The sequence below is a fragment of the Falco rusticolus genome, chromosome 10 (genome assembly GCF_015220075.1).
Source record: "Falco rusticolus isolate bFalRus1 chromosome 10, bFalRus1.pri, whole genome shotgun sequence".
Taxonomy (NCBI): domain Eukaryota; kingdom Metazoa; phylum Chordata; class Aves; order Falconiformes; family Falconidae; genus Falco; species Falco rusticolus.
The window spans coordinates 27248036-27389946 of record NC_051196.1 but is presented as its reverse complement, the minus strand read 5'-3'; the positions used below and the strand labels follow the sequence as shown (position 1 = coordinate 27389946).

At 43.7% G+C, this 141911-nt stretch overlaps 3 protein-coding genes and 1 long non-coding RNA gene across 6 annotated transcripts; all 4 read left to right on the top strand.

Moving 5' to 3' along the window:
- The first annotated feature begins 27210 nt into the window (after window positions 1-27210).
- Window positions 27211-42539, top strand: SPO11 (SPO11 initiator of meiotic double stranded breaks). The gene is made up of 13 exons (XM_037403438.1): window positions 27211-27308; window positions 29822-29935; window positions 32870-32958; window positions 33562-33628; window positions 33843-33951; window positions 34574-34660; window positions 36345-36381; window positions 36606-36715; window positions 37610-37709; window positions 39020-39057; window positions 40644-40720; window positions 40922-41033; window positions 41719-42539. Exons 1-13 carry the CDS (start codon window positions 27211-27213, stop codon window positions 41836-41838), a joined length of 1158 nt encoding a protein of 385 aa, XP_037259335.1. The 3' UTR covers window positions 41839-42539.
- Window positions 42540-43135: 596 nt separating this feature from the next.
- RAE1 (ribonucleic acid export 1) lies at window positions 43136-52650 on the top strand. The gene is made up of 12 exons (XM_037402793.1): window positions 43136-43259; window positions 43813-43909; window positions 44058-44162; window positions 44986-45078; window positions 45486-45572; window positions 47122-47208; window positions 47465-47536; window positions 48106-48213; window positions 48559-48665; window positions 48768-48843; window positions 49370-49564; window positions 51153-52650. Exons 2-12 carry the CDS (start codon window positions 43820-43822, stop codon window positions 51237-51239), a joined length of 1107 nt encoding a protein of 368 aa, XP_037258690.1. The 5' UTR covers window positions 43136-43259; window positions 43813-43819; the 3' UTR covers window positions 51240-52650.
- A 3075-nt stretch (window positions 52651-55725) lies between these two features.
- LOC119155087 lies at window positions 55726-65879 on the top strand. 3 transcript variants are annotated; one of them, XR_005106606.1, is made up of 8 exons: window positions 55726-57719; window positions 57812-57930; window positions 58100-58191; window positions 58581-58820; window positions 60803-60866; window positions 60980-61119; window positions 63641-63837; window positions 64456-65879. It is a non-coding gene; the product is annotated as an uncharacterized LOC119155087 (long non-coding RNA). The 3 variants fall into 3 exon arrangements; XR_005106604.1 differs by having other exon boundaries at window positions 60803-61119; XR_005106605.1 differs by having other exon boundaries at window positions 58095-58191; window positions 60803-61119.
- Window positions 65880-66586: 707 nt separating this feature from the next.
- Window positions 66587-82286, top strand: RBM38 (RNA binding motif protein 38). Its single transcript, XM_037402549.1, has 4 exons — window positions 66587-66954; window positions 67534-67657; window positions 68309-68363; window positions 80817-82286. Exons 1-4 carry the CDS (start codon window positions 66787-66789, stop codon window positions 81115-81117), a joined length of 648 nt encoding a protein of 215 aa, XP_037258446.1. The 5' UTR covers window positions 66587-66786; the 3' UTR covers window positions 81118-82286.
- Window positions 82287-141911: the final 59625 nt, after the last annotated feature.

Below are 141911 nucleotides of genomic sequence, written 5' to 3'. Positions count from 1 at the left end.
CCTTGTGTGAACGGCAGGTAACTAGTCAAAAAAGCTGCATGGGAAACACGTTGAGTGATTTAGTGTGTTTGTATGCATGCATATGTACCTCTTAATAACAGGGAAACTGAGGCATGACATTGAAATGACTCACGGAGCTATTGAAATAGTGATGGAACCAGCATTAAACTCCTAGCTCAGTCCTAACGCATGCTTAGGGATAGCTCAAGCGGGGGAGGGGGGGGGGAGGCTGCGATGCCACATCCAGCTTAGATAAGGTGAGAGCTCTTGCTGAACTCAGTGGTGCTAATGGGGGTGCTCAGACTTCACCCCTGTAGCTGCCTTCCCATTGCTCCGCACTAACAAAATTCCAACACCTAAGCAGTCGCATTTTGGATGCCCAGTTAAGATCAAACTCTCTAGCATCTTCTGTACTTCCTGAGGAGCAGCACTAACCTGCTCTTAACCAGGCAGGTATTTGCCTAAATTTCTCTCTTGCTGAGGGTGTGGTGTCTAGATCAATTTAAGCTGATCTGAAGCCAGGCTCCTCCTGAGAAAGATGTTGTTTTCTCATCCCACCCCAGACTGGACCTTCAACTGTGCAACCCCACCCCTCTCCAGTCCTGGTACTAACATCCACACACAGGTCAGGAAGCTAATTCTGTTTTTAAAAGTAATCTCTTTTTTAACCGTTTATGTATTTGGTTTTGCTGCATTCATTTTCTGCTGGATCAGCTCCTTGTTCTGACTGACTACATATTGTGCTGGAACTAGGGAGGCCACAGGAATGCACAGCTGGGAGCAAGGAGAGGGTGTCTGGGCTGGGCTGCCTTAGGTTGGCTTAAGCTGGTGGTGGAAAGGCAGGCAGATGACTCAGTATCCCTCTGCTCTCCCTTTCAGTGCAGATACCTTGATTTCACTTTTTTTTTTTTTTTTCTTGTAGGCAGTTTGCTTTTTCTGGAGTTTTGAGTGCTGGCCTTTCGTCAAGCAGCAGCAGGGTGAGGAGACTTGCCTTTGTCACAGAAATTGAGATTAAAAAATCTGAAAGGATGGAACAGCGGATGGGAGAGCAGGTGTCTCTGCTGCCTGAATTGCTTACACCTGACTTGTTAGTAGCTCACATTTAAAAACTGACTAAATTTCAGGTCAGTGTTGTGCTTTGGAATGGTATCACTCTTTGAGACAGAGAAAATAAAAGGATAGTTTGGGAGGTTTGGATCCTGAGTCATTAACATCTACTGTTCAAGCTGTATGTATCATTGAAGAAACAGCAGAGGAGGAAGAGTTAATCTTGAAACCTCTTGATTTGACAAATTTCTTGAAAAAGTGATTGAATCTATTTCCTTCTTATTTTGTCTAAGTGGTTTGGCTTTGCCCAAATTTAGATACATCCTGATTTAATGCAGGATATGTTCTTTAAAGAAAGGGCAATGCTGCAACTGTATCCTATGCTTTCGTAGGAACAGTGCAAGAGTTTAATCCTTTATTGCAGTATTTTCTATGACCCTATTGCACCAGGTACAGCATTAAATAAATGCATGATAGTTTGTAGTGGGGGTACTGCTTGTATGTACTCTTGAAACCGCATAACAAAGCCACTTTAGGAGCGTTAATGAGAAAGGGCATCTTTTAAAGAATAATATATTTTTTATGTGAGGTCCTGGGCTCTTGACTTCACCTTGCTTTGGGACACAACAAAGAGCAGCATTTATTCTGCTGCCTACAAGAAAGGACAATGCAACTCAAACTGCAATGGTTCAGTCCACAGATCCAAGCTTGAATTTCAAATACCTTTCAAACAGAAAAGGTACAAACTGGATTGCCTTTCTCATGGACAACGTCTTTCTCTTCCCTCCTTTCTTGCCTGCTGCGTAAACCCCATCCTGCTTCCTGTAGGATCGGTTCCACACAGGTTGCTGAAATATTGGCACCTTCATGTCATTGTCTTTTTCCTCCTCCTTCCTGGATCAATTAAGAAACCAGTTTTTCCTCTTAGTCGTCTCTGCTTCTCTTGTCTGTCCTCCTCTTCTTGAGAGGGAAAACTAAATGCTTATGATGAAGTAATCCCTGTTTGTTGGCACTTGCTGCTTCAGATAATTTCTATAAAAACAAACTCCCAATGTTTCTGAGGTTCTGTGCAAGCCACATTACCAACTGAGTAACTTTTTGATCTCTTTGAGCTTTATATGTACGCTTTTATCTGATTTTTGTACCAACTACTGCCATTGTTTCTGTGTGTGTGGCAATTGGTATAGTTGGAAGCATGTATGTTGGAGATAAAAGGTCTGATTTTAAAATGTGAAATGGACAAAAATGTGCAGGTTTGTGCTTGGTGAATTCGTACATGCTGCTGTCATCATCATGTACCCATACTAGGCATAGACCAGTGGCAGAACTTGGCCATTTGCATTCAGTTTTACCAGTAAAAACTGTAAAAATATTATTTTACCAATAAAACTATAAAAATTGTGGGTTCTGCTCACAAACTCATTTCATGACTTCTTAAAAATCAGACACAAAGCATTTTTTCCTCTTTTCTGCTGAATCAGTTTCAGGCTCCTTGCCTTCCTACTTTGATGTCCGCTTTTTAAGTTTAACCATGTTTCTTTTCCATCCTGTTTTGCATCTTCTCTCATTTGTCTTGAATAAAGTGCAAGTCCTAAATTATAGCAAACTTTTTTCTTCTTCCAAATATTCCTGCTAAAATAGCATGTGTTTAGGGAATTTTGAACTGTTCCTTTGGGCCCTGTGCATGCAAAACACTTACAAAACAAAAATAATAGCATTATTATTTGTATAAGAATGCCTAATTAGCTTGCATATTTAATTACGGTATATTGAATCATTCTTATCAAAAGTTTCTATTCATCTATTCAGCATTATTACTGAGAACATATTCACCAACATGAAGGTAATCGTATTATGGGTAAGCCATTATATTAGCTCTAATCCAGGAATTTTAACAGATCTGGGTTGAACTGTGCTGGGTTGGACTATACTGATAACGTTATAAAAATTAAGTATTGATTCTCACTGCTATTGATCAGAGGAGAGTCAGAAATGAAATTTGTATTTTGGGATAGGAAAGGGCATTATTACTTCTGGAGATGCTAGTGATAATAAAATAGAAAATTATCTTTAAATTTATGAAATGAGACTAGAGTGCTGAATCTAATGTTCATCAACAGAGTAAGGCGGACAATGTTCAGTCCTTCACAGTTCAGCACTTCATAGTGCTTCACTTTATAAAACTGGATCTCCATGGGTATTCTTTTATTACTATGTACTCCAGAGAACATTAGAAATATAAGTTCATATCACTGAAACATTTGTAGTATTATATTTATCATACAGCTATATACCGCTTGAATATAGGCCTATATTTTTATATAGATATGTTTCTATTTAATTTTATATTAGTATAAGCATGTCTATCTGTGCACACAATGTCTTTAAACTGTACGTAATGTATTTCTATAGCACAGATTCATACATAAGAATATTGTTTAACGTAGGACCACTTTTAAATCCATATATTGCCAAAACAGCCCAAACAAAACTGAATTTAATTTTGTGCTATTGAATTATTCTGTGCACAGTTGATCTGGTTGAAGCTTTTGGCTTAAACCCAGGCATTTCCTACGTCAGTAACATTGTAATCTGAACATCTGAAATCTTAGGCTTATATTTGTGAAAAACTATGCTGAGAACACACTCACATGTCATCCTTAGGAGCGGACTTAAGCCATGCTGCAGCACCTTGGAAATGTGCCTCTAAAAGTCTCCTTAGTTTAACATTTTCTTGTGATAAATGGTGATCTTTGCTTCTACAGTTCATCATCAGACACTCAGGATTCTTCTTATTAATATATGATTATGTCCTCTAGAGTACTTTTTAGTTTTCTGCTGTTGTATGCACTAAAGGTAGAGATGTTTGGCATTTTTACACTTAGCTATGTACAAAAAGCACATAAAACCTATTCATTGTTTTCAAAGGGAACAATAACTGATTCTGACCTGTAAAATGCAATGGGACAAATTTGGATGGCTTTACTTTTTCTCTCCAGGCAGGTGCAGAGTAATACCTCAAAAGAACCATTATTTTGTGCCTTTATTCCGATGTGTACATAAATGCTTGCATAACCCTTGCACAGCTGCTGTACAAACTGCTCATGCCACAAGTATTAGTAATCCTAACAGGGGAGGTTGCATGGAAAATTGGGGTGTGTATGCTAAACCATATGTACCATGCCCCTGAATCATAAAACTTCTGTTGCTGGAGCAGAGAGATCTTTGGAGACCATGGGTTTTACAGGTCTGTAAGGAAGCGGGATTATATACAACAGCTGCACCCCACAGTTTCTCGCCTGTTGAGGCTTATCTTGTGCATTTAAATAAGCAGGAAACAGAATTTGGTCCAACGTTATCTTAATACGGTCTCAGCTTCTACTTTTATTTATATTTAATTTCCATAGGAACCATTATTTTAACAGTTTATTTTGAATACGTATTAGAGCCACTCAAATTGGAAGCTCTGCCCTGCCAATCCTGAGCTGCATGAGGCTGCAGAGGTACAACATGCCTTTTTTGTCTCTGGTTCTGCCTCTAAAATAACTTTATATCTGCAATGATTTATAGCAGTGTTTCTGAACTGGCCTGAAACAAGATGGAGATTCATTTGATTCTCCAAAGCCTTGGCCACAAAAATCCCTCCCCGAGTCACACAGAGTAGCGCAGTTTGGCCCCACTTCTCCATGGTTTGAGGAACATTCCAGCTCCCAGTCTGACCGTGGGAGGAGGTTTGCCACATTATAAGGGGCTGCGTGAAGCAATCTCCCAGAGCTTTAGCAGCAGAAAATCATTAATCAGAAATTGATGCTGGAGGATTTTAAAATAATACGAAGGGACTGTTTCCTCTGCTGGTGTAAATTGGCATAGCACCATGTGAGCAGACAGAGGTGTGCGTATTTACACCAGCTGAGGAACTAACCTGGGGCTCTCCTGTGACTCTATACGGAGCAGATGGTATTGCTGCTGCGCTTTCCGTGGAGGATACTTTAGTTGCAAGTGCACTGCTCTAAGAGTTTATCTTTCTGAGTCTGGGACTTCTAAGTTTTCAGTCGGAACGTTTTTGCTTCCTAAATAATGCTTTAGCCTGCACTGAGTTTGCTTTGTAAAGTGCATCGGTTCAGCATTCATCCAAAGCCTTTTCTGCAGTTGTCTGAGCCCCATAGGCAAATATATACTGTTAGACTATTAAGATAATTTTTCAGTTAAGACATCATCAAACTGCACCCGGGACAATAGAAACAAAACCCCTTTTGTTCTGACTAAACTGTTCCTAATGACCCCCTCTATAAACAGTGGCACCAGCGGAGGTCTCAACAAGGCTCTTCATTGAGACCCCTTTCAAAAGGACAAGCAGAGCAGAACATGGGGCAGAAACTCTCAGAGTTACTGCACTTTACTCCGCTTTGGTGGTCTGACCACAAGAGAGAATCTGTTGTTTTTGTTGTTCAAGGCACCCAAAAAGAATAATTTAAAAGCATGAATTTCCACAATTAGCATCCTATAAAGAGTTCTAAATATTTGGATTGTTGGGAAAAGAGCAGAAGGAAGCTGTTTGTTTGTTTGTTTGTTTGTTTAAATCAAGGGGCTATAAAATAGGCTCTTACAGTTCCATATAAAAGCTTAAATTTTTTTTCAGGAGGTCAGTTATTATCTGTTAAATCTGTTAAGCTCATACAAAAATAAAAATGTAAAGTCCAAAGACGTTAAGATTTTTGCATTCCAGTAAGATCCTCACATTTGTTACGGGGTGGAAATCATCTTTGTGTATAATGTGTGTTAATTATGAGCAGGGGAAAGGTTTCAGTTGTTCAGTTTCAAGAGGAATTGGAGACAATATAGTGACAAACTGAAACTACTACGGAACTACTACCAAACTCTTGTTCTTCCAGATGAGTAACTGTGGGATGCTCTGTACAGATGTGTGCAGCATAGACAGTGCGTCTTCACACGGTTGAGGGCTATGGAGATCATTAATCACTTTCTGATTATTTCTGTCCCCATTTCTCATCCTGATTACATCAGATGAATAGCACAAAAGACCTTCCACTTAAACAAAAACCTACTTACAGAGCATCTTCATTGTATGTAATGATTACATACAGAAACGATAGGTCAGGCAGCAAAAGTCCATAATTTGGATTATTTGGGAATTACACTGACTACATTTGCAAATAGAAATGCCAGTTTCTTCTGAAGGAAGCTGGAATTTGTGTTCTAGCATCTGATTTACTAGGGGCGTTTCTAATTTAAAGCATGGGCTACTGTTTCTTTTGGAAACAGACAGGAAAAGATCACGGAAGGAGAAGAGAGGACATTCATTAAGACAGGAACCACATATTCCGAGTAAAGGCCAAATCATGGAGAAAAGTAACTCCTATGAGATTCAGAACACCTTCAAGTCTCCATGATGTGGTGGGGTCTGAGAGTACTTTGCCATTTATGGGAAGTGCTCAGCAGTTTGCAGCTTTAGGCTTTTGGGTTTTGATTATGAGCGGTGTCCACGCTCTTCTTTGGTAGGAGAGTGGGATGGAAATTTTCAGTGTGTCTTTGAAAAAGGAAGGGTTTGCCTAAGTGCAGGATGAAGGTCTAGTGCCCTGTGAGAGGATACTGAGAGAAAGAGAAATGTCAAAGAAATCTTTTAAGAGATTTCCAGTTGAAACAAAAGAATCTTTGTAAAAGATACTGTTAGCAACTCGAATGGAAGGAATGGGGACCTAAAATGAATTGAGAGGATCTGCAAGTTGTTTCTAAGCCTTGAGGCAAGAATGAAAAGCTGAGAATTTACTGTTTACTATATTTGGTATGTATGGAAGAGCAGTTTGGACATCAAGGGAGCTAATAAAATGCAGAGCCTAATTTGTCTCTTTACTGCAAGCTGTGTTGTGCTAGGAATAGAGAAAAAGCTGCTGTTAAAGGACAGTTCCGAGGAAGAGCAGCTGAGGCTTGACCTGGCCTTTTGTGAAAATGACTGTTTTCACGGTGGGGTAGCCGAGGTCCATAAGCACACGCCAATGTTTTCCATTAATGCAATTTTATTTTTCTTATTTGTGTGCATGTAAGCATTTTGTACAGAGTGCTGTAGATCTAGTTTGCAGGATTAAATATGGTAACTGTAATGTGACGGCATGAAGGTATAGTATTAATTTTCTGACATCTTTCCTCAAAAATCCACATTTGAGGATTGTTTCTACTGGAAATTTCTGAAAAAAGACTAACTGTATCTGACTAAAATTTGCTGCCTCAGAGACCCTCTGATTGAGAAGTCCAGGTGAATAGCCTACAAAAAACACCCTGTTTTCTGAATCTATCAACAGAAGTTTATGGGAATTAGTTAATCAGAATAAATGAACAAATGAATTTCTAACTGGGTTCAATGCCATGCAAACCAGATTTTATTTAATATCTTGACTAGAAACTCTCATATTTAGTGGTCATATTAGATGTGATAACTGTTAATCATGAAGAACAAAAGTGTCAAACTATCATTTTTTTTCTAATATTTGTATGATTGATTACATTAAGTTAAAGTTGGGGAAAAGTAGCAACTTCGTATTAACTTTGACGTAAAATTTCTTTCTCTTGAAAGTGATGAATCCAGTTATACATGAATCTCCCGAGTCAAAGTATTCTTTTTACTTTAATTATTTTTTAAACAATTTTATGATTCTTTTAGATTTTAATGATATTAGTAGTGATTTATCCCAATGCAAATAAAAGCTTACTGAAATATTTCAACCTATACCAACAGTAGGACACAAGTATATTTGTATAAAACAGTGATCTTTAAAATTTTCTGATTTGCAGACTTTGGAGGTAGTCAATTCGTTATGTCATATCAAAGCAACCTATCTTATTTACCGTTTTGGATCCCTGTTAAAGCAGCTCGTGGGCCTCAAATGCTTGTAAAGCACACTTTAAAAATCAGTGATATAGGACAATACAGAATGCACACATCAAATTAATTTTCCCTATGCAAGAGCTAAATGTCTCTCACTCTTCTAAAGGCCAGCAACTTGGATCAAGTTATAAGAGAAAAAATGAATTGAAGAGTTAAGGGTGGTGCACTGAGAATTAGAGTTGTCCAGAAACAAAAAAAAAAATCTAGTATATAAAAAAATTAATGGGTTTGACATTTGTTTTAGATTTGTCACAGAATGATTTAAAAAACAAAACATGAATAGAAAGAATGAGACATCCCAGAATAGCCAACATCCAGTGGCTAGGGTATTTACTTGGGCCATATCCAAGTAGTGCTTTATGGGATTTGGAGCAGACATTTGACATAATGTTTTCAACATTATTTTTGTCAGACTCAAATTTGGGCTCTGAAGTGGGTTGAAAAAGAGCTTGCTTGGAGTCCTGTACTTCATAGGTGAGACTTAGTCACCAGGCTGTGTCATCACTCAGTCTCTCTTTGGCCTAGGGAATTTTATTTCTGTTTTTTTTTAAACAAATTAAAGTAGCTGTATAGAGAGTAGACAAACAATTATTCTGTTGCATTTGGTAGGGTGCTGTCACATATTCGGGTATTTTTCTGACTTTGGGAGTGAATAAAGTAACATCCACATTCCTACTCCATTCTCATTCAGAACAGTTTTTTCTCATGGAAATATCTGATCTCGCCTAACTACATCTCCATGGAAATCAATATATTATTTTTTAAAATTTTATTTTTGGCAAGCTGGCATTTCTGATGGCAAAAAGTGCTTTTTCCAAGAATTCCCAACTAGCCGTTCTGAGTTGAGACCTAATTCTCTGTTGTACAAGTGTGAGGCATTTACCATCAGTATTTTTGTAGGTTTAAGAAATCATGTGTGGTCTGGGATGGTAAAATCTGTGTGTGTAAATCTGTGGAAACTTCATAAAGAATATGTAGAGTAAAATATAAAAAGCTGTCGATGACTGCCTCTCAGCTAAGACTGAAATTAAGTTAAATTCAGTATGTAGGGGGGAAAAAACCCAGTCAATTTCTGAGTTGAAATTTCAACTTTTCTGCTTTGCTTTGCAAACATGGATCTTTCAAGCCAATCCTTTCATCCTTGTTCCCAGTCCCACTCTGAATTTCATCAAGCTCCACTGGACACTCATGTTCAGCTTCTTTTTCTGGTTTGGCCTGCACTCCTGCCACCCTCCCACTAGTTCGTATTCCTTCCTCCCTGCTGCCTGTCTTGCACCCAGGCCTGATCCTACCACAAATGCACTTCCCTAGCGCTCTGCACCCTTGGGCGTTATTGACTAAGGACTGAGACTTGCAAGTGTCCCAGGGGAATCCAAAGGTGTGTGTAGAGGCAGAGGAGAGCATGGGTTTCAACAGCACGTTATCTCCATGGCTCAGCACTCTCAATTCATTAATCAGCATGGTTAATTTTAAAGACATTTACCATTTCTGCAGCTGGTTACTGGAAAGCTGATTACTGGGTTAATGGCCCTACTTGAAAACAGTTATGCCATTACTGCAGATGAAGTCAATCCAGTTCCTCATGTCTTGTAATGAAGCGTTGTTACAAATTATGTATGCAGTCAATGCCTTGTTTTCCTGGAAGAATAAAATGGAAATGTATTTTGCATCAGACTCAATGCCCCAAGCAGTTAAATGATATTGACAATACTGGGGTAGCTATGTTTGATGTCACATGTACCCCTCAGCTCCATTCCCATGTACGGATTTGGTATCCGTCATGTTTCACTATTAATGTTCGTTTCCAAACTATGGAAGGGTCTAGAAGTGAAAATGAACACCATGCTGGGACAGCAAAGCTATGTAAGTCATCTCCAGCCCAGGGTTTGGTACAGATGTGCAAATTCACCTACTGAGAAATAAAATAGGCTAATTACCTACCCAGAAGCAGAATTTATTAGCTCCGGTGCAAGTTTCTTGTTCTGCTCCTGGAACCCGGTCTAGCTTGTTTTGAGCTAACACTAGTAGGCTGAACAGGTGCTGTACACACTTCCTGTAATTTAGGAAGCACTGGGTGATGCTCTACTTTAGATGAAATATATAAACAAGATTCTCCTGACTTCTGGTCAGCGGAGATCCTATCACACCTCTTAGTCTGGTTCCCTAGGGAAACTACTTACACAATCTTACTATTTGTCTGACCCAGTTTCCAATATGCTGACACATTTGTCACGGGTTGCATAGATGTTTCAGAGATACTATGTCCCTACCAGTTTCGCCAGAATTAGCACCTAAGAAGATGAAGGAATCCTTATTAATGCTCCCACTGGGGAAGAAGGGAGAATTCAGCAGTTATTCATCGCGTTTGACAACAGCAAGCCATTCGACTGCTTTGCGCGTTGCTCTGATATTCCTTGGCAAAAGCACTGCTTTAGTCAGCTGCCAAATCAAAAAAGTCAAGTGATGGCTAGGGGAAAGATGCCAAGGCATGCTAGGGTACTCCCCAGGGAATGCTGGGGAGGGGGGCGAGAGCCTGGGAGGATGAAGGGGGCCGGAGGCACTGGGGTGTGATACGACAGAGGACAGGAGGACAGCTGGGGTTATTCCAATACGGAGGCATAAGAGATGCGACATAAATCCATAAAGAATCGAGCTTCATTCGTTCCACTTCTCAAGGAATAATTTGTTAGGAAAATATTGAGGTCTTAATTTTGGTATTTTGGATCCATTTACACACTGATTTAACCCTTCTACAATTCCATGTATCAGTTGTAGCTGGTATACAGCCTTGCTGTTACACAGCAGGAATCTGCTGTTATTTGACCTGAAAAGATCATTATACTAGCTTTATTTGGTGTGCGTTTAATAAAGTTGTAGCTGTTGTGACTATAACTCATGACTCCCATGTCATTCAGCAGTGGCGTAACCAGCGATTCAGCATTCCAGTCACATCAGTTCAAAGGGAAGTATGAGGGACTCGAATGTATGCCAGAGCATTGTGACTTTTATTACTCCTCTCCTCCCTCACTCCTCTGTTAGGAAGATACATTCTCTCGCTGGAGAACTGAGAAGTACAAAGCATCCTTAGACCTTGTAATGCAAAATGTAAAAAGTGATGTTATCTGCAGAAAGTGGGCTTTAGATTCTATCAGCGCACATTTAGCATAAAGCATTTCCTATGGTAATGCTTCTCACTTTCCCAGACTTTTAAAGGCTCCAAGTGGCACACAGGCTGCAGACCTCTTTGTAATGTTAATGAATCATCTTAATGGACTGTTTTAGCAGAAACATTCATCACCTTTTGTACCACAATGATTTTTTTTGTTATACTTAAATGGTTAAGTAGGCAATAAATGCCTATCAGACCAACCACTATGGTCTAGTAATCCACCTCACTATAAATCACCAGCGGATTATTATTGTCCTGTTTAATTAACACTCTTAAGGGATTCTATCGTTGGATAGACTTTCACCTTACACTAAGCAGGCATTAACATTTGAAATAAGAAAAAGTTTGTTTATGTGAAAAGTGCTAATCGGCGTGACCTGGAACTGGTAGTGGTGGGTTGGATGAAATATGTGCATGTGTTTGTGCCTGTGCGTCCATGGGTGGTGGCTCCTTACATCAGTTTTCAATGGAAGCTAAAATCAGACCTGTAGAATACTTAAGTCGCAGCAAACGACAGTTTCGGTGTCATTTGTATTAGGTCTTGAAGATATTTGGCTGTATTTGGTTGTAAATGACAGCTTTAAAGATTTTAATTCCAGGAGTTAGAAGGTGATGGGGTTTGTGAGTGCACACTTTGTGTGTAATATGGGTTTGTTTGTGGTCTAATTCAGTATGAAGTGTTTTTAGAGGACTGGATCAAAACCTTTTCTTTTCCTGTAGCAAAAGGTGAGAGGGGAAGTCTGATCCTGTTGCTCCTCTGTGAACTCTTTTCAGGCTTCACAGCCAGAAAGAGTAAGCTAAGCAGCAAGAGTTCCTGGGAAAGGCAAGGGGGTCCGCAGGCTTAGATGCTCTTTGCAGAACAATCCCTGCAGTTCTTTTGCAAAAGAAATTCCCACACTGGGACACAAGCTTGATACAGGATCACTCTCAATATACAAACATTTTTGTATGTAGTTCAGCTCAATGCTGGTTTTATCCTCTTGACAGAATATAGATGGCAGCTTTCTTTTTTCTCCTGTAATACAATTTAATGCATTTACTAGTAATTTCCTCATCTTTTGTCAAGCGAGAAAGACATTTGAAAAAGGCTCTTGTTAAGGCAGTGTTTCCCATCCATGAAATCTTACCCTGCTTTCTTTGATTTTGTTACAGTCGTAATACTAGTAGTGCACTTACCAACTGCACGTTCTGTGGATACCAACACTAACAGCAGTTATGCCAGATAACCAAGTGCTCAGTTTCCATTTTACAGACAGAGCAACTAACCTGTAAATGTTCAGAGACTTTCTCTGTTTCTTGTCTGCACACAAACGTGGTACGCACATCCCTTTCCTCTTGGCATTTTTGTTAAATTATTTCCTATCATGGACTCCTGTAAATTAAAGAACAAATAAAACTGCTAAGTGGAATGCAAACACACTAAATCTTTTCAATTAAGAGACTGAATCTCTTTCTATAAATTCATTTCCTGAAACAAAACTCCAATTATGTAAGATTAATTCTTTCCTCTAAGATTGCAGGGATTTATTGACTAACAAAATCTCCTGTTGCGAAAATGGAAATGTGCTATTTAATGTAGTCTGCTGATCAGAGGCAAACCCATAGCATTAGCTTTTTCACTGGGCACTTTTGTTTCAGTTGCACGTTGATCTGCCTGTTTTTATTCTGTTTGTAACTGAAAAGGTGTGAAATGGTTCACTACTGATGTGAGAAATGAAATAGCACAAAACCCTAAAGGATTTTGAACAAGATGAGAAATGAAACCAAGCTCATAAAGAGTATGTTATTATTGCATGAAAAAATGCAGTGACATAAAATAGGAATATCTTATGTGCAAGACAGTGTTGTGAGGAGGTATGTGTGCATTGATCATACAATAGTTTTTTCAAATTATTTAACAAAGATGCACAATAACCATACAATTTCAAGTATAGGCATGTCCTGAGAAGAATCTCCTTCATTCCCTCTAGACACACCCTGCTAATTAAATCCATCATTGCCTAGCAGTAAGCCCCAGGGTTCAATCTTTTCTAGAGCACTGTTACTATCCAACATTTTAGCTCATACAGTGGCAGCCAAGATTCATGTCTATGCATATAGTAGGACCCTAGCCAATATTTCCTACAATTTCCTCCTCTCCATCACAGATCTGGATTATAAAGTTTTGGGGGTTTGTGGTTTGGAATTTTTTGGGGGGGAGTTGTTTGTTTTGGTTGTTTTTTTTTATATAGGTAAAAACTTAAACGTTTCTTTGCAGATTACGTTCTTACCATCCTTAGATGCAATCACCCTGTATGAGGGTGGCCAGTTAAAGACTAGATGAAATTCAAGGAATCTGTGCTCCATGTGCCTAGCTGGCCATGAGAAACTGGCAGCAAGATGGATAGTGAATGACTTCTATAGGTCCCAGCCAGGTTTATCATAACAGGTCATCAACCTGTAAGCCTGCCCAAACCTGTTCCAACCGTGCTTCCCCCCATTGATTAGAGTATCTGGAGCATTCACCGTATATCAAAATTCCTCCATAATCTATTTATCGTTAATCAACAATACCCAAGTTCTTTTTCAAGCTAGGGCAAAAATGTTCCCTCCAGTGGTGAGAAAAGATGGTATATCTCCTTAATGTACTTCTGTACATTGAATTTCCTTGGAGCCAAACTATGATCTCAGATTCCCAGGGGCTGAAATATCAGTGGGACTGCAGGGAGTATAAGGGAGGTAAAACCTGCCCAAATGTTAAGGAATTTTGAAACTGATTTTTTCATTTGATTGCAGGGCTGACATGTGGAGGAAGGAGGGAATAGAGGGAGTGTAGCTTCCAGCCAAGTTCAGATAACCAAAATTCCTTCTGAATCTCAGTATCACCTAAAACAAGACAGATGAACTTGCCTGAAATTGTCACCTGTCCTTGTCATTTAGGGATTTCCACTCTCCTTCCTGTGTGTTTGTTCCCAGCCTATTTTCCTGCTTTTACTCTGTGCCCCAGTATCATCCTGCAAACATCCTGAGCACTGTGTTCTCTTCTGTTTGGTTCAGGCTCCTAAGTGGTTCTGTATCTGCTTTTTCCCACTTTTCTCCCCACGTCTTTTTCTTTTCCTTTTTTTTTTTTGTTTTGTTTTGTTTTGTTCCCTTCCCTAACCTGTGACAATAGGAGTCAGGGGAAGCAGTGTGGGGATATGTTAAAAATCTAAGAAAACCCTAACCAACTGAGTGGCATGGGAAAGGTGGACATGGACTGGTTGTTTGCTGTCTTGTTCAACACAGAAAGGGGCAGGAGACGTGTCTCTGAGAGCAGGTAGTTAATCTGTGGAACTCCCTATCACAGGACATTCTGTATGTTAAAAATGTGCATGTGCAAACCTGTAGAAGAAAAATGTGATGAATTCAAAGACATGATCTTAGTTCCAGAAGTCCTTGAGTCATAAACAGGAGACTGGGAGAGTATGCTGGGAAAGCATCACTAGATGCCTTTCTTACACTCTTACACTCTTAAGATATCAGGTATTGCTTGCTGTCAGAAGCAGAATATTAGGCTAGGCGGACTTCGAATTAACAAGTATAATATGTCTTAAGCTTTTTATTAAGAATAGAAGGCAGGAGGCTTTAGCTGTCAAACAGGACTACAAAGTGTAGTTCTCCTCCTACTATCCACCTCTTTAACCAATCCAGGGAAGCATGGTAGATGTTTCTTATATTTTGTTGCCAGCTACTCTAAAAAGTTCATACAAAAGCTCCTCTCATCAAGAAAATTTATGTGGTGATTCAAGAGTCCTTTCAGCAGTATGTTGAAGCACAGAGACATTATTAAATTAGGTTAAAACTGATTAATTCAGTATAATGGGGGTAAGCTCTCAGGGATGACTTTAAAAAAAAAAAAGTAGTTTCAAACACTAGTTGATCTGATAAAGCCTAAATAAATATTTATATACCTCCAGTCATTATCTTTACCATTGCAAATTTTCTGTAGAAACAGCAATCAAATGGTTAGAAAGCCTTGGATTGCCTATAGGCGATCCCATGCCTCAGGTTTTAACATTATAGAGGTCATTATGTCACCCATTCTGTAACATTTTGTGTTTCTGCATAGAGAGTCTCTACTGAAATATTAACCACCGGTCTGTGGAAACCAAAAGATGCAAAGGAAGGAAACCAGTTTTCTCACTGAAAGCTGGATGGTTGGAACTGGGTTTGGGAACACTCAAATCTGTGTAAGTCATCTGAAAAGTGGAGGTTTAAAATCCTAAGAGAAAGGTGAAAACTTGTGGTGTCACAAAGTGTCTTAAATAGAATTATCTGCAGTTTAAATGATCAAAATTAACCCCTTTATCACACATGTTCCAATGGGCTGTTCTATACAGATGACTAGATAAATATCACAGCTGATGTAATAAATACCTGAAAGTGCCTGTAATAAATACAAGAAATAACCTGTCTTGATTATTCAAGTAACCGCTGCTAGTTAATTAGCATGCTCACATTGTTTGGGCCAATGGATTTTTGCAGTTTCCTTTCAATAGTTTTTCTTTTCTTTCCAATTTTTTTCTTTATCCCATTGGACAAAGTGATGCAATTGTGCCCAAACAATTCAGTGAATTTATTATGAAAAGCTAATTTTTGATTCAAGGAGATTATAGTCAATATTACATTGAAAATTAAGCACTTCTCGGTTTCGCTTGTACAAAAAGAACTCATTCCTCATCAAAAAAGGTATTCTGTCAACTACTAATTGCCTACAAAGAATTTTGAACAAAAAAGTAGCACATGGGTAGCATATGCATATGTATGTATCATACATGTGTGATAAAATGTGTGTAATAGTGTAAATGTATAATATTGAAGTTAGAAGATATATGAAACAGTAAGAAACCAGAGGATAGCAATTTTTTATTTTCTATTAGGTTTTTCAATAGCAGTCATACTGGGATGTTGTTTTCATAGTTGTTGAGGAGGGTTTTGGTTTTGTTTTTCAAAGAATGCCTGAAAAATGAGTATAACATTTTTTCATAATTTTCAGCTGAACCTCCCACACTGTAATTTACGGCCATTGCTCCTTGTTCTGTCATATGACACTACCTACCAAGAAGAACTTGTCTATTACCTCTGTAACTACCATTCAGGCAGAGATCAGTCCTTGGCCTCTTTTTTGCCAGGATAAGCAAGCCCAGCACCTTCAATATCTCTGTTTAGGTCATATGTTCTTGGCCCTGAGCATCTCTGTAATCCTCGTCTGAACCTCCTTGATTCTCCACATGCTTTTGAACTGGAGGAGCCAAAACTGGGTGCAGTCTATCCAGCCCCATCTATCTGAACATGTCCAACCTCACTACGGAGTCCCCGCACTCCTCCACCACCAGTGACTGTCTGTTTTCTTGCCAAATTGTGCAGGTACACCAGATGTCTGGGAGTATGGTGTGCCTGTGCAAACCAGTGCAAGAAATGGTTTAAGAACTTCAGCCTTCTCCTCATTGTCATCTGTAGGTCACCTTCCCCAGCTGTTAGCAAAGCCATATTTTTCCTTACTTGGCTTTAGAGAAGTTGACTTCTGTGCAGGATACTCCAGTGACAGAAACTCCATCTCCCTATTACCACATAGACAGGGGCATGACCAGAAAAACCAGAGAGTATGACAGGTTTTTTCCATGGATTAAGAACTTCTGCATCTGTGCCCTGGGGACTGTAAATAGCTAGTATAAACCAATGCAAATGCGCCATTACAAATCTTGCCAGTAATGATGTGAGAATCAGTGGAGTACAAAGATGAACTTTACATATCGTTAGCACCAATCTGCCTCACTGCATTTATAGGCAAGGCTCTTACCTAGGAAGTCAGTTGGCACAACTTACATTTTTTTCTTTTTAAAATTCTGATAAAAATTTACATTGTGCTGCACAGACATGTTTCTCAAAGATCAAGTTCATTTTGGGATTTTAGAATTATGAAAACTTAAAAGTTATTGATAATCATTTCTCAAACACTCAGTAGGAAGTATTTTTATTACAGTGTTTTAGCATGACTGACCTCAGTATATAATTTAATATATTTATTACAAGTGTTCATACAACACTGGAACATATAATGTCAAAGTAAAAGTTTACTTTCAGTTAACTTCTCATCAGAAGAACTGATGATCTGTAACACAGGAAAAAAAATAATCAAGACTTCATCATTGGTACCCTGTATATGCAGAAAATAGTATTGAATGAGGATGGTGACTATATATTCTGGAAGAACTTACCTTGTAAAACAGGCACTATTTTGTTTATTAAATGAGAACTTTTCCACTGGGGAGGTAAATCAGTTTGAATCTCTATAAATACTGACTCTTGCATTATGTAAATGATTTTTTTTTATTGTGGTTTTTTTTTTTTAATTCTACATTATCAGTGACTAAATCTTTCTGCTATGAGTACAGTGACCTTTTTGGTTTGTGTTGCATTGTTTTCTGCTCCGCACAAGGAAAGTAAGTACAATATGAATGCAAAATAAGTTCCCAAGAGATGCCTGCTACTGAAATCAAAAGATGGGCACAGTATCATAAAAACCTTTTAGTCATTCATCTTTCAGACCTCCACTCTCTGAGTCTGAAGGCTATGTCCTAATTTTTCAAAATATATTCCAATAGAAAAAATAGAATTTTTTTTTCTTCCATAATTCCACCTGTTTGCTTAACTGAATTCTCTTATTTCGGCCTTTCTTTGTCCTGTTACTTCCAGTTCTAGCCTGAGAGATGTCTAGTTTGGCTTTCCAACTTCTGGTTATCATTTTCTTTGTCCTAGCCACTCTCGGTTCTTTCCAGTGTAAGAGTGACATGAAAGGGTTTAGGTAATAATCTTGTAATGGATTGATGCACCAGACTGAAACCTCATTTCTTTTTTTTCCCAGGACTCCCTGGGAATCCTTTTGCCACAGCCTTTTTCTCCCCAAGGAGGTTATACAAAATTGTTCTTGTGGCCATTCATTCTGTCAGTATGAGTGGACAATCTGATTCCCATCAGTTCCCGTGGGTAGGGCCATGATTCCCAGAAAAAATACTGTCAGCACAGCACTTCTTAGAACCATTACAATTACTTCCAAATTCCAGGCCAGAAATGCCTATATTTCACTAGCATGTCAGTAATCCCAATACATACACAAATATGTAGCGATCTGGATCCTTCCAGATAACTGATGTGGTGTAATTGTCTTCCTCCTATTATTTATTCAAATTATCATTTTACCATTAATATGTTTGTGTGAATCTGAGTATTTATATTCCTGTGGCAACTTTGTTTGTTTGTTTCTTGGGAAAAATGGCTTTATATAAAGTTTTGCATTTCTCTGTCAGAATATAAAATATATACAAATATGTAGATGAATATTTATTTTGGATTGTAAGTCTTTATAATCAAGAGTCTTTGAAAAACTGTAGAGAGTAAAAAATATTTTAAAAGTATCCAAGATGCAACATTTTGTTTTTCTTACTACTATCATTACATGTCACAATATAACTTGGCAAATCCAGTGTTCTGGAAGTCTACATTTCAAGAAATGTAGTCTCTATAAAATAAGCATGATCTACAGAAATTAACAGATTTTAATGGAATAATTTTTTAAATTATTTTAAGTCAAAATGAAGATTTTGATGTATTGGCCATCGTAATTTGGCTGAAATATCTAGAAAATCACTTTACTTAAAACACGAAGGAACAGTTCTCTCCTGAGTGAATCTTTAAGAGAGAAGAGCCAATATAGTGTAATAGCAGCTGTTCAGCAACACCTATTGCTTACATTACATCACTAATGTGAGGCACCCTGTCGTTAAAATAAGAGTTAGGAATTGGCTCTCCTGATTTTTTTCTTAGCATTCTATAATTTTGCTGAGGATATGATCTCATCCAGCTCTCCACACCAAATAAGAATCTGGATTGGTTGATGAGCATCGTAGTTTTCCTTCTGATGAAGTATCAAACTGTATTAAATGGTCGAAAGAAAACCTTCAGCTTAATTTATAGAGAAAGTTTTTAAATATTGTTTTTTTGGGACTAGTGGATGGACGATAGTATCTTCAGCAATGCTGTTTCTACACCAGTTATTTTTTATTTCTTCTCCTTGGCATGTTAGGGTCCCTATCTTGCATTCCTGGCACTCAAAACTCCTTGTGAGTGGATCCAAACATGGAAGCATTCCAGCACAACGCATGAGAGACCCTTTCACATTACAGAGCAGAGGACATGCAGGAAAATATTGAAACAATAAATTAACATTACATGAGATTTTTAGAAACGAACTTTCTCTGGTAACAAGTGCTAGACCCACCTGTCATTCACCTGTGCCTAAGGCACAGGCAGGAATTCTTAATCTAGAAAAGGTCCTGCTGACAACAAGTGGCTATTTGTTGTTTATTAAAATCAGTGTGCTAACACCAAAAAAGCTTGGCTTTTGCCGAGGCATGGAACTGTTGTACATTTCTTTCTAACAACATGTATGATGTTATCAGAAGGCTGATGACTGAGATGTGAGATCCGTCAATCAGCAAGTAATTTCATTAATATTTTTGCACTGATTTAATTAGATATGGGTTTTCTTAAATGATTTAGTTAAGCTGATGCAACATCCTGTAATGGACATAGCCTTTCAGATGTAGAGATGTTCTTAAGTAATGTAAGTAATCATAATAAATTATGGTAATATATATTAGTAAATTAAATAAAGGGTCTTAAATCAATTGCATCACTATCTGATTGAAAGTTCCCTTTCTATTTTACCATTTTGCCACATGTTATGTATCACACAAAAAGTATTCTTCCGTAAAAAACCCAAGCTTTTTCCTTACAGATATACGCGGGCACTGTGCATTTATCTGTGTGGGAAAAGTGACCACGATAGCTATTTCTGAATAAACTATCCATAATAGCTCCCTGTGTGGATATTCTAGTCTGGAAAAGTCATGGGTCAGACAGTAAGTCGTTGCAGAATAGCTTATTCTGCAATAGCAATTCCAGTCAATTTTCCAGCGTAGCAAAGCCCTTAGTCCACAGCTCCAAACTCCTGTTTGTGCCAGAAGATTTTGTCTTCAGAGAATAGTATAAATTTGTGCTATTCAATTCTTTAAGGCCCAAATTCAGCACTGAACTCCCTTAGGGATCAACACATGAGATCAGCCAGGGAGAGCTTTATATTACAGAATTTGTATTTATGTGCACAGACTCTGTAGTTTTATTAACTAAACATTTAATTCACACCTTATAGCTGTGAGCTGTACACATTTTTGGCTGTGGGACATCCTTGTGTTTCCTCTGGCCCAGTACCTTCTAGAGCCCAGTCCTAAACCAACTGACAGAAAGTTGCCTGGAAGGAGATCCATCAAGCCAAACTCAAGACGGTTGGTTGCTTTCATCGCCAACAGCAGTGAAACAAAGCAAAAGCGAGCAAAATGTCATACCTTCCTCCATGCCCAAATACAGAAGATGGTTTACAGCAGTAACATCCAGCTGACACATTTGAGTTTGCTCTGAGTACAAGAAAAGAGTGGTCTATAAATATACAGAAAGACTTTGAAAAATGTTTGAATGGACTAAAAATGTATTCTGGAAAGACGGCACAGAGAAGTGTTCACTGAAGGCCAGTTAACGGGCTCACTGCATCCAGAACTACTTATACAACGACTCAGTAAGACACATTTTGGGCTGGATTCAGGTTTATATTTGAATCATGGTTTTTCTCTCCTCCCCTAGTAAAAATAATAAAAAAAAGCAAATCAAGATAAGACATCTATGCTACTTTTTTATTTGATACATTTTTTACTGAGCTTTAGGACCCTCAAAAGTAAAGGTTGCCATTTATTCAAAATTACATCACCGTGCCCCTGGCATTTTTGTGGTGTGGACCAATTGACATGAGTAGCTTAATTAAAATAACCAAATGCATTTTAAAGGATGACATAAAGTTGATTTTAATCTAGGCTTCCAAAAATGAAGTCTGTTAATCAACCGCCTCACCCTTTTCGTTATTTATATGGCCCACAGTACTCAGTGTCAGAACAGACTCCTACGTCACCCTCTTACTTCATTTTCCCCAAACATTATTAAATAGTTAATAACAAAGGTCTAAAGTCCATCCCGAGTTTTACCTGTTGGCATAAATCTGGGGCCATGACAGCACCGGTGTAGCATTCATATAAATGAAAGAACAGATTTGGGCTCAAATATTTTAATGTACAGCAGCTGGCATTTTTGGGTTTAAAGAGCAAAATCACACCTGAGTTTTCATGCTTTCTAGGATTTTGCCCACAAAAGGAAAACAGAAAATAAACAGGATATTTTGCTTTTTGAAATCCAGAAGAAACGGTGCAGCTGTTTCCAAGACTGCTATGTTCAAGCTGTCACATGAACATGGAATAGAAGACATTCTTGCTTGCCAGTTGTTTTAGCACAAATGTCTTCCATTTGTGTGTTTCAACATATTTTCTCTTTAGCACATTTTTTTTTAATCAGAATTTTTCATAATACCATGTTTGTTCAATGATCAGTTAAAGCCAGATTTGGATTTTTACAAATGTGTAGATTTACAAATAAATTTTTAGTTTACAAATCAATTCATTAGATATTATTACTGCTTCTGTGGTATGACATGTAGCTACCTGAGAACTTACCACTGTTGACAAGGGGATTTGGTGAGATTTTTACCATATAGACGATAAGAGCAACTGATTTCAGGGAGCTGCCAGAGAGAGTGGAGGGAATTTACTCTAACTCACCTGTAGCGCCCTAGTCTTATTGTTTATTTATCTGCTGTATAAGCACTTCAGCCCAGATTTTAATTTGATTCCCATTCCTAGCAACGAAAAATGGGTAATAGGTAAATGATAGGTGTTTATCTCTGTTAGAAATAGATGGACATTAGGTGCAGAGAGTGGCACCATGTATTTGACTGATCTCATTTATTATTCAGCTGTCCTGGGATTTTGATATGGAAGACAGCAGAGAAAGAGTTTAACAATTTGTCCATAATAACAGGGAATTATATTTATTATTTTTATGTGAGAGACCTGTAGGTTCCTCAAAAGCAAGGTAATCATTTTGTCTTGCAGCAGTCACTTACACTTAGTACACAGATGATGTGGACCTGTTAGAGCAAGTCCAGAAGAGGCCACGAAGATGACCAGAGGGCTGGAGCCCCTCTCCTGTGAGGACAGGCTGAGGGAGTTGGGGTTGTTCAGCCTGGAGAAGAGAAGGCTCCAGGGAGACCTTAGAGCAGCCTCCGGTACTGAAAGGGGGCTTGTAAGTAAGATGGGAACAGGCTTTTTAGTAGGGCCTATAGTGACAGGATAAGGGGTAATGGTTTTAAACTAAAAGAGGGTAGATTTACACAAGATATAAGGAAGATTTTTTTTTTACTATGCAAGTAGTGAAACACTGGAACAGGTTGTCCAGAGAGGCTGTGGGTGCCTCATCCCTGGAAGCATTAAAGGTCAGGTTGGATGGGGTTCTAAGCAACCTGGTCTGGTTGAAGATGTCCCTGCTAATAGCAAGGGGATTGGACTAGATAATCTTTGGAGGTCCCTTCCAACCCAAACCTTTCTATGATTCCACGATTCTATGGTACATGAAGGCTTGGATGTTTCAAAGTATTTTCTCTATGTTCCTTCATAACTTGCTCTTCAAAAGAATAATAGAAGTAGCAGAACGCCTAATTTCCCCATATAAAATCCTACTCTCATTTTCATCCAACTTTTTAACTTTTTGAAGCCTTAGAAGAGCTACAACTGATTTTTTTCTTCTTCTTTTCAGGCAGCTTATATGCTTACAGCCTGAAGTTCCTGTTTTAAAACTGCAGCAAGTATGAAATGTTGCAAAAGTAACTGGGACTACAGAGGGAGAATGAGGCTGAAGGAGTGTCCTATCTTAGTGTAAGACCAGTTTAGGAATGAGAAATACTGGCTATGACAGTAATGGGCAAGCTCAAACTTCTCAGCATGTAAAAACTATGTCTTCAGATGTTCAGTCATATAAAGTTGCCTGTGTGCAGCTTAATTATTGTCAATGAACCAGAGTGTGCATGGCATTTATGTAAAGTGGGAAAGAACATTTTTTAATTTACTTTGTGTTTCTTTGTCTCAGATACCTGTCTTGCCCTGCCACCCAAAATACATTACTGGCCCTAAAAGCATTAGAAAATGTTGGATCTTAAAACCACTGTGACAGAGGTTAGATGAAAGTTACTTTTCCTTTTAAGGCAGGCCTGTTAAGAGTTTATTTCTGGCTGAAAGATAAAATGCAAAAAGAAGGGATGGTAACAAAACCCACTTCCTCTTACAGTGATTTGGCTCACCACAGAATAAATATTTTACAGGTGTTTCTCCCCCCAGAGCTAGGTAAACTGAAAACATGTATTAGATTTGGTTTGGGTTTTTTTAAACGACCATGTTAGTTGGAAGGAGATATCCCATTTGAAGTTGTTGGCTGTTAGCAGTGAATGACTTTTCATCTTCTATTTCTCTGGGCTTTGCCCATTAGAAAAAGATCAGTAACTTTTCATGTAACTGGCAGGTGATAGATCTGTCTCCTGTTCTGTCCTAACCTGTCCTAACTTATTCACAGTAAAATCTGTTGGCTCACAAAATGTCTGTCCTTCCAAGGATTGTCCAGATCACAACCAAGGAAGCTGGAAAGAAGTTGAAGCTTGCTGGAACACAGTAGGCATACTCCCAAGAATCTCTTAAATGGCTGGTAGGGACTTTCCCCCCTGTTCTTGCTGTCGCTTTTAAGCCTCCATCTATCTCCTTAGCACTCCTTTCTGGCCCAGATACTTCTGCTTGCACTGAATCGCTACCTTTTACTGAGGTCTCCCTTTTTTTAGGCTTGAGTGAAAGACTGCATTTCACATGCTGTTTGGCATTCATTGAAAATAGGCATATCAGGTCCACTGGTATGCCTACCAGTCTATTGAAAGAATTAAGGCCAGAAGATTTTGGAGAGAAACCTTTACCATAGCAGTCATGAAAACTTAATGTAAGAGGCTAACTACATTTGAAAAGAGGAAAAATCTTTTCATAAGGTATGCAGTGAGGAAAAGGAAAAAGCATATATATGTGTTTACATATTTTAAGTATTATTTATTCTACTGATGCAGTTATTTATATATGAGAAATGAACAGCAAGCAACTTAAAATCTTGGCACTAAGATAAATGTACATTTTTGTTCTATATAGCTCTTTTATTGTGTAGTATGTAGTGATAACAACAGGTTTCGATCCAGACAGGTTCTTCTTCAGCAGTTACAGACAGACTTTGAAATTGGCATCAGCTCATACAGACTATTTCATAGCACAGCTTCCTCCGAAGAGTATCCAGATAAGAGCATATTTTTAGAACAGGAGACAGTCTTAAGGGAACTTTTTGTTAACAGCGTATCTTTTAAAGAAACCAAATCTGAAAGTATTTCATTACCCATCAAACTTGATTTATCAAGGATTGGTGAAATCACGGTGTTAAATTTAACAGCTTCGAAGTAGTAACTTCTTTTCTTTGCCATCTGTGGTGCCCTCTACTGCACATCTTTGTAGAAGCAAGACATACAGATAGCTGCATTGCTTACACCGCTTTTTTCACATTTTTCTTTACTTCTTAACATCTAATAATGTTTCGTATTTGTTTTCCTAATAATAAATGCATTCAGTATTTGTAATTGAAATGCTTTGTGTGTGTATGTGTGTGGTTTTTTGTTTGGGGCTTTTTTTTTTTTTTTTGAGGGCTTTAGGAAGTGAAACTGCTAGTTCATTTATTGATTGTAGTTCATTTACTGGTTGTATTCTGGATACTAATTTATATGGTTATATATAAATATATATGTGTGCAGTATTAAGGTTGAAGCATGGAAGTGTTTGTTATTGTTGCTTGTTTTTCAATATCTGTTTTCTTAACTCAGTTATAAGTATTGAGTATTTTGGTTGTGCTTTTTTATAGTTGCTGTTTGCTGCTATGAAGAAGAGGTAAGTCATTAAATTAGCTTCCTACAAGTTGATGTCTATAATTTTGTTTTCAATCTATTGCTAGAGGCATGATACAATTTTGTCAGTTCTGTATCAAACAAAAATCTGTTGATTTTGATGTTGAATTGTTGGAAAGAGCTACAGAGATTTTACATAAATATTTCCGGAGTGATCTCAAGGTACCTAAAGGCCAAAGACTTAAGATGAAAGATCTGAAATTTTCAATTTATTAATTCCCCTTTCTTTTGCTAGCTCCTGTTAATTGAATCACCTTGTGTTCATATCATCATAGCCTGAGGTCTTCCTTGAATAAATCAATGCATGAATTTTTTAATTACCTACCCAAGCTGGATTTGGACGGCTTGCTTTTACAAGTACCAAAGGAGAAAGGTTCAGCAGTAGTAGTGAATAGAACAGCAGGAGAAACCAGCTGCCTCCAACGTTTCAAACACTACATCATCTAACTTGCTAACAAGTCTAAGCATTGTAACGTTTGAAATGCTGTTAGCAGTGAGCTAGATAGAGCACAGTTTCCAATATTACTGACTGCTGTGCATAAAAGACAATGTTATCAACAGAGAGCTTTAAAAAATTTTCTCTAGAAAGGACAAGCCTTTAGATATTTACCTCCTAAGTAACTCTCAGAATGACCACTATCTGTCAGCCAATTATGATGACGATGACGTAGTTAGGAGCTGAAAATGCACATCATAACTGCAAAGGTAAGAGCAGTTTCTGGGATTTGCTTTTTAGCACCACTGAGCTATGTGAAGGAGCCAGTGAAGGAGCCCTGATCTCTGCACTCAGAACCCACCAAAGAAACGGAGCGTCCAGTTCTGCTGCGGGAGTGCCTGGGGCTGCAGGGGGGCTGTTCGGCCATGAACGGGAGCTGGCCACGCACTCGTGCACTCTTTGGGCCTTCACAAGGCCTCCCAGAGGTACCACATTTTCTCTTTAAAATCACAAAGAATTTAAACTTTCTGAAGTGAAAGAGAAGACTGGAATTTTCATAGGAAAAGGTGAACACCAATACATCCAGGACAAAACACACCAAGATGATAATTGCGTGTGGGGTTTCTTTTCAAATTCTCAGCCTGTGGCTGTGTATCATCCATTTTGAGGTGATGCCCTCTGGCCAAGCACACTACGTGAACCGTGGAAGTCCTGGTTCAGCCATAAAGCTTACAAAATTTAACATTTTTTTCTTACATCTTGGCTTCCTTGGAAGCCAGCAGTTCATGACTTTTAGAATTGGGGGGTTATTGTTTGTTCAGAACAGAAGTTTTTAAGAGTGTATTGAGAAAGATTTGAAAAGATATCACAAGTCTATTGTAAAACTTCAGAATTCTGAAGGCAAATGATAAAACCAGTGTTAAATCTTTAATCTCAATAGAGGTTGAATTCCATTTTGGCAAATGAAGCTGATTTTTCAACACCTGGAGTTGCACTGGAGCCTTCAGCTTTTTCAGCTTTCTTCCAGCCACGTAGAACACTCAGGAAAAGACATTGATATTAAGGGAAGAAAAAAATTGCTGGTCATTCAGAAAACACGAGAAAAGTATTGATGAGCCATGTGGCCACCTTCTAGCCAGTCTGGCCAGATTTATTCCAGAAATCTGGGTGCTACAGATCTTGTGCTTATGTATGTGCTCAGGCCTTGCAGCTCCAGAGACAGTGCTGAGGTTTAGTTCCCAGCTCCCAGTGGAGGATGAGGTCAGTCAGGAAGGGCGGGAGAAGGTCCTTGGCAGTGAGAGTGGGTGGGGCCATCTCCTGTCTATTAACAAGAGCAGGAAAAGCCATTGGTCAGTCAGGAAGAGTGGGAAAAGCCATTGGTCAGTCAGAAAGAGCGGGAAAAGCGCTGGGTCAGGCAGGGCCAGCTCCTCTCCCTTCAGGAGCGAGGGGAAAGCCCTGGGCCAGTCAGTCAGGAAGGGCGGGAAAACCTTGACTTTGGTTTCCACAGACATTTTCTGCTTTTCCTCTCTGGCCCTATGGTTTTACCTCAAATCATGAGTTTTAAGTCCAGCAGACTTAGCCTGTTCTAATTTCTTTGGTAATCTCTTTTGCCTTCTTTTAACATGGCTTCATGCCTTCCAGAGAAGTTGGATTGGTCTGCACCAACCTTCATGGTGGACCACAGTATGTGTTCCACTGAAGTGCCAGCTGGGAACAAGGCTGTCTTCAGGGAAACAAGTCTGTCTGGTTGTGAGAGCCACGTTCCTCGGTAAACGATGTGAAAAATAGCACCCACACTCTTTCTGTGGTAATACTCAATCAGGTAGTGCACCAGTGCACCTAATGGGCTTGTGCAGAACTGAAAAAACATACTCCCCTACAAAAACACAGGGGGCCTCACACTGCAAACAGCATCTCCATTCCCTCAGACCTCTCCAAAAAGTCTGTAGCTACAGACAGAAATACGGAAAACTGACAAAACAAACATACTGAATTTCACTAACAAAAACCACTCACAATTTTTTAAAAGACTACACAGTATATCAGCCTCAGAGGCTGGAACAGACTGGGAGCATCTTAAAAGTATTTTAAGAGGAAAAGGATAATAATAATAATAATTAATAGTAATGACTTGGAGAGTTCTTGGTCTTTGTGGCAGGGTATGGAAACAGCTTGGCTTTAGAAATGTAAGGTTCTGGGCTTTGGAGTGTGTTGGTTACATTGTAGATTTTTATTTGTAACTGTTTCTCTTGCGTATTTATGTTGCTTGCTTGCTAAAGGTGTGGTAACTTGAATCTTTTACACTATTAATGTTGAAGATCATTTCTTGAGCTATACAGAAAGAAGTATCTAGTCATGCTGCAACCTGTTAGAAATGATCAGGCAAACCCTGTGAAATACAGTCCCTACCCCTTCTCCACTCAGATTTCACTGTTAACTAAACCACAGTGAATTTTAAGTAGGCATACTTGGCCAGTCTTGTATGTTTGCTTATTAAAATTAAGTTAATCTCTGCAAACAGAGACAGAATACCAGCAGGAGGTACACAGAGAATCGCTGTCCCCTTCCTCCTGTTTTGCTGCATTTACAACTTCTGTTGGCCAACAAATCAGGAAATTGGGATTGGAACAGAAACCTGGACTTTCAAATTCTGCAGCAAACACTGAAGTACATCTGGAATATTAAGACAGTTACAGTGGCTGGAATGAAATGAATAAGTAAAATATTTATAAGTATTAAAACAATGACATGGTTTAGATTTCCTGTCTACCTATCTGGTTTTACATCCCTCTGCTCACACATATTTTTAATGTCTTCAGCACTCTAATTTTTGTTATGTTGGAGGTCTGCACCATAGTCAGCTTTGCCTACCTATTTTCCCACTTGCTGTATTACACATTCAGCATAGTGGAATTTCTATTTTGGGTATGGCAGCAAGATACGGGATTTAATTTTGGAGGTAGAGGCTGTGAGTCTGAAACTTAGGGAATCTTGGACTTGATTATGAAGGTATGATATAGTAGAAAATGAATTTACATATTGGCTGCATGACCAAGCCCTCTTGTATTATCAGCACTGCAAATGCTTCACCGTTTCACCTTTGGAAAGCCATTAGTCTCTCTGTGTCCAAGGTTACTAATTTGAAAATAAAAAAATCTTACATTGTGTTTATTGAACAGTTTAATATTATTGGACAAAAATGTTAGTAATACTGGTAGAGGTTTTTGGTATAGATACTGTCACGAATAACATTTTAAATTAAAAAGTTAATACTGTTCAGAAATTGCTTTCAAAAAATGATAATCTAGTTTCAGCAGAATGAGGAGCAAGTGGAGGCTGAGCTACAGAATTAAAGAAACATATTCAGCCAATAGAAGAGATTTTTAATGACACATCATTATTGTTTATGGAGACATACAGGTTTTAAAAATAATTCCTGCTGATTTTGTAATAGTGAGATAATTAATTTTGTGTGAGGTGCACTGGTATTGACTCATCTTTTCTTAGCATATTACTCAATGGCAAAATTGGACTTTGGTCATAAAAATTTGAGATAAAATAAGTTTTTTATATTCTTTTAATTCCTACCTAGACTTACAATGGTATAGAGTACACTTGTAGTTTAAAGGACAGATGAGATATTGGAGTCAGATTGCTTATGAAAATAAAAAGCATCTGTCATAACACTCAAACCAGCCTACAGTTTTGCTGTAAGGGATCTGCTGCAAGGTTACTTTATCTTTTTAGGTGAAATATACAGATTTTATTCTTTTCACAATGCATCTGTTGAGACTAAGACTTCATCTAATTAGAACCCTTAACAGTTTGCTCAGGGCAACAGATCAAAAGGTTAATGTGCAATGGTACAACAGGAAGTATTTGTACTCTTCAGCATTTTTTAAATTAACAGCATTTAAAAACAACTTAGCCCGAATCATAGCCAAACCCAATATTACATCATTTATAGTAAAACATTAGTCATTAGTCACAAACCATCCAGTTGGTCTGAAAGTTCAGCTGGTGAAAAATTTGATGGTTTCAGGATTGAATAGAAATGTACTTTTAATTGTGTCCTCAGTCATGCATCTGGAATGGAAAGTCAAAGATTTTAGGGGAACAAAATTAAAAAACAAAGGAGTTCCTCTACATTTTTGAAACAAATACATTCTTGAAGCAGTTTCTGATTGCACAATTTTTGTAGAAATGGGGATAGATGATCAAAACCCCAAATAGAACTAGATTTTATCCTATGGTCTGTATCATTAATTTTCTTTGTTTCAGTTCTGAAGTTCTTGAAGCAATAGAAAATGTTATTGAAGATGTACTTAAAAGTTTGGCCCAAAAAAAAGCACCTGTTCTCACAGTGGCTAGTAGATCAGATTGGAGGAACATAGAGTAAGTACTATATTTTGAAGTCCTGCCTTATATTAATATAAATTACACGAATAAACTTTGAGTATGTAACTTCCAGAAATGTTAATCATACATAGTTCTATAAGTATTAGAATCAATAAATAATTTGACTTCTCAAAAAGTAATGGACAAATAAAAAGTAATGCTTAGTAACCACTTTGCGTGAACAGGCATCGTGTGTTAACTAATAGCAGACCATAACATAAAGGGGAATGTAAAACTACTGTAACAGAGGTTAGAAAGGAAAGGGAGGTCCTATAAACAGTGATTTTCTGGAAGCAGTAGAAACCAGAAATGATAAGTTGTTTTAAAGTGAAAAAATCTGTTTTAGGCTGGAAACAATTACTAGCAATTTCATCCTCCAGTGCCCTTTCTGTGCTCTCTCTTTTCTTGCTCCACTTTTTCTCATGCCACCTTATTTCCTAAAATGATAGTGATAAACTTATCTTTTTGTTCTCAGAGAAGATGCATTTCATGTCTTTCTTACCTCTGTGTTGTGTTCTAAGTTCATTACCAGGCAAATAAAGCAAACCAAATTTCTAATGTGTTATCTAAATTTCAGACCTTATGCCAGCTTATCTAGACAGGATCAGAGAAAAAAGCAACCTGTCTTCCTTTATAACACACTTTGTGATTTGCAGAAGTTGCTTTTGCTACAGTATTTTTCCAAGGAGCTCATTTAAACTGAAAATACTAGAAACTGAGAGATTGTGTTCTATAATACAGAAGCAAAAGGATATAGGAAGACAAATCTGTTTCTTGCCTTGTATTAGCTTTGGATGTCAGTGGGTTAAAGGAAATTTAGATTGACAAGATTGCAGAGGTGCTTGTAAGTGGACACATTACAAATGTAGCAAAGTTTCCATGGGTAACACTTTGGTAGAATATTCATTTAATGAGAACAATAAATGTCTGTCAACCAAAAAACCTGAGGGGCCTGAAGGTAATCAGTTAACTGAAAGGCTTATATGTTCCAGGGAATTTAATGGTTTGTATCTTGATAGTTTGACAAAAATGTTTCACTCAAATGTCTGTAAAATTAAAATACTGTAACAAAGTTTTGCAATTTTTGGCAGTCTTCAGGGAAATGGCATTCCAGGCTAGAATAACAAATGTGAAATGTTATTTGCCATCAGAACACATAGGCAGGAAAAACATTCAAATTAAAACAAGTTAACATCACAGTATGTTAAAAATAAGACTAATCGATCACATTAAAAAAAGCTGAACCATTATTTATAGTGGAGAAACATAATATGCATTTCTGTTGAATAGTGACCTATATCCTACTTTAATACAGCTGTTTAAGAACATTAAAATAAAAACAAATGGACAAATAAAAATAAAACCAAAATGCCAGAATACAATACGAAAGGAACAAATTATAGTCAGTGGGGCTTTATTATATATATTTTTTTTAAGGTAGCCTTTTCATACCTAACCTACTCAGCTCGAATCTGCTGGGAAGGAATGAGTAGAATGAGAGAATGATTTCATGTCTGAAATGTTCTTTGTAAACATTTGTAGATGCCCAGAGAGGTATTTACCTGAGAATTATGTCAATCAGTGAGAATGCCAGACCTGAGCAGTAGAGCTTCCATTGTCCAGCTATGTCTTTCCAGGGAAAAAAAAAAAAAAAAAAAAAAAATTAAAAATCCCAGTAGTGGAAAGAATATTTTATAGAGAACTACTCTTCTGGGGTAAATGCAATCCTGGGACGAATATCCAATTTAATGCCAGTTTGCCGTTGTCTTTGTGAAATGCCTGTGGGAGCCACATTGACTGGGTTCTTCAGTGTGCTGTTTTCTGAAAGGAGTGTTCCTTATTTAACCTGAGAGAGAAATCCTCCCATGAAGTTACAGTGTATGCTGCAAGTGAAAATAACAAATACGTTTTAAATGTTGCAGCACAAAGGCAAGAAAGTTACTTTAAAGCTGGCAGGCAGATGCTGCGCTGTGCTGTTACTGCTGTCACTTCACAGGCGCGCACTGTGGTGTGGTCTGCCACCCAAAGGATGCACGGAGCAAAACCTTTGACAAAGACATTTAGAAACATCCTGAGGTTTTAGATAAAATTATAGCCATTTAACTACCAATACTTTTTTGAAGTACATACAACACTCTGAAATGAAAAAGAATGCTTTAAAGACAGGTCTTCCATATCATAAGGCACTAAAATACTTTTAAATAAAATAATGAAATGTCCTTCAGAAAATAACTGATTCTTTCAGTGAAATGTGCCCCTTCAGACATGAAATGGTGAAAAAACAAATTGTGGAGCTCATTTACATTAAGCAACTGTTTAGAGAATAGGATGGACCACATTTTTGTTTTGAACACTTAATAGAATAGAATAGTTATTCTGGTAATAATTTAAGGGCGTAAATCAGATAATATTGTTGTAATATGAAATACTAACACTTTTCATACATTCTACATCAGAAAGTCACTGTGTCAGACTTGATTTGTATTCCAATAATTATTCACCTATTTTTCCTGTCATTCATTAGTTTGCTTTCCTGTTAAATAATAATTGATGATGATATATTAGCAGTAATGAACATGTATAAAATATTTTTCTTGTCTCTGCTTTGTCTGAAAACTTATGTATTTTAGGCTTAAATTTAGTCTTGAAGCATCTTCTTGAGAAACTCTTCCATGTTCTGAAAGCAGTGATCAGACGAGGGGCAGCTCAGTAGTGTTTTGAATGGTCATTTTGACAGATGATGACTATTGCCTGCCTTTTTCCTTTGGCCACTCCAACTCCACCCAAGTTGGGGGTTTCTGTACCGAGTCTAAAAAGCATTAGCATATTTGATTATAGGAAAGGGGTCTGATTCTGAATTACCTTGCAGAGAACAATTTACATATACTCAGGAAGTTTACAGTTTTAATGTATTTGCTTGCAATGTATCAGATTTAAAGATTCTGTAGGTCTACAGATGATACCGCACTGTACTACAAAACAAATAAGAAGTGACTGTCCTAGATCAGCACAAAAATTTGGTAAGTTAAAAAAGTCCAAAAGCAGAAAACTTGTTTTCTCTTGTATTTTGGTTTAAAACTTTGTAACAAAAACAACAAACCATAAAAAATATATCATGCACAGTGATTTAGAAGTGTATGGCTAATATAAGCTGGTATTATGACCAGCTCTTCAGCTTTTCTCTTCGCTGTTAAAGTATAGTGAGTGACGACAAAATCAATACAGCATTCTTACAGTTCCTGCCTTCCCTGAATGAATATCAACTGATGGCATATTGAAAAGGTCCTAATGTAAAAACATCACCCTCCTTCCACAAGCTAGCTAGTAAAAGAATCTTGGAATTCAGAAAATAACCTAATTTCTTTTTCTAACTCAGTCATTTAATTATTTGGCCTGGACAGCAGGGCATACATTTCCTCACTTAACTCCATCACATTTTTTCTGATTTTGTTAGAAATTGAATCTATTAATTAGTACAGCCTCTCTGTATTTTCACAGCATGTTACAATATATGTCTCAAAGTTTTATTTTATGAGACACATATATGGGTCAATATAAAGACAATTTATTGTATATGCATTTCTGAAAATGGATAAAATATTTTGTAATATGTATTTTTTCAGCTCTGATACTCAAAGTATTATCTATGATCTATAAGATGGTGCAGAGCAATGCTTATGCAACTAAAAGGTAACATGCTACATTTCTGTAATTTCAAATAAAGTTGTATTTTAAGAATGTTACTGTGAAAAAGCAGCCTGTAGGATGCAAACCCGTAGGATAATGTAATCCTGTATGTAAAATGCTTTAGATTGATCTGATTATCCATGCCCTCTATAAAATTCTTAGAAACCTACAGCTGTATCAGTATTATAATTACAAATACAATATTTTGTCTTGATAGAGATATCTATTATTCAGATACACAACTGTTTGGTAGCCAAAGTGTTGTGGACAATATAATCAATGACATTTCTTGCATGCTTAAGATACCTCGGAGAAGTCTACATATAGTAAGTGGCTTATTACAAATGTTTTTATCAATATTTCCAAATTATATAGATCAAACTGAACGGTGAAATATCAAGAAAAGTTATCAGTAGGATAGGAAACACGTAGCTAAAATAAAAGGTGTCATTTGTGCAAATGAAACCTAGTTGGGGTTTATCATAGCACTCAGAAGGGGTTTTTTCTTCAGAGAAAATTCATAGTTTGCTTGCTCCAAAGAGTTTGGGACAAACTGCCAGCTACAAGCACAGGACCTTTTGCTATTAACTAGTGAAGGCAGTGCTTAAACTTCAGAGTGCAAGACATCTGTTTAGCAGCATGTACTCAAACAATTTGCTAGCTTGGGGGTTAAATGAAAATTTTAAGTACATCAGAGATGTAAAAACCTTTCAGATTTACTTGTCTCTCATGCCTTAAAAGAATTCTTTTGTATCTAAAAATGCAGTTGTTGACATAATTTATTGCAATTATGCCTTTATGTCCATTGCTTAGTGCGTAACGCAACAACACTGCATAGCGTTTAAAAGGTTGATGGCAGTCTTTTCAGAAGTTTCCTGTTTTGACTGCACACTATAGTAACATAACAGCATGTAACTTCCAATTTACTGTATACAACTTTTTTTTCAGCTGTCTACAACTAAAGGTTTTGTTGCTGGCAATTTAAGTTACACTGAGGAAGACGGTACAAAAGTGAATTGTACCTGCAGTGCAACAGTATGTATTATAAAACAGTAACAGTAATTCATAGCATCTACCTTTGCAAGATACCCTGCAGTGCTTGTAGCTCAGGTTACTGTATACATTTATTGTACAAAGCTGTGCTTGTGGCAAATTGAGACATTACAACCTGGGTGGAAAGAGTTGCTCAACTGTATTGCCGTTCTGAAGCTCAGCTACATACTCACTGGGAATATATCCTTTGGATAAGGATTTTAGCACTGCCTTCTACCACGGCAGCCTTGCAGAGGAAGCCATATATATTGTGTATCTTAGGCTTTATATCACACTGTTCTGTCAAATAAGTGCTCTGAATCAAAGAATTCTGGGCACTCTAAGCATACTTCACTTCTGTCACACATTGGTTTCTGGCAGAGCAAGAAACCAAGTCTTACAGCCTGAGTTAACACACTCATATGGTCCTCAATGAGCTGCTTCTACTACACTGGGCAGACTCCTCCGGTAGCAACAGCACAGATGAGAGACTGAACTGACCCTCTATAATTAGAGGAAGAAATCTCTTTCTGGATCCAACTTATGTTCTCTTTTACAGAAATTTTAAGATGATACTCCATCAGCATAAGAGCTGATATTGGCTTCACGTGCCCAGAACTGTACAACCAAAGATATATAACATCAAGCTGTTTGGTCTCAGGATTATTACTATTACAGGAATTACAGATAGTAGAAGGGCTTGTATTGTCAACTAATTTTATCAGAGGTGGTACTGAGCTAAAGGGAAGTTTATAACCATGGTTTTGTAAGAGTCAAGAGCCTAACGCGGTTTGAGGAGATGAGATTCAGCCAACCTAGTCCTGAAAGATTTCCTATAGCTATGCAGAATATGAAAGCAGGAACAGAACTTAGACTTGCTGACTGTTGTCATGATTTCCTGGAAAATGTGTTCATTGTAAGCCTAAATCAGTAATTTCAAAATGGAAAGATATCCTTATCTGCCTATTATACTTTGTTTTTAGGCAGAGTGTAAAGTCTCCTGTTATTAATGCTTTTCTACAGCTCTTCATATTTTTATTTGCTGAGTTGTTCCACCCTGGCACCGGAGGTGATTTAGCAGTCAGAAATCAAAACAGACCACACACTTCAACATATACATACTCTTCTGCCAAGTTCTTCCTCCAGTTCCTGTTTTCTCATCCATATGCTTGCCAGATTGAGCCAATCCTAATATGAGATGTGAAGTAAATATTACTATGTCTTCAAATTGTTGCTCTAAAATACTTATAAAATCAGGTTATTGTTAATAAAAGAAAGGAATTAATGATCTTCCAAAAAGAATACTTAAATATTTTAAGCCTGTATTAAATTTGCAGTCTTCACACCACGCTGACTTTTTTTTCTGGCTGAGACATATAGAAAATTAACGAGGACATTGTTATCTCTGAAATGCCTTTATGATGAACAATCTTCTGTGACAGTAGCACAAGCGCTTTTGAAAAGCATCTTGTTATAACAGGAGGACTCCCCCACAACCATACAATAGAGCAGGATATGAATGGTCAAATACGCTTCTGAAGAGGTGAAAATGTCAAGACTGATCTTGTGTATAGAAGTTGAACAGTTGTTTCAGGATGCAATTCTGTCCTTCCTTACCTAGTGTTGTTATTTTAAAATATATCATTTTCTCTGTTTAAAATGTTTAATCTTATTTTTGCTGTTTTAGGCAGTCACTGTGCCATCTAATGTTCAAGGAATTAAAAGTATCCTTTGAGCAAGAACTCTTGTTGTAGGCTGAAAAAAAAAAAAGTAAAACCAAGGAATATTCCAAGTTAAACAACGTTCTGGTAATTTTTTCTTTGCTTGCTGGCTCTGAAATCGAGTCGTGAACACTGCTTTTGGCTCCAGAACAGGTATTTTAGAGCATTTAGTTTTAATTGATTGGTGTGATGGATCATTTTACATGCAGCTAGCCTTAACAGAGAAGATTTAATCTCACATGCCAAATTTGTGTTAATTGTAGAAAAAGATGCAACTTTTCAGAGACTGCTGGATGATGACTTCTGCAATAAATTGTCCCCATGTATAATGATTACGGTATGCATTTTACATTTCATATTGTCTAGCTAGATATAAGAATGTAAATAATACTTTAGCATTGTAGTGGTGCTCGAACTTGGTCAAAAGACCGTAACAAAATTAATATGAAACATATCTAACATTATTTTTTAAAATTTTATTGTCCTCATAGGAATACAAAATACACTTTCTAAAGACTTACTTCTTCCAAGCATCTCCTTAGACTTTGGTACCTTATCACATTCATGTGCTGCTGCGAAGTAGCTGCCCCACTCAGTCTCAGAAAGGCTTGACTCTTGAGTAACCTTTTGTCCTTCAGGATCCTAGGTTTAACAAACCCAAATGAATTTTGTGATTTTGGATTGTACTGAAAGAGCTATGGAGCCTGGAGAATTAATAGGCATATGTAAATGGAATATGCATACCTACTTGTTCTGGGACAAATGTGGCCCACAATGAGGAAGAAACATATCCCCCTATCAAGAGAGATAAGCATATATCCTGTGCCACATATTGTCTGGTTACAGTCAGAGCAGGAGCTTGTTTGATATTGTTTCATTAGTGCCATAAATATTTTTGAGAAGAAAAATGTGGCCTTCTTACACCAGCTTGCACAGATAACAGGGTACATTACACATCAACCTGTGTACAAACTGACACCTTAAATAGAGGACTGTATGATACTTTCATGGTGCCTGTAATCCAGAACATCCGCAGTGCTGTTCTCCAGCTCGTTCCTCCTTCCCTCCTCACAGACACAAAACAGGACCATAGAACTTTCCCTGCAAAATAGCTGCTGGAGAAATATTTCTGCCATGTTTGCTTGCTTTTAAATAACAAATGTAAACACATATGTACCCAGATGTTGTTTTAATTAATTTTAAACTGTCTGCTTTTGTTTTCTTTCCTTAGGGAAGAGGCGTACCAGATCTTAATACACGACTTTTGGTCAGAAAGCTGTGGGATTCTTTTCAAATTCCTATTTTCACCCTTATGGATGCAGATCCACATGGTAAATCTGCAGAGGTTCAGTGACATAAAAGAAAAGCAAAATTTGTTTAGAATGTCTTTTCTTACTTTTGTGGGAAAGTACTCAGAACACAGAGATCCAACACAATCAGAAGGTTACTGGTTTATGCAGAAAATATGTAGGAGTACAGAAGGAGTTTAAATGAAACATCAGTATTGGCTTTACATCCCCACTGAATATACCATTACCCTTGCTGCACTTTGAGGTATTATTAAGAATCTTACCTTGTACCTAAAAAAACCCCAAACCACAACAACTTATGTGATACATAGCTCAGAATAAAGCTAGATTTTGAAAGTACCTGTGGTCCTAAAAATGAAGGTAAGTGTAACAGAATCTTATGATCCATTGCATGATTCCATTGATTTTAATGTGAGTTAGGCACTTGACCACTTCTAAAGGTCTCAGGAGGTCCTAGTTGTGTCTTTATAGAGTTAAATATCATTGAAAATGTTGCTCCATCAAGGATTCCAGCTGTGGCTACACTATTCCTTTTGTAAAATAAAAGAACAGGAACTTTTGTAAACGTTGCTCTGTTCGGTATAAAGAAAAATTTTTAACTACATTATGATCCTTAGGCCGGACAGACATGAAAAAAATAGATGTTTGAGCAAACTGAGTCTTTTATTGGTTTTAAAGTAGTTCACATACACTTATAGTAATAATTTAACAATCAGGTCAATAGTTTACAGTAGTGAAAGCTAGAAACTATGAGTCTGATGCTATCAGGAATAAAGCTAATCTTAAAAAAAGTTCATTGCATTCTGAATGTGCTATTCTATTACATCAGTGGCAGGTCTGAAATTTTTCTCATTTCATGAGAGATTCTATGTGAGTGTGTATGCCTTAGTTTGAATTCAGAATCTGAATTCAAACACACACAAAATGTAGAAAATTTCTTATCTGTCTACACTGATCCCACCTGAAATTAGGGAGGTTGCTGCAAAATAAGAAGCAGCTGTTCAAGCAATAGTATTAAGAGATACAGATTACACAGGATAAAGACATACACTTTTTGTGATAGGTGTTGGAAAATGTGTACAAGAGCTGATTATCCTTGGTTTTGAATTGATTATGCAGACAGAGTGAAACATTTAACTATATAAAGGTGACATATTATGCTTAAATTCTGCTTGTTTTGACATACTCTAAAAATAATTTTAAAACATGAAGAACCTAAATCATAAAGCTCTAACTGTTACATGATAAAATTGAATTCTTAATGCAATCTTTTTAAACATGCCCAATGTGCAGCTAAACAGAGACTTGACATTTGGTATTCTGCAACCTAGGTGTAGAAATAATGTGCATCTACAAATACGGATCTGTGGTGAGTATAATTTTTCCACTTCAAATACACTGTTTTGCGTCCCAGCCTTGAAGCAGGAATGTATGAAATGTTATAGCCTTTGTTAGAATGGTTACTGCCTTGTATCATTTTGTTTCAATATGAAGACACAGGTGTTAGGCCTTGTGTATCTGCAGAAAGGGCTTCTTGCAACAAAAAGAAACTAAGTAACAATGGCAGGTGTTTCATTTAACTATATTTCACAGTTTTCCCCTGCTGCACAGGGACAGGCAGTCAAAACAGAAAAATGTTCTGCGTTTTGCTTTGCTTCTGCCTTAGAAGAGAAATGAAGGCTGGAGGGGCCCTGGGAGGAGGAGGAGGAGGACATAACCTGGGAGATGGGTGATTCTCCGCAAAATCATGTTATGTTGGTAAAGATTTTGTTTTGGGGTGAGAATTTGCTTGTAGATACATGTGTTAGTGTGGAACGTTATGGAAGAAGAGGCAAAGGGAATAAGAAGGCATTATTATATTACATTGCTAAAAGACATGGTACAGGATGACAATGTGGAAGGCAGAGGGCAGAGGCAGATGTGTGATCCATTTAGTAGAGCATTGGAGAAAGAACATTCAAAGTAAAAACAAAACAAAAACTTCAGAAAAGTGCCAGCAATCAATGATGTCGGAGTTCAGATATATGTCACAACATATGCCTCAAGGACATCCAAGGAGACAGAACTTCCAAGTCTTCAGGTGAGCTGTCACGCCTGCAGCTCTCCTACAAAGGTGTGTAAACTGCTAAAACACCATATTCCAGGATTAAATGAAATCGTCGGGTTCATTTGAATGTTTATTTTGTTCAGTTACAGAGCAACAGGTGTATCAAGTGAAATAGAATATGTCAAGTTCATTACAAACAATGAACTTTACTGTATTCCTTTATGCAACATGTAATTTAACTGTGATACTTTGCTGTAGGGTGCTATAGATGACAAAAGTTTTCACGGATTCTAAAATGCAACCTGACAAAATCAAGTATTACACCACCACCACTTCTGGCTCAGAAAGTTGGAGTCACAAACCATTGGGAGCAGGGGGAGTATCCTGAGAAGTATCATTAACTGCTTATTTGGTTTTACACTTTTCCCTAAGATATTTACTGTAGCCATGATACTGGACCAGATGAATCTTTGTTTGGGCTGGTTTTATGTGATGTGGTATTTTCCAGTAGAAAATATCAGAGACTTCCAGATTTGATTGCTCTTCCTGGGTTTTTTTTTTGTTGGTTTTTTTGGGTTTTTTGGGGGGGGGGGTTTTGGGGTTTTTTTTGGCAATCAGACTCATATTGACAGTAACAAACAAAACAAAATTATTCAAACTAGACCAGCCTAAACTGGACTAATTTAGAATCTGTCATAGGCTGAAGGGTGTAAATCTTAGCAAAGCAATGGTTTCCAGCAAGGGGACATAGTCAGTTTCAGTTGCACTATGTTCTCCTATATCATTCTGATAGTGAAAATGCCTAATTATCTTTGCAATAAAATCTGACCATGACCTTGGAAGGCATGTATCTCAGGTAATTTAAACTAAAAGTCACTGAATGTTATAGTTGACCTTTCTTATTTTAGTCAATGTCTTTTGAGGCCCATCATCTCACCGTTCCATCTATAAAGTGGCTTGGTCTCCTTCCATCTGATCTTGTAAGGTTAGTTATTTCCCCAAAAGAAACAGAAGTATTCTTTTGTTTCATAGACAGGAAATGCACTCTGACTTAATGCACAAAAAGACAACTGACACTTGAGTCTGTTATTCTTTTAATACAACATTTTGGCTTAATATACGGAAATAAATTGAAATAAACATTTTTAAATACATGAGAAAATTTAACAACTTTTTTTCTTTTCAGATTAAATATATGCAAAGATGTCCTGATTCCATTTACAAAGCAAGATCAAAATAAGTTAGCAAGTATACAAAAGAGACCTTACATTGCTTGTCAGCCAATGTGGAAAAAGGAAGTATGTATAAACCCATTGTTTCCTATTTCTTACTCTTCACAGGACAAATCCTATTGTCTGCAGTCCTGTTCCTCTTTATGGTGATAAACCCTTAGTACAGTGGAACCAGTAAGGTTTGGCAGCCCTAAAGGAAGGCGAGACTGAGAAAGCGCGTGGCCTGGGATGTGTCTCTAAACCAGTGGGCCTCCATGGCTCACAGGCCAGAACTGGCAGCATTTTAAGCTTTCCTGCCATTAGCCATCTGATGATCACATGGGATTGTACTGCTTTCCTAAATATTACAGAATATATTATGTCTTTACAAGTAGGGGAATGCTTACAGCAGTTACTTACTCAGTACTACACCTCTAATCTTGCCTGTAGCTTTTAAAACATATATGTCAACTCAGGCCTATATTGTGTGAAGTGGTTAGAAAGGAAGAAAAGGTAACATGTACCTTCTTCCTGTTTATACTTGTAAATTGTTCCTGTTACTGTAAAGTACACACCAGAGAAGACATGAGCATACGATACAATGAATCTCAGCTTAGTGATAGGGATTTTGCAGCATCATTTCCAGTAATACTAACTTTACAGTTCTACATGCACATCCAATAAGTGTAATTCTTACTTAAATAATTACCTAACCCTGGACCAGGCTGTTACAGCATCACACTTTCTTTTTTTGTTCTTTGTTTTTTTTTAGCTGGAAATTATGGCAGCATCTAAACTGAAGGCTGAAATCCAGGTTTTAACTTCTCTTTCACCAGATTACCTTTCAAGAGTCTATTTACCAAACAAACTGCGATTTGGTGGATGGCTATGAATGCAAATGAAGTGTTTTTCTTTATACTGATTTATTTTGACTGCTCTTAGAAGAAATGCAGAGACAGAGGAATATGCTTCAGCATCTTATTATCACTGTAGCTAGATTATGATCATCTCTTTTTCCTCTCTCAAACTGTAAGAGAAATAACTTCTTTATTTCTTTTTCATGAAACATACCAGTGTTTCCATTCTGTGGCTTCTGCAACATTACAACGCCAAATGTACATACATAAAAGGATAATACGTTCTTTCTGGCCAGAAAATGTTAAGTTCAAAAAAGTATCAGGGAATTGCTTTGCCTTCTGTCTTGAAGCACAAGATGACGTTGCACTGACCTTTTTATTTTTGAAGAGAGTAAAAGACTTTCTTAACAATTTATTGCACATGACTCCTTTTGGAAATTATTTTAAGTGCAGCATTGTGGCATTTTGTGTTTGCTGTAAATTCAGACTGAAAAGTCAGAGATAATTCTTCATTACTGCATCTTTCAAGCAGCTATAAATGTTCCAGCAACTAAATTACTATGTCTCCAATGAACAAGTAAGCAAGCAGATGTTACTGATTAAGAGTTTAATAAACAATCCTGTTAATGATGCACATCATAACAGAATCCCATTTTCATTTTATTTAGTTGGCTCTAAAACGGTAAAAAGGAGCAGGAAACTGTGGTGATTAAAGCATACAATAAATTTTACGTGAGGAAACCACATCGACTGCATAGAAAATACTTCCAAAATTGATTACAGAGTCATCAGTGTGGATCTCTCAGTATTTTCAGCAGACTTCTCTACTTGGGAGGTTTTTTTACTAAAGTTCCTCCGCTATTATATTCAAAAGGAATTTAAATTCCTTTTTATTGAGTGCCCATTAATTCCCGGTGCCCGGGTGCACAGCCAGCCCGGCCTGGAGCCAAGCCCAGCCGGCGGGGCGAAGGGCCGGCTCTGCGGCAGGGGGCAGCGCAGCCCCCGGGCCCTGGCCCCGCGTATGGGCCGCGCACCGGCCGGCCCCGGCGGCTCGCTCCGTCTTCGGGAGAGCGGGTGCCCGAGCGGGTGCCCGAGCCGCGGCCCAGCCAGCGCCCCGCCAAGGGCCAGCGCTGCGCGGAGTCGCCCGGGGGGCGCTTCCCGCGCTGCGCCGCCTGTGCCTGACCCCGCCTGGCCGAGGGGCGCGCAGCCTGTCTCCAGCGCTGCTGCCCGCCGGGGACCGGCGGGGCCCGCCCCCTCACCCCGCCCCGCCCCGCCCCGCCCCGCCCCGCTCCGCTCTGCCCCACCCCGCCCCGCCGGCCCAGGGCGCAGGCGCCGCCCCCTCCCCCCCCGGCCGCCGCGCCTGCGCAAAGGGACGCGGCCTGCCTGCCGGTCGCGCCGCGTTAGCTGCTGGGCCGCGTTGCTGGAGGCTGCGGGCCGGGCCGGGCCCGCCACACGGGTGAGTGAGGGTCGGCGTCGGCGGCCGCCGCCTCGTGTCCCCAGAGGGCCCTCGTGGAGCGCCCTCGGCGCCGCCCCAACGGGCCTCCCCGCCGGCCGCTGCCCGGGTCTGCCGGTGGGGAAGCGGGGCCCCCGCGCAGCGGTACGTCCCCGCCCTCGCCTGCCGGGCGGCTGCGGTGCCGGACCGGGGGGCCGGTGCCGGGGCGTGTGCCCGAGGGGAGCCCCGCTGGGGCGGGCTGGGCTGGGCCGGGCCGGCGCGGGGTCCTCCGGGGCGCTGGGGCAGGGCTGGGGGGCACGGCGGGGTTAGCCTTCGCCAGGGGACGGCTGGAGAGAGGGACCCCTGACAGCGGGGCAGGGTGGCCGACCGTGAGGTGTCAGGGATCCAGCAGCAACGAGAAGCGTGGCGTTATTTATTTTCTTAAATTTCGTATATTTTTATATCCCTGGGCGCCTCTAGGCGGGGTGAGGGGTGTGCTGGCGTAGGGCTGCGGTGGGGCGCCCTGGGGATGCCGGAGGGCCTTACGGGCCTTGCGAAGGCTTTTCCTTGTTTGCAGGGCAAGGATGAGTCTGTTTGGATCAACATCAGGCTTTGGGACAGGAGGGACTGGCATGTTTGGCAGTACAACTGCAGATAACCACAATCCAATGAAGGTATGTGTGTTATACCCCTGTGGGGACACTGTTCTGTGCTTTCATGTGTCACAGTAGTCCCTACTGACTCGCCCTATAGAAGCAATAGCATCTCGGTGCACAGTTTTCACATGTGTTTTCAATTTTTTTTTTCTTTTGTTCTTTATAGGATATTGAAGTAACATCTCCACCTGATGACAGCATATCTTGTTTAGCATTTAGTCCGCCAACGTTGCCGGGTAATTTCCTCATTGCAGGATCATGGGCAAATGATGTAAGTACTTTCAATCAAACCTATGGATGAATAAAGTGGTACTGTTAATGACTCAACTGCAAAATGTGATCCTAAACACTTGTGCCAGGGCACCTGAAAATCTTCCTCATTGTAGAATGCAAAATTTGTGTCTGGTGCCAAGACACTAACTTTTGACATTGCTGAACTGCTTCAGCTGAGAAATTCATTTGTGATCTCCTGAGAAGTTATTCCCCTGTGTGTTTCAAGCTTCAGCTCAGTATATATAGTCAGTGTTTTCCCTGTTAGTTTTTTGAGTTTGAATTTTCTTTTTCCTACTTGTTTGGGTTTTAGCTTCATTTTCTTATACAGTTAGGCTAACATAGTTATGTTTTGTCCGGTATAAGAACCATTAACACGATGGTAAATCATCCAGTTTGACAGTGAAATCTCAGAAAGGTTAAGATTCTAACCTTATTGAAGCTTGTTTGGATTGAAGGGTGAGATTCCAACTGGCACAAACAGGGAGGGAAGACAAACACAGGTGCTTTTTTTTAACTGTTCTGCTTGGTCTGTTGGCTGGAAGCCTGCAGCAGGTAGCTCCTTCCTAGCTGATGGTTAAGGGTTCTCCAGGAGAGCACTGGGAGGTGTTATGTACTCTTGAGGTGGAATTGAAGTTGTGGGGTTGCGTTGGGGCTGTACAGATAAAAGGAACATAATCAGAGAAAATAAGGTTTCACTAGTTCTGAAAAAAGCTTGGCGTTTATAATCATACTTTTCACTGGATAAACTAAGTCTGGGATCTTCAAGAAGTCTTTTTAAATTCTTGGTGTTAATATGTCTGTATGCGCTCCTCCTGTTACAGGTTCGCTGCTGGGAAGTTCAGGATAATGGACAGACAATTCCAAAGGCTCAGCAGATGCATACAGGGCCTGTTCTAGATGGCTGCTGGAGTGATGTATGTTCCAATTTAAAAATAAACAATTTTTACCAAAACTCTAAATAAATTGGCATGTGGTTTCCAGACAGACATGAATGCCACAGGTAGATGCAGCCCATGATTATTGTATAGACTTAAATGTGTGCTTAGTATGTCCTAATAGAATAGACTAATGTGGGTGTAAGAAGAGTAAAAGCAAGTTTAAAGTAAGAATGTCTCTTAAAGCTAGGCAATAGCTAGCAGTTTTCTCTTTTACAACAGTCATAAATGAATTTCTATTTTTATGTTTCTTCTTTGTCTTGCAATCTCTGTATATATTACATTAAATTTATGCTATTACTAGAAGAGAATAAGACTTGACAGTTTTCTAATACATAATATATGATAGAGCTGTTTAATCTCTTGGCCTTACTCGTCATTTTTAGGATGGGAGTAAAGTATTTACTGCTTCCTGCGATAAAACTGCAAAAATGTGGGATCTCAACAGTAATCAAGCTATTCAGATCGCACAAGTAAGTAAGCAAGCCCCAAGCCATTAGGTGGTGGGGTTTTTTTCTTTTCTGTTTTTATTAAAAGCTATCCTTATTAGCAAATCAAGCTAATGTTTAGTGCTTCTAAAGTAGATACTGCTGTATGGAGAAGAGGTTGTAGCACACTTCTTATATTTTTGAGGTAATGAAGTTCACATGAATAGGGAGACCTGCAATCAGTGATTTGAATAACCTGTGCAGCTGTTTCCTCTCTTTTACTTGAGAGTTTTTTTGCCATTGCTGCAGTGATCTCACTAAGTCACCCTGCTGCATTATAGGGGAAAAAAAGTTTAATTTGCTTTCAGAAATGCCAGCTTTCTGCTGCAGCAGTAACAGGGATTGTGATTTACCTTCTCAATTTAGTAGTTAATGTCTGTTCATAGAATGTGTAGTTATGGTGGCTAAAAGGAGTAACCAGTTGTATAATTTAAAAAGTTAGTCCTTTTAATGATTACTTCTGGTATCTTATTTGAGGTGATAAAATTCAGATTCTCGGCCTTGATTTTAAAATTTTGTTGGTGCAGTTAACATAGGCCTTACTTCTGTAGCTGTTGTCAGAAGCTGGGGTTTTTTATTAGTTTAATACAGTACGTAATTTATTACAAAGTGTTGATTTTTAGCATGATAGATAATATCCTTTATAAATGAATAGAAAGTGCTGATGTTTGTAATTTTTATTTCTGCTGTGACAATCTTCCATATGTAGGGTGACTTGGTTGTAGCTCTTCATTTGTTGTGGTTTAACCCCAGCCAGAAACTAAATACCAGGCAGCAGCTCGCTCATTTCCTCCTCCACTCCAGTGGGATGGGGAGGAGAATTGGAAAGGAATATAAAACTCAAGGGTTGTGATAAGAACAATTTAATAATAGGAGGAAAAAACCAAACCAATAATAATAATAACTATAATTAATAAGAGGGAGAAGGGGAGAGGAAGGAAATCCAAAGGGAAGGGAGAAAAGAAAATAGGCAATGCACAGTACAGTTGTTCACCACCTGCTGACTGATGCCCAGCCAGTCCCTGAGCAGCAATCAACCATGACATCCCATGGTATGGAATACCCCTTTGGCTAGTTGGGGTCAGCTGTCCTGGCTGTGTCACCTCCCAGTTTCTTGTGCCCCTCCAGCCTTCTTGCTGACAAGGCCTGAGAAACTGAAAAGCCTTTCCAGTTAAACTTAATGTAAACACTGCTTAGCAACAGCTAAAAACATCAGTGTGTTATCAGCATTGTTCTCACACCAAATCCAAAACACAGCACTGCACCAGCTACTACGAAGAAAATTAACTCTATCCTAGGTGAAAGCAGGATGTCGTGTTGGAACCTTTGGTTTTTTAATGTGGGTGATTTTACAGCACGCAACAACACAGAAAGGTCGTGACCAACTGTTATCCTAACTGCTGTAACTGAAATAACGAATCACTCTTATTGGATGGATGAAAAGTATAAATACATACCAAAAGTATGAGGAGCATAAAGAAGGAATGTGGACTGTTAGTAAATGTATGTGTGTTTGTCTTTTTTTTTAATTCAGCATGATGCTCCTGTGAAGACTATCCATTGGATTAAAGCACCAAATTATAGTTGTGTGATGACAGGAAGCTGGGATAAAACTTTGAAGGTATGAGTTTTACCTGAACAAATGGACACAAAGCATGCTAGTAATTGGTGTATGTAAATATTTGTGAAGTGAAAATACTTTATTGACACTAATACAAACCAGATTACTGAAATAGCCTCACTTCACAGAGAGTTGTGGTATTCTGACTACAGACAAGAAAGAAACAACTTGGTACCAACTGCATTGTTTTTACTAAAGCAATTTAAATGATGTATCGTCAACTCCAAGCATTAGTTCATTTTTCTGTTTCCACCAGTTCTGGGATACCCGTTCACCAACACCTATGATGACGTTGCAGCTCCCTGAAAGATGTTACTGTGCAGATGTGGTAAGTCATGATTTACAGTACACTAGTGTCAGCTAGATGACTGGGTGTGTGAATGAACTGGGAGTCCCTTAAGCTTCAGTAGGTTAATACTAAATACTGACTGTTAGTATTTGATCTCTGTGATTTTAGCAGTAAAACATACACCGATCTTCTCGATCAGGCTCTGGAAGATGGGTATTTCCATCAGAGAAAACACGCTTAGTATCCTTTTAATGTCACAAAACCAAATCAGCACTAGGACTGACCTACCCTTATTTCTGGATGAGTTTTTATACTACTGTTGTGATTGACATTGGAAGAGTCACCTAATAATTAGAAGATTTTTGGTATGTTTAGTTTCTGAATGGTAGGGAAAAACAGATTGTTTGAAGGTATGTCTAGAAGTGAGCTCTTTTCCCCTTCCCCTTTTCTCTTTTCTCTTCTTCCCCTTTGCCTCCTTCCCCTCCCACCAGAAAACAGTCTAATTTCTTTAACTTCTTCAGGCATTTCTGTAAAATAATAAATAGAATTCTGCATCATGCAATTAACACAAGTGTGTCTCTTCCAAACTATTTTACAACCTTATCCAGGTTCATCCTATGGCTGCTGTGGCCACTGCAGAAAGGGGTTTGATAGTTTATCAGTTAGAGAACCAACCTTCTGAATTTAGAAGAATAGAATCTCCTCTTAAACACCAGGTAAATTGTAATACGCTTGTAATAAATATTTATACAGATTGTTGAAATTCTGGCCTTGCCATTGTTTTTTGTGAAAGCAAGCTGTGTTTCAAAACCAGGTTATCTTAGTGTGGCACATGTCCTGGATAGCCATTGACCTGTTACTGATTTTCGCAAGGTTTTAGAAATGTAAATACTGCGGCCCAAATTCTTAACAGAATGTGACCTATCTCTTGACCTTGTTTGTGGTTTTGCTTTACTTGCATTGATATATGTGATGTTTTGTGTCCCCATGGAAAACAGATACCATTCAGATAATCTGGCCTTCAAGACTCTTGTCTAAAGTCCTATCTTTTTCAAATTTAGCATCGCTGTGTTGCTATTTTTAAAGACAAAGTGAACAAACCTACTGGATTTGCCCTTGGAAGTATTGAAGGAAGAGTAGCTATTCATTATATCAACCCCCCAAATCCGTAAGTATCATTTAATAAAACATCCTTTCTTTATTGCTCGGTTTACAATGAGGAAAGTAAAAAGACCTTTTTCATTATTATTATTGTTATTTCCCCCCCCAGTGCAAAAGATAATTTCACTTTTAAATGTCATCGCTCCAATGGAACAAACACATCAGCACCTCAGGATATCTATGCTGTAAGTATTCAGCATACACCACTGTATCATGCAGGGCAGTATACACTCTTGATGTAAAATTGGCTATGAATTGTTCGTTCTCCTTGATGCTTTATCTTGCCTAAAGTTACCTTAGACATGTGTTTCAAGACTAGTCATACTTTAAGAGGAAAGACAAATTGTTTTACTTTCCTCAACAAGCACCAGATCAGCCATTCATTAAATCATCTTGGTGGAGATGACACTTGTTAATTTTGCTGATATTGAAACAATACTTAATATATTTGTGTAGTGGGGTTATGCATTGAATTTTTAGGTGCTACAAAAAAGATGATGCTTTCCTTGCTGCTTCTGTGGTTTTTGTTCAGTTGGTTTTCTTCCTCCGAGAGCATATCTGAAAATATTTAAAAAAAATAAGAACTCTTACTTGGAAAAAAAAAAATCTCTCCTGTGTGTTTACTCTCTAAGGATTCAGCACATCTGTTAGTGTTCCGATCATCTGTTCATATGTGTGGTGTTTTACACTGTGTTTTTTATGGTTCTGCAGGTGAATGGTATCGCTTTTCATCCTGTCCATGGTACTCTTGCAACAGTAGGATCTGATGGTAGATTCAGCTTTTGGGATAAAGATGCACGGACGAAGCTAAAAACATCAGAACAACTTGACCAGCCAATATCTGCTTGTTGTTTCAACCATAATGGCAATATATTTGCATATGCTTCCAGTTATGATTGGTCAAAGGTAAGAAAGAAAGGGTTAGATTCATATTCATACTAGCAATCAACAGCTAAGACTCCTTTTCCTATGAGGATTTCACTGTTCTTTATAAATAATAGCTGAACCTTTCTGATCTCACAAAATTTACAATGATCATTTTAGGCATCTGGTGAAATTTAACACTGAAGCAAGCGCATTCTTTGGTTTTTAGCTTCAGTTGGATAAGATTGCTAAACAATGCTATTATACAAATGTGGATGAGTAAAATGTCAATGACTTGATTTGGGAATTATTTTAGTTGCTGACCCACATTCTGCTGTGGGGAGTGTCATGGGGCAATGGGGCACCCTAACAGGTTCTCACACATCTCTTTGAAATGCACATCTCTGCTTCTTGTGCAGACTCTTAACTTAAAAGAGCACTGTGACTGTGGATATAAACACTTTAAACCAGTGCTTGAATTCCCTGGACTAAATTTCCAGTGCCACTCAGTGTAGCTTGCTGGTGGCGCTTATTTATGTATTTCTCTTCCAGCCTTGACTCAACAATAAATCATAGATGCAAGAGAATCACAGCAACCCATAATAGGTGGAAAATTAATTCTACTTAATAGTTTAAGTAGGGGAGTAGCAAAGTTTAAATGTAACAGATTTTAATGGAATGGCAACTTCCATGAAAAGTATTGCTTTCCTCTTAACTAGTGCTTTTAAATTTGAGGATAATCATCCTTGTGTTTTTGACTGAAATGAATGCAGAAATCGCACAGATCAACTTGACTGCATGCCACAAATAGAGCAAAATTTTCATTTACTGCGTTGTATCTGGTCTTCTGAACGTTGCCTGAAGTATGGTAACTTTGTTAGGAGCTAGGGCAGATGAATTCTGCTGTTCTAAATGCTTGGGTAGACTGCAATGGTAGATATGTACTGAGGTATCTTTCAGATCTGTAAACCAATACTAAGTAGTAAAACCAGTAGGTACTAAGTACTACCGTTCTAGAACCATTTCTGTCAAGTAGAGATAGTAATTTTTAAGTTGTGTGTTGAACTTTAATAGCTTTATTACTGTTTATTCTCCTCGATTTGAAAACTCTGTGTATTGAGTTGGTAATGTGTATGCAAATAATGTCAACATGCAAAATAGTATATTTGCATCTGCAGCTGGGAAACAGATATTTTTGCAGTTGCCTGTGGAACTTTTGCACTTTGAAAAAATGTGACCCTATTTCATTTAAAAGATAGAAAATACTATGTGAAACTGGGTGGCCATTAAAGTTTTAGTTTCTTCCCTGCAAAAAATCATATTGAGCTCTTATGCTGCATCTGTGAAGTAGAGCTGAGGGGTATGTAGTTATTTTTTTATGAAAAGTCTTTTTTAGACTTTAAAAGTGGATAAATGTCCCTTAAATTTTACTTTATATGCACAGTTCTTGTAAATACTTGTTATAGTAAGCTGTTTCTATTCCACCAATGTTGTCCGATATCTGGTCTTAAAAACCTTAAGATTAAATCTTAATAAACCAAACTAAAGAAATTTTCATATTCTAATATTCTAAAGTAATGCTGCTATTTATTATTTGAAGAGAGTAAATACAGATGATTTTTCTTTTTAGGGTCATGAATTTTATAATCCACAAAAGAAAAACTACATTTTTCTGCGAAATGCGGCAGAGGAGTTAAAGCCTAGGAATAAGAAGTAGTGAGTATGAGCGTGACTTGCGTTACTCTACTGGTTTTCTGCCATTCTTGCCTCTAGTCCACTGCTCTTCTGCCATTTGTGCCCTGTTGCACCACGGTTCAGTCAACTTTGGATCGCTAACATTTAGCAGGAACTGTGAAAATTACATTTAATGTATTCTGATTTGCTGGAGAAGTTGTTCAAATTAGATACTCCGATGTGTATGAGAAAGAGGCAAGTATTCATGGCTTAACCACTTCTCTTCCACAGCAATAATGTAATTGCAGCAAAATCTAAATCTGGGTTAGCTATTCCTGCTTAGAAGTGCAACCATTTGTATCTACGAATTTATTTTATTAGTACTACATTAAAATATGTTAACTGTAATAGTTCTGGAAAAGTTGTATAAATATTGTATTTTTTTGTAAGTACTTGAAGAATTACAAGTAATTCTTCTCAAAGGAGGCTTGTTGTTACCTATTGTTCAGGGGTTCTTCCGTTGCTTTCTGTTTTTTAAAATGGAAGCATTGCCTGCTGTATGCCAGGAAGATACGCTTTGCAAATTGTTTCCCTCATTTTTTGGACAAATTAGGTCGGTATGTAAGTGGCCAACAGCAGTGACAGAAACTCGAGACAGAAGATGGGCACAGTGCAGATGTTACTTCATTTTTTTTCTTATGCTCCAGCAACAGACATGACTCTTGAGCCAATTGTACTCATGCTTATTCTAGTTCCAAGGAGAAATTGCCAGCTGTGCCAAGTGGTGTGGAGCTCAGTAACATGAGCAAACCATTAAAGGTTTTGCTTTCTTCATGACCAAACCAATGTGTGCAAAGCACTTGTGGCCTAAACTGCTTTAAACCTGATACCTTTTTAGAGTTAAAAGTCGGTTCTTTTACATCTCTCCTTAACAATTTTGTGTCCTTTAACGGGGGATTCTGGACTGAAGAAAAGTACTCATTTTTGTATTAAGTAGAAAATAGTGCTGGTGAGTTTCATCCTGATCAAAAATGCTGTGAAACAAAACAAGTGGGTCTTTCTGACTTGAATCTACCACTGTTTACTTTTAACTAGCCAGTTGTATACATGCCAAAGTTTTCTTTTTAGAAGTGAATGCTTACTATTCCTGTTTAACTATTGTTTGTTTGATAATTAATAATAATGGGGAGGGGCGCATGTATAGACATACCTGTCATATTGTACAAATTCTCTGTAAAACTGTATGTTGCAACACTTATGGTTATGGATTCATGCTGCATTTCAAATAAAATTTTTACTAAATGCTTTTTTTATATTCAAAAGTTCTGTTATAATAACATGGGCAAGGTGGTGTGATTCACTTCTAAAAGCAGCTTCTTGTCTTTCACTGTAATTTAGACACATTTTCTGCAAATAAAATACTTTTCACCCAGCTGCTTGAGCTGGAAATCTAATACATTTTCCAGTTGCTATTTCATTATAAATTATTCCTGTGGTTTTGTGTCAAAGAATTAAGAGGACTACTGTGAAAGGCCTTTTGTTGAATCAATTTCCTTGCTATGAACACCTGAAAATTTTGTCTTCAGTATAAATGAATCATATAGTCTTCAAACTCTCTATAGCCTACTGGTCCTTTAACTTAAGACTCTCTTCTCTTTATGGTGTTCCATCATTTTTTGCTGCGTGCATATTTCTTGTCTGGTATGGTTGTATAGCTGAGGAAGGTCTGTGACTGTTGGCATTGTTTTGGGATGCTCTTTTCTGGGGTTTATTTCTCAAGATACTTGGGTTTTTTTCCTTACTTCCATGTTTTACATGGTTTTAGATTGCACGTTTGTGGACTATGTGTTTTCTTTAAGATAGGAAAGAATTTCCAGCAGCTACATCAATAGCTGGTCATTCGCCTAAACATTGCTTTTGGTTTTGGTTTTTTTTTTTTTTTTGAAGGTTGTTATTGCTATGTAGTAATCTTTGGTAGTTAGTGCATTTTTCTAGGCTTCTTGGTCAAATGAATGCCAACAGGCAATTGCAGGCTCAGGATTACAATTTTATTATTTTTTTGGTCACCAGTGATCACATCCATTTAATCTCCTCTGTGCAGAACTCCCACTGGTGTATCATCTGTTTCTTGTTTAAAAAAAAATACTTTTTTTTTTTGTTTAAATACTTAAGGTGAATGAGTGATGAGAAAACGGATTCACTCTAGTTCAGCAGGTGTGTTTCCACTGGATCTAATGGAGTTGCACCTACTTAAGCAGATACAGAGTTTTTGTTCAAAACACATTTTCGTTATGAGAAGCCAGCACTGTCTTTAAGTCTCCCTGCTTTGGTAATACAGTTCTGTAATAATATGCTGAGTACTTGTTCTCCTATTCGAATCTATTTCTTTTTGTCTGTTGGTGAGGTTTCAGAATCATGTAGTCATCACGCTAATTGTTCAGACTAGTCTTAGAAGGGCATATTTTCCTTTACGTTGCTGTGCATATTAGGTATATTCAATGGGGAGGACAGAGAACTTCGATTTTTTTTTTTTTTTAATCCCCGGCCCGTTACCCAAGTTAAGAGAATGCTTTGGTAATTTACTCCTCCTTGGAATTATTGTGAGGTTCTGGTGTAAAGTACACACAGCTGTATCCCTTCAAGCATCAAACATGTAGTAAGAGCTTATTCACACACAAATAAGTGTTAGCGCATGTTCTGGAAATGTATCAACTTGCTATTCTGTGGCAGTTACCTGTCCAAAAAAATGTGAATGAAGAATGTAAGAGTCTAGTGTGCACCCAGAGATAATTGTAGGAATGTTAGATTTATAGAATAACTTCTTTTCATCAATTTTTTTGAAAACTTGCTGTCAATGTTTGTGTGTTATTGCAGAAAAATTATCTTCGGTAATAAGTAGCAACTCAGTTAAGCCTTCCGCCAAATGGATACATTTATAATAAACATTTTCAGATAAGCTATCTTAACCTTCCCCGTGCTAGCCTCATGTGTTGGTGGTCTTGAATGTTGGTTTAATGAAGTGTATTTCAGAAAATTAAGCAACTGACAGAAAGTTTGTGTGCTAAAGCCTTTCACAAATGAAAGCAAGCCGTGTTTGCACAATGGCAAGCAGGCAGAGTATCCCAGTTTACCATCTGTCAGATGAAATGCAATAGCTGAATGGGTGAGTACTCCAGCCTGGCTCCTAGGCTAGGAAAACGGGTTAGTTTGAGTCATTCTACACAGAAGTATGGATTTGGGATAGAGGTGGGGTTAGGTGGGAAACTTCAATAAAACTATTGCTTAGGCCTTCATTCATTAGGCATTCAGTTTAGATGTGATTAAATGCTGTTTACACATTGTCTGCAAAGGCAACTGCCCCCTATAAGGGTTTGTGTCAAACTGCTCTCAGAAGGTTTGTGCTGTCTGGCCTTTGAAACACTGGCAGCCACTTCTCGCTTGCTTTTCTGCTGTTGCTGTTTGCAGAGATGAACCAGGGCAAAAGGAAATGTTAAGGCTGATGCTGTTATGTTTTTACGTACCCAGACTGGCTAGCTACATGTCATTTGCAGCCTGGGGTAAGACTAACTGCTTTCAAAAGTTTTTGATGGAGGTTGACTCTGTAAAACGTTTTCCCTAGGCTGTTCAGCTCGCCTGCCGGGGGCGAGTCATCCTCTAGCGCTGCCACACAAAATAACGAATGGAACCAAGTCAGAATAAACCCCATTCCCTAATACAATGTTCAACGCTGGCGGGTGCAGCATGCGCAGAAGGCTTTGGAAGTGCATTTCAAGCTGTTATGTAGATCTCCTGCCGTGCCAGGAGATGGCAGGCATTGATGGCTCCTTAAGCGCTGCTGTAGCACAGCGCAGTCCCTGGCCGTATGGAGCTGTCCCAAAATCCGCAGAGAATGGAGGAAGATAACATGCAAAGTGGAAATACTTTTTAATTTGAGTTTTACAGGCGTGTAAATGATGCCTATCCATAAATACAAACCTTTTTATAACAAACGGAGAGATGCTCTTTTAGCTGCTCAGAGACACCTCTGCCCGGCTGCCTGAGTTTTGGGGACCCAGGTAGCCTTAAAGGTGTTGGTAGCATGTTGGGGGACCAGACATTTAAGGAGTTTAGAATGCGGTGAGGGTGGAGCTGAGTGCGTTAGCATATGAGCTGGACTGTTGGTTACTAGTGTTCTAATTAACTTCCTGTTTTGAGAAAAATCTTAATAATTTAGCTGGGTTTCTCCTATCATAGGAGACTGTAGGTTTAAAACTGGTGAGCAGCTCTAGGGTTTTTTTTTCCTAAACTCGATTTCTTGAAGGCAGAAAGAAAAAAAGCCAATAAAAATACTTCACTAAGAACCAGACAGGTAAGCTCAGTGATAAGCTCTTAAAATGAAGGGCTCTTTTTTTTTTTTTTTTAAATTTTATTTTTTATTTTCAAAAATTTTGAAATGTCATCTCTTTTTCTATTTTCATTTTCAAAGCTGAGAAATGCACAAGATAATGAGAGGAAGAAATATTCTTGAATTACAAGATTTGAATATTTTTTTAAATTGCTTATTTAGCCTATGTAGCTATTTTTTCCCTGGGCCATGTGTGCCCAGTAGCCCTGTTCCTGACCTTAGCATAACTAACGCCATTTTATAAGGCAAGTAACCATTCTTTATGACCGAGTGTGTCATGTATCTGTTCCCTTTCCTTATCAGGCCCTGAAGGTCCTGTGAACCAAGCAGACAAACCAAATGGATTTCTTCTTCCCCTGCTGGCTGGCCTCAAGGCTCCTGGCCACCTTCCTTGCTAGCCTTGAAGGTCGCAGATGCCTGGCCAGCCTGGTGTTGGTGACCCCATCGCTGAGCAGGGAAGCGCAGCAGCACACAGCGCTGTCTGTAAAATCAGGCAGTTGCAAGTCCTACCTGGGCACCTTGGACCCAAACTGCTGCTGCTGGACAGTGAGACCCTGTGGCCATGGATGCTTCCACCATCATCTGCTTCCTCCAAGGCTGAGTAACTTGTATTCTTTTATATGAACTTTGAATCTAGATTGTTATATTCGTACAGCAAACCACATATTAAGATCTGACCCAATCTGCAGATGGCCCAGGTGATAAGAAACTACAAGGTAAGTTGTATTATAAATTCTGTATTATGCTACTTATAGGCTGTACTATATTGACTCTACTTGTAGAAATCCTGTGCCATTCCAACAATGAATTCTGTGCTACACTAATCGTAGTATCCCATTAAGAAAATAAAGCTTTAACTGTAACTATGATGTAGTGCCATCATCATTCCAGCAAGGCTGCCTAAAAAAACCTGTCTGTCCCCTTTGTGACAGGAGTAATTTGAAAGAACACCCCCCCCACCCCCCCCACCCCCAGTAATATTTGTATTGACAGAGCGTTGTCTGAACACCTCAGGCTGTGAGCTGGAGCTGCTAGAACCGTGTATTTCATCCTACAGCTCACATTCAAACAGCTGAAAGCCATCTGTTCTTATCTCCAGTTAAGCTTAGATTTATGTAAGGGCAGTACGGAGACCATCCTACTGCTCCGAGCAATAGGACAACCATTTTAAATGTGGAAGTTGCTACCACTCTTCCCTTGCCAGGTCAGAATAAACGAAGCACGGCGGCTGGCTGGCTGTGATGGCTTCAGCAGGCAGATGCTCGTGCTCTCATTGTGCAGTATGATCTGCGTACACATGGAGTAGCCCGTGCTCCCAAGAACCTGCAGCAGGAAAGGAGCTCCTGAGAATACAGCTGCTGGAGTGGCACTCTGGGGTACCACAGCTACAAGTGTTATGAATCCGAAGGTGCCCTGGGCAGGTGCCGCTGGACGCAGCAGCAGGGGCTGGAGTCAGGCTGGCAGACAGCTACTGCAGTTTGGTCAGCCTCGTTCCCCAAATGCAAAGCAAGCCTTGTACCTGCTGCTGAAACGGGGCCAGTGCTACACTGGGGAAAAGGAATTTGTGCTGTTTAAGACTTGCTTGTAAGGTAACATGAGACAGAGGCAGTATCACAAGGGGGGGCGTGTGCCTCGGGAGCACTTGTGCATTGACAGAGCAATTCCCAATGTTTGTGTTGCATCAGTTCTGCAAATACTTATTACAGTGCATAAGACACAATACCCGTCAACGTTAGCTTTGTAAAGAGAGACCGTTTTCTTCTGTTGACTAATTATCCACCGAATATATTCAGTTTGAAGAGACACTTCAATAATTTAGCAGGCATGTGCCAGGTAATATAGGAGCTTTTGTCTTACGAGTGGCATAGATCTTCAATCATGTGTAACTCAATCTCTGGCTTTATGTATTCAAGGAAGTGTTTCGTATAGCTCCTGTATCAAGTGCCACTGAAAAGCAGGCCTAGATAAAAGATTAAGGTAATGCTCTTAACTGTGAATAGGGCAAGTTTACCCCTTAATGTCCAGTATATCTTTTGCAGGCAATACAGCTTTATACATATGAAATGTATATGCTGAGATCTGATGATGAGTTTGTTGTAATAACAGAAAAATGCTGGAAACTGCACGTTAAATACCCAGGTCGGTTAAGTCTCCTTATGTTATGGTGTATGAACCAATGCTTTGTAGTTTGAAACTGAATGCTTTCTGTCATTAACGTTTCTTAAATGCAGATCGTTAGTGCTGCACAATTTTGGTTTGCTGGACCAGATGAGGACAATGGTAATGTTCAGTTCCTGGGAACACTATAAGGCAAAACTCAAGTAATGGGTTTTCTTCAAACCCTCCCAAGGTACCTAATCACAATTGTGCCATCTCCCAGAAAGTTGTGAGTTCAAATGTCCTTTTCCTGAGCCACTGTCAACTCTGTAAAGTGCAGAGATAATGCAGTAGCTCAAACTACTCTCAAATGACTAAAACCGGAGTTAAAATACAATCTTTTTTTTTCTTTGGAAGGACAGCTGTCTGCCATGCTCCAGCTGTCCACCATGCTCCTGCTGTAACAGAGTGGGATTTATAAGAGCTCAAAAGGACGGATATCACTTACTGACAGGTAATTGCTTTCTGCAGGTATCTGACTCTTTTCCTTGGAGATTTTTTTCTACATAAAGTTCATTCATAGTCTGAAGCAGCAGGGTTGCAGACAGTAATTGGTTATTTATGCATTAATGTTTAATTTATGGAACAGTACCTATACATTTGTAAAGAACCACTTTCACATCTGTTGAATGTTGTCAGACCAAACATTAGTATGTAGCATTTCAGAAACACATTCACTGGACTGAAACGAGTTTTCACAAAAACACAAAAATATGGAAGGTGTGTATTAAAAGAGAATAGCTCAGCAAAACCTTTTCATTGAACACTTCTCCTATTGAGCTTTTCTTCAACCGTTGGCAATTCAAGCCATTCTGTAACGCTGCCCTATGTCTTTCACAATAGCTTAGGTCATCCAGTCCATCATCTGAGCACCTTTCTTTGGCAGTCCTGCCAGCAGCAGTGGGGAAATGAAAAAGAAGGTGATTGAACTTTCCTAACTATTCTGAACATGGCTTGGCCCAAGGAAAGGTTCCCCAGTAGTAACTTGCCTATCACGGAGTCATCTGAGAACCTACTTGCTACCACCTGGCTCTGACTAGGCCTCCTTATCTCCATGAACAGTGCTGCCAAAGCTGCCCTTTGGTAAGGAAACTTCAGAAAAGCTGGGTTTTCTTCTTGTTGGCTGATGAAAATGTTCTTTGAGGCTGGTCTCCTTTAGCACCCCCAGGCTGGCAAAAGGAAAAGCATACTCCAGGAAAGAGGATGGATTTCCTGATTTAGTACCAATCTATAGGCTTCATCCATAAGCTTGACTTGACTTTAAAAATACAGATCAACTGACCTATCGACCTTCTTGTCTTTCTGAGAATGTATGTAATGCCTACCCTCTTTATTGTCTTATGCTCTTCTCTATGTGCTTGCCCACTAACTGAGAGCACGATGTAGTGGCTGGGCTGTGATTTAGGAGGGAATGGCCTGCCTTCGTTTCAGTTGTCACATTCAGCTGATGTCATTGTCCTCCTGTGATGGTGAAGACATCATATTGCTGGCAATTGCCTGTTGAACTGTTGATGGCTTTTCCTCATCAGCGATGGCTGCGATGCTCCAGCCGGCTGCTGTGGGTGTTGTACTATAAGGGGCTGGATGGCATCACCCGAGTGAGATTTGACCCTTGTGGCCTGCGACTGTGCTGCCCTGTGGCAGTGCGGTGACGGGGATTTTTGTAAAAGGCACATTTCAGGCCTTTTGGGAAGTAGAAACCAGAATCATTCTGCCCAGACTGCTGTCCAGGTAACTGTGTTTTTCATTTTAAATACCTTTGCAGGCTCCATGGATATAGCTTTTGTTTCCAGTGCTGATATGTTGTTTTGATGTCTTGACAGCTCAATTGTGTTCATATCCTGTTCAGAGCCCCTGCAACGGATCTTTGCTGCCTTGTGTTTGAATAGAGTAGACATGGCAACTAGAAGGCTCTAAGAGTTTCTAACTAAACCTGTAAAGAAGTTTAATTACATACCATGCCTATCTTTTTTTTTTTTTTTTGTGTGTGTGTGTGTGTATGGTATTCTCACTTGGCCAGGTTCATTGTGGGTGTTAAATACCTTCTAAAAGTATGAGAAAGTGGAAGAGTGATATCAGAGTAGATGTAGATGGATTATTTATCTTATTGGATGTGACAAGGCAGAAGAGTCTGTATTAGTAAAGTGTGAAATACAGCAACCTGGAGAAGAGAACAGCACTAGATTAAGGAGGCGATCCAGATGGGTGACACCTGGCTGTGCTCACTATGGGAAGTTGGATAGAAAGGGCCCACCTGAGGTCTGATCCAGTGCTGTTGATGTGTTCCAGCTCTGAATTCACTTTTCTTCAGCTGTTAAGAATGTCTGTTATGCCCATACAACTGTGTTGTCTGTCCTAGAGCTGAGACATCTTGTTCAACATTCTGTGTCCTGACTACTCCCTGGTTGGAGTGGGTGGGCAGTTCCTGCTTGGTTTGTGCTACCAGCGTTAGGTGTAATCCCATGAAAAGGTCCTGGGTGTGGAAAAGGGATGTGGCCCTGGCAGCTTTGGCAGAGATTGTTAGGAACTTTCTGGAATTTTCTTTTCCCTTTTTTTTTGATCAGAAAATACCACTTAGTTTTAATGTAATGGCTCAACAAATATTTGAAAAAAAATATTATTAATACTGTTTCAAAATACCTGAAAATTTCTGCTTCCTTCCCTTAAAGAATACAAAATGATTCATTCCTCATTTTAAAATGCAGTTTATGTTTTTTCAAAACACTAACAAAAGTAGGAAGTTACAAATAATATTTTCCCAAAGTACAACATAAAATTGAAATAGTGAAAACATTTGTTGAACTATTTTGAGATGCAAGATTTGCATTTGACTCAAATGGAATGTGTTTTCTAAATGAACTTTTTCAGGGAGGAAAACCCTTTTGTCTGATAATTAAATCCCAGCCTGAGAGAGGTGGGACAATACTTCCATTAGAGCAAGACAGAATTTCTGTGCAGAAATTGAGGAGAGGAACAGTATCTGTATTGGAGGTTGTGTTCAGGAGACGATGACTAGTGGGTTTGTGTCTTTGTCTTTCCCTCCCTTCTCCCCATGCTCTGCTCAGCCTTTCAGATTTGGGATACCTGACCCTGTCCCTGAAGAGGTTCTTCCTCCATGGCATTGCCAAGGTAAATTTGAGGAAATGGGCAGTATTTTGTCCTATGTATTCAATGTTTTTCTGACATCGCCTAGTGCTGTCAGTAGCAGGAAAACGTTTGCTGGATCCCTCTTTCTCTTACAGCTTCTGTTCACCATTATTTACTACCGATGGAGGAGCTGTGGATATCTGGATAGAAACTTCTGGTCCAGAAACCAACATGAGTCGTTTGCTTTGTCCTGTTCCTTTCCTGCCTTCTCCTACAAAGGAAAGAAGAAACTAAAGTAAGCTCGTGCAGGGTTTCATGGATTTGTTGCATGATTTAGTTGCAATATGAACATCACAGCACTTTTCATTAGTTTATTCACTAATAGGCCAAAAAGCGACTATCCCCAAGGTCGCAGGGAAGGCAAGGGTTACTATTGCTCTAGGCCAAGAGTTTACAATACTGATGATAACAAAACTATTTGGTATAGATGCCAACAATGCCAGAAAGCAAGTCACTATTCTAATCAAGGACAGTATTTTCACTGCTCAGAAAGCCAGCCCAGCTCTCTGCTGTCCAACCATGACAATCCCTGTTTGGCAGGCCCGACCAGATCTACAGCACCCTCGGTGCATTCTCATTCCAGCTCCCCACGCTTTGCCAGGACTGGGTAGTCTGTTTGCCTGGGACATTCACACACACAACTCCCAGGAGGCTACCGATGATAAACAGCGTGCTGCAGATCACGGAGGAGAAATTGCCCAAGAGCAGAGTAACCAGCGCCACTTTGCTGATACCAGCACCAATAAATGTAGGTTTGACTACTCCAGGTGTACTGCAGCACATGTGCACCACTAGCCCACTGAAGCACCCTTCCTTGCTGAGCCAGTCCTTGGTCCCAGACGGGTGGTTCGTTCTTCCCCTGTGACAGCCATGACAGACACAAGAGCATGTGGAAGAAGGGCCAAGCTACTGCGAGCAGCTGAGGCTCCAAGAAACTCAGGAAAGGGTGATGGTGGCGGTGTGAGCTGCAGGGAGTCTTCCTGCCACAACTCATCTGGTAGAGAGAAGCAAAGGAAGCTCTGACAGTGGCAGCACCCAGCAGTAGCAGTGGAAATCCATCCAGTGGACTTTGATTCCTAACATTACCTGTTGCTCCTGGGAAGTGCAGGGCCAGAGCAGCGGCAGGGAGAAACAGCAAGCTCTGGACACATACCATCCATAAAGAACAAAGCACAACGTTCCTGAATGTGGAAGTCCAGTCTTTGCTGATAGTTGCAGGTGTATGATCAATGTGATGGCACAGACTCTTGGTTTCATTGGCCATTATTCCTCTTATGCCTGTTTTTTATTTAGACTCCTATCCAAGGCTTACATTGCAGCTCTGCTTTCCTGCTGTGGCAAGACCCTCCAAGCAGCTATGAGCTCTGCAATTTCTCTCCCTAAACTCTGTTTAATTTTTAGGGAATCCTGTTAGCTGCTGCCGTGATTCAGTTTGTCCTTTGTCATGGTACAGACACACAACTTTCATTTTGCAAAGGGATGTCAAAGTGGGAAGGCAGGACAGTTTGGAAAAGTAGAACTAGTCTTTAGGACGTTTCTTTTCACCACTCTCTCCAAAACGTGTGTGTGTGTTCCAGCAGAGTCAGGTGTCCCATTTGTTGCTTCTGTCAATCCCAGATTTACCAATGTTCGTATCCATGTAACATCTTAGTATGTTATCGCAGGTTGCTTGCATCATTCAGATCATTCTGTGACCACTAGAGCTGATCGTCTGCTCCTGCGTAACTAGTGTAGCCAGCAAAGGAAATAGAGCTTACTCAGCATCCCCAGTACTGAAATACTTCAGAAGAGGAAATAGTCCTGTTGGAAGATTCCTACCAAAACAAAACTCTATTCAAAAAGCAGTCCTGATTAGGAACATCCTCTACTCGAGTATTTTGTTACAAGTGGCCCAAAGGGGAAGAATTTTTATGTTTTAATTCTTGTTGCAGCAGCAGCTCTGAGTTAAGCAATGCTCATGGTGTGTTCAGGGCATCAAAGCAGAAAATCTGAGACAAAGGGTCCAGATGCAGAATTTCCTGCTATAACCTAAACCAAATGCCACTGAATGCAGCGTCCCTCAAGATCTCCCAGCTACGCTACTGTTCACAGCCTAGCTGGTGGCCAGCATCCAGACTGAGCATTAGTAAAACTAACAAACCAAACAGTTCCCACAGTAAGTCCCTTGCTCTCCGGCTTACTTATTTAACTGCGGAGCTTCTAAGAGGGTTGTTTCATCTACTCTTGTTGCAATAACCAGTAAGTGGGTATCCATGACAAAACCAAAGGGCACCACCCTACAGCAACGAAGTCTTGGCTAAGCAGCAGCAGAAACTGAAAAAGGTCAGAGCTCCACAGTAGCCCTGCTCCATTTTAAAGATAAAAACCCATCGGTTTCATAGAATCATAAATTGTTTAGGTTGGAAAAGACCTTTAAGACCATTGAGTCCAACTGTTTCCTAAGAAGTGAGGGAGGGTCTTCAATGGCTTTCACGTCAGACCTGGGCTGTCTCAACAGAATTCTCCCAAAGACACCAGGGGAAGAAAGGGAAATGCTCAGACAAGTACACAAGGAGAGCACAACAGAACTTCACTGACATTCATTCTACCTCTGCCTCCCAAGGCAGAGACGAGGACAGAAAAGATGGCAGAGGGCAAGGAACAGGGCTAGCGCTGCTCCTCCAATGAATATGCTACTCTTTCCCCATCTCTCTGTCCTGTTCTTGTGTTCCCAGAGCTACAACTCTCTCTGCCATAACTTGTGTTTTTTCCTTTAGACAGGGACCGTTTCTACATGGTTCTGTACCTGGATGGTCTTGCAGTGCCACCTTCTCTAAGATTTTCAGTGGAAGCCAGGATGCTTGGCTTGGTGATCTGCAGCTGCTCCATTTCGTCTTGGATACTGCTGGTGAAGTCCACCAGAAGGAGCCTTTGTGTATCAGTTTTGCATAAGCCTCAAGGAATAGATTAACATGTAAGTAAAAAAGCCAGTGAGTTCTCTGAACTATGTTGAGTTATCATAAAATTAATCTTCCCAATCTGTATGAGGAAAGGATGCTCTGGATTTGCAATACAAATCCTATACATTAATATGGATGGTTGGACACCGCTGCTAGAGATGACTTTAATCCCAGCCATCTCATTGATTGACCAGTGTTTTATTTCTTAATAACTACAGAGAACTAAATACAGCCCTACAACAGCATGTATCGGATATGTGTTCCCCTTTTTGCTTGCAGTCTGCTTCAGATTTGTGTTAAGCATTGTGCAGCGTTCCCCAAGGCAGCTTCGTACCTTGAGATGCGCCTGTCTCTGCAGGAGCGCTCTTTGACCAGGGAAACTTGAAACATTCTCTTCTTGGGTACTCTCCTGTGATTTTACTACAATAAATGTATCAGCAAATCAGCTCTGTTGAACTCCTGCAGTTTTGATCTGATGGCTGGATTTAATCTGTCAGTGTTTTGGGGAGGATGACTGCTTATCAGAAGAATGAGGGGGAAAAAATGTCAAAAAATTTAAAAATCAGTTCCCATAAAGTTACCCTTACTTGCTCTCTCTTCTCTTCTCTTCTCTGCTGTGTTTGTGGTAACAGCTCATCAGACTCTGTGCTTGTAATATCTGTACCATGAGACTGCAAGAGAACTTCTGTTCCTCTAGGAAAGAACAGGAACTGGGATTCCTCCTCTGAGAGATGTGGGGCTCATGCCTGAAGAGGATGTATGTGATGTTTTTCTCCCCGGGACCAATGTAATCATCGAGAACTGAAATACTTCTGGTAGCTTTTGCGAACTCTGTGAGCCTTGCCTTCTTTGCAGAGGAGCCAGAGTCTATGTGGACGATTTGAACCTTTGCCATCATTTGGAGCAGAATGAAGCTCTGTAAAAGGACAGCGACTGAATGCCAACTGGGTTGTCATTAGCCCGGGCGGCCCAGGAAGCAGCTGATGTGCAGTTTGTGGTGGAAGTCATGCAGACACAAGGGGTATGACTCAGTGATGGAGAGGCCCCGGCCTCTGGCTGTATTCCAGACTGAAGGTGGATTCTGGGCTTGCTTTCGGGATGGACCAGGGACAGCTAGTGGCTGCACGCACGCACATGGCTGCATAAAGCACAAAGGCTCTGAGGATTCCCCTGTGGCCCTCCCTTTCGCAGAAGGCTGTTAATGTTGCAGCGATGTCTGGTGCTGCTGGCCCGGGTCCTCCTTTCTTCCACAGTAATCAATGGACGCATGTCCTGGTCTTGAAGTCTGGCACTTTAGGAATGAAAAGCTTAATGGCTTTCCTTGGCTTTTTTCCCCCCCTCTTCTTTTCTTTTATGAAGCATAGGGTGTTTAGAACTATGGAAGCAGTGCAAGAAAAATATTAATGAATAACTATGGAGTGCAGACATTAATGCATTCCTTTCTCTTGAAATAACTGGCTTTTCTCTGTGGGCTCTGTAAAAGAAAAATGTCTGCGGAGTCTGAACCTGCTGTATAGAAGCCAAAGTAGATGGTGATTTAGAACTTCACTGGCTTTTTTGTTAAAATGTTACCTCTGCATTTATCATGTGGCCAAAAATCATCTCTCTTTCTCCACACAATGATAACCCTGAGGAGGCAAGGTATGCCTAAGGCACAGGGGTGGTTCCTGAGGTACTGGCTGATGGCAACTGTGAGTGAAAAACGATTTCTAGGACCCCCTCCCACCCCCCAGACTCTACCCGATGTTGGAGGAGAGGAATTAAAGTGTTGCGAGCACTCTACCATGGGAGTGCTCTGCAGCAGTGGATTTTGAAGCCCCGAGTAGCTTTTGCTTCCCGGCAGGTATGGAGGGGTACGCGAGCTGCGTGTGGGGCTGCGCCAGCAGCAATGCTCCAAGGTTTGAATCCAGCCTTCCCGGGCCAGGGCTGAAAACCGCAGGTCGGCTCAAGGCGGCGGCGCCTGACAGCCGGCCTTGCTCCAGCTGGTCCTTCGAGGGAGCGGAAGGCAGAGGGTGCCCGCGGCGGAGACCCCCGTGTCCCGCCGCCGGTGGAGCCGGGTGGGTGCCTCAGTGCCCCACGGAGCCCGGCTGCGCGGGCAGGCGCTGTCCGGCGCCCAGCGGAGCAGGAGGCTCAGGAACCTGCCCGAGATAGCTGCGGGGCTCAGTTCAGCGTTTAACCCCCCCGGCCACCTCTCCCCGATGGCGCCCACCCCTCCCTCAGCTGCCTCACCGCCTCGCCCACCCCGCCCGCCGCAGCGGCTGGCGAACGGGGCTTTGTCCCGGTGTCCCGGCCCGCCGGGACTGAACGCTGCAGCTGGGATCATTGTGCAAGGGACGGGGGAAGGGGGGTGCGACGGTGCCTCCCGCCAGGCGGTTTCCTTTGGCGGCCTGCGGCCCCCTCGCCTGCCCCCTCCGCTCCCCGGGAGCCGCCGGGACTTGTAGTCCGGCCCGGCCCGGCCCGAGGGGCTGCCCGCAGGGGACCCCGCCGCCCCCGGGGGGTCCGCAGGGCCCAGCGCGGCTCCCGGCCGCCTGCCCGCCGGGGCCGCTCCGGCCGCCCCCTGCGGGACGCCGCGGCCCACGGCGACCCCGCTGCCGGGCGGGAGGCAGGTCCCGGGCCCCCGCGGCCCCCAGGGCCGGGCAGGGCCGCGGCGGGCGGCGGGCGGGCGCGGAGCCGGACTACGGGCCCCGAGCGCCCCTGCGCGGCGGCGGGGCGGGGCGGGGCGGGCGCGGCCCTACAAAGGCGGCGGCGGCGGCGGGCGGCCGCTACTCACCGGCACCGGCGGGAGGGCGCGGCGCCGCCCGCGCTCCCGGGACAAAGCGCGGCCATGAGCCGGCTGTAGGCCCCCGGGACCCAGCCGCCGCTCCGCTCCCCTCGGCCGCCGCGGGGGCTCGGAGGGGGGGTGGTTGTTCTGGTCGCCGGCGGCGCGGGGTGGATGCCGGCTGCGGCCGGCCGCGCCCGGCACCATGCACACCGTGCAGAAGGACACCACCTTCACCAAGATCTTCGTTGGGGGGCTGCCCTACCACACCACCGACTCCTCCCTCAGGAAGTACTTCGAGGTCTTCGGGGACATCGAGGAGGCGGTGGTGATCACCGACCGGCAGACCGGCAAATCCCGGGGATACGGCTTTGTAAGTGCCGCTCCGCTGCCCGGGCGCCGCGGTGAGGGGCTGGCGGAGCCCCGCTGGCCGGGCGCTGCCTGGTGCCGCCGCCCGTCCCGTCGCTGCTGCGCGGCCGGGGAGGCCGTGCCCGGGGCTGGGCGGGGGCCCGGCGGGGAAGCCCCCCGCACCGCTCGTGTCAGCGCCTCCTTCCCCCGGTCCCGCCGCCTCGGGCCTCCGCGGTCCCCGCCGTGCCGTGCCGCCCGCCCCCTCGGGGCGCTGCCCCCCGCCTGCCCGCTGCCCCGCACACCGGCCTGCGGGGGCTTTGGGACCGGCTCCGTCAACTTCGTCAAAAATGCTCGGGGGGAGGAGGTGGGGAGGGAGGGCAAACAGCTGGCGGGAGCCCAGCGGAGCAGCTGGGCGAGGGGGGAGCCCCCTGTTTCCTGGCAGGCCCCTGGGAGCCCTGCCCGCCTTTGCTACCCCGGTGAGACCGCGGGGAGCGGAGTGTAGCTCCTGCTTCAAAATAGAACGATAAATAAACTCTGCTTGGTGCCTGTTGCTGGGGTGTTTACGAAGCGCTGTTGCCACAAACAAGGCTGTGCTTAATTCCAGGTGACCATGGCAGACAGAGCAGCAGCTGAAAGAGCGTGCAAAGACCCAAACCCCATCATTGATGGCAGGAAAGCGAATGTGAACCTGGCATATTTGGGAGCAAAACCAAGAAGTATTCAAACTGGTGAGGCATCCAGGAGATCCTGTCTCTCTGTTAGAATAACAAGTTACTCAAGCCGGATTCATCTCATCCGATGATGCGTGCTTACCCCTCATAGTTCTGAGGATGCTCCGTAGTCCAGTTACCTCTCTTCTGTATCTTCTTACTTGTACCTCTTCTATATCTTCTTACTTGTACCAGTTAACACTGGTGTTAGGCACCTAAGGCCGTGTAACAGAGTTAAAACTGTTTTCTTCTGAAAACTGAGGCTATGCTGTCCTCCTGTTATCTTCTCCGTTACACTGGTATTAGCAGTAAGATCCCTTCTGTCGTTCTGCCCTTTGGTTTAATGACTGCAGTAGCCAGTGTGTAAAATAAGGCATTACACCCCCTTGTCTGTTCAATAACAGCACTTTCACACTGTTCTTTAATCGGAATTCCCATCTGGTCCTCGTGCATATCACATACACATATTAAGATTGACTCGCTTCTAAGTGGGGCTCTGAGTTTGCTCACATGCATAGCAGATAAAATGCATGTACATGTGGTCCAAGGTGTATACGCATTATTTATACGAGGTGTATATGCATTAATTATGCATGTATATTAAGAGTTGAACAGTACAATGGATGCCATTCATTAATATGCCTTTTTTTCTGAACTTTTTTTTTTTAGGTTTTACCATAGGTGTGCAGCAGCTACATCCAGCCTTCATTCAGAGACCCTTTGGGTAAGTGGAAACGTTTCTTAACAGACTGCTTGAAATCAAATTCATGAATCAACTTCCTCATTATTTAAAATATGTGAAAAAAGCCTTAGTTGTCAAGAGTGGACAGTTTCAACAGCTGTTGTTAATGTTTGGAGTACTTTATTTCTGGTGAAGATTTCAGAAGTTTTGTGCGTTTGTCAGCTTTAATGTAATTCCCAAAGATCCTCCTTTATCCTCAGTAATTCTTAGTCATAATAAACCCAGTGCATTGCTTGCTGCTTTGCCAACTTCAAGAATTCACAGGAATTAAAATAAATGGAAAATAGTTTCTCTATTATAGTACATAAGGTGTCAAAACAATTAAGCAAATTCGGTTCCCGTGTTTCTCAAATAAGATCTTCTGCTTCCTCTGTGCTGTTTCCCACGTAAATAATGCTTAGGATACAGTTTTATCCCAGAAAACAAATTGCATTGGAAACAAAGTCTGTTACTTAATGAAAGTAACATTAGGTCAAAAATTGATTTTGGACAGATGTTATACAAGGCTTGAATAGTCTGCAAAAGTGGGCTTTTGTCTGCTGTTTTCAATAGCTTATACCATCCCTACTCGGTTAGAAAAGTCCTCTTTTTATACATCTAATAGGATCTGGCAGCTGCTCGGCAAAAGACAAGTGTGCTTCACGAGAACAATAGTGACTGTCATACTGCCTTCATTTAACTGTTTAATGATTGATGCAGTTCTTTTTTTACGCCATTTCAGAAAGTGAATATTGATAGGGCTTTTTTATTACTATTTTGTAAGAGCATTAAGAAAGTAGGTGCATTTTTAAAAGCTTTTGAGCGCTGCTCTGTTGTGTTTTTTGTGTGACTCAATATAAATAGATGGGATTTTGGCCTTTGTCAACAGAAATAGTTCATCTCTTTCCTGCTCTGCTCATGTTTTTCTGGGGTGTTTTTTTTTTCAAAGAGAAAAAAATTCTGCTAAAAACAAAACAGAAACTTTCACTCCTCTGCCCTCATGGCTGCAGTTGCCAACTGCCTGGGTAATCTCATTCCAGTCAGTTTATGGATGTAAGAGACTGTGTTGCCACAATAGTGCACACCCGGTGTACGTGTGTTGTGTACAGTTCAAACATGCCAGTTTTCATAAGTGGTTATGGCTTTGTTGGAAAGACTCGAAGAACATCTGTCATGAAATGAAGAGGATTTTTTTTTTTTTTTGTGCAAGAGCCACAGTAGTCTACATAGACAAGATGCTGCTTTTTAACAGCCCCCAAAGTAGGCAGTAGTAGTGCCTTTGAGATGGGAACCCCAGAGGCTTTCCAGGGGTGCACAAGAGCAGTGGATGGTAAAACCAGCCTGTTACAAGTTTTTCCGTGCATGGTAACAGAAAAGAGCAAAATGGTGAAGCATGTTAAACAAAATGTGTTGGCAGGAGCGCCAGCGCATGCCTGCTCCCCGTGCAGATAATCTGCTGTTCCTGTGGGTGCAATACAGGAACCCAGGAACCGTTCCTGCCCAGCAGCCGCAGCCCTGCAGCTCTGGAAAATGTAGGTTTTGGGGTGGTTTTTTTTTTTTAACAGTTTGCTTTTAGTTTCACATACAGAGGAGTGTGGGATCGACTGACGTACATGTTCCTTGTGATCTAGACAGTTACTGTTCCAGTCTTTAGGCATTGGTTTCATCATTAAGCCAGCAGCGCTGCAGTTAGCACATACAGCAGAGAGCACTATAAATTATTTATCAGTTGCCAAGAGACAGGAACCAGGAGACTGGAGGGTTGGAGGGAGGGGATTATATATCATTATTTGCAAGCACCAGTAAACAAGAATTTCATTGCTTTCAGTCATTGCTGCAGCAGAATTGCTGGAAATGGGGGTTTGGCAAAATGCAGAGCCGTTTACCTGAGCACTGCGACTGGGGCTGCTCTGTGGCTTCTGAGCAAAGCATCAGGTGCTCAGTCAAGCAACAGAGCTTGGCTGCCGGTTCCCTCTTTGTCTCGTCAGTAGACCAACAAAATTAAGAGCATGCGAGGCTTCACTCTTGTGTTCCCACGAACCCGCAATTTCCTTGGCACTTTGTGGTGTTTGAGGATAGATGAGTTTATCAGGGTCTGTCTGTCTTCTGGAAGCTTCGTCAAATCGCTGTTGTCCACTTGCTCTGTGCTGCGTAGGGTGGATCCTGACCTTCCCCAGACAAAGCTCAGTGGCTCGTCTGCTTTGCCCGCAGTGTAAGACACTGCCTGGCTCTCACCCCTGCCGTTCCTGTCTGTGCAAAGTATTTGTGTCCAGGGGTTGGCATGTGGTTTCCAAAAGACGATTGTTATGGGATATGGGGTAGTAGGTGTGCAAGCTGGGCTTGGCAAGGAAGAAATGAATGAACAACCCATAAGCTGCTAGGCAGTTAAGTAAGAGAAAGCCAGCCAGTCACGTTCCAGCTATCAAGCCACAAAACACAGGTTTTGGTGAAACCTAAAATGAATGGAAACTATGAAAATTACCCAAACATCAGTGAGGATTATTTATAAACTGAAGGCTTCCCTCCCGAGCCCCAGGCACCCAAATGCAGCTGTAAATATTGCCTGGGGTATGCGGAACAGAAAGAGAAACCATGAAGAGCCTCTCTCCTTCCTCCTGCTGTCCTGGCAGGGGAGGCACGCAGCAGACAGCATGGAGTCGGTAGTAAATCCTGTTCTGAAAAGTAGTCCCTAGGTTGTTGTAACCGGAGATCTTGACAGTAATGCGAAGCAAAGGATGCGCTTATGACTTGGAGATCTGGCTTCTGAGTTTAGGGAAGCAGCGTTAGGCCTGGGGGCTCAGCCCAGAGCTTACAGACTTCACTTTGCTTGGGTGCAGCTGGTGATGCCGCCGCATGTCCCTGAAGCCTCTAGCCAGCACAGAGCAGTGCTTACATGGTCAGAGGAGGTGGAGACCTTCTCTCCAAATGGAGCTGTCTCCTACTGCGGCAGCGTCCCTTTTAAGAAATTCTGAGAAACATGTGAAACGCTGTGGAAGCTGTTAGGAGCAACTGTGTAGATGACTTGACCAGGAGTACATGGTGACGTGGCAGAGCTGCTTGGTGCCCCCCTCTTGGTTTTCTTTTCTGGGACTATGGTGCTTGAGACAGGTTTGAGTCTGCAGGGAATGGAGCTTCCCTGGCTCTCTTTGCAGCTGTGCTTGCTGCTCTGGATGCGAGCAGTGTATGGCAGATGCATTCCTGTGGCTGTGCCTCAGCGGAGCTATCTGTGTGGGAGATCTACCAGTGACTGAGTAAGTGACCGAGCTCTTGGAAGCATATAGCTGTCTCTTGTAGCAGGATCCAGCTCTCTGTATCTGCACATTGGGTGCCGCTGCTCCAGAGACCCTGCTGCCCATCCTTGTGTAGTTGCTTATTTTGTGGCCCCCTAATTCTGTCCCACATTCAGTCTTGGGCAGCATCAGAAAGAGTTAAATCTCTTTTGAGTTTGCAATTTCATGCATTGATGCTGCTGCAGTTAGGAAGTGAAGAAAGCCCCTCTTTGTGTCAGCCCACCCTCCCTTGCAGCTGTTTATCCTTAAAACTTCTCTACTGGGTTAAAAATAAAAGGAAACAAACTTTCATCTTTTCTGTGGTTATGCTTATAAAATGGCACACGCTGGCCTTGCTGTGCTCAGCCTCTGTCAGCTGGCATCCCCCTGCTCCGACTTCCTATTGCACCACTTACCAAAAAGCTGTCCCACTGCAGGACCCCAGCCTGCTCTGCCGGTCACACGGGGCTCCCATGGGGATGACACACCCGGCACCTGTTGTTTATCATGTGACAATAACATGAAAGCTTTCGTGGGGGGATTTCCTAAGAAACGTTCAAATCCATTTTCCAAATGGCTTCAGCTGCTAGTTCTCAGGCATGCTGACTGCTGTTCAGACCAAACACTTGCCAGTCAGAGAGGCCCTTTCTTTTTTTATTTTAATTTTAAGAGTACACATGTATTTACAAGCAGATCAGATGACTTTGCGAATTTTCTTGAACGTGTCCTTCAAGGTGGCAAATGCTGGTATCAGACCCAAGGGCCTGATGTACAAAACTTTCTGGCTTTGGGCACAGTTTGCTCATGTCCTGCCTCTCGTGTAGGCCTGCAGAACCATACAGAGGAGAGTATCGTTGGATATACTGACCTTACGCTTGGCTACGTAAATGGTATGCCAGGCTCAAGGCAGTAGTAGCCCTCTTGCAGGGGGCAGGCTCTGGGTGAAGGGTGCTGCTGCCATGCCAGTGCCATCGGGGCACAGGGCTGCGTGTGATGGCGAGCGAGACTGATCTGGCTCTAGCTTTGTCTTTACAGCACGTGACTTGAGTTGTGCCATCTTCTCTGCATGATTCTCCTGCTTTGGTGGGTTTGCTCTGCATCCTCCTTAGCAGCAGAGACTCAAGTCCCCTTGTTGCAGGAGCTGGGGAGTGGCAGGTGGAAACTTCTCCTATTCCGATCTGGCTGGTGCCCTGTGGTCCCAGTGTGGGAGATGCGTGCACCTGTCTGAATTTTCAGAGCAGTCCAGCTCATACTTGATCTCATCTTTCCTTTGTGCAGCTGTTGGCATACTGGTCCCCGACTCTGTAGTATTAAACGCATGCCCAGTAATTCGAATGATAAATGCAGCTCTGACCAGCCTGCCTGTGAGCTGAGGACACCAGCGGGGGAACTAGACAGTTGTTGTGCTGATAATTTGGTAGCAAGGACACTGGGTCACTTCTAAATATGACTTAGATGAAGAACTTGTTCCCCACAGATGGGAGCAAGCTACATACCAGAGCTAAATATACTCTATGATCACAAAAGATGAAAAGTTGAGGACCTCAGAGTTAAAACTGAGCCTCCTGTTTTTTGGTCTCTAAATCCTGTAAACAGGATCGTGCTGTCCCCTGCAATCTCCCTGTCACCAGCTCTCCTGTGCCATAGCTGAGCTGCTGCTGGCTGCGCTCTGGCCAAAGCACCGGAGGCTGGGAAAGCCATGCCGGGGGCAGGCTCACAGCCCCCCCGTGATTCCAGCTTGCAGGAAGGTGCGGTGAGAGGTGTCTTAGGTGCTGTAGAACAACAAAGGCACAACTGGCAGCAGAGATCACTGGAACTCTTAAAATGGAATTTCTTTCTTGGCTGAGGAACTATTTGTTTTATCAGTGTAGGCTTTCTTTTATCAAAAATAGGTATTTCATTGCTTTTTCTGTAGCTAAAGCATTCTACCTCAGAGCGCTTCATCTATCCAAGAAATAGTTTTTGATAAATCAAATGTGTGGATGTTTTTAATTAAAAGTCAGCGGAAGGGATCATGTGTAAAGAAAGTCTGTTAAAAAATGGAACCAGTTGAAAGTAGTCAGTTTGATACATACTATGCCAAAACTTGTCAGGTACTTGAGAAGACTTTAGAGATCTTTCTGCAGCCGTTGGTTTTCTCCAAGTTGTAGAAGAAAATTGGCGGGCTTAGTTAAAGGCAGAACTCCTGGGGCTTCCTGGGTTTTTCTGTCAGAGCTTTTGGGTTTCCTCCTGTGTGGACAGGACGAATCTAGCATCTCCCTGGCTTTCTCACACTGATGCTGAAGGACTCAGGCTCCAGTAGTGTACTGGTGTGAGGCATTTTCTCTTTCTTCTGTCAGTTCATTTCTGGTTTGGCTGTGCTGATAACTGAAAAGGGGAGGGGTTTTTCCTTCTCTGGATAGCTGACTAGTTGTGGATAAACTTCCATGTGGCTTTTTCCTTGGTGCCAGATGGCTCTTGTTTCAGGCAGATGTTATCTCCTGCTACCTGAGTGTTTTTCAGCCTGCTGCTCCAAAACTATTTTTGGTCTGGCCCAACATGCCTTTGTTTGGGATTAGTTTGGGTTTGTTGTTTTTTTTTTTTTCCTTTGGGTGTGGGGGAAGCAAGATGCAGAGGATAAAGTAATTGCTGAGCCTGGCTAACTTGTGGTGGAGCTCAGCATGTTCTTCTCAGACTGTTGGTTAAGCTGAGAAAAAGGATTAGATCTTTGTGAGAAGATGTACTCTTACCTGCAGCCTCTTTTTATTTATTTATTTATTTCAGGTTTTCCCCCCACATTTCTGCTTTGGCTGTGGGGGAAGGTATAGATGGCATTTCTTCTTACTTGTTCTTGTGGGATCCACCTTCCTTTTCTATGGGCCATGAGTTTGTTGCATCATGAAGTCAAGTGATGTGCTAACGCTGTAAAATGGGGACGTGTCTGGGCTACAGTGGGATCTCAGCTGCTGCAGTGCCTCCTGTTCCTTGTGTTTTCTCTCTCCTGGCACAATGAAAATAAATTGAAATCACTGGTTGCTCTTGTACCCTTAAGTTGGCATTTGTATTTCTCCAGCAGCAGTTTTGGTAGGCTCAGCAACCGGCAGAGGTTATCTCTGAATCCTGCAATACACTCGCTTTTTCTCTTTACTGATTCCAACCTGGGACAGTCAGTCGTGCCAGGTCATTCCCTGGTGGCTGCCACCAGTGAGGTGATGCCTGGTCCCAACTGGGAAGCAGGCAGCCCAGTGTACCTGTTTGCACAGGCTGCTATCTAAATCTCAGGGGGCCAGGGGAGGGCGAGTAGAAGGCAGTCAGGCAAATTACTTATAAGATGAGCAGAAATTGTGTTGGTTGGTTTGCTATTTTGTGTTTGTGTCAGCCTGTAGTAGGTGAGGATAAATACTGTACCACGGAGCTGCAGCGTTTGTCCTTGTCTTACTTAAGCCGGCTGCGATCGCTGGCTGCTGAGGCAGAAGCTGCTGAAATTTCAGCAGATGTTTCAATCTGCTTTAGTAAGGGACATTTCAGGACCGGAGGTTGGCCATGTCAGTGGTTGAAGCCCAGCCCGTGGCAGTGAATGGTGATGGATGGTGCAGTGGTCAGAGCACAGTGGATGTCCCAATCTGCGCCAGAGTGTTGGTGGATAAGCTCTGCATGATCTCTGGAGCAAGAGTCTTTGTTGGCAGGCAGGGACTGCTTTGGCCATGCTCCAGCCTGTAGCCCTCCCCCCCCCCCCCTCCAGTATCTGGATATGAGAACAGGACTTGAATTTTTCATGTTTCTACAGCCTGTCATTGTGGCTGGGGCCCATAGGATACGTATGGCCAAGCCAGCCACCGCTCCACACAGGCTTCCTTAAAGTGGCTCCATGAGGTGAGTGCTTGCTGGCTTGGGAGTGTCCTTCAGGAATGATGTTCTTGGGGCGTGAGTTACATCAGGATGTGTCTGTGCATCGCCAGCTCCGAGGTGGTGGTATGGCACTGCTAATGCGAGCATGGCCACGAGTAGCTCCTGCACTGCCACTGCTTTCCTTGGTGTTGCTGGGATGTGCTCCCCAGAGCAGCTTCTGTCGGCTGCTTTTGAAATCATCAACCCACTTCAAAATACATCTTAAAATCTGTCACCCAGGCTGCGGTTGGACGTGTTATTTCACCAGAGCTAGCTTTCTTGGTGCTGTCACGCACAGCTGTGCCTGTGCTCAGCTCATCTTCCAGTACCAGCTACCAACTGAAGCCCAGCACTGCCTGCCATCATGTGTTGTGGCGGTGTGGGTGCCCCTGCAGCAGCTAATGGGTCAGCTCTAGTGGAAATGGAGGCGAAATTCCTGGGGTCATATGCCAGAATTTGTGCCTTCACTGGCAGACACAAAGGGCTCTGTTTCTTTTATTCTTCAAGGAATAAAAGGCTGGTCGTCGCAGTGGCATTTGTGTGCTGATCTCTGTGAGACTGCCAAGAGCCCCGTGCCCCTCCTTGTTTGCCAAGTGTTTGCGTGATGCTGTGTCCCTCTTGACAGAGGGTTGCAGTTGTCTCCCACCTCTCTCCAGGAGCAGTGAACCACATCCCAGTGTGGCTGGCAGAGATCAAGGGGCTCAGATCTTGGATGCTGGTCTCCCAGATCCATGCGGCTTGCAGGAGCTGCTCATGGCTCATGTCCTGCAGGATGGGAGAGAGATGAGAAAGTGCAGCTAAAGCACATTTTAGGTGTAAATCTGATATAATCAAACATATAAAGTGCCTCCAAGAGCTCTGCCAGACAGAGTGCTGACAAGGGAGAGGGCCTCATTAGCTCCTTCCTCTTCCTTGCTGTTTGGGAAGAGGTGTGGGGTGCACGACCATCTGACTTGTCCATTCTTCCTGGCTGCCCCTGGATCTGCGGCTGCCTGCCAGCGCACGCCTGCCGGTGTGGTGGGGAGAACCCGGTGGTGGCAGGTTTGAAAAAGTCCGTTCCTGGAGCAGGCAGCACCCTCCAGGAGCCAAGGGCGCTGGCAGCTGCCAGCCCCACCTGATGCAGTTGAACATCTCCACCCAGGACCGCACCACAAACAGCTGCTTTTGTTCTGCCCTTCGTGTGTTGCACAGCAAAAGCAGAAGCTGAGCCTGTGTCTCCTCTGCCAGTGGCTCTGTAACGATCTCTTTTGTTCCTAATCTTTCAATTTTGGCTGCCAGGGCAGCGTCGCGTCGTGCCATGTAGTTAGGAACAGGGGCTAGCGTGGTGGTCCTGGCTGCCCTCCTGCACCACGATGGCCCTCCTGAGTCCCTCCTGCGGCCACCGCTGGCTCTAGACTTAGGTTTGACCATGCTCGTTGCGTTTTGTGGCCTTTGCCCGTGATTAATCATAATGCCATAAGCATCTCGTACTTCTGCTGTTCACGGGATGACTTTGATGTGTGGTGGCAATGGCTGATCACTTGGTTGATGTTTTATAATCACATTGTGTGTATTCTAGATGAAGTTCTCTTCTGGCTGGCAGGGTTCATCATGGGGGATGGAGGAAAACTGCAGGGAGGGAGGAAGGGAAAGGTGTCTTAAAACACAGATGTGACTCATTCTGTAGAAATTCAGATTAGAGTTTGCCGATTTCTAGAAAAAGAACTCCAAAAGAGCTTTTTTCTTTCCTGAAAGATCATCTTCAGAGATAATTGAAGGAGGGGGGAAATATTTTGGGACTTTTCTGTGGATGTGAAATGTAGCCAGCAGAGAACTTCATTGTACTGCACTGGTTTGTTTTGTTTGTAGCTGCAAGTCATCAAAGTGACCTTACCTTGGGCTGTGTGTTTTGATCGATGAGTTGCCATCTGTCCACCTAATTCAGAAATCCAAACTGCATAATACCTCGATTGAAATGTCAAGCTAAATTATTAAAACCCCACAGACCAAAAGAACCTTCCCTTTTACATAGAAGCAGATCCTGGAGTTGCTGAGTGTGATTTTTCTAGTGCAGTAAACTATGGTGTGTGATGTGGGCTTGTGTATGCATTGGGCTGGGATGTATTTCTGGAAACAGTATACACGTACTTATTGTATTCATAGCTAATGGTGCTTTTTATTCAAAGTAGCATTGAAGAGCTGGAATTTTTCCTTGCTGAGGGGAAAAAAAAAAAAGTAGTGCAGGATGCCACAGATTTCCTGTCTCTCTGGAGCACACCGTGGGAACTGCGATGGAGGAGCTATGTACATGAAAGCAAAGCCGACGTGCGGAGTTTCTCAGGGACAGGTTGGGAGCGTGTTCTCGCCCTGATGGCTCCGTATACGGCCCCGTCCCGCGCATGGGGTGTGCCAGCTCCGAAGAACAGTTGGGTGGTAGCAAGGGACATCGGGGGTGACCTGTGGAGCTGCTCGAACAGGATGATGCTCAGGCTGGATGGCTTGGAGGCTCTGGGACTGTCCTCTTGGTCATTTTGCAGGCACGGGCTGAATGTCTGTGTGCAGGAGAAGTGCAGGCCCCTCCTCTGCTCCTGCTGGTGGGTGTTTCTCAGTGAGTCCTGAGCATGAGGGTTGTGCATTTGTTTTTTGTTGCATTTGTGGAGTGGTGTTAACACTTCGTCAAGCACCCTGGAGTAGCAGGAATCCTGGTAGTGGGACACCACACATAGGGAGAAGTGACAGGCAGCCAGAGATTGTCACCAACCTGAGATGCAGGCTGTTGTCTGAGCTGCCAATTTACGAGGGTGTAGAGCAGGAGGCATGCGTGGGGTCCACTCATCTCTCCTCCAGCGGTTGTGTGAGCCTTCTGGGTCAGGACTAGGTCCAGCTCCTCAGAAGAGGTGGTGGCAGCCGCTGTCAGATGCGAGTGCATGACATGAAGTGCCCTTGGTCTGAACTGGTGCGTAAGCTGTAGCTCTGATTTGGCTGTGCCGGCCTCAGTTGAGAGCAGAGCTAAACCAAAAAGCGATTCAGTAAATTTCTGCTGCCTCATCTCGTTCTTGTTAGTCACAGGGTGATTTCGGGTATGGTGCATTTATGGACTGAAGGGCTGCGAGGTCCCTCTCTCTGCACTACACCAGGAATAGCTCTGAGCTCTGTCTGGAGATGGTCTTGCACTTCATCAGCCGAAGGCTGAGGTGCTGCTTTCCACCATCCATCCCCCCCAGTGCTGCTCCTCAGGGGGTCACCTTGTTATATCTAAGGGCCCTGTTGCTCTTTGTGGGAAGGAGAACAATCATTCTCTCATCATGCAGATAGCCTCAAGAAAAAAGCAAAGTGCATATGTGAGTGGGAAAAAGAAAACTATTCAGATGGGCACTTGTTTGCGAGAAGCCTTTCTCCTGTCTGAAGAGCACGTTAAACCATCCAGTCCTGGTTGTAAAGCGAATGGGAACAGCCCCATAAGTGCTGGATAGGAGGGACCAGCCCCACGTGGACCCCAGGACCTTGTAGGTGGTGGCTGAGACCTAGGACAGGTGCTCAGGTGGATCGAGGGTGGCCAGTGACCCATCCAGCAGAGGTGTCCAGTCCCTGGCTGTGCGTCCCTCCAAAGCAGCCGAGCACTGGGTCCAGCTGCTGGGCAGCGGGAGGAGGCTGCTGGGGTCTGCAGCCCCAGCGATCAGATGGGTGGGTGGGCAAGGTACCCTCCCCCTGACCCACTGAGCTTGGCTTTACAGAGCATGTATGGGCCTGTGTCTTGTGAAAAGCCTGTGGGAGGCTTTTAAAAGTGGTCATGTTTGAAAATGTGCTGTCACAGACATCCACGCAGAAATCCCAAAAATACTTGAATCTGCATAAACTCTCTGCAGAGTTTTACCTTGGGGGTTTTTTTTGTTTGCCAGAATGGGTTGGGTGGAATGAGCTCTCCTGCGGATGGCTTTTGGTTTGTGCCGTGGCCTCATTGATTCAGCGAGCAGCCAGCCGAAGGGACCTTTTCCACAGCGTGCAGGTTGCGGTGCACGTGGCTTTGATCTCTCAGTGGTCATGTGCAGTTTGCTGGTGGCAGCCTGCAGCCCCCTGTTTCTTAAACAAGCCCCAGATCTGTCAAGCCTGCACACAATGGAGTGCTCTGCTGCCGAGGGCTGTGCAGGCGGGTACCGTTTGCTCTCCGCAGTTAATGTGCAATTGCCCATTTTTGTCTGGCCCATGGCAGTTTATGTGGATGGACCTAAACCTTCAGGTCTGCCCAGTTTTTGCTCTTGTTTGAGGCCTGACTTGTGGGCTCCTTGGAAAATATAGCCCTTTTATTTTGCTTCCCCCCCCTTCTTTTTCTTTCTTCCTCATTAGCAGTTTCCAGCAAATTAGTGGGCAATCCTGCATTAGTCATCTCCAGGATCTTTCAGTCTATGGACTTTAATTGACTGTGGCATTGTTAAGTTCCTTTCAGCAGCACGGCTACCTTGGGGCAGGGGCAAACCGGCTGGTGAAAAGCAACGCTTTAGGACCTGCATTAACAGGGCAGAGAAATGCCGGCGGCTGGCTGGCCACAGAGCCTGGATGTAGAACTCAAGGGCACATGAGCATCACTGCCAGGCTGGGGGCTGCTGGCGTGGTCGCTACTGCAAAGTGTTACTGAAGAGAAGAAACCCAGAATTAATGTATCGTGTTTTACAACACACACCCTGTAGCATTGCCCTAAACACCCGGTGTTATGGAAACATAGGCTTAAATGTGTAGTAACTGATAATAGCTGGCAAGCTGGAAGGCCTGCATCTGTGCCTGGGGACAGCAGTCGTCCCTGGTGGGATGCTGCTACCCTGATGGGATGAGCCAGGGAGTGACCAGGTGTCCCTGGGGCCGGGAGGTGCCCCACAGGGGCTGTGGGTCCTCAGGAGCCTCCAGCAGGATTTGGGTGGTAGTGGGGAGCGTGGACCTGGAGGATACAGGAGGTGGCAAGGCTGCCAGCACTGGCAGGGCATGTGGGGGCCAGGGACATGTGGCGAGCCAGTCAGGCAGTGGGGCTGTATCGCAGCCATCCAGGGAGGTTATTTTGGGGACCAGCGGCCTGGAGAGTGGGAGACAGAAGACTTGGAGACCAGGGTGTGTATCTGTTTTTGCGTCCGTGCTTCATCTTGCACTACTGGGGGTCATCTTCCAGCCTTGGGGTCTAGGAGTGGTTTGCTTTCCATTCCCTCCACCCCAAGCAGCACCGCTCACTCGAGGGCAGCACTGCTGGGCAGCACCGTTTCTGTGGCTGACACACGTGGATTTGGGGAGAAGGAGGGGGACATGCAGGCTGGAGGGAGCCCAGCCCCTTGCTGACTCTCTCCCTTTGCCTCCACAGACTCACGCCTCACTATGTTTACCCTCAAGCTATCATCCAGCCCAGCGTGGTGATCCCTACCCCTGTGCAGTCCATCACGTCTCCCTACATTGACTACACCGCCGCCAGCCAAGCCTATTCCCAGTACACCACAGCTGCCTACGATCAGTACCCCTACGCTGCCTCTCCTGCTGCCGGCTTTGTGGGATACGGCTACACGGGCACAGTCCAGCCTCCCATCACCGCCAGCAACCCAGCGGCGCCCGCCACCGCTTTCGTGCAGTACCAGCCCCAACAGCTGCAGCCCGACCGCATGCAGTGAGGGCCCTCCCTGCGCCTTCGCCACCGAGGACAATCTTTTACAATGGAAGGATATGACTAGGACAACAAAAGCGACAAAAAACCCCCAATAAAAGAAATAAAACAAACAAAAAAAAAAAACCAAAAAGAAAAAAAAACACCACCCCACCCCTTCATCCCCTTTACATAGGTGCATATCAATACCTAAGCTATTTATAGTGTTGAGGGCAAACCCAAACCCTTGCAGTCTGACTGTGCTTATGAAAATGGACTTCTGGTAAGGTTTTTTTTTTTTTGTATTTTTTTTTCTCCCCTAATCTGGACAGATACTGTCTTGAAGATGTTCTAAAAGTGACTGAAATGTTTCACAGGAAAACTACAGATTCTTGCACACATCGTGGTCTGCTTCCATCACCCGTGGTCTTCTTTCTGCCCCTACCCTGTCTGCCCCGTCAGCCCTTCCTTCCTCATCAAACCTGCAGTCCTCTTATTTACTGTTGAGGTACAGAGGTACTTGGAGAACATGGAAAAAAGCAATCTTATTTTTTGGTTGTACAAAAACTTTGTAATACTCAGAGATGCCTTAGGAAAAAAAAAAAAGAAAAAGAAACTATTTTTTAATATTTATTGCGATTTTATTCGCATGAGCTGTGAATTACAGACAGAAGAATAGTAGTAAGTATCTGCCTTGTTTAATTCTCATTTTACTAAATTATTGTATGTAGGTAAAAGTTCTTAAGTAATTGCTGAATCACTTCAACATGCAAAAGGGAATATTGGCTTGAAGGAGAGCAGAATATTCCTTTAGTCAACGCACTGTACTATTTTCTTATTGTAATTGTTACTCTGTTAAGATTATCTCAAATTTAGGTATATTTTTAAATGCAAAAAACCAACCAAGAATACTGAACATTTTGTCTACTTTGGTAGATCTTTTGTTACAATGCTGCAACCTATGGAGACATTTACAGTATTTATGTAAAACAGATCTGGGGCTGTTGGCCAGCGATGCTTAGGGGAATATCATGAATGGAGCAAAAGAGAAAAAGGTGTAATGTCATTGAACATGTGGGTAAAGGTAACCTTTTAATGCCTATAATCCAACAGCCAAATAAAGGAAGAGAACAGATGATGTAAATTAAGTGCATTTCTACAAAGAACAGCAATAAACTATTTTAACTTTTAAAATTATTTGATACTGTATGGTACCATGTTTGCTTGGCTGAAGCCTGTTAGGCAGTACTTTCAAACTGACCTGATATGCTGGGGCCTTTGCCCGCGAGCGTGCCAGAGTGGGCTGGGAGCCTGGCAAGCACCCCCGCCCGCATCCTGACCTGGCACTGCACCGTGCAGGCGTTGCAGGGTGCCTCCGTCCCTCGCAGTGTGTCCTGTCAGCTGTTACTTGCTCTGCATGTCCCATGCTTGAGATTTTTAAGCTCCTGGAGCATCGTGGTCCCCAAGGCTTGTGCCTAGTGCTGGGCACTTGCTCACAATCAGCACAGCAGAGGGTGTAAAGTGCTGCCATCCTGGTGCAGCTCCAGCAGGACCTGGGACGGCTGAGGTCAGACCTCATCCCAGGATCCTCAGGATATGGCTTTCCTTCTGTTATTTGCTTGGAGTAAGATTTTCTTACCCAAAATTGAATCCATCCAGAAAAGAGTGGCCTGCCAAAGCCTTGCCCTGGTTGAGGGCCAGGTTGCTGAAGTCCCCAGGATCCATCGGGGTTCGGGTGGGCTGCAGGCAGCGGCAGCAGCAGGGACCGGCCGGGTCCTCGCCCCCCGCAGCCACCTCTGCGCTAGTGACACGCCTGCGTGTGACTTTACCCAACCAACTTGCTTTAGAAATTTGGTTTTCAGATTTTGACAATTGCAAACTTCAAGTATCGGTTTTTTAAAAGTAAATAAAATTGTTCCATTTGATCATGCCGGTTACCTAGTTCCTCTTGGTAAAGGTTACAGCAGGACCGGTGCCAGGAGGTCCCAGCATCTTTGGCACTGGCACGTACCGCTGTTGCAGGTGACGATACCCAAAGCCATCCTGGGGGAAGAGGGTGCCGAGGGTGAAAGCAAGAGGCAGTTCAGCACTGCAAGCAACCGCCCTGGCAAACTTAAAGGCACACAGTGGGCACGTCTAACGTCGTCGGTAGGCCTCAGAGTAAACAACCCATCTCAATGGATGGAAACAGCTCATTCCTCCCTTGCTCGTACTGTGTGAGAATGCAGAACCTGGTGGGGCTCTGTTCATCCTGCCCAGGGTTTTGCTTACAACCATGTGGGTGACATTTATTTCCTTTTTAAGTAATTACTTTCTGGATACGGCTGTGGGTCTGCCAAAGGAGTAAGAGCTGAGCGCCGCATCCAGCACAGCGCTGGCGGGGAGTGCAGCCTGGCCTGGGAAACCTGCCTTTGAAGTACTATCAGGGCCAGAGATTATTTCGTAATTACTCTTTTTTTTCCCTGTCATGAGTCTTTCTGAGGAGGAGGAGGAGGAGGGAGTGGAGGATTTTGGAGGCAGACGGAGGTGCTGGGAGCTGCCAGGGAGCGTTTGGCCCTGACCCCATGGTATTGGGGTGCCCATCCTCAAGCAGTGCTTCTGCCCGGCTCTGGCGCTGCTGCACGTCAGCTTTTGTCTTCACTGAGGACCCGCGTCTCCCCTGGTCAACAGGCAGATCAAAGCCTCCGAAAATTAATTTGTTGCTGAAAAAAAACACGTGTCCAGTGTGTTTTGAAGTGAGGAGAGTGATGATTTTCCATTTAGCTGATTCCCTGAGAGGTGGCCAAAACTGTGAGGAAGCGAGGGCAGCAGCCACGGCCTCCTTCGCCCAGCACCCAGCCTCGCCACTGCCGAGTGCCATTCCTGGATCCCGCTCAGTTTGGCTCCAGGCTCATTTCAAGAAACAACCACATCAAAACAAGAGCCCAACCTGCCGCCTTCCTGTTTGTGAAAACCCAGCTGTGAAATTGTGGCCAGGCAGAATAATGAAATCCGCCGGCCAGCTTCCCAGGTGGAAGTGGGGTTGCAGTGGCAGGTGGCAGGGAAGCCTGAGGTCCTGGAAAAGGAGCCCAGGCACTTCCTTAGCCTGGTGCTAGGCTGGGAAAGTGGGAAGAGCCTGATGGGTCACTGTGTTAAAGGGATAAGAGTTAATTGCAGTGTGAGAGTAGTGGGGTGTGGGTGAGAGGCAGTGGCTGCGTGGCTCCTGACTGGTCAGGGTAGTGCAGGGCAAGTGCTTAAATCACTTTGCAATTGCTTATAAGTGTAATTTTTTTTTTTTTCATGCATGCATTGCTTGATGGAGCATCCACTTTCACCTGCACTGTGTACCTCATGTTGTCCTGGCATGAAACAAGCTCGCCCCAGGCAGCTCAGCTCTGCTCCGGCCAGATGGGAGCCCAGGGTGGGCACAAGCTGGGGAGTCCCGGTGCTGTTGTTGGAGCTTCGGAGCAGCAACCTGCAGGATGCAGGGACGCAGGGAGGAGTGGTGAGTGATGGATGGCATTGCCAGGGCAGCCCCAGCAGCACCATCTGCTTGGCACAGGTTCTGGGGGTGGAAGCAGCCATGGGGGACCAGACCTTGTCCCGGGCTCATCCCCGTGGCCATGCTGGCAGGTGTCCTGGGCTAGGCTACCTCCCAGCAGCTGTGCCCTCATGCCCAGTCATTTGCATGACAAATTCAAACCTTTTTCATAGGAAACCATCACACTGGGGCTGTCCGGGTGAGCTTTGGCTTGCTCTGGCTGGAGCTCGGGCAGCCCCTAGGCTGTCATGGGGAAGCATTGCCATGAATGCCAGTGCTGGGGTCCTGACCATCACCCAGCTAAGCCCAGCCGCAGCCTGGCATCGCCTGCCCTTCCACACCACAGCAGCGAGCTGAGAGCCAGCCAGACCCCAGGCTGCCCACAGGTGCCAGGTGCTCCCCATGCCCGCGGTGGGAAGGGGATGGCTCGTGTGAAGTTTCTGCCCTCGCCCCAGAGGCACAGCCAAGGGCTCTGCTGCCAACAGTTGCCCAAATTCCCTCATGATAAGGGGCAGGGGGACACTGAGCCCACGTCTCTGCAGCACTCGCCCCCGCTGCCCCACGTTATCTGGCTGAGACACTTGGGGAGCTCCGCGGGCACCCATCAAGGTCCAGGGCTTTGCAGTGGCACTCCCTGCCAGTGGCCATCCCTGGGAAGGCTGAGGGCACTGGGGGGCACGGGGGACACTGCCAGCCCCCACAACCCAGCTCCTGCAGTAACAAGTCCCAGTGCCAAAACTTGCCGGCTGAGAGGGAAAGGCTGAGTGCAGGATTTATTTGCATAATATCTGGGCTGCTGTTGGCACTTGCCCTTTAAAATAAAGTTCACAGCAAAATGGTTTTACCCCCTCACATACAGGGAATGCTAACAGCATCCTTTTTTTTTTTTTTTTTCTTTTCTGGCTGAAACTTGTTTTTCCCTCCTTTGTGCCTCTCTGAATCCTGCCAGCGTAGAGATTCCCTTGTTCAGAGAGAAAAAAAGAAAGGGGGGGGAAAAAAAGAAAAAGAAAAACTTAAGCCTGGGATTAAAAACCATCACTAAAATAGTTTGAATAACAAAGTCAACTGACTCGCTGGGAGCCTGGTGAATGCCTGTCACGTATCGCCCTTCGGCCAGGGGCATAGTCATGTGTTTCACTAGATAGTTCCTAGAAAAGCTTCTGCTCAGCCCGATAGACCTGCGGCTGCTGATACCGCTGTGCCCACGCTGTGTGGGCCCCGCTCTCCCAGAGGGCTGTGGAAAACTTCCTGAACTTGTAGGAGCCGGGGGACAAATAAATGTCCCTTGGGTACCAGAGGCATTGGGTCTTCTTGGACCTGAATAAAAACCAGCTGCAAATAGTGATCGGGGCTTCTCCAGCCTCAGTGGCACCCTGGGCCAGCAGCCCCCTCCACCCTCATTGATGTCTTTGGCAACAGGATTTAGCAGGGAGGCCTCCATTAATTCTTGCATAGTTTTGGCTACATAAATAATCAAAAATTGGGACCTTGCATGAGATAAAAGCAGAGGGTTTGTAAACCCTCCCCAAGGCAGAGCCACCTCGCCATGTCAGACACATTGGTGGGACCATGAGGCCAGGAACATCTTACTGGGGGGATTTGTGCCTAATCCCAAAGCCAAATAAACTGTGGGTTTATCCTTTTGCTGACACCAGCAGCACAAACACAGAGGTGTGACGAGGCACAGCGAGAAGGATGATGGCTCAGATAAGGCCATGCTGTGTGGGAGTACAATTAGGGACTCAGATTTATTAGCTGTGTGCCCATGCTCGGGAGGCTGATGGTGGTGATGGAGCAGCTGTAAAAGTTGGTAATGGGAAGGTTAGAGATGGTGAAGTCAGAGACTGTTGTTTGGACAGTGGTGCAATGTTTCAGGGTGACACTGGACAATAAAGGCACAGCACATCCCTGGTGAGCCAGGCTGCGTTGGGTACAGGCTGTGTCCAGCCCCAGGGCTGAGGGGGACGAGGGCAGTGCCACCAAGGCATGGCTGTTTGCCCTCAGAGGGACTCAGGGCAGCGCTGCCCATGAGCACGGGGCGTAACATGCCTTTCTTTAGAGATCCCTTAACATACGTGCATGTGTATATTTATATATTTGTATATATATTTAAACTTATATATCATTGGAATATATAATTATATACAGATATGTTTAAAGACACCTATATAGTTGATATATATAAATATATAAAAATACATGTGCATATACACAAAGTCTGTTTTCCTTCTCCACACGTGCACCTTGGAGCCCTGCGCTTGCTGTGTTCACATGCCATGAGCTGCACAGTTACCAGAGGCATGGCCGTGCCCCATTATCCAGGTTTTGGCCCACGTTATGCCCCGGAGTGCGGGGCTGGCTCCTGGAACTGCCTGCCCAGCAGCAGACAGCGATGGGGGGCTGCACCACCATCGCACACCCTGTCCACCAAACTAGTGCGGAACAGCAGAACGGAGAGACAAGCGGTATCAAAAATTGCACTGGGACACCATTAGTATCATTGGCCTCTTATTAAAGGATATATTGCACCTTCTTTCAAGAGCTACCACACACATCTTTAAGCAGAAATGAGATAAAGAAGCATAAAGTGAAATAATCTAAAGGACTGGCTTAAGAGAGGAGCTCAGCTCCCACTTCGGGAAGCAGCTTAGGCAGCTTGGTCATTAAGTCCTATTGAAGCAATGAGACCCCAAAATCCCAGGAGCCAGTTTTTAAAAGCATTTGCCCACTTAAAGCTGGAGATCACGGCCTTCTGTAAATCAGCCAGGAGTTATGTCTTGGTTTGAAAATAGCACTAATCATCTTATTACATGTTCAACGCTCAAAAGATCTCTTAAAATCAGGCTCGAGTGGTTCCCGTTTAACCTCTACCTCTAGATAAACACCAGGGGCTCAGCGTGCACACGCAGATGCCGAGAGCCATTTGGTTTCTCCAGTAGCATCAGCTGGTTGTGTTTACATGAGCTGCTTACATGCTAGCACATTAAGCAAAACTCAAGCTTCGCAAAATGAAGTAAATAAATCATACCATTAATTTTCCATGATCTGGCTTCAAAATTAGCAGGTTTTAGATATCAACATGGTAGAATGAGCCCTCAGGGGAAAAAGAGCCTTCCAAAAACCACATCCTACCTTATTTTCAACAGTGTGTGCTACTCTTTGCCACTTTTAGTAAGGTAAACTAATTTGGTTTCCTGTTTCCAATGAATTTTATATGTACAAAAATATTTATATTATGTGTATCTTGCTATATTATATATAAATCTGATTAGAAACATACGTATGAACACATGGTTTATATCAATAGCTATGCGTATTCACATATATGTGTGTGTGTGTGTGTAACAATACATATGAATGCCTTATTTCAACCGATACTTCAACTTTTATTTCATAAATCTTGGCTGAAGATGCCGGATGAATCACAGATTAGAAGATAATTTGAAATGAGAAACATAACAAACAGCAATATAACCAGACTGAATGGCAGGCAGGATCAGTTTATGGGTGCTCAGACATTTCACGCCAGGAGGTCCATGAACTGTGCTGGGCTCAGCACCCACTCGCCCCACTCCTGCCCACTGGGTGCTGCAGTGTTTTCCCCTCCCAGGCTCCCCGTTTGCAGTGCTCACCCTAGAGCACCCGAAGGGCTGACCAAAGCCTTGCAGGAGCCCCATCACTTACTGTTGCCCCAGGTCAGCCTGGCTCTGGCCTGCAGGCTAAATCTGGGACTCTTTTTTCTGATTCATTTAGGGCTGGAAACAGCATCTCTGTCCCAGGAAGATGCAGCCATGGCTGGTGTGGTTTGCTGGGGGCTGGACAAGGCTGGGCAGGACCCAGCCCTTGAGCTGTGCCCAGGCATCACTGGGATGAGCACAAGCTAGTCCGGGTCAAAACGGTGTCCTGGACTGAGCTCACATTTCAGCAGGCTGGAAAAACAGTAAAACGATCACATGCTGATGCGAGCATCACGGCTGGCAGACCGGCACGCACGGTCTGGGGTCGTCCTTGGGTCCTGCTGCAGGGAGCCCTGGGCTGAGCAGCACCCCATGGTTTCCCCCATCCCCTTGCCCGCTGCTGCTGTACCCGCTCAGGCACTTCGCTGTGGGTGTCTGTCTGTTGTTCTGCATTCCTGTATGCTCTCCTCAGTCAGCCAACCGTGGGCACTTCAGCCTCAGTCTGCCCAGTCCAGAATACAGATATTTTGGGGATTGCAATCTGGACAAAAGCACCAGTCCTGCCAGCAGCTTTGCATGGGCTTGAATGGAAAAAAAAAAATATTCCATCAAGTTGGATAATGTTGCCAGGCTGCCCCGGCCGGGCACTGCCAGCTGCCTGCCCCAGCCCCTCTGCCCCCAGGCAGTGGGGCAGCCCCAGCCCCAGAGCTGCTCTGCAGCCACCTAGCCAAGACAGAGTCTATAGAAAAAATAATAACTTGAATCCAAATGTTTATACCATTGGCACTGTGCAGCTCATGTGCCTAGTAAAGCTGAAGACTGCATGAATATTTTCTTGTAGCTGCTGTCTAAACTGCCAGAAATGGTTGCTGTGCAGAACATCCTGGTGCGATGCTGGAGGAAGCTGTGGGGGGCAGAGAGCTGCTCTGGACAGATGGATGGAGGGGTGGACGCACACAGGCGTTGGGTCCAGGTTCAGAGCCTGGACTAAGGCTAGGGGCAGGTGTGGGGGTCACTGTGAGAGGGCAGCACTGCCAGACTGCTGGCACAGCGAGGACCCAGTGCATTTTCCCCCACTCCCCCACCCTTGAATACACATGCACATGCACACACGTGCAGTTTCCTCTTCTCGTCAAGCTCCGTACGTTCAGGGCACTGAACTCTAGGACAGCCCCAGCCCCCGCCGGTGTCTGCCATACAGTTTTGTGTGCAGAGTTGCCTATAAAAACACCAGCCCAACCCAACCAAGCACAGCCCAAGCCTGCTGCCCAAGAGTGTCACAGCATGACGGTTACAATAGGCTTACTCATTTCTCCAGTGAGTAAGACCGAAAGCGGAGGCCCGTGGCTGCGGGGCCGACGGCGGGGCCGGTGGCCGATAAGGAGCAGCTCCCTAATCTCCAGCCCCAGCAGCTGAGAGGGCGACAGTGATAACTCCCACAAACCCTGGGCTTGCAGCAGGGTAGGGTGGTGCTGCCAGTTTGAGTGTTTGCAGAGTTGCCCTCACCTTGGGGGGGTGTTCATCTGCAGCATCCCCCCCAGCCCAGCACCCCCTCACACTCCTCCGGGAGCCAGCGGGAGCTGATGGTGGTGGTGCCAACCACAGGGCAAGCACGCTGGTGCGCTCATCCTGCCCTTGCACTCGATGCCCTGTGCCACCCTGGTGCATAACTATGGGGAAAGGTGGCTACAGCAGGCAGCATCTTTCATCTGACAAATCATCTTGTTTAAAATTATATGAAGTTTAGAAACTGTATGTCCAGCCAAGGTCTGCCCTCGGCCACCCTGTGGGCTGGGTGACACTGGGAAGGCAGGAGCACAGCAAAGCTTGGTGCTCCTCTGATTCAGACCTGGGCTGGGATTTTGGCTCAGATACCTGCTTTTTATCTGCCCCCTTGCAGAGCTGCTGGGCAGGCTGGCTGGGTCAGGCCCGTGCCTCTCCGTGCCCATCTCGCACAGTATGCACCCGCGGCTGTGCCAGCACCCACTGCTGCTGCACTGCTGGCTCGCCTGCTCTGTATTGCTTGCTCCCAGCTTGCAGGGATAGACTCTATCACCCCCTCACTGCCCCCCCATGTGCCAAACTGCACATGATAAATTCTGCTCCAAAGCACATTTTTGTCAGAGGGCAGCAAGATAAAAATCTTAAAATAGCTCACCATGACATTTGCCAGGGTCTGTGCCACTGCTCTTCCCACATGCCGCCGTCCTCCATCCTCCCTGCCCTGCTTCAGGCATGAACATCCCCAGGGGAAGGCTGGGTTCCTAAAAACCAAAGCAGGACAAGTGCAGAGCTGTTCCTGTCCCCAAGCATTGTGCTCTCCAGGCAAGATGGCACCAAGCACAACATGGCACTGTCAGCACTGCGGAGCAAAACTCTGCCTCTGCTTTTGGGGTGCTCCCACTCGTGCAGGGACCCGGTCCTGGGATTGCTGCAGGGAGCACTGCACCCCCTTAGCCATCACTCCTTTGGCTCAGCCAAGCACCGCTTGGCCAAGTCCCTGGCAAAGGAACAAAAGCGGAGAGCCCCAGCAACGGGCTGGGGACCTGGGGGAGGGTGCAGCTCCCTGCACGGCTTTCTCCAATGCTGTAAAACCGACGGTGCATAAAAGTGAAACATCCCCCCTCGCTGCCTTTGCTGCCCCCCGCTCCCGGTGCTGCCTGGGGATGCTGAGGCTGGGCTGCTGTGTGCCTTACTGGGGCGCACTGGTGGCTCTCTGAGGCTGGGAGCCATGGGAAGACTGGAGGAGCTGATGCCAGCATCATCCCATGGGGTGGCCAGCTCCAGCTCCCTCCTTGCAGGGTGAACCCACTTCTTTAACCCCTCTGGTGCCAGCTGGCCAGTGCGGTGCCCTGGCTCGGTCCCTGGGCTCTCGGCGGTGCTGCCAAGCGAGTGTCATGAAAAGCCTTTCACAGATTCTAGGCACATATTCCAACTCTCCCTAATTTTGTGTTTAGTTCTGTGCAGCTATTATCATGCCGTATTTAAAGGCACAGTTTCAATTCCTATCTATCTTGATCTTTTTTTTTTTTTTTTAATGGAAAACAAGATTAAAAATAGTCATCAGAGAAAACAAACATTGTAATGCCCACACAGATTTTTCTAACAATTTTAAAAATGCCCATGAGAGCTACTGCTTTTAAGCAGTGAAGAATTGCATTGGAGCGTGTGCAACACAGACAGAGCACTAAGGAAATTAAGCATTTTATATATGGAGATACAAGTGGTCCACAAGCTACCCTACTGCAAACCTGAGCAACTTTCACCGCAACCGCCTCACACCTGGCTGGCAGCAGGCGGCCCTGCATTGGGATTACTGGGGGGTCCTGCTGGCATCACCCGGCCGTGCAGAGGAAAATCATGCCGTTTGCTTCACCCCGCGGTGAGCACAGAGGTGCGTTGCAGAGCTCTGGCCAGTGCTCAAGGTGGTCATGAGCCTCAGCTCACTGTCACCTTCCGTCTCAGCCAGGCACGTTCGGCTCTGAGGATGGGCCATTGTGGCATACCACACTTATTCTTTTAGTCACAGTACTAGTTCTTTTATGCATGATATGACTAGTAAAAGTAGTTGAGTTCACTCCAATTAGCTCATGGCCCTGGAACGATCATTTTTGCTCCCAGCCAGTGGTGCAGATGATGGTAGGGGCTTTGTCCAGACCTCCCTATGGGGAGGCACGTGCTCCCTCCTCTCCCTCACCCTGTGGGCTCCCGTGGGATGGGGTGGCAGTGAAGCAGGGCAATGGCCTGTGACTGGCAACCCACCAGCACAGCGGTTCATCCCCTGCTGCGTGCGGTGCACGTGTGTGGCCAGTGCCACCTGTACCGGCCAAATGTCTCTGGTTCTCCTGCATCCGTAGGAGAGAGCCAAGCCAGGGACAAGACGAACCATGAGCTCGCAGGTATGCCACGTGCACTGTCGGGATCCTGGGATGCAAGCTGGCACCGAGCTGAGGAGACAACAGAGACCACACCGACTTAAACTTCATTCACCAGTCTGCCTGGGGCTTTTGGGGGGTTGTTCAGGTTTGTCAGGGGTTTTTCCCAGCCTCTCTGGCCTCACTCACCTCCCTCAGTGACACCAGCAAAGCCCCGGGGACCTGTGTGTCTGCGGGCAGCAGCAGTGCAGGACAGCTCATGCCCCTGACGTGTTTGGGATGGGCTGCGGGGAAGCCCCATGCGGGAATCATAGCAAGCAACCCCACGTGACATGTGCTGCATGGAAAAAGCGAGGTTCCCCCGCCAGCAGCTGGGTCATGCCAGCGCCGTGCCAGCAGCAGCCACCCAGGGCCGGAGGCAGCCCCTCAGGAAGGGGCTCTTTACTACACCCGCATTTGGCCACAGGGCTGCAGAACCAGTGGGGGTCACTGGTCCATGGGGACCCAAACCCCCTTCTTGCCCCCTGTGGCCCTGGCAGGGGAAGAGACAGGCAGACATCGCTGCTGAGGCGGGGATTCCCCCTGCTTCCCGGGCAGTGAGCAACATGGCCAGTCATGGGCCCCAAAAGGCTCACGTTAATTAAACCCTGCATCCCCTGGCTTCCTCTGCCATGCTGGTACCCCAAAATAAGGGTCTGTCTGCTGGCCCATCCCCATGCATCCCCCTCACGGGTGCCTCAGCTGCAAAACAGCCATGAGGTGCCTCAGTGCCTGCGCAGAGCAATGGTCCCCCTGAAGCCCCTTTTTAAACGCTGATTTATCCCCAGTTTAACCAGTGCTCTGCAGGCCAAAGCTCAGCTGCCCACTGGGGCTTTCACACGGTGTGGGGGCACAGGGATGTCGAGACCAGAGGAGAACCTGGCTCAGGGGAAAACCACTCCGGAGAGGTGCAATCTGCCTGGAAAACAGGATTTTGGTGCAGCTCCCGGGGGGCAGAGCACAGGCAGTGCTGCCTCGCACCGCCCTGCTCGGGGAGTACATGTGGCAGCGTGGCACGTGGCAGCGCCAGCCCACAGCCTGCGTGGGAAACGCTGTGCTTTGTCCCCTCAGCGCCCCTCGACGCTATGTAAATACTGACAGGATTTCCTCACAGCCATGCAACGCACATCTGCTCATGCAAAGCCGGCCGGAGCGGGTGGCTGGGGGAGCCCGGCCAGCCCAGCGCAGGAAGCTGGCTGCCACGCACGGGTGGCTTCTCTGCACCCGCCAGTGCCAGCTTCAACTTCTGGCCTGCAAGTGCTGTGGGAACCCAAAATAGCCACCCCTGCTCCCCTCTTTGCCCAGAGAACCTGTGCCAAGCCACAGCCCACCCTCAGCCCCAGGTGGGCATCAGGGAATCACCTCTGCCCATCACCCAGGGACAGCCCCCCAACCTGCTGCAGCATGCCTGTCCCCGGCACGCTCATGGAGATAAGGCCGGAGGATGATTAGTTCATGCTGTCATCGAGACAAAATAAAGCCTGTCTGCTTCCAATACATTTTTTTTCTTAATTGTTCTATTTCCATGCGCTTGTGTATGCCTGGCCATCCCACTTTTGCCAGGAAAGTCGAGTGCTGATCATTGTCAGATGGTTCACACAGAGGTTTCTGTTTTGTTTTGTTTTTACAAGGATCCAAGATGATAGGGGGAGGGAAAGAACTTTTGTCCTCTGCTTAAAATAATTCAAGAGCTTTCCACTGTGTACGCCAGGCTCGAGCAGGCATTTGCATAACAAATGAGCTTCTCCCAGCTCTTCAGCCCTGGGTGACCTCTGTGGCTCCTGCAGGAGGCGGCTCCATCTCCATATCCACCTCCACATCCATCTCCATCTCCACCTCCATCTCCATGTCCCACCCCAGCCCTGCGCCTGGGTTACCTCTGGGAGGGGAGGACATGTGGAGAGTTGTAAGTTTTTGGTGCTTTTTGTCAAGACTTTATAAATGGCCTCTGGAATATTTCAGCAGTAAAACTTTTGTTTGGTGACAAACAAATACTTCCAGGCATCTTTTATTTTGCTGTAAAAATGCTACAAAGCAAGCTGATTAGTGGAGGTTTCTCTCCAAGCTAAAGCCTGTTGACAGGAGGACCAAACACCAACCTTCCCGTTAGCAGCAGAAGTGATATCTGTGCCGGGCGTTCTCCACACAGCAATACACAAACCCAAGGCACAGAGTTCAGGTGCAGAAAAGCCAAGCAAAGCCCCTAGAAGTTACACATGATTTTTTTTTGGCCCCTGAGACAGACTAACACCTTTGCTAGTTCAGATGTATAAGTTATTCCAACAGGTCTGCTATTGCTATTTAAACAGATTTCATTGCAGAGTGCTTCCAGAGAGCATCTGCTGCGATGGCCGAGGTCAACGATTTTCAGCCCAGCAAGCTGCGAGAGCCCATTGCCAGAGCTGTTTTGTGCAGAGCTGTATCACCTCAACCGCTCTGCTAAGGAACTGGAAGAATTTTCTAGTTCCTATCTTCCTCCTGGGAGGGGGAAAGTGGGCGATTAAAGCTTACATACCTTCATTTAGCTCTGCGAGGCAGCAGGAGGGTTTTCATGAGAAACTGAGTGGAATGATATCAGAGTCCAAATGCCCCATCCATGTATCAGAATATTGCATTCTGGTGAAGAAAGGCGGCGGAGAAGGGAAGTCCCAGCAATATTGTGACATCCTTTTTAGACAATCACTGAAAAAATGTCGCAGTTACTCATTTTGAAATAAGTTTCTGTAGGGGTTAGATTTTTTTGCATGACATCACATCATAGGCACACAATTAAAAAATGAATCCATAACCAGTCAGACACCAACACCCCTCCACCACCCCCTTTTTTGTTTTAAACTCTGAAATCTGGCATTTGTACACAAGAATTATAGAGCAAACCTCCAGAAACCTTTGCAACATTAAACATCCATCCTCTGTACCAGGTCCTTGTTTTTTCTGGCCAGTCTCTTGAAATCAGTGGGTTACTCCAGCCCCCCACCGGTGCAGGCAGGAGGGCACACATCCATCCTCCAGCCTGCCATGTCCCGGTGGGGGAGATGCTGCCCACAACCATACCGTCCTGCCAGGGACAGAGCTGAGGGCTGAGCCTGGCCAGCAGCGGGAAGATGGCTCTGCCCCAGAGACCAGGCAGTAAATGCTTAATAGAAGGTTTGAGATTCAACAGACCCGGGCTGCTTATTTTTCCATAGCAAACTCAAAGCATGAGAAAGTGCCACATAGAGGTACAAAGTAAAATCTACAAGAAATTCTCCTGAGTAATCTTTTTTGGCATCTGTGGATTTGGGGCTTGTTTTGGTGGACACCAGCAAGCTAGACCCACATGAACCTCTCCTTCTGATGTGCTCCAGGACTGCCTATCCCCCCCTTGAAAGAGCAGAGCTCAGGTCAGGGCCCTCCTGCAATTCATGGTGGCTTGGCAGAGCCGGCCTCCGTCCTGAGGATGGGTTTGAATCGTGGCTGTTGTGGCGCAGGTTTACAGCAAACACCATGTATCCCCAGGCTCCCCTGACCTACCTTCTGTCTACTGGCTGTTTCAAATATCAGCCTCAGATGCTCCTCTGAGATGCTCCTCACTCCACTTGTATCACTTGACCACAAAACCATCCTCCTTTATATGCAGCCCCCCCGCCGCCAATCCCACCAGCAGCTCTACTGGGCACTGGCAGGAGACGCTAACACACTTTAACACCTGGGCTGGCAGTCTGCACACCCTGAGCAGGGTAGGACAGGTCCCCCGGCTCGCCATGGCTTGCAGTCTAACCTGCTGGGCTACTTTGGGTTTTGTTCCATTCAACCAAAGCCTCAGAGATGTCATATGGCTCCCAGAGGTGTTTTGCTGTGGCAGGGCTGTTTGCAGCACAGTGGTTATGGCTGGCAGAGGCAGAGGAGCAGCTCCTACCCCTGCTTTTGAGCACCCAGGGGTGACACACAGCTATGATGGCACCATGGTGTCCCCCACCCACACCAGTGCCCAAAGTATGGGGACACGTGGGAGGAAAGCACTGCTCTGGAGCTGCAAAAGGATGCTTTGACACTGTTTGAGTGCTTCGCTTGGAGGTCTTGGGTTGTGCTCTGGAGCCGAAAAAACTAAGCACTGAAAAAAAGCACAGGGCTGCCCCACCACCCCATTCCCACACTGGACAGCACAAGTGGAAATCCTTGTGGGGCTGCAAAACGTTGCCCAAAACAGCCTAGAGAGGAGAGAGGAGGCTGCTGCGCTGCAGACCCTGCCTGGGAGCTGCTCTGCCGGGACAAGAGCGTGGGCAGCTGAGCCCATCCCATGGGACCTCCTGTCCCCAGGGCAGGCACCCAAGCGAGAGATCCAGCCTGGCCATTTGCAGTCATGCCTGGCTTCCCCCTAGCACTTCTTCATTTTTTGTGGCCTATTGAAATAATGGCTTCTAAAGGATGCCAGCTCAGGGTGATTTATTTTCCTTGCCAGCCATCCAGCCCCTCGGTGGCATTAGAGAAGGACTCCCATTTCAGGCATAGCCTAGATACCGAGCTGGGACTATGGCAGAGGTGTGCCATGAGGAAAACACAACGGTGAGAACAGCAGTTAGAATTACCTGGTGGATTTTGCTTCTGCTTGAAGACACCAGACTAAAAAGGCAAAGCCTATAAAACACCCCACCGCCACTATATGGGGTGTTCATGGCAAAGCAGGTCACAGGCAGCATGTTTTGTACCGCACATAAATTAGGACCCTCTGGGCTATTTTAAAAAATAATTCAAGAACCTAAACATCACTTGGAAAATGCATACCTCTTCCTCACAGCTGCTGTCCTGGGAACTGCTGTGTCCCGCTGTAATGGGGCAGGGGAGGCTCTGCCCAGGCTTTTGGAGTGCCCTGTCATGGGCTGCAGTTGGAGGGACAGGCAGGGATGGGAACAGGAGCTGGGACACTTCTGGTGTCTGCTAAGGAAGAGGCTGGTCTGGGAGCTGCCTTCACTGCCTGCTCTGTTGCTGTAAGGGGCAGGGAGGCCAATAAACGTTTGCCCTTGAGCTAAAAGACCCTCCAGCTTCCTTCTCTCTACCACATCTCTCTACCTTCCTTCTCCCAGGTATCATGCCCAAGCTCATTTCCAGGAACCCTGGCTCAGCCGGATGCAAACATCACCAGACCTTTTGTCTTGGGGCACCACCTCAAAACAGCACGCTGAGAACTGGGAGACTGAGGCACGTACAACAACCAGGAAAAACCTGCAGGCTATTTTCACGTTCTTTGGGAGGGACAGTAGGGACCACTGTGTCCCAGACCTTTAGTTTGATCAGGCACCTCCCACACGCCCCTCATCACCGCCTCCTTCATGATTGCCCAGTGCAATCTGGTAACGAATCCTGTAACACTGGTATATGCCATGCCACAGGTACCAGTAGCCATTTAAATGGTCACCAGCTAAAAAAGAAAAAAACCCACCCAACAACAAAAGACCAACAAATAGTTGACTCTGTTACCAGGCAAATACAAAGAACAGTTCTGGATCATCACTGCTGTCCCTTTGTTTACTGAATACAGTCACAGAAAAGGCAAGGAAATAAAAAAAATATTCCCTGATAGTGACAACTTATTGTGGGCGAAGCAGGCTTGGGCATGCCCAAGAAAAGGAAGGTCAGGCTCCGTGCGTATCTGCTGGTGACGGGAAATAAATGTGCCCAAAAGCACTTCAAAAAAATATAAAAAGGACCAGACCTGATTGCAACAGTTAGAAGTGATATATTCTTGGCACGGAAACAAAAGGCAAATTCATAGCAGGTTTGGAGCTGATCTTACTGGCTTACATGGGATTTTATACTTAGGTAATTCTATTGTTGGCTGGAGCCACCTGATTTATGCCTGAATAAGGTCCTGAACCTGCAAACATTTACTTACTTACTTAAGTTTTACCTTTGCCCCTAGACACCTATTAATTTCATTGCAGTGAGGATAGTGTTTGTCTGCAGAGCTGGGGCCTTTGGAAGCAGAAAATCTGTGTCATAATGCCTGAAAAGAAGAGGAAATTTTGCAGCGAGATTTGAACGCCCTAGGTTGTGGTCATCCCACACCCTGGGGCACTGCCAGCCCCAGGCACGCACACACAAAAGTTGAGTGATTGCTGATGATGCTCCCTCACCCATAAGCTTTAGGAAGCAGCAGGGAACATCCTTAGCACAAACCTGCAGCTGCACCAAGCTCTGAGTCAGTCTCTGCAACAAGTCAGACATAAGGCAGTGGTGTAACACCAAGCTCATTCTGATGACAGCCTCTCCCCCAGGCAGACCATCCGAATGGGCTGCTACACATAGCAGAACCATTTGGGTTGGTTGTTTCCATTCAAGAAAACGGTATTTATTGTTAAACGCACCGGTGTGCCCTGTGCCCTCTCTATCAGGCAAGGTAAAAGACAGGGATTCATCCATCAAACACCATCCTTTGATAATGAAACCTCTGGGTTTGCTTCAAAGAGAGCATGACAATAAAAACCTGTCGGAGGTGAAAGGAGGAAGACCAGCAGAAAGATGACTTGTGTTCACGTGTGAGCAGGGAAAGACAGCAGCTTCAGCTGTCCAGTCAGCAAGATACCCCGGTGGCTGACTGTCCGGCAGTGCTGCTGCTCACGTGCCCATCACACACTGCTAAAACCAGGCAAATGAAATAAAAAGAGACTGTGAGCCTTGGAGCAGCTGCTTTCCTCACTGCTGTTGCCAAACCTTCCCGAGCTCACGGCTATTCCTCAGCGCAGGGGAGAATTAATTTGCTTTACAAAGGAGCCGCGGGGCTTGGCGGGCAGTTGGGTGCCTGCCACAGCGGGTGCAGGGCTGGGGCAGCCCGGGGGCTGCGTGGGGAGCCAGGAGCACCACCTGGAGCCAGCCCTAAGGGTGCTCGAGGAGGCTGGAGAAGGGCCCAGAGCAAAGCCCCTCCAGTACAAACCCCTGCTGCTTCCCTTCTCAGACGCCCAGTCCCCAAACCTGCGCTCTCCATGCGGCAAAGCTCAGGTGCTGCTTGTGCAGCAGTGAGTGCTGGTGGCCCACAGCCCCCCGCCACAAGCTGGGGGACCTCTCCCTCCCAGGCACGCCTGGCAAAGGGTGCCAGCAGAAAACACGAGCTGCCTAGCCCCTCATTTCAGTATCCCAGCAAGCTGGCTAGCCTTTGGCCCAGACTCCCCGCTGCACGCTGCTTCAGGCAAGAGCCACGAGGACGGGCGCTCCTGCGCCTCGGCGCCAGGTCCGTGCCAGCCGGGGTCCGAACCCCTCTGCTCTGACCCTCTGCTGCGGCCAGGGCTGGGAGCATGGCTCAGGGCTGTGCCCACAGCCGCCTTCACCCCGCGCTGACCAGCCCTGCAGTGGCTGGGGGCAGGCAGAGCCCTGTCCCAGCGCGGGGGCACGGCCACATCCCCTGGTGCTGGTGCGCAGCTCGGAGCGCTGGTGCTCGCAGCACAGGGGGCTTCTGCACCGATGAGGCTGCAGGATGGGGCCGGAGACCACTCCCAGGGTACCAGTGCGTTTCCAGCACAGCTCCTCTGAACTACGTTCTGCTTGTGCTGTAGCAGCCTGGAGAAGTGAGTATTGCCTCCCTAGGAAGACTTAATTATAGATAAAATTAGAAGGAGGAAGCGTTAGTTAAAATTTCATACTTCTGGAAGGCAGCCGGTTCGTTAGCATTACTTTAATGAGGCACTAACCTCACTGTAATGCTTTTATTAATGCTCATTGCTTATTGAGTGCCAACTGCTTGGCTCCTCTCCGACAGGCCGTCTGGTCCACAAAGCAAATGGTTGAGGGGTCCTTTGATGCAAAATGTGAGCACGTTTACACCACAGCCAGGACAAACGACAGTTGGTGAGATGAGACAGCCCAAAACTCACCAGATGGTGCCCAGAGCAGGCAATGCAGCGAGAGAGTGAGCTCAGGGTAGGCAGGAGAGGATACAGGAGGGAACAAGCAAAGGGAGAAGAGGAGATGCTGGTTCCACCAGCACTGTCCCTGTTGACTGCAGCAGGGTCAGAATGAAGGCCAGGACAATGAGCAATGTCAGTACATGAAGGTACGATGTGCTGGAGATTTGATGACAAGGGAAGACATCAAGTGGTACAGGATCCAGAGGGCAGGTCTCCAGTGGTGGAGCACTGCAGTCTGCCCACCTACCACTGCTGCAGATATCTCATGTTCTTTGAGGCCACAGCTGCATCCAGCCCAGATCTCACCGTAGACCCTTTCTGGTCACACATGGGTCTTTAACCAACTTCCAAACACCTAAGGCACCCATAGCCTGAAAGCCTCTCTCCCAGCGTGGCTGCTGTAGGGTAGCCTGTCCCTTTGAGGTGATCCCAGCACCGCTGTGGAGTTGTTCTGCCTGAAGGAGACCCAAGAGAGGATTGAGTCCCTCCTCCAGTCCCTCTGCACTGCACATGCTGTTGCCCATGGCCCTGCTGGGCTGCAGAGGGGAGGAAGGGACTTTGCCCCCCAGCTCTGCCCAGTCAGTGGAGCCCGCCTGCCCATGGGGTGATGCCCAGGCACTCTGAGCACACCTTTCCCATGCGGTCATGGACAGAAAGATAAGGATTACCCCAGCAGCTGTGGGGACACACTCCCTCACACCTCCTGGGAGCTGAGGTGAGCATATGCCATATGTTTCTCCTCCTGTTTCTCGAAACTCTCTGAACAGAGGGATTAAAAATTACCCATTGCGACCTGAAACAACAGAGCCAAGGCGCCAGCGCCGGCTGATATTCCAGCACAGTGGAGAGCAGGTGGGCTGCCGCATCCAGGGTGAGCAGGAATGGGAACAGCTTGTCGGAGAGCCTCGCCGTGGCTCTGCCTGCAGGGCCACCCCTCCAGGAGCTGCCACTCCATGGGAGCCCAGGCATCAATGGCAGCTTTGCCACCTCCCTGCTCCGGGCTGGCTGAGGGCCAATGCTTTTTCCCAGCAACGTGTACCAACCTGCAGTGAGGCACTTCCCCCTTCCGAGTGCTCAAAGGTAGATCTCGCTCAGGCTAAGCCAAGGTTTTTCTCCGCACAAGAGGTGGGCAAAGCAGCAAAGAGCTGAACTGTTGCTGCCCCAGTGTGAGCCCACTAGAAATCCCTCCTCACTGTGCTGAGGATGCCTTTGCAGCCAGCACCGTGCTGCATGTGACCCCATGCCAGCCCTGGGTGCAAGCGCGGGCACAGTGCTGTCCCTCGTTTGGACTCACAGCACAGGGTCAAGTTCAACCACTTGTTCTGTCTGATGTCCCTGGTGTCCCGCTGCGGTCTGCGAATGGCTTCAGAGGTAACCGGTGAGTCCTTGGCCAAGAAAGGTTCAGCACCATATCATAACCTTGATTTTTCCTGCAACTGAAATAAAGTGTTTCATGTCATTTTAGCCAACAACAAGAGGGGAGAAGATTATCCAGAGAAAAGAGAAGGAAGCCAGTTGGCTGCCTGGGCACAGAGCGATGGGCTGGGGCCAGCTGGATGAAACACAGGGCAGAGGCAGGAACCACCAGGGAGAAAAGCGCCTGTCCTCCAGTGCTTTCTGCCCAAACTGCAAGGCAAGAACACCAAACTACAAAGTCACTCAACTAGAAAATTCACAGCATATTTTTTCTCCACGTAACCTGACAGATTCAAAGCCAAACATGGAAATTTCACAGGGTGCTGATGTGCGTTTTTCCTGTTAAAGTTTCTCTGAAAACTGGCCTGGTTCTCGTGAAGGGGAGGGAAAAAAAAAAAGAAAGAAAGAAAGAGGATATTTTCAAGTAAAACTAGTTAGATGCAGCCATTTTTAAAGTGGCTGCTATAGGCAACTGGGAAATTGATAAAATAAAAATGTGTTGCCAAGTATTTTTTGCCAAAATGTGGTGGGGTTTTTTTGTGATTTTTTTTTTTTTGTTTTACTATAAGGCTTTGATCTAATGATCTAAATTTATCAATATTAGGAATAAATCAGAATCTAGGAATGAGAAGCAAACACACAAAATAAAATAGGGCAAAATGAAATGGCAAATGCTGTGAAAGTTTCATCTGGAATTTATAGCAGTGCCCAGAGCCTGCTCACACCAGACAGTACATGCTTGTTCCAAGCACAATAAAATAGTCCCAGGATAAATCTTTTTAATTTCTACTGGCCCCATTCAAAGCTTTCCTGCACTGACAGAGAGACCTCGCAGGTCTGCTGGGGCCCAAGCACAGCACCTCACACGTGAGCAACGGTGTTGCGGGACATTGGGGTGCCAGCCTGAAACACAGCTTTCTGATTTCTATGGTTCTAGTGGCAAAATATTAGAAACTTGATATTTTAGATGGGATTTTATCCAGGGCACAAAGCGGAAGCATGTTGTCCTAAGCCAAAACAGGAAAACATGTTAAAAACTCAGCACAGCTGTAAACAAGATGCACGTTGGCAGGGATCATCACCCTGGCAAGGGTAATCGCTCTCAAGTTTAATCAAGGTAGAAGGGGGGATTTGGAAGCATCACATCCATGGCACACTTCCCTGCTTTGTCACATCACACTAAACACTTGATAAAAGCTCCCTTTGAAGAGCAGCCAAGTCCTTCCTCGCTTGACTATAGTGATACTGGACTGGGTTTGCTGAGCCGGGCTTCCAGTGGTGCAAAGAATTTGTAAGAGGTAGAAAAAGAGGAGGAGTGAACAGAAAGTGTTGCAGTTCAAAGAAAACTACAAAAGATAGAGCAGTAATTAATTATTGGGCTTTACTTCTCTTTCTTTGTTGGCAGTGGGACTAACAGACTACTGTGTTAGTAAAATGTATTATGAGGGGGCCTGCTTCTACATATATTTGGATGTATGTCATTAAATATTCAAAAATCACTTGCCGTCTCCCCAAAATAATGAGATTGGTTAGTAAATCATGAGATAAAAAAACCCTAATAGTAACAAAGGGTTGTCTTTTGCTTTTTAGCTTCTGAGTTGTTAGGCTGCCAAGCTAATTTCAATAGAAACTCAGCTGAAGGAAAATAAAAAAGGGAAGGTGAGACTTTCCCATGATTACACGAGAAGTTTAGTTTCCCAGGAAAACGAATCTGTAAAGCAATGAGATCATTTCCATCTAATGAATCCAAAGTTTGTTTATAGAAGGCTAAAAAACCCAACCAAAAAAAAAAAATTAAGAAAAAAGCCTAGCACCCAAACACAGATCACTTGGACCTTGGGTGTCTGGGCTGTGTGTATGCCCAGCCAGAGCATGTAAAGACCTTCTCCCCTGCTTCCCAGTTAGGGCAAAGTGATACTGGTTTCCTTAGCAGAATTCATACTTGGGCAGAGATGTGAGCAGTCTGCCAGAGAAGGGACTGGTCACCTTTTTTCTCCTTTGTGACAACCCTACCACTTGTCCTCCGGTGTGACCCACACCCAAGAGCAGGACCTTCTCGGCAGGCTGTCCCCCTCCCCAGGCTCTCCTCCCGGCAGGCACAGAGGAGCCGCTCCCCATCACTCGCTAGCTGGGCACAGGGGAGCAGGGCGCTCGCCCCTTCTGCCTCTTGCAACAGCACGGCACCAGCATGGGCTGATGGAGATACCATCTTCTGCCAGCAGCCCCACCCTGGAGGCCAACGGCTGCACAAACAGCCTCTGCCCACCAGCCTCCGCTCCCTTTTCAGCCCGTGCCCAGTTCCTCCCAGGCAGGTGTTGTTTGCTCTTCCATCACAGCTCCTGTTCATAGAGAAGCTGACTACAAAAGCTCAGCAGTCGTTGCTGTTTATTCTCAGCCCTGGCTGGGTTTTGTTGAGATGACCAGGTGAGTGGAGGCGGTTGGTTCTTCCACTTATTTTCTAGTCAATGTGGACATCAAATATTTGCTTTCAGAAATATTTGCAGCAGCTCCACTACAATTAGCGACATAAACTGAAATGTTCAAAAAGGGTGGGGGAGTGCTTCTGTGCCTTCGCTCTCTCCGGAGCTTTGCTAAGATGACCGAAAAACTCTTGGACTTTGCTGCTTTGCCACTGAGTGTCTCTCATGGGCAACACATTAAAATAGGTGATGGGCTTCCCTTTGGTTTCATTGGAAGATGTTCGCAGGAGTGGATCTGAGACCTCCTGGTTCCCATTCCATACCAGACAGACTTGGAGATCTTAGGGGACAACTTTCAATAACACCAGTACAAATGCAGAGCAGCTAATGGACTCACCTTAAACTAATGCTATTGCAGCAGAACACAATTTAGTCCTTGCATTTCAGGAACAACAAAACTGCTGGGGGATATGTGTTAAGTACAGACTACTTGTCTTCTCTGTCATTCTAGTTTACATTGCAAGACACCATCCCATCGACCAGCCTGGGGAAGAGTGTCTTATTTTTGACGTGAGGAAGCTCCAGCTGTGATCAAGTATGGATGCTGCATTCAAGGTGAATTCAGAGAAGGGCTTCACTTTACGCAGGGAAGGCTGAGCCAAGACCTTCTTTGTATGAGCCACATAGCCTGTTGAGTAGCTGGTGTCAGTAACAGTCACTGAGTGAGGTGTCCTCATCTGAGACCTCCAGAAGTGGTCTGAATCCCAGACAAGATTTCTCTCCCTCAAAACACACTCAGACAATGGCCATATTTCAAGAGCAGCCTAGGAATTTTGGAGTCAAAATTCTCCATCGCTGGAATGTGTAAAGGCTTTTGTGCTCTGAGGGACTTGCAATGCCTCCAGACGTGGCGGAGGCAGTGGGAGACAGGTTTTCTTCCAGGCACAAACCATTGCTCACTGCTGCGATAGGTACTTAAAGCCACAACTCAGCGTAAACTTTGCAAAATGGGAGACACCTACCCAAACCATGGGATTGCTTGGTTGGTACTGAGTGTTGCATCCAAAGTCCTGCTAGGGAAATGCCACTACCTGCAGGGTGAAACACAGCACAGCAACATCAGGACAGCGGAGGACAGGGGCATCCAACCAGGAAAGTCTGTGAGAGACTCTGGTCGGTGGGTTCAAGCCATAGCAGTCTCTGCCCCAGCTCTCACTACTTCTTCATCACCTCTCCTGAACGACTGACAACAGGCAATCATTTAGGAGCGCATTTTAAACTCATTGGTTACTAATGGGATCAGACCCACATAGCGTGCAGGGTATGACTCGGTGCTAAGAGCCTTTTATTCTGCCTTCTTCCTCAGCAGAGAGTAAACTTTTGGCTTCATGCACTCTGCAGTTTCTCTCTTTTCCTTCTTTTTTTTTTTTTTTAGCCTCTTGTAAAGACTTTGCTATGTCAGAATCTGTCAAACAACTCCTCATGCCATGTTTTCACAAGAATCCTACTTGCTGGTTGGTGCCAAGCACCCTTTTAAACAATACTCAGTGAAGTATTGTGTTGCTTGTGCTCCGCTCTTGGATGCCATATTTAGACAAAAGCTAGGGAATTCCCTGCCCTAGATGAGGGCTTGAATGAGTGCATTCTTTTCCCACCTCAGCTAAAACTCTAAGTGTTCACATCACCCAGGCCTTCTAGCAAGCTTTATTTTTAATTGATTCCAGCCTTTGATTTACTTACCTAGAAATCAGAAGGGGAAAAAGCAAAAAAAAAAGAAGAAAAAGGAAACAAAACAAGTGAATGTGACCACAGGCAAATGCTCAGTCCTGCTGGGTGCATGGCCAAAGAGACCAAAACCCAGGCAGCAGTGGAAACAAAACACCCAAACCCCACATGGACACACGTGGAAACAAAACACCCGAACCCCACACAGACACACTAGGGCATGCACAGCTAGCAACAGCCAGATCACAGCCAAAGGTGGCTTTTAGTGCTTTGGCCCAGGCTAAGCAAACAGCAAGGCTACAGCCTAACATTGATGAAGATATTGTCAGGGGGGGTTCTAGCAATGCATGGGGACCTTGCAGCCACCTGAGTCATTGGGGCATCAGATCTCTCTAGAGCAAAGGAAAACACCCTCGTCAGCAGGCACGTGGGGCTGGGTGCGCAGTGCCCTGTGCGCAGCCAGGGCAGGGAGCTCTGTGATCGCTGCACATACTGCCCTGCACGTTCGTCCATTCAAACTGGCAAAAGCCGGGGTGCAAGGGCTCTTTCCTGACGCTGCAAAAGTCAATGGGGCTGCAGATCCTTCTGGAGCGGCTATTGAAACGCCACATTCCAGAGCGCTATGCTAATCGCTTTTAGCCAGCCCTCCAACATCACTCCAGTCACTAATGTTTAAATTCTTTGCCATACTTTTGTCCACAGCGTGTGGGCCCCCCAGATTTTCTGACATGTGGTTCTTCCACTCACTGCCAAGTCTGCTGGGAGAGGATGTCAGCCTCACAGGACTAAAACAGATGCCTTCCATGCACTAACTCAGCTGGAAAAGCTTCAGATAAAGGCCTGTCCTCCCTCCTCCTCTGCTGTGCAAACATAAAAATATATACATTATATCTGCCCCGAGAACCTACTTTTTTGATTCCTGAAACAGAGTCAGAGCATTGCCAAGTACAGTGCACATAGCCTGAACTGCATGGTTAAATACTCTGAAAAAGACGACAGTTTACACTAGATTTTTGTTGCCATATACATACGTACATATATATAAAAACACTACAGCCATCTCAGTTGTATCTGTACTGGTAGTGATGATGGGGACCCTACTGCAGCCAGGATCCAGACAGGCACCTGCCTTTTAACTGCTGTCATTTAATTCTGTTCAGCGTTGCTCGAGCTGACATAATAACTGAGACATCATTCAAGCCTTGACTAGCCTGGTGTTCCTAGTGTTATTGCCACTGCTGGGAGCATTCCGGGGACAGTAAGAGAGGAAAGAAATTATACGGACAGATCTGTAATGTTATAAAATGCACCCTTAGGATCATATGTTCAAAAGCACTCAGTTCCCGTTTAGGAACCTAAATGAAGTTGGCAGGATTTCAGAAGTGCTCAGCATCTATCAGCTCCTACTGAGAACATACTGAGCTCTTCTTAAAATTGTTAGAGAAAAACAATTCAAAGATAAGATCCAGCTTGTGGCTTACAATTAACATCATTGTATGGGTCTTCAGAGCAGTTTGGCAAGAGCAAGAATAGCTGCTTTCACAGAAGATATTGTATATGAATTCATGTCCCGAAGCATGGGGCCAGGTCTATAAGCAGTTACCCCCACTGACTGCCTCCTGTAAGAGCTCTGCACCCCAAGGAGAATTTCCCACTTTGTGTCAGAGTGATGCCTTTATAGCCCTCAGTAGGTGGGAGTCTGCACCTGATGCTGCTGGGAGCAGCCACATCAGTGGAGATGAGAAAGACCAGTATGAGTACCCAACGGCTCAGAACACAACCCATCGTGCTGCAGTCAGGGCAACTGTGAAAACATCTGGATAAACGCACTAATTTAGTTCTACCCTGTATTAGTTTTTGACATATAATTAGTAGCAATATGAATTGGCAGTTGGTACCTTTTGTCTTTGAACCCCAGAGTGCTCTTTGTTCTGTGAATGAGAAAAAGGTCTTCTCCCAGCCGTGACAGAAACAGTGGTCTGCCTCGCGCAGTCATGGCTGGGCTGACGCCAGCATGAACCTTCAAGAGACAGAAAGATTCATCACATCTCTCCAGACACTTCCAGAGGCATCAATCCAGCAAAGAACTTCAGCACTGCAGCAGTCCCACTCACCCTCCTGGAACCACCGATCTATTTAAAAGGAAGGCTGTGAATTTAAATCCTCCTACTCTTCACAGCCCACAGCTCCTCCAACCTTGAACCAGCTGAATCTTGGTGCCACACCAAAAGAAACCAAATCAAGCACAACAGCTTGTGTCAGGCTTCAGCTCGCCCAGGGACACATGATTCTTGAAGGGGACTAAGAAAAAATTCTTCTCCTCAAGATCCTCTTTTTCACAGGGTACTTCATCTTACCTTGAGATTCCAGAAGCTATCTTGCAGGTAGGAGTAGCTTGCTTATCCTTACTTCCCAGGTATTTCAAGGCTTACAATGCCTGTCTGCCTCTTAGCTTGCTGTTTTGCTAGGTCTAATTCCATGGAAAAACTCCAGAGATTCTTCTGGGGACAGCAGGAGCCTGAAGGATCTGATGAGTCTTACTACCAACAGGTCCCTTTGACTCACCTTGGTATGGGAGGTGGATCTATCATCTGCTTTCCTAGATAAAGGTGCTACACCTCACTCAGATCTGCCAGTCAACACTACCACTCATAGTATTAAGACAGCATGACTATTTTTTTCTCTTTTAGCTTAGGAGAACTTCTGTGTTTTCTCAGTAACAGGTCAAAATCCCATTTGTTGAAGGTGGGAGGAAATGTGTTGCTTCCAGAGGAGCTGCTGCTCCTAGACAAGCTCAAGAACCCAGGGGAGAGACAAAACATTGTGCAATCTGCACTCAAGCATCTCAGGTCATGTTGATTAACTTCCCAACATCTAGAAATGAAAGCAGAACAACAGAAAAATGCACAGCAGTATTTTCCATTCTGACTAAAACAAGTCCAAAAGATGCATGAATTTAGCTTGTCACTCCTCAAATATAATGATTCATTATGATTCATTACTTCCAAGTATTCTAGCTCATTTTATACACCTAATTAGCCTTGTAGGCAACAATTTGCCCAACAGGCACCAACTTTACAGGGGAACTCTATTCCCAGGAGGAAGGCTGCATCCTCTGCCGCCTTCTTTATGAAGCCGTAACTGCTTGCTGTGGGCTGGCCAAGGAGCATTGCTGCCCTTTCTCTCCTGAATGTGCTGTTTATAGAACAGGGACAGCCTGAGAAGACTCATTTAGCCAAGAAATGGAGAATTCTCTATGTCAGTGAGCAACACGTGCCTAGTTCAAATGTAGTCTCTCTTTGAGAGCAGGGAAGAGTTGGCTGGTCGTTGCCACAGCCGCTGAAGATTAACAAATGCTCGTCCTTCTCACAGCTGAGCTGAGCTTAACTAGGCGGAAGAGAGGAGGGTAAGAAGAAGGATAAAGACACTCGGAGCAGTGAGAGGGGAACGGTGAGCAGTGCAGCTCCCCGGGCTAATGCCCTGTCCTAGGGAACCCAGTGGCTCACAATTGTGCAATAGTGTGGAATTTGGACAAGATCTTTGAGTCTTTCTCTTGGCCCCCTTTATCTCCTGATCAGGTTTACACATCCTCTCAGCTTCTCATATATATTTAGAACAAAGAAAAACAATGTTAAGACACCAAGGGGGCTTTCAAGGCAATTGTTTTGTTATATTAAACCAGCTTCATTCCTAAACTCTGCTGCTGTGAAATTACCCATTGGACAGGACACTTTAATCCTAAATTACTGATTAAGTGCCATTGTCACTGTCAGACAACTGCTGCCTTCACAGGTCAACCACAGCAGGAAAGAGAATTTTAACAAAACGCTTCCTCAGGGATTTACAGGCAGCCCCTGCTACATCAGGCACCTTGGTGTAACACGAAGGCACACATTCTTTGCTGCAAAAGCCTTCTTCCTAAAGTACCAACGCTGAGTGCTGAGCACTGCTGCTGGTTTGGAAACACTAAATGCCATGTCACTGGCATGCATTGTGCCGCTCCCACGGACGCTTTGCAGGACACTCTGTAGGAGAGCCGCAGCCGGAGTGTCACCCAGTGAAACCCAAGAGCTGCATCCATTTTTAGAACCAGCCTGCCTGAAGATACGTTGCGTTATCTGAGCACCACGTAAGGGAACAAAATGAACTGCAGCTCCCCCGGCCACTTACCCTCTGTTTAAACAGTGCCTGCCCAGCCCGCTCTGCTCCCCTCCCGTGCACCCACTTACTCGGCACTCGCAGGGCTGCCTGGTCTATTTTTAAAAGCATGCTGCTGGCTTTTATCTTAAGGTGCCTGATTTTTTTTTTCTAGCTTTTGCACTCTTAATCTTATTTAAAACATGTTGGCAGATAAAAGTAGCAAGGAGAGAGATAGCAAATGCATCACGGTTGGCATTGCGAGTTGAGAATTAAGGCAAGCGATAAAAACCAAACAGATTAAAAATGAATACCTAAGCTCAATGATTAGCGCCAAACAGCAGTGATCCTCACCGAGGGGATCTCTCCCTTGTACTCAGAGTGAGGTTTATTTGAATGAAGACTTTAGGACTTGTTTGCCTCCAGCTGCTGGCAGCAAACACGCTTGGGTGCTCGCAGCGGGGAGCAGCAGAGCAGCAGCTGCAGGAGTCCCATAACCGGACTGGGTCGCCCAGCTGTAAGCCATTTTGAAGTTGTCTGGGGTTTGCCAGGTGGTTAAAGGCTCTGCTGGTTCCAGTTCTGAGCCGACATTAGCAGCACTGAAGTCAGTGGACTTGCACAGTCACACAGGTGGAGGAAATATTGGCAGGAGAGTCTCCAGCACTGCTCTCACTTGTGGGAAGGTGGGAGAGCGCCAGAAACATGTAGCTGGAAAATCCAGTTGCCCCACCAGTACCTGCAGCTGTGGCCTAAAACCAGGATGCACTCAGTGTCCTTGAACAGGGAGGCTGGTTCCGACTTCGAGCCTAAACCCCTCAGCACCTCTCAGCAGTAACTAGAACGAGAGACCGCCGGGGGCACAAAAAGTGGCACACCACTAGGCGATGGGCTGACTGCACTGACCCATCACCTAACAGTATGAGAAACCACTTCAAAAACTTCACGTTTTGGTAGCCTGGAGATTTTCTAGCTCATGCCTTAGACCTAGATTTTTCTCAACGGATATTCAGGTGCCAGGCACCGACACCGGTGCAGAGCTGTCTAAGCACCCTGCTGATGCTCCCGCAGCAAGCAGACACGTATAGCTGCCTCCGTTGAACTATGCATGTCTCAGGTTGCTCCATTTCAGATTCAGGGCATCTCTGAGAACTGGTTGAAACGAGGACTCACTAACGCTTCCATCAGATGCTGACGGGCCTTTTTGTGCCAGGAAAACGGATGTGTGCAACAACAGCAAAAAGTGCCTGGAATCATCCCAAAGCCTGAGTGAAATGAGGGAATTTTGAGTGGCATCAAACAAAAGGAGCAGTGATTTAATCTCCACAGATGGGGAGGGGGGAGCAGTGTCAGGAAAAGCAGGAGGATGAGATTAGCTAGGCAATAAAATGAAAATGAGCAAGAGGTGGAGCGAACTGTGCTGAGATAAGAGGAGGTGGATTACAGGGCTGGCAGATGGAGGGGGAGCAGGCAGCCAAACAGTGAACAAAAGACCCCAGGTAATAAATCTGGAAAAATTATAATCAACAATGTTAAATACCGTTTCTAACCCATTTTCTCTAAGAAGGGATAGGGCCATGGCAGATGGATACACAGTGAGCACCCTGTGCTGTCCCTCAGGGTGCAGCGGCACTGCCCCACGCTGCTGCGGTGGGCTCCGGCCCCTGCAAATGGCCAGCAAGGTGTGCTTGCCTGGGCTCTAAACTCTGGCAAGGCAGCCAGAATCCTTTCTGGCACATGGATAAAGCAGTCCTTTAACAGGAAAAGTTGAAAGAAAGTGCTTCTTTCTGGAGCACCTGACCATCCATCTGACTCAGCCTAATTCAGTAAAGCGACACACGGTCTCTTTCGCTGCTGAAAGGAGCGTTTCCTCGAGCCTCGCAGGAGCACCTTAGACTGGGTGTCTCAGTTCTGGATGATAAGGCAGCTTTTATCAAGAAACATTCATTAATGCAGCTCAACTGGCAATAGGCGATTGATAATAAGCAGACATTTGACCCCTATTTAAGTCATTAAGCCCTTTTGACCACTGAGTTTTTGGAGGATAATCTCTAGAATATCTTTGGCTGTGTCATTTTGGAAAAGCCATGCTGCAGCTTTCCAGATCTGTGCGTCCCCCACAGGAATTCCCCAATCCTCCATCACCCCCGATGGCAACACATCTTATCTCGGGAGGTTACATGAAATCATTTATTTGTCATTGAATTTTGAGTCTGGGAAGGAATAATGTATCTGGGTATTGCAAAAAAGGAAAAAAAGGGAATTAATGGATGAAGATAAGTAATTACCTTGTGAGTCTGAGACCTCTTTGGTGTAGGAACGGTGTTTTGCTCTGCACCAGTGAAGTGCCTGGCCTGGTACGGTTTGTGTTGCAGCACCATTGCAAGGCAAAGGAACAGAAGTGATGGCTCATACACCCTTGCAAATGTCTTTGTGGAATAATATACACTGTTTTGAGTTGAGAATTTCATACCCAAATGTAAGGCCAGGTTAGATTAACCCCATTGCTGCTGAGCTAGGTTAAATGATCCCTGCTTTCAGCCTGCTCCTCCCTTATTATTCCCAAAAGGGTACGTCTTCCTCTTTGGCTTATTTAATGGCTCACTAACCTCCAGCATGACCAGAAGAGGAGACAAGCAGCAGAGAGTGCAATCTGGGAAGAGTGATGGGGTCAAGGGGAAGGCAGGGAGAGCCTCGGTCAGGAGACCTTTGGCTGACAGCCTCCTTGAAAACCCACGTGACTCCGAGCTATCAGAATGTTATTAGGAATAAGAAACATTTCTAGCATGCTGAAATGACTGCATTTAAGAGCATTTGTTTTACTAGGAAAAGCACTGTGGTCAGCCAGTTCTTGGGCAGATTGTGGGCATTAAATGCATGAAATTCAATACTCTATATTATGTGCCAGAGACCAGGCTAACGGTCTCTTCAGATCTAAAACATAAATTAAGCAAACCGTTAACAAAAAAGCCCCTGAAGTCTTCCATTCAGCTTCTAGAAAACTCTTAAAGAACAAGATCTGATTGCCAAAAGTTAGCAGAGAGGCCCAAACCACCAGGACTCTGCATCTGACTTCAGTTTTTACAGCACTCACGCTCCCTGTCCGGCCACAGCCAGGAGGGAGGCTTGGTGAAGAGCATTGCCCCGACGAACCTGAACCGGGGCTGAAGCTGAAGAGCCCCGGGGCCCCCAGCTCTGCAGGCACTTGCTTCTCTTTTGACCCCTGAAGCTGCTGTATTTCACATGCTGTTCCTCCCTCACCCAAGCTGCGATGTGAGATAGCTCATCCTGTTGGAAACTATAACTAAAAACACTGTCTAAAAACAAATCCTCTTTCTGTGTGCCTGGAGGGGAGGAGCAGTCCCCAACCAGCAGAGAAAATGGAACTTGCATAAAGAGCTGAGCTGAAAGCAACGCAGGAGGGCAGCCCAGAACGGGGACTGTGGAGGGGTGATTTTACAGGAGGAGGCAGAAGGACCTCAGCACACAGCACAAGTCAGAAAAAGTGCCCAGCATGGACTTACTGACCCGGGATATACCCAAATCCACCCCATGAGCTGCATATGCTGTAGCTGCAATTGGTTGTGTCAGGTTCAGGCAAATGGCTGTGTCTTGGCACCAGGTGTTGAGAGGAGCCGATTTCCACCACAGGATTAGCAGCAGGATATACAGCACATACTCACTGCAAAACTGTGGTAATATCAAAGCTCCATCTGTACTCAGGCTGGAACTCGGAGCTATTAATGACTACTGTGGGAGAGCTAACATTTTTTTCTTATTACCAGTTAAATAAGCTTTCCTGCACCTTAAAAACCAATCATTCTGTTTCCTTTTAAGGTATGTGCATACATATATACCACTTTTCCTTTTCATATATACACCTACAGGGAAAGAGAGTTGCACAGATTTTAAAAACCAGAATATTTTAAATGCTCTGTTTACTCTTTTCTTTAGAAGAGCTCAACTGTTCTCTGCTTGGATGCAAATAAGGCACATACCTCCACTCTAGGTATTTTTGGTCAGAAGGAAAAGATAAATAGATAGTGTATTTCAAGCGTCACACTTTCAGCTGGCTTTATCTAACTTTGGTCAAGAATTTAAAACTTTGCACCGGACGCTAGCACATTTCAAGCTTGAACTGTAATTCACTTCTCCTGACAAGAATTTGCTGCTAACTGAGCCTGTCTGTGACATGGGAACCAACAGCCTAAAGCTGAAACCAAGGGTGTCAGACTCATTTCACTTATTAGTTATGAAATGGGAAAAAACAGTAAGCTTCAGTGTCACACGGAAACATGAGCGCAGCAGTGACACAGCCTTTTATACACAGTGTCAGCACTAAAAACAGCGTATAGATTATTTGGAAAGTAATAAACACTGATCTCGTGATTCTTTTCTGGGCTGGTCCTATGACAAAAAAGGGAAAAAAACCCCAAACCATCAAAACAAAACCAGAAGCTGAAATCCCAAAGCAATTTGCAGTTGTGCCCGTAAGAAGCAGCGAGGGCAGTGCCGTGGTGCTGCTGTTCCAATGGAGCTCGCCCGGCCACGGCAGGGACCCCACATCCCCGGCGCGAGCCACGCCAGCCTTCTGGTCCAGGGGCAGGAGGATTTACACTGGGACAACTGCTGAAGTTACCACCCCCCGCTGCCTGCTGCACAGAGAGCTGGGCTGCTCCCAGCCCCTGAATGCACAACAGCTTAGGGCTGGCTTTTTTCTCCTTCTTTTATTTATTTTTTTCTTTTAAGGCAAAGAGCCAGTGCCAGGTTATCTGGCTGGTTTTCTCTCACAGTCCAGCGATGGCTTTGTGAAGAGGCGAGCTGTCTGTGCAGCATGCAGCGGCAGGCTGTGTCCCACCGGCCATCCCAGGAGCGGGCATCCAGCCCCAAGACACGCATGTCTGCTGAGCCTCCCGCCGCCGAGGTCAGGGCAGATGTTCGGAATGGCTCTTCCTAATCTTCAGCACGTCAAACCTTATTAGTTGACTTTATTAAGTCTCTCTCCAAACATCTCTGAAGTAACACTCTGTGTTGCTTTATCCCAAAATAGCCACTCAGTATGAGCTTTTGGCAGCCAGCAGAGAAGCTGGATGAGACCCCAGAGCTGGGTTAAGGAAAGCCGCAGCCCAACTGCTCGTCCTTTTGACTCACACAGCTCCTTCCCAGCCCGACGTGGCCCCAAAACCTTTTACCTTAGGAACCCTGCAAGCATCCCTGCTCCTGCCCCTACCTCGAGCTCCAAATTGGGCCCAGAACAAAATTCGGCTCTCAAACAGCTTCAGTCCTAGGAGGAGATCTGCCGCTGGACCCAGGCTGAACTGCTGCAGGTACCTTCTACCTGCACACAGCCCTCACGGCCCCTCCAGCCACAGCACCTCTTCCCTTCTGCTGTCAGAGAGAGGAGATAGCTGTCAGACAGACGTACAGAGCCCCTGCGGCTGTTAATTATTAAAAGCAATTATTGGTAACTCTGGGACTGAAACTGTAGTCATGGGTGGGTACAAATGTTTTGCAAGCCATAAAATTCCATGAGAGAACTTTTCAGAGGGAAGAGCTGGAGGAAATCATAGTGTATTGTAAGGGCAATATGAATTCTTATCAGTGACTGTTTTGACACAGTTTTAACCTCTGACTACAGAGGTTTACAACTTCAAAGACATCTGGTAACTGATGATTTTGTGAGGTAGACAATCTAAGAGACATCTGGTAACTGATGATTTTTCAAAGCTAGAAGTCCATTGCATACATTCAAATGAGCTTGAAAAAAAGCACAGGCACATCTGGTTTCATGAATCAGAGCTCAGAAAAAAAACCAACCACCACCAAACCATTCTCTGTTGCAAAGTTGCTGTTGGTTTTGCCAACGGTGAAGTCGAAGGCAAGTAGAAAGCAGAGCAGATCTAACCTCTGAGGCTGGGGGGATGGGATGTGCAGATGCCCTTCTGGGCTGAGCAGTCTGGAGCTGGACTGCTGGAAAATTTTGCCTGGTCTTCACCTGCATCCCAGGTCCATCACGCCTCCTGCCTTCCCAGGGGAGACCCTGGATTTCTTACTGCCATGCCAATGTTTTTGGGGTGCAGCCATTATGCAGTGGCCACCAGCTTGACAAACTCAAGGCCACTGTATTGCTTGCTGCTGAGAGACCATCATCAACAGAAACAGGGCCAGGTTATCACAAAACGCCTGCTGCCTGCACTTTGGTAGTACTTCTGCAGAGCTGAGCATGGGCAGAGCCAAGTTGCTTTCAGTGTTATTTACCTTCAGTTAGATATGAGTAACACACGATAACACAGATGTTCATCCACCAGCACAGCCCTGAGCTTCTATAACCTTCCTCCAGGTCTGGGGTCCTTCCCCCACTTCCCATCAGGTCTAACAAGCAACGCTGGTCCTGGGATACAGCAGGTCTGTGGCTTGGTCTTCAACCCATCCTTCCTCTGAACACCAGGCCAGCAGACTGGGCCACCTTTCCCCATCCCGAGTATTGCCCTTCTTCACCCACCCATAGAATTATTTACATCTTTTCCATAAAAAAAAATAAATAAAAAAATTCAGATTCAGCGCTGAGTCAAAAGATCCTCATTTGGCCCTGGTTGTGTTGAGAGCATGGGTCACACTCAAGAGCTGGAGCACAGAAAATCCTGTCTGTGTAAGTAACAGGGAATTCTGCCAAAAAGGCCAGGGATTTTTTCTGTAGTTGGCCCTTGGAGAATGCTTTCTTTGACAAAAAAAAAAAAAAAAAAAAAAAAAAAAAGTAGTATATATAAAAAATCCATCCCTTGCAAGCTTATGAAAGCACGGCCATGTTCCATGGAGGCTAATGGGCTTTCTAGCTCCCCAGTAATGTCCCCCATCGTAACTCAAATGGCAGGAGCATACTCCAAGAAGTCCTCACTCCCTTTTTCTCTTATTTTTTGTTTTGTTTGTTTTAAATACAGCCATTAGATCCCTGGAAAAGCAGCTAGCACAAACTGTGGAAAGAGTTTTCCAAAGAGCTGCTGGAGGTGCTGAGCAGCCCCACACAGGACTAGAAGGTAAGTTTTCCATAGAGCCCACGTTCTCCCCTGCACAGAAGAAAACACTGGGAGGGAAAAACTCCACCTTTGATAGTGGGGGAAAAAGGTCTGTTCCAGTCTCAACTGAGCAAGGTGTGAGTTTCCTTGTCCCTCCCATCCCTCCCAAAGGGGAGAGACTGTCCTCTTTTTACAGGCAGATTCCACTTCCCTCAAACTTCTCTTACTGACCAGAAGTTTTGCATGTCTCTTCAACCACCATGCCCATGTTGATGGAGATGCCACCAGAGATCTGTCACTTCAGAGGGCTGCTATGCTACCAGCACCCTTGATCACAAATGTTAACCTTGGTCTTTCCTTCTTCACAGGGCCAAATCTTTCAGCTAGAAAATCACATTTTCCTCTAACAGCCCGTTCCACCACCTGACTGAAAACCTCACTGAATTAAAGAAACCATGACTTGACTTGTGACTTTGCCAGGAGAATTACCTGAAGTCCTACACCAGGATCCAGTTTTCTTCTATTGAATTTGATGGGAATTCTCCTCCAGCCAGGGGAGGCTCAGCCCTCAGTTTGAGCCATCACTGTTTCCCAGGGTTTGTGCTATCTGGAGTTTTTCCTGCAGCCAGGCTGGCTCTATTTCAACAGCTGGGAATGAGCTTCCTGAGCCATCCCATTCTCTTATCACTCACTGCCTTAAACAAGTTTGACCTTTTGATTGATTTGAACTGTGGACAGCATTAAAACACTTGTTCTAGCAGATGAAGTCAGTCACTCAGCTTTCTGCTTTATGTAACGGGGCAGTTAATGCTGCAGTGGTTTTAAATCATGGCATGTGCCCAACCACAAGGATAGGGGAAGAAACAAAACTCATGAGAGGTTGTCCCTGACGTGGGGCTGGGCCAGGCTTGAGTGTTGCACAGTTTCATCTTTCAGCTCCTGTGTCGTGGTTACTTCTGGTTATACGCATGCCAAAGAAAAAGAAAAAAGAAAAAAGAAAAAAGAAAAAAGAAAAAAGAAAAAAGAAAAAAGAAAAAAGAAAAAAGAAAAAAGAAAAAAGAAAAAAGAAAAAAGAAAAAAGAAAAAAGAAAAAAGAAAAAAGAAAAAAAGAAAAAAGAAAAAAGAAAAAAGAAAAAAGAAAAAAGAAAAAAGAAAAAGAAATAGAAAAAGAAGAAACCTTTCAGATCATCTAGAAGTTCTTATCCCTCAGTCTTCCCCTCCTCTCCGTCATCCCCTCCTGACTTCCTGAAGCCATCCCTAGACTGTGGAAGATGCCTCTTGCAAAGGACAGTTGGGTCACTGCTGACCTTGAGCATAGGTTTTCAGTAACTAACAATGACAAACAAAACCTCAGGACTAGAAGAACATTTCCATGGTGTTCAAAATAGACTTGGAAGGAAAGAAATTTTGTCTAAACAAACAAACATAGTCCTCAAGCTGTCACAGGCCAGAATTTGTAACGTCATGCTGTATGTCAGACTTGGAAAGAAAAAAACCTAACTGGAAATGGATTACAAAGAACAAGCTGAAAGAAATGCAAAAATGAACCATGCAGGGAAAACCACACTGGAATGAACCCAAATATTTTCACCACTGTAAAGCTATTTTATGTTAATGTGAAAAGGAATTTATTATTTTATTAATTCAGGATTTTTTCTTTGCAGGATTCAATATAGACAAATAAAAGTGCTGTCAGTATCTTCATTAGTTTTACATAAAGGGGTTGGACACACACTAGCGGGCACTTCTTTGAGTTGTGTGACAAAGAGAAGTAACGACGGGCCATTTTTTTCCCTGCTTGCAGGCGAATGCTCATGAGTATAAAAGATCTCATAATATTTACTTATTTACAGTTACGGTTGGAAAAATTACAAAAGGAAATCTTAGTTGTAGAAGGGAAATCTATACATAAACCTGAGCATTGAGATAGTTTTTCTTCAGTGGTTTCCACGTTGTGAAGCTATGTACTCACAAATCTCCTCCTTGCTGGTCATTGTGTCATTCCTGTAAGGGGTCTTGGCTGTGAATGGGAAGGAGATAACCAAAGGGAAGGTGCCTGGGTATGATCACTTCTAGGGATGGTATGACCACCATCTAGGTAGATGGGTTGGCGCATCCTCTCTTTCAGGTGGAACTTTTTCCTGATCTGTAGATAGATTTTTCGGAGCAATGAATTCTAGTTAAAGAGCACAGAAATCTGCCATAAGCTTATCACAGCAGTCTGGTTCAGAAGTACAGTCTTGTGGCTGATTTCCTATGGAAACATTCTGCTCCCATGGCTGTTTGGATTTCCCAGAGTGTTTGGAAAGAAGAAAGCATTGGAGCATTAGAAAGGACCTCCTGGAAGTACAGCATTCATAGATCAACGTCTCCAGCATCACCTACCCAGGGTCAGCTTCAGCCAGCACATCCCCAGCCAGAGGCCGATTCTGATGCCACGAAGCAGCAGCTCTGGGTGGGCACGGCGGGGGGAAGCTCGGCGTTGCTCAGCCGTGGAACGGGCATCACGGGGCGCTCGGTCCTCACGGGGCGGTGGCCGCGTGGCCCTGCTGGGTGGGAGGCAGGTCGGGGACAGCCACCTCCACAGCTGCCCAGAGTGTCCCAGGGACGGGGCTGGCCTGCAGCCGGGCAGGTACAGGCCCCGCGGAGGCACCAGCGGAGGGACCGGCCCCGGCCCGGCCGTGCCCCATCAACCAGGGCAGTGCCGCTCTGCTGCCCCCTGGGGGCTGATGTGAGAAGTACCAGCACCCAGCAAAACCGCTTCAACCCACCGAGTAACATCGGTTTCCAGCTTGCAAACCCTACAGGATTTTTCATGCGTTTACAAAACCACTTATAGCCAGTGCCAGAAGGCTTGTTAATCTCGGCTAACCCTTGCTGTTGCTTTAGAAGAGATCCACAGAGCCCCAAAGGTCTGCAGCTGCCATAACCCCTTATTCCCTGCCAACTCTAGTAAAGGATCTGGTTTTACTGGCCCCAAACATGTCATTTCTTTGGAGGAATACGGCTAAATCTTGAGTCTGAAGGGTCTGATGATCAGGGTGCATCAGTGCTTGCACACAGCAGAGAGCGAGTGATGCTGCGCACCTCCCACCCAGGCTGTGCCACAGCACGGTGCTATCCGCCCAAGGTGTCCTACACCAGGAGGGATGCAGCCCTGCAATGACGACCGTATGGGATACAGAGGGAGGAAGACAGACAGGACAGCAAGAATGCCACCTTCCAGAGCTCATAATTACACACAAAATTCACAGGAGCCACTTGCAGGGCTCTGAACATCTTTCAGCAGAGAGAGAGAAGAAAAAAAAATATTTTTTTTTTAAATTATTTTATAAACAACACACAAACATGACTGCCTATAAATTTTACATAGCAACATTCTGTCCTTGGATCATCTTCCCATTTCTACTCACATTTGGAAAGTTAAATAAAGCTAGTATCTTGTAAAATATTAATTAAAGTAAGCATTATACTGGGTCCCATGAATCACTTTATGTGTGTTCAATATTTGCAAGTGTCACCATGGTGAGGAGTTGCACCTAGCTACAGTGCATTAGTTATAAAGACTAGTGAGCAATTGCTTAGCCATTGCTACTGGCTTCCTAAACTATAAACCTGTCATCTGAACTATGACAACTCAGAGATCATAAAAGAAGGCCTACAAGTGAACGTCAGTACTTGAAGTTGATCCACGACTCATGTCAGCTGTAAAAGTTAATGTTACAAACACAAAAATATCTATGATAGGAAAGTATTGACTGCTAAATATGCATGTTGACTAAGATAAAATAGAAGTGAAGATAGGGTCTTTTCAAAGAAACCCAAGCCAATAAATTAATGGGCAAGTGATTAGGATACAAAACAAAGTGTGAAAGCTTTAAAGATCACAAGAACAGAAGAAGAAAATAATTTGCAAGCTCACTTACATGCCCTCTCAAGAGAGTCCTCTCAAGGCATATCTCCAGATCACTAGGGAAAGTGCCTTACAGATTATATTTTTGGAAGAGATCAGCAGAATGTGCTCCTACATTCACAGAGGTCTAATGGCCACATACCAATATTCAACGTCCTATGAAAAAGCAGCATCTCATGTCTAGAAAAGTTGACGCTGGTTGTACTTTGTCAAATTTGGATCCAAGTACAAGATACTAGCTTTCTTTAACTTCTCGAATGTGAGTGAGCCTGGGGAGATGCTCCATTTGCCATGCAATCACTGCTACCTGGTAGCCAATGCATTGTGTACAAAGCACCTCACGTGGCCACTCGGACGTTTATCTGAGCCTTCCTATACTAAATCAGTCACAGAAAGACCAGCTGAAAATTGTTGAGCACAACATCTAGATCAGACTCTGCCAAAAGCTATTATTTTATCAAGTTGGCTTCTCCGTGGCTTGTGCTGTGAGGAGGTTTCCAGCACTCTCCCAAGCTCTGCCGGGGCTGCAGTAATGAGATCAAGCCATTCCCCAGCACTAAGCGTCTGACCAGATGAACCACCCAGGCAAAGCAAACCTCACACGTCCCTCCTCCTCCCCTGCTCTCAGCCCACTGATTATCTCAGATCACCAGTGTTTTGGATGACTGAATAAACAGGATTATCCTCTCCCAGTGCCTGTTAAGTCAAAACTGTATGGCGATCCTATTAGTGGATCGCAACACTGTGAGTATATCCAAGCACGAGATTATCTTTTGCTTGCTCTGTGGAGCTGAAAGCAGTACCAGGAAATTTTTAATCTCCACAAAGGGGACACTAGAGCTCACAGAAAGAAAATCAAATTCAATTTTATTATCATTCTCAATCAGCTGCCTAGCTCAAAAAAGTCATCCCGATTGACAAAGTCATAACCTTCTTTCACTGATATAGTACCGGATTTGGGATACCGATGAAAAATGTCTTACATGCCTAGCCTTTTTCATCTGAACTGATCCCAGAATGCTTTACCAGTGCTGCATGCAAATGGCACGTGGGATTAGCAGCACTTTACAGGGGTCTGTCTCTGTTCCCACTGAGGTTAGTGAGAACAGAAGTAGGACTTGCCGTTGAGTAAAATGTGAACCAGGCTGGAACGTGGCCAGGACACTGAGATCAGGACTCGCATTCATTTGGAAACTGCTGGCACAATGGCCCTATTGATCAGGACTTTGGGTTTACGTCTTGTCGAAAACAATGTGACAAGCTACAATGGGGCATAAAATGATGCCATTTTAAACATGTTGGTAATTCATCATTATTTATGTTTCAGGCACTCAAAGATAAAAATATTGAAAGAACAAGCAAAGGAGGAAATACCCATATCTAAATTAAAATCTTCTTAAATAAACTATCTCGATTTTAACACAAAGTAGCATGCAAGCAAAGACAGCCAGCTCCCAACCCTTCTATATATATGCATGCAGAAAAACAAATTCCTTCAAAAGAGGCTTTGAAGAGCATAATTAAGCATGAAAGTAACCATATATTAAATTATACATCTAGTAAAAAAAGAGTCATTAGTCCAACAAATGGGCTGTTAATGATTTCAGGTTTGCCTAAGGCCATAAGCTAATAAACTAGTGATTAACCAGTATTTCTGGGATGCTTCTGTTGAAAGCTGGCAGCCTGGTGTCATAGCGCTCACCCACAGCTTAGGAACCACAGAAAAAATAAAGCCAGTTAAAAAACCCGTACTGTATTTCAGCCATAGAAACAACCAAAGTTTCAGGGGGTGAAAGCCCTTCTCTGGGGCACCGTGAGCTCCATCACTTATCAAGGCACCTGATTTCCACTCTGTGTTGGGATTGCAAAACACTGAACTGCCCAAGTCCAAGAGAAACCAAGCAGAGCAGCCAGAAGAGCCCCTTCCAAGGCAAGGGAAACTCCTTGTGACGTGTCCCAGCACAGACCATGCCCAGAAGAGCCTGTGTCACAGCTGCCCCACTCCCTGAAAGTCACCGCTGGTAGCAGCTTGGGACACCTCCCTGGTGCTCCTGACCTTGGGAGCAGCTGCCCCTCTCCTCTGGGGCCACACTTTGGAGGCCCTAGCAGCCATTTATACTTGTGGAACACCACAGATCACTTCAGGTATTTCTTAGCAGCCAGTAATAAAAGGAAAAAAAGAACAGACATTGGCCAGCCAGCTCTCTCCGAAGCACCCATACTTATTTTCCTTGCCACAGTTTGAAAAGCTGAGGATGCGGGAAACTAAAACTAGCACAAAATAGTCCTCTCCAAGGTTGGAAATGGCAGAAGCAGGGAGGGGGGTGCCCACCCACTGATTATCAGGACTGCAGGGTACGCAAGAGTTTACATAGGTACTACAGTCACCTGTGCAGGGCAAACTCCCAAAATGAAAACACGAGCACGTGCACAAACCTCACCTCCAGACAAGCAAGTGGACATTTGTCAATGCAATTTCAGAAAAGTAAAACACTTCTTCACCCACACCAATGTAGCACGCTGGGTAATATTATAGGTCCAAAGAACTAGATAAATGAAGCAACATTTTTCAAAATACATAATTACTCAGTTGTTCAGAACAGAGAACGGAAGCATTCCAGTAAATTGAAGAAAAAAAGTTGTTCATCCCTCAACCAACATCTTCACCAGCAGGCTCAGCAAAGCCCCTCGGTTTGGCTTTACTGTGGGCAAGACACCAGGCACGATGTCCCAAAACTGTGAGTGAAGAAATGCCCACCCACGTACATATTGCAATTCACAGAATAGTCTAAACCAGAGCGGGACCCCAGGGACTGGAGCCAGCCTGGCCTGCTGGGTGCTCAGTTCACATCACACATCGAGTGCTGAAGCCCAGTGGCCAGGGTGGGCCAGGGATGCCCGGAGAGCCCAGCCCGCCACCCCCAGCAGCTGCTGAGCAGCCCCCCGGGGAGGGCTCAGCCGCTCCCTTCATTGCCAAATTATCTGCCTCCCTCCTCTCTCTGGCTGATTTCTCCTCATTGCTCGCTTCCTGTGGTGAAACGCAAAAGTGTAGAAACTATTTCTTCACAGCAGCCCTGAGCCGTGCCGGCTGCTTTGCTGTTTGCTCCCCAGAGAGTTGCTAATGGTTTGATCTGACATAAAGTTCTCACACTTAAAATAAACGGTATAAACACAGCACTCTCCAGGAAGGTCTAAAAGCAAAGTGAGAGACTTGTTTGATTTAAGGAAGCTTTTCCTTGAGTATTTTTTAATGCTTTTAACTAACCAGTAGTTCCAATTACTTTTCTTTTTTTTTTCTTCTTAATAAAAAGACGAAGTCTTTTCCTCCTTAACTGTTCTTGTGACTAAGGTCCAAGTTTTATATTTCCACATAAGAATAAAAAAAATAAATGGGATCCTGTTTCAGTAGAGACAATGGCAAAAACTCCCACTGACTGCAGTTACCAGTAGAACAAGGGCCCTGTGCAAACTTTGAAAGTAAGTTTTTCTGGAAACTACCAAATACTGCAAACAGTTCACAACTTTTCATTATTTTCAACTTTCCTTACAGTAACATTTAAAGCACAACATCAGATGGTGTCGACAAACTGTCTTTTTAAAATCTACACTACCGTGTCATACAAGTCATATGTATGGTTCCTGAGCCTTCACATAAATGCTGTATTTTTTTCTTATTATTCCTACAAGAAGAACATGGCTTGATTTCGGCAGCAGTTGCACAGACTTCAGATTAAATATAGCAGTCATTGACTTTCCCTGAGACTCAGACACTTCTGAAAATAAGTTTTTTGGCACCCACTGAGGAACACACTGAACATCTCCTTTAGTTACAAGCCCTCAAAATAAAAAGAACTTATAAAGTTCTTACATGTTTCTATAAGAATTTGGTCTGAGATCTTATTTAACTCTCCTTATAAATATTCAGGGTTGGTCCTGCTCTCACTGAAGTCAGAATATCTTCACTGCAATCAGCGCTGGCATGACAGTGCACAACTGGAATATAATATAATAATTGGACATAAAGAATCAAATTATTCCTTTTTAAAAGCCTCACCTGTATTTGTAGGCTTGTACAACAGAGGTCATTTAAAGGGCACTGGACATACAACCTATGCTAGATCCTGAATGCCAACAGCTCCAAACTTCTGCAGCACACACAGCTCTGCCCTTCAGTCTCAGTTCTTAATATTTAAAATGACCTTTCCAAATTTGTTTTGTTTTTAATATGTTAAAAAAATCTTTCCCACTGAAGTGAGTAGATTTTCCAGTGAACTCCAGCACTTAACCCTGCGGCGTTTTACTATTTCGAGATTACAGCATGAGTTTCAAAATTTTTCCTGAAGAACAAATATCTGCATGAAGTTATGATGACGTTGTACTAAGCCTGAGTCATCCTGGAATAGAAAACAATCCTAGCAGCAATATTTGGCTCTAGATAGAAATTTTCCCAGAAGTTCAGGACTAAATTGCCTTTCTTCTGCTAATCCTACAAATAATTCTGAGTCTGGGCTCCTGTGCATGGTTCCTGAGGCCAACATACTGTACAATGTGTCAAAATTTAATATTCTGCCAGGAATAGTTTATATTATACCTTTTCCAATTCTGTCTTGTTCCAAAGACGACTTTCTGAAGGGAGCTAATCCTGAAACATTTTACCTCCTAATAGGTAAACACACCCGAGTACAAATACAAGTAGACTTTGTAAGGTCTTCAGCATTTACCTTCACAAGGAACTACAACTGATTTGCATTATTTCTTATTAAAAGTGTTTTGTTTTGCTATTAAAAAAAACAACAGCAGGAGTGTTTTATTACCACAGCTGACCACAAGATGGAAATCCTTTTCCATAAGATGTCTTCTGATTAGGAAAAATACTAATAAAGAAAAAAAACCAAAACAACCAACAGTCTTTTTCCAGGAAAGTGTTTTAGAAGCAGAGTTTCTCATCCCATTAGTAACCTGTCTAGGAGGCCTAACCCATTTAATTTTCTTTCTCCATCCAGGAAGAAAAAAATTAGAAGGGCCTTCAGCAAAGATGGGGAAGCTCCTGGGCCTCCCCGTTTGCAGCCTGTTCTGCAGGAGCTGAAGGGAGGGGGGGCTGCACCTCCCTGCACAGCTCCCCACCACAGGCATGGCAGGGGTGTTACCAGCAGGCACCTTACAGAAATTGGAAAGATCCTTTTACCCAGGTGGATAGCCAAGCTGTCAATTTCATTTAATTTCATCAATTAAACAGAAGTTTAATTTTAATTTGATCAAAACCCAAGTCTTTTCCCGGGCAGTTCCACTCAGAAGTCATTCTGATGGATATCCCTAGCGGACTCCAGTTGCTACACTAGTAGCTCAGAAACACCAAGCAGAGAAAAGCACCGTCGACCTATGTGCATTGTTTAGTTTGGAAATATGAGGAATAAAGTAAACTCTTTCTTCATACCATTACATTTTTTTTTTTTTTTTTTTTTTTTCCCCCCAGAGTTAAAAAGCCCTCTGAGGAATGGTTCCAGCCACCCAAAGCCTGGGATGGCAGAGCTCAGGGAGTTCAGCAGGATTTTATCTAACCTGCTACACTGTATCCTGCGCAAACAAAACCACTGGTCTGAGATCTAAATGCTAAACGTCATTTATTTTGGTTATTGCTTACTTACAAAAATGTGCAGAGACTTGCACTGGGATGCCGCCGGGTGTAAACAGAACTAAAAGGCCATTCCTGTCCCCAGGGGCAGGAGAAGGGTTAGTGAACAGGGTGGCAGGAGGAGACGTGTCCTTTTCCCACCTCCAAAGCAGCAGAGGGGAGCGCTGGCTGTGCTGCTGCAGGGACCCTCACTCACGCTGCCACTGCATCTGGCCGAGCCCACTCCAGCTTGCTTCTGAATAAACTATTACTATGAAAAATGAAAGAATAGGTCCTGTGTTTTTAATTATCTGCTTAGTTTTTCACTCTAATTGAGACAGCAAATAGGGAGCTACATTTAACAGACAACACATTTGCATCTGTTTTGATGATTACAGTAGTTGCACATTTTACTTTAAACATCAATGAGTTGCAACTGTTGTTCAAATGATATGGATATGGCTACTTGATACTGAAATTTCCCTTAAGCAACAAAGGAAAGAATTAGCACACAGCTCTGCTTTTTATTTTAATAAAACAGTGGAAAACTCTTTGATGGTTCATGAGCAACACCTGTATCTTAATATTTTATTCATACCAAGTTACAGAATATTTTAATCCTTTTGTATAACTATTATGACAACAATTTCTAACTAAAATATCCCTCTCTATCTGAAACACTGAATTAACTTCATTTTCACAGGACTTCTTTGCCACGAAGATATACATAGGCAGGCTATATGGTTAATTATGCAAGGGAATTAAGATACCTCCAAGAATTTATAATTATTTTCAGATTTAGATGAAGCTAATCAACAGAATGCCTTCATAGAGTCTGTCTTTGCACATACCCAAGAATCATTTCTCATGTGGTCAGTCCCACTATAGGACTGAATCCTACCAATTCTAGCAGCATATAGCAGAGTCAGTGCAAATGAGAATCAGACCGCAGCCAAAACACAGCGCGAATTTTTCCCACTGAAGCACTCATAAGTAAAATCACTTGCATCCCAACAGTTTGCAGATCCCTTAACCCCTGTCCCACTTTGCACCTTTTTATGCAGTCCTAAAGACAGCAACTTTTTAGTGAATTTTAATGGTAAACTTCACTCTGGGCAGTAGAGGTTAAAAAGGTAAGGGATATATAAAGACAGGTTTAGTAGTCTCCCCCAAATCAATTACTTTTAGAGAAGACTGATTAAAAACATTTTACAGATTTTGAATGTTACTGCAAGTTATTGACATGGTAAAGAAACATAAGCAAATGCATATCACTGGCTTTTTACGTACCTTATAGGTACCTGCCAAGGAAGAGTTTCAAGAGGACCATCATGATCTTCCATTGACTCTGTTGTTACAGAACCTTCATCATCCCCATCATGTACTTTAATCTGAACATCACCTCTCAGCATGGCTATCCAGAACCTGCTGAGGAAAGTAAAAGCACATTGCAAACAAAATATTTTCAAAATCATCCCATGCAGACACATTGACAGAATTAATTTGCAAGACAGTCTGTCTAAAGAGACTGACTCACAGTATTTCTATTGATGTCAAAGATTTGAGGCTTCAGGGTGCTAGAACAGTAGGAAATTATCAAATCTTGACTAAACCAGATACTTTCCTGTTCTTGAAATTAGTTAATTTAAAACCTAGAACTCTGAACTCGATCACTGGGTCCTTGTGTTCCTTAAGCATCTAGCACAGATCTGGTAAGAAAGTTCCAAATCATCATATGCAGGTTCAAGACACAAATGCAAACAGAATGATTAAACAAGCAACTCCTTTCTCTCAATAACAGGTTTCAGTGCATCCCCCCCAACAGACAGCAGTGCCGGTCTAGAGCTGCCTACGTTATGCAGAGGCACAAATTCTGCTCTTACTCACCCCCCCCTGCAGCCCCACTACCTTCGCTGGCTTTTTTTTCCTCACAAACACAAAAAGGAGAGCATTACCTCAAAATGTTTGCCCTGCGTTCGTCACACTAAAACCAACACAACAGGGCCAGCTACAACATATTTATGCAAGAGCTCTGATAACCGTACTTGCACTTTTGGTTTTGTTAGTCCCACATGAATATTTATGCACATTTCCACGATATGTCCACTGGTTTGCATAGGGCACAGGTTGTCAGCAGCTGAAAGCTATTAGCATCTGACAGCTGCTAAAATAGCTCGTTTGAAACAAATAGGTGGTCCCGGCCGTTGTCTGGCAGGCAGGTGATTAAGGCATCATTACAAGCGGCATCTTCTTTGGCAGCTGCAAGGACAAGGAGGGTCCTTCTTGCACAGCTCAGACCTGCCCAACGGAGGGGAGATTTAATTATTAGCACTACATAATGGGTAGTTTGTAGAAGACGAAGACCTGACAGAAACAGATAGTGGGCAAACACAGGACACAGATCGCAGCCGATGAAGTAATTACAATCCAAATAAGAGTGTATGAGCTGGCTGGGAGCAGCAGATGTTGCTGTCCATCAGCATCTCCATCTAAAACATATGTTCAAGTGTTTCTCGAAAAAAAGACAGCAGAACATTATCTGCAGAGCTACGGGATGCCTGGGGGGATGCTCAGGGAGGGAACTGGGATTCTTGCAAAGATATCAAGGGGATATCTCGGGACCAGAGAAGTGGAAGGCATCCAGTGCATGGGGCAGGGACTGCATGGATGGATACGGGGAGGGACCAGGGAGAAAGATGTTCCTTGGCCTTCAACCTTCCAACGTCCTCCCCTCCCAAACCTACTTCAAGGATCTGATTCTCCGGTAGGGAGAGTGGGAATGAGCTGATGAATTGTAATTGTGCTCAGAGGAAGAGACAGATGAAACCTGTGCCCAGGGCTGGCAGGGCCAATGACTTTCCACCTCAAAAGGGCAGCTGCTGGAAGGTGGTCAAAGCCCTGCTCACATTTAACCTCTCTAGGTGGAAAAGGTTGTAGGCACAGCAAGTGAAAGATGCTGCTCAATTTTTGTTCATGGCATCTTGCCTTCTCAAAAGTGAAATAAAAGCCTGTGTTGGGCAGAGATGAAACGGGCTTGTTAAACACAATAGAAGGGAGATATGGTACAAGACAGCCCTTCAGAGATGCTGGAAATGCTTGTCTTCGTACCCCACTAATAAACACAATTATTCCACTTAAGGCTGTTTCATAAGTTATTTTTTTAAAAAAATTATGTAAAAGCAGGAAATGTCAACATGTGCACATTGCTTCCTTTCAAACCATTTTCTAGGCCACCACCTCATCTGCTCTACCTCAATCTTTCTTCCAAAAGGAATTAATATCTATCTTCATAACCGTACCACTTAAAGAATTTCTGAAATTACTTTACCTACAGAGCATCACCTTCCAGACTTGCGATGCTGACGCTTTCACCACACTTCATTCTTTCTGCATTCTTTTTTCTTCAAATATGTGTGAATAATTACCATTGTAAACACATTCATGCACCAGGTTTTTTAAAAAAGCCATACTGAATAGCAACATAAATTTGGTTTGTAAATTGCCATGTAGCACTCTGTCACATTATAAACAACTACGTACATGTACAGCTTCACTGCCTTTGATGCAAAGCCAGAATCAGACCTTTTCAACATTTTCTTATTAAGGAAAAATTACAAAACAAACCAAGCATGCTACAGTGCGACAGCCTTGACGGGAATGGTGTCCAGGTGTTACGGTTTCTTTGTTTAACATTGAAATAGCCTTTCAAATATTGCAGCCTTTTCTCTGGAGACATATAAAAGTCTCAGAATCAGGGTTTTTAAAGTAAAAACATCATTCTTAGATAACGTCCCTCTACAAAAGGAGAGAATCCTGTCTTTTGATTTTGCCTGGGCTCACGAGAAGGGATGTCAGAAAAGACGAATGTATGCGTGTATTACATTTTGGGAGCTAGTTTTCAATTTCACTTCCCCCTTTCCCAGTTGTACCACCTCTGTAAGAAAGAAGATAACCCCTGGGGACAACCCAGCTGGATGCTGGATCCTAACGTCAGCCCACGGAGCAGTCTGCCACCTCTGCCTTTTGCCAGCCATCTGCAGCCCCTGCGGGAGGGGGCTGGCCCGGGGGGCAGCTGCAGCAGGCTGCACCGCCAGCGCTGACCCTCCGGGCAGATGCATCCTTCAGCCAGCAGCTCCCAGGGCAGGCAGAAAGAACAGGAGGCTGTCGGGGCTGGAAGTCTACCTCCTCACGGCAGTTTGGCTTCTTCTGAGCACGTAGGGAATCTGGCCTTGATCTCCCAGCAGAATTTTTCCCATGTTCTGTGTATATGGTTACTATTATAAGCATAATCATGGTGAATGTTTGTGCAAATGATTAGCCCTGAATCTTCTTGGTACTTTATACATCTTTGTTACTATTTTTATTTTATTTGTATTTTTGGAAATGCTGAGCGTGGAAATATACTCCACTTTCCTGGAAGAATACGCACAATATGGCTCTAATTCACAAGCCTTGAAGTTAAGAACAGCAAACATTTATGCCTAAAATCATAATTGAAGAACTGACCTCCATTATCCAGTCCCAGGGCTTACAAAATGCTCATCGCTGCATGTTTGTGCAGTGTATTTTTACAACATGCACCGTTTAAAATATGCACAATTAATATTAACAAAGACCTGTAGTTCTCAGCGCGAGTGGCTGGAACAAGTGCTGCCTTCTGTCTGATGTGCAATGACCTTTTGAGATATTTTTAGGCACTGTCCTATAAGCAATGTGTCTTGAACAAATTACTTCTGCCCCAATATAAAGCAACATTAACCATGAGAAAGAGAGTGCAACATGGGATGGATTTGTGTTTTCTAATATTGGGAGAAAAAGAAAATTACTGAGGTTTATAAGAGGATTTATAAACTGCACAACTTCTCATTTAATCCTAACATACAGGACCATGTGCCAAGGATAAGGACATTCACAATGGACTGAAGTGTTGTGTTGATTCTCCCATTTTTGAGTAAAGGAAGATGACTACAGCAATTATTTCCTTGTACGAAACTGAATTAATGGAACCCATTATGCATTTAATTAGAAGTGTTTGCATCTTCCAGGGAGGACAAAGATTAATTTAGCTAACTACTAAACATTTTCAGTCTTCATAGCATTAAGCTAAAAACTGAAGTTAGAAGAAACCTGTGTGGAGAAATACTTACCACTCTGTGTGTTGGAAATTATTGCCCCTCCTAGCCATGGGAGAAGCCAAACTACATTGTGTACTGTGATATACAATTAGCTCATACTGTTACATATCTCTATATATCAATACTGAAAAAATCTAGGAAATTACATGAAGGATTAGGAAAAGCTCAGTGAAGTAAATAAAATTGAAAATATAAATTCAGACATTTTCACACGTCGAAGTTTTGGTCTGTGTCAGAAAGGGAATGTAGAAACAAAGGAAATACAGATTCAGGAAAATGTTACTAAACACATGCAAAACGTACACCCAAAACACTTTCTGTAATCTATTTCTGTGAATAAGTGCACAGAAAATAACTATTTAACTACCAACTGCTGTGATTCATCAGCTGGAGGGGGAGCCACCAAACACTCTAACCTGCTTCCAGCAGCAGCCAACAGCAAATCCACAGAGAGGAGCATTACAAGCACGGTAAAGACAACGCCAGCCCACCTGAACACCCCCTCCATGCTACAAGCGGCACTGCTGGCACTTCCTGAGCCAGGGGGTGATTTAAACACACACTAATATTAACAACAGAACAACCGCAGCAATCAATATCTTCCTTAAAAATTAAACTTAAGGCAGCATAAAGATTTGGTACAGGCATTAAATATACATATATCCAACTGCCATACATAAAATGGATATAAGCTGTAGTCAAAGACTGAATGTACAGTGCCCATTAAATGAAAAACAAATCAAAAACCCCCTTTACTTTCTACACATACAAATACAGCTTACATGCTTCAAAAATGAGGTCTCGTTGTTAATCCATAGATTTTCACACAAGTATAAGCTTGTGAAGGGAACAGAATCAGCTGCATTTCAGCTGCCAACAAAAACAAATGGTTGTGGTTACCCCACAGACAAAAGCTAATGTACCTGTGCTCAATCATTCTGTAGCAAACGAAGAGCTACCAGGAAGCTTTTTATCAATAGATCATACCACAAACCAAACCCTTGTCAAAATTTAGACAAGAGATGTAAGACTGAGGGCCTTGTTCCTACCCACTTACAATTAGAAAAGCCAAGTGTCAAAGAATAATCATCAGCATCCAAAAGATGAACCAAGTTCCAAATTAGTCTTTTATTTATTTAGCCAAGATTCCTGAAAGGGGGGGAAAAAAAAAAAAAAAAAAAAAAAAGAGAGAAATAAAACTCAATGTAGAAATACTTCTGATGCAGGAAAAAACCAGAGTATGATTGCATAAAGGATCACCCGCTTTAGGTGATGCCGCCAGACAATTTCCTTCCCTGTTACATCATCATTAGGTTCCTTATTAAACTCATTTATTTAAGTGTCACCCACAAAGGCCCTATACCATCAAAATGCCAGATTCACAGGAGGCTTCATTAGTGAGGATAGGATCCAGGCTCTGCTGCTGCCCAAAGGGCACACCGAGCAGCTCAGTGCTGGGGACAGGAGTGAGTGGTGTTTTCAGAGGTAACAGCTCTTGAAGCCCTACAGTGAGCAATTTTAACGTATGGGTAGAAATAGCCAAAGCCTCGCCAGCTGCTAGTGTCCGGCTTTCCAGCTGCCTTGGATGTGGACCTTTTTTTGACAGAGTGCTGCAGGTCTTTGTGTGACCTGGTCCTCTCTGAAGCTCACTAGTGTAGACTACGATCAGCCCTGCAGCTGGATCTGAAAGAGTGAGCCCTGTCCTGACAGGAGAGCCAGAATCTCAAGGTACTAGGTCTTACCAGATTTCAGCAGTATCACATACATTTCATGTAAAAATCTCAATATCTGTATTCAGCTCCACAAGTGTTTGTTCTTCCCTTCCTTATTAACTGCTTGAGCCATGTTGGCATGCTCAGTCCAAAAAATCTGTTGCAATCACCTGTTTAAAAAACATCTGTTGTTGAGACAGCCAACAAGCTAAACAGTTCAACTGACATCAAACTACACAGAAATTTTTAAAAAGACTTCCCCCCCCCCCCCCCATTAAATCAGATTGAAATGCGTAATCTGTGGCATTTTTTCTGTTTAAGACATGGATATTAAATTCTTCTGGTGTAATGGTGCCACCAGCAGATAATAGTTAGAACTGGTTGTAGCTGAAAAACCTAGACAAGAATACAAATTTCTCTGCATAGGTTATTTAAACTTCCAAACCCATGTCCTTTAATCTTTTAAAACAATATTTTGATAAGAGCATGGAAGCTAAAAATTGATTTTAAATATGATCTATCAACAGATACAACTTTGGATTCATGATTCTCTATGTAAATTCCTTAGGTGCTCCCCTATGATTTACAAAGACAGGGGTGTCTGGTACCGTGTGGGTTTTTTTTCCCCAGCAGAAACTGGTGATTTTTCATGCCTGAACAACTGACAAACTCTGGAGGAGTAACAACAACATTACACTCTGAGAACTCTTCAGCTTTGTTTATATGACTATTGATCTGATAAACACTGAATATCTGAGTAGAGCAACTTTCTTTTTCCAGAGACACCCAGGACTCTTGTCACTTCTTGTAGAGGGAGAACTGAGAATACATATTTCTCCAGCCACTGCAGTGTTGACATTCCCAACGTCACTGTCACCTTTCTAGCTATAGTACCTTTATCATGTTCGAAATTAGTCACTTCTCATTCATTTTACTTAGTTATTTTAGGAATTTGGACTATAACCCAACACAGCCTCAGACAGGTTTTCAAGCATAAAGTACTCCCAAGAAAAGAGTGGAAAAGTGGACACAGAGGTGTCACTCCTCAATTTGTTCAAAAGCCAGAACAAAACCCAGATGCAGAACCTTGCCAGAGTTCACCAAGACTTTTTCATTGCCTGATCAAATTTTCATATGTCTTGGAATCAACCAGCTCAGGCACTGCCTGGTCCATCCTGGGGGAAGTCAGCTAAACTGCTGTCTGATCTGCTTCTGACAACCAGGACAGTCAGAGATGGTACATGCTACTTCTTCACTGTTAGAAGATCGGTCTTAATAAGACACTTCCAACCTTCCAGTCTGGCCCAGCAAGATCTCTCAATGGGGAGATAAGGAAAAGCAAGACATCTGAAGAGGGTTCCTCCAACACATTTGCAGGAAACAGCTGCTTGCAAGGTTCCCCATATGTGATTTGTAAAGTTCTTTCAGGAACAGTTACATTAAAAGCCTTCATGAAGCTAAAACTATGAAAAATTAAAAATAACATACTGTGGCATACAAAATCAAAAGGTATCCTAATACAGTACGCTCACCATAAGTTTGTTTGTTCTCCTATAGACAGAAGCTACCTCGGTTTTTAGTTTTTTTGTTGTGGTTGGTTTTTTTTTCCTTTTCTTTTTCCACAGGACTAAAGTTTAAATTTCTAAAAGGGTGAGAAAAAAAAGACCCTTTTGTCTTTCTTCTTTTACTATTAAGTAATAAAACTAGGTCAATAAATAAAACTTCCAAAAATGCTTCCTAAGTCACCTTTAAAACAGGGATACACTAAAAAGGATTCTTTATGCTCATTCTGCTGAAGTGCTGGAAAGCATTATATTAATTCTAACAACGTAAAATATAGTTATTTGTCCTTTCTTTTAAAGGGACAGGCTTAAATCCTACTTTATTGATATGTACAAGTAACAAATTTTAGAAAACGTGACCAATTAATGATATATTCTTATCTGCTACATAAATTATGAAATTGCTACTTCATTTAAGTAATTAGCACATGGCCCGAAAACGCTTATGTCTGTAACGACAGCTTATCTGAAAATATATTTTCCTCTTCGACATAAATAATTCAGACTCAAGCAACTAATGTTTCTTTAAGGTACAGAGTGTAGTAATACAAGCTACACAATGAATTTGCTTAATTTGGTATAGTTTAAGCTTTAAAACTTGTCTTGGGAAAAAAAAAGAAACCATTATATCCTTTGCATAAAAAAGAGACAGCTGACAACAATTTAAGATAGACCAAACAACACTTAGGCTACAAAGCAAAAATTACACAAAACTTATCCTCCATGCAGAAAGAATCTCATGTGAAACTAAGGAGAGCAAGGAAACATCAGAATAACAGCTAACATTTCCTTTTCCTCAAAAATATCCCTATATTTTGCTTGCTGTGACAAGGTTTTCATAAGAAAAAATGCTGCTGCATCAGCCTACAGCTTAGCATGGCTTTCTCTCTCATAAACTTCTCTAGATAGTAAGTCTTCCACTTCATCAGCTCCAAAAACATTCAAAAAAGACAATAATGCTTCCCCAATTTCACAGATTTTTTTTCTGATGAAAAGCATGTAGAAGGTTATAAGCTGCTCAGATATTGTGGTAAAAGGAGCTTTTAACTGTCTCGATATAAATTTGTCCTAGTTTTCTCCAAATACAATTCTACTGAGAACTCCATACCGTGCAGGGATGGATTTCCTCTCATGGCTGCAGCAATGTAATTGAACTAAACTCAACTGCCCCGAGAAGACTTACTCCAGACTGAAATATGAATAGAGCAATCAGAGTTAGACCAGTTATCAGCAAGACAATTTAAAACAAGTTTTCCATCAGCTGATTTACAGGCTTTGAATACAAGAATATTTGTAGGAAACATACTCTGCAAGCCTTTACAGCCATAGCCTCTCACTGTCCATCTCGGGTTTAACGGAGCTAATCTGAAGCTCCCCTGGCAGCCCTGTGGGGCCCTCAGTGCACAGACCCACAGCTGAAAGTCACTGTCACCCGTTGTGCAGTCACACTATTGCACCTGCATATTTTATTTTGCACACAAAAGGTCAAAAGCTTGCCAGCAGGCTGCCTGCCTCCTCAGACACACAATGCGCAGACAAAAAGGACTCCAAGGAGCTGCCTGCTGTACTTTCCTGCAATTTAAGGCTACTTATTTTTAAAACTTTTGCTGCCAACCTTCCCATCTGACTGTCACACTCTTGCTGAATTTTATCATCAGAACATAGTAATTTATTAGAGATCAAATCCAACCAGTTATTTGACTGTCTTGGTTTTAAATACTACCCAGCCTTTTTAGCTGCTCTGAATCCTTAGGGCTCTCTATAATTAATGTTTCTTTAGCAGAGGCAGTAAGGGGACTGGCTGTGCACAGCCTGTGTTAACCCTTTGCTGAGGCAAATGTAACACCATAATGAGGGGCTGCATTTGCAAAGGGATGGCGAGAAATGATCCACAGAATTGTTCCTACTTTTGGCATTTGAAAACTATGCTTTCATACAAGTGGGCTGAGTATAGCCCTTATCTACCTACATGATTAGAAACTGGTCTGTGCCTGAAAATGTTAATTAACAGATTGGGGGTTGCACCCACACATATGGCACTTTGGGAGAGACTGGAACTTCTGTAAAGCCTTTGTGGCAGCTGAAGGGATTTGAGATGAGAGAATGGGAGTGAAAGGCTGAACATTCGCAGTATCAGATACACATGTTGGCTGTGATAGTGGTGCAGCAGGAAGCATGTATGTGAGAACCAGGGGCAAGCTAGCATGGAACATTTGAGCCAGAAGATGGGGTGGTAGGTGATCATTTCACCTGAGAGAGCACCAGAAGAGAAAAATAAGGATGCCCAGCATCAGTCATGCCAATTTTCCCCTCCAAATATGACCCAAAATGCTGAAGCCTAATGGCAAGCCAGGGGGGCTAAACTCAAGTGCTACATTTGAGGCACAAAAAGAAGGGTCAGCCTTTGCAGGCTGCCAGTACGCACCTATCTCCAGCCCAGCCTATCTAAATTCCCTGGCAACACAAGGGTTTGCTCAACCTCACTCACACTGGCCACCCCTAACCAGCTGTCAGAAGCTTCCAAAACTGACCTCTGATAAGCCTTTATTTGTAACACCAAGCAAGACATCAAAAAGCACTTGACTGCTCTTGAAATGCAAAAACAAATCATAGAATCACTGAGCAGCCCAGACTGGAAGGGACCTCAAACCATCATGTCATTCAAGCTTTTTTGGGAAAAAGAGCCTAGATAAGATCATCTAGCACCCTGTCCAATTGCACCTTGAAAACTTCTAGGTTGCTGCTATCCTTTAGAAATTTCTAGCACAAGTGAATGTTCAAGCTAACTTCTGTGTTCTCCTGAACAAGCTCAAACTGACTTAACTACGAGGGCCTACATCTACAGCAGTTTCAATGTTTTCTTGTTTTGTGACTTGCATGCTGCAACCTCACTCCTCCCGGTTTTCCTCACAACCGAGCAAGAACAAATATAAAAGGGCAACCACCAAGAGCAAATTGTGCTTCACAGACCTGGTCACCTTCTACAACAATGTAACCTGCTCAGCTGATGTGGGGCAAGTAGTGGACATTGTCCACTCAGATTTCTCCAAGGCTTTTGATAAAATTTCCACAGCCGCCTCCGAGAGAAAGTAATGCCTTAGGATATGGACAAGTGGTCTGTGCTGGGTGGCTGCTGACAGGCTGCACCCGGAGGGTGGTGGTAAATTGCTCCTTTCCAAACTGGCAACCTGTATCAAGTGGGGTCCCCAGGGGCCCCGTGCTGTTAATATCTTCTTCAGTGATCTGAATGATGGGATCAAGTGCACTCTGCTGAAGTTTGCTGGTGATTCCAAACTGAGTGGGGAAGTGGACACTTTGGAAAGGAGGGCCACCCTGCAGGGAGAGCTGGATAGGCTGGAAGATTGGGCTGACAAGAACCTTATGAAGTTCAACAAGGACAAGTGTAAGGTTTTGCACCTGGGAAAACATAACCCAGGAGTGCAGCACAGGCTGGGATCTACCTGGCTGTGGAGCAGCTCTGTGGAAAGGGACCTGGGGGGTCCTGGTAGCAAGCTCAACGGGAGCTCACAATATGCTGCTGCTGTGGCAAAGAAAGCCAACAGGATGCTGGCTTGCATCAGCAAGGGCATCACCAGCAGATAAATCATGATCCTACTCAGTGCTTGTCAGACCACACTACTGTGTTCAACTTCAGTCCCCACTATGCAAAAAAGATGCAGACAGCCTAGAGAGGATCCAGAGAAGGGCCACAAAGATGATCAAAGGACTGGGAAGCCTGCCACCTGAGGAAAGGCTGGGAGGACTGGGTTTCTTCAGCTTTGAGAAAGGAAGGCTTAGGGGAGACCTTATCACCATGTTCCAGTATTATAAGGGCGGCTCCAAAGAAGATGGAGACTTGCTTTTTAAAAAGAGTCACATGGAAAAAATGAGGGGTAATGGGTACAAGTTACTCCTGGGCAGATTCCAATTGGACACAAGAGGAAAATTTTTCAGAATGAGAACAATCAGCCATTAAAATAATCTCCCCAAGGAAGTGGTAGATTCCCCAACACTGGATACAAGATCCAGCTGGACAGGGTGTTGGGCCATCTTGTCTAGACCATGCTTTTGCCAAGAGAGATTGGACCACATGATCTTTGAGGTCCCTTCCGACCTGGTATTCTATGATTTATGAGTAAATATTGAATTTTATTCCTATATTGGAAAATATAATCTCCCATGCTCTTTAGGTCAGTATTATCATAGCCTAGAGAAGGTCAATTAGCAGGTATTTGACAAGAAGTAAAAACCATCACACAGTAGAAGCCGCCTAATAATGAACACATTTTCCTTTAAATTTTAGTGTCTTGTTATGAACCTTTTTTCCCCAGCTATGACCTATCAGCACGAATAGAAAAAAACCATAACCTAGCATAAGAAAACAATATTAACCAAGGCTTACTCTCAGCTATATATTTTTGCATTAGTCTTTTTTTCACAGTTAGGAGGGCTGAATCTGACTTCATAACATTCCAATAATCACCTGTAAATCAAAACCACAGAAAAATTACTATATTTGATAGTTACTTATTAGAAATTGTTACTGCAATTGGAATTCTGAAAGGGCTTTTCTTAGGGAAAGCTTTGTCCTTTTCTGGTTGAACTATTTAAGGCAGTATCCTTGACTGAACTTCCAGCATTCTAGCTAATTTGGCCATGTTTGTCGTCTCCTCAAAAAACTCCCAGCAAAAAGAGCTGCCAGAGCTCCTGTGCAGCAGCTGTCTTAAGAAGACAATCTCCAGTCTTTGCAGTTCTCTTATGCTGTATTTTAAGAAGATTTTTTTTCAAATCGCTCATCAAATAGATTTTAGTAGTGGTAAATATGTTTGGTGTAAGTCTTAGTTTCCCATGAGCAAGAGCTTTGTGGCGGCTTTTAAGAGTATATTTGAATTATAAACACTGAATGGATTATGAATAAATATCAAGGTCTGTGGTAGGCACAAAGTATTGTTATACATTTGGCTGAATAAGTGGAATAAGTGGCAAAAGGCATAAACTGAACAACCATAACATCAAACTGTTGTTCTGTTATTGAACTAATATAAAAATGGAAAATTCTATTCTGAATTATACGTTTTTTATTTCAAAGGAATTTCTACCAAAGTAAGCAGGGGATCATTGAATTTTACAGATTGCATACATATTCTACTGTACTAAATGGAGTCTGAAACCTATAAACAATTTGTATAATCTCATTCTAAATGTAGTAATGTCGGCACAATTTTTCTTATGACTGTTACCACCTACTTATTTCATGATAGTAAAGTCAAGTTAAAATTAATACTTTCATCACAGTTATGTGATGTAAACACTGTGTCTCTGATACTGCAGCTTTTACCAGTGTGAAAAGTCTCATAATAGTTTAACTGAATAAAAAAGAAACTTAATAAATTGCAATGTAAGAGCAAAGCTTTATTATTATAATACCTACACTGGCATGTACTCTAAAGAAAGGTACATGTCTTTCCTACGGCATTTTCTTTGAGTTTGAGCAGAAAAATCTATGAAGGAGTAAATAACAGCAGACTGAAAAAACCTAAAGCAGTTTCTAGAAAATGGTATTCTGCTGCCTTTGTACAAGTGTCAGTAGGAAAGGAACATGCCTCAACATGCAGATCAGCCCCAGAGTGCACTGGAGAGGAACAAGTCTTTGTTTAAAGCAGCACAAGGTTACCTCTGCACTTCTTTATTCTGTCAGCTTCTGGTAACCATAGAAATCTGATATATGGAACACACAGCCTGAACAGCAAATGTAAATGTCTGTTAATAGACAGGATCATACATAATGTTGGATGCTTACTTACCTTCCTCACTAACGGTTGGCTAATCAAGATTCTTTATGTAGTTCTGTCAGAAAATGAACATTATAAGTCCTTTCAAAAGGAAACATTTTGCTTCCAATCCCCTGGACCTCTGGTAAAAAACCAAACAAATAAAACCAAAAAAATAAGAGAGAGAGAAAGGGAGAAGAAAAATTCCTCTATGGGCAAAGAAACAGTCTATTAAAATAGGAAACATTCTGTGGTATACACAACATTCAAGCATAAACTGTTGTCTGAGGTAAAAAACAACCTGATTTTTGTATTTGTGCTGGTTTCTGCCATTTCAACTACTTCTCAGTGAGCACAACCTCCGTTCAAGACTTCTTATTCTTCATATAATTAAACCCTAAGTGCCAAGGGCTGACAGATAATGGTGTTACTTATTTCTGTAGTTTCACTTAGCAATGCAACCACAAAGCTTTTGGACTCTAGTCCTACCCAGTGAGAAGCATGAGACTAGCTTTGTTTTGTAACACTAGAGAGAAGCATTGAATGATGTCACTATTTTTGTATCTTCTGTAAGGCATGAATATAAGCTCAGAACGGACGGTTAATCTAGAGTCTATGCTGCAAGGAACAGTTCGCTGTCAGTGATCGATCAATACTATTTACAGTTTCTTTCTAAGAGTGTAGGCATGAAAAATTGAGTCATATTCAAAAGGAAAAGACATTCCTAACAGCTAAGCATTATAGTAAATGTAAATAAACTTATGTGCCCAGTTTGGGCTGATACCCAGGCTAGATGTGTGTCCCAGGGAGTGTGGGCTATAGAATAAATTTCATCACTTCCTCACTCCTTCCTTCCTAATGGTCTCTGTATCATGCAGTGCAAGGACTTACGTAAGTTACTTCTTTATTAAGCAAGAGTACACATGTGTTCAGGCACGATATATTTTCTCAAGTCAGAGCACTTAAAACCAAAAAATTTCCAGTTTCTAAAAATAGGATTTGGTCATGAATCTCATTCTTTTAAAGTCTTAGAGGGACTTTTACTGGTTTCATAAACAACCACAGACCAACCTGAGTTCTGAAAAATAAAAATTAATCTTTGATCAATGATTTCAGTGGACACTACACAAAGCAGCTTTGTCCACACCCATTAAACAGTGGCTGTTCTAAAATTCAGGCTTGCTTTCAGGTCAGATGCACTCACAAACAGGCTGGAGCACACAAGATTTTGTTCACCTGGGTATACCATCAGGTACGAGAGCACCACCCACCCCTGCCACAGACTGAGCCATTGACGCTTCTGAAAGTTACATTTATATTTCAATGCATTTTGACACAATTAAATACCTTTAAAATTATTTGTGTGTTTTCTAGGAAATCCAAACAGTCTCAGCTTCCTCTCACGTATAGGTTTAAGAAGCT

What these genes read in the sequence shown, in the direction of transcription:
- RBM38 (XM_037402549.1), top strand. Translation starts at nt 66,787, where the DNA reads ATGCACACCGTGCAGAAGGACACCACCTTCACCAAGATCTTCGTTGGG. An exon ending in AATCCCGGGGATACGGCTTT is followed by an intron (nt 66,955 to 67,533) that starts GTAAGTGCCGCT and finishes GCTTAATTCCAG; the next exon opens with GTGACCATGGCAGACAGAGC. An exon ending in ACCAAGAAGTATTCAAACTG is followed by an intron (nt 67,658 to 68,308) that starts GTGAGGCATCCA and finishes TTTTTTTTTTAG; the next exon opens with GTTTTACCATAGGTGTGCAG.
- RAE1 (XM_037402793.1), top strand. Translation starts at nt 43,820, where the DNA reads ATGAGTCTGTTTGGATCAACATCAGGCTTTGGGACAGGAGGGACTGGC. An exon ending in ATAACCACAATCCAATGAAG is followed by an intron (nt 43,910 to 44,057) that starts GTATGTGTGTTA and finishes TGTTCTTTATAG; the next exon opens with GATATTGAAGTAACATCTCC. An exon ending in GCTGGGATAAAACTTTGAAG is followed by an intron (nt 47,209 to 47,464) that starts GTATGAGTTTTA and finishes TGTTTCCACCAG; the next exon opens with TTCTGGGATACCCGTTCACC.
- SPO11 (XM_037403438.1), top strand. Translation starts at nt 27,211, where the DNA reads ATGGTGGACCACAGTATGTGTTCCACTGAAGTGCCAGCTGGGAACAAG. An exon ending in TAATGTTCAAGGAATTAAAA is followed by an intron (nt 36,382 to 36,605) that starts GTATCCTTTGAG and finishes TTAACAGAGAAG; the next exon opens with ATTTAATCTCACATGCCAAA. An exon ending in AGCCAATGTGGAAAAAGGAA is followed by an intron (nt 41,034 to 41,718) that starts GTATGTATAAAC and finishes GTTTTTTTTTAG; the next exon opens with CTGGAAATTATGGCAGCATC.